Source organism: Camelus dromedarius, chromosome 24 (genome assembly GCF_036321535.1).
Source record: "Camelus dromedarius isolate mCamDro1 chromosome 24, mCamDro1.pat, whole genome shotgun sequence".
Classification (NCBI taxonomy): domain Eukaryota; kingdom Metazoa; phylum Chordata; class Mammalia; order Artiodactyla; family Camelidae; genus Camelus; species Camelus dromedarius.
In genome coordinates this window covers 9,465,839-9,575,354 of record NC_087459.1, presented here as the reverse complement: position 1 = coordinate 9,575,354, position 109,516 = coordinate 9,465,839, and the positions used below count along the sequence as shown (strand labels likewise).

At 43.6% G+C, this 109,516-nt stretch overlaps 6 protein-coding genes and 10 non-coding genes across 24 annotated transcripts; 5 read left to right on the top strand and 11 right to left on the bottom strand.

Annotated features, from left to right (window-relative positions):
- Positions 1-7,911: 7,911 nt before the first annotated feature.
- Positions 7,912-47,095, bottom strand: ZNF263 (zinc finger protein 263). Of its 4 annotated transcripts, none has more exons than XM_031447650.2 (7): positions 46,944-47,095; positions 13,949-14,865; positions 12,881-13,061; positions 12,381-12,454; positions 12,037-12,163; positions 10,413-10,529; positions 7,912-9,902 (listed from the first exon to the last, which is right to left on the bottom strand). In XM_031447650.2, exons 2-7 carry the CDS (start codon positions 14,333-14,335, stop codon positions 8,734-8,736), a joined length of 2,055 nt encoding a protein of 684 aa, XP_031303510.1. In that variant the 5' UTR covers positions 14,336-14,865; positions 46,944-47,095; the 3' UTR covers positions 7,912-8,733. The 4 variants fall into 4 exon arrangements, with proteins under 4 accessions (XP_031303510.1, XP_010990857.1, XP_064334462.1 ...); XM_010992555.3 differs by lacking the exon at positions 46,944-47,095 and adding an exon at positions 15,097-15,224; XM_064478392.1 differs by lacking the exon at positions 46,944-47,095 and having other exon boundaries at positions 13,949-15,212.
- Positions 31,321-44,098, top strand: MEFV (MEFV innate immunity regulator, pyrin). 3 transcript variants are annotated; one of them, XM_064478391.1, is made up of 10 exons: positions 31,321-31,691; positions 33,706-34,542; positions 36,045-36,424; positions 36,858-36,953; positions 39,406-39,636; positions 40,017-40,039; positions 41,561-41,676; positions 41,856-41,888; positions 42,238-42,270; positions 42,418-44,098. In XM_064478391.1, exons 1-9 carry the CDS (start codon positions 31,412-31,414, stop codon positions 42,267-42,269), a joined length of 2,028 nt encoding a protein of 675 aa, XP_064334461.1. In that variant the 5' UTR covers positions 31,321-31,411; the 3' UTR covers position 42,270; positions 42,418-44,098. The 3 variants fall into 3 exon arrangements, with proteins under 3 accessions (XP_064334461.1, XP_064334460.1, XP_031303509.2); XM_064478390.1 differs by lacking the exon at positions 42,238-42,270; XM_031447649.2 differs by having other exon boundaries at positions 42,238-44,098.
- Positions 47,096-47,167: 72 nt separating the features above from the next.
- ZNF200 (zinc finger protein 200) lies at positions 47,168-59,724 on the top strand. Of its 2 annotated transcripts, none has more exons than XM_031447659.2 (5): positions 47,168-47,382; positions 48,131-48,462; positions 49,093-49,184; positions 49,487-49,610; positions 57,197-59,724. In XM_031447659.2, exons 2-5 carry the CDS (start codon positions 48,216-48,218, stop codon positions 57,913-57,915), a joined length of 1,182 nt encoding a protein of 393 aa, XP_031303519.1. In that variant the 5' UTR covers positions 47,168-47,382; positions 48,131-48,215; the 3' UTR covers positions 57,916-59,724. The 2 variants fall into 2 exon arrangements, with proteins under 2 accessions (XP_031303519.1, XP_010990859.1); XM_010992557.3 differs by having other exon boundaries at positions 57,194-59,721.
- Positions 52,209-52,281, top strand: TRNAA-AGC (transfer RNA alanine (anticodon AGC)). The gene has a single exon. It is a non-coding gene; the product is annotated as a tRNA-Ala (tRNA).
- Positions 58,106-67,278, bottom strand: LOC105099761 (olfactory receptor 1F1). Of its 2 annotated transcripts, XM_031447660.2 has the most exons (2): positions 66,317-67,278; positions 58,106-58,138 (listed from the first exon to the last, which is right to left on the bottom strand). In XM_031447660.2, exons 1-2 carry the CDS (start codon positions 67,229-67,231, stop codon positions 58,106-58,108), a joined length of 948 nt encoding a protein of 315 aa, XP_031303520.1. In that variant the 5' UTR covers positions 67,232-67,278. The 2 variants fall into 2 exon arrangements, with proteins under 2 accessions (XP_031303520.1, XP_010990951.2); XM_010992649.3 differs by lacking the exon at positions 58,106-58,138 and having other exon boundaries at positions 66,287-67,278.
- Positions 67,279-74,216: 6,938 nt separating this feature from the next.
- LOC105099762 (olfactory receptor 1F1) lies at positions 74,217-76,208 on the bottom strand. The gene is made up of 2 exons (XM_010992650.2): positions 75,191-76,208; positions 74,217-74,247 (listed from the first exon to the last, which is right to left on the bottom strand). Exons 1-2 carry the CDS (start codon positions 76,102-76,104, stop codon positions 74,217-74,219), a joined length of 945 nt encoding a protein of 314 aa, XP_010990952.2. The 5' UTR covers positions 76,105-76,208.
- A 6,875-nt stretch (positions 76,209-83,083) lies between these two features.
- LOC116151936 (olfactory receptor 1F1-like) lies at positions 83,084-93,901 on the bottom strand. Of its 2 annotated transcripts, XM_064478151.1 has the most exons (2): positions 93,881-93,901; positions 83,084-84,007 (listed from the first exon to the last, which is right to left on the bottom strand). In XM_064478151.1, exons 1-2 carry the CDS (start codon positions 93,899-93,901, stop codon positions 83,084-83,086), a joined length of 945 nt encoding a protein of 314 aa, XP_064334221.1. The 2 variants fall into 2 exon arrangements, with proteins under 2 accessions (XP_064334221.1, XP_064334222.1); XM_064478152.1 differs by lacking the exon at positions 93,881-93,901 and having other exon boundaries at positions 83,084-84,025.
- On the bottom strand, positions 90,622-90,694 carry TRNAK-CUU (transfer RNA lysine (anticodon CUU)). The gene has a single exon. It is a non-coding gene; the product is annotated as a tRNA-Lys (tRNA).
- Positions 92,296-92,368, bottom strand: TRNAR-CCU (transfer RNA arginine (anticodon CCU)). The gene has a single exon. It is a non-coding gene; the product is annotated as a tRNA-Arg (tRNA).
- A 1,087-nt stretch (positions 93,902-94,988) lies between the features above and the next one.
- TRNAP-AGG (transfer RNA proline (anticodon AGG)) lies at positions 94,989-95,060 on the bottom strand. The gene has a single exon. It is a non-coding gene; the product is annotated as a tRNA-Pro (tRNA).
- Positions 95,061-97,264: 2,204 nt separating this feature from the next.
- TRNAK-CUU (transfer RNA lysine (anticodon CUU)) lies at positions 97,265-97,337 on the bottom strand. Its single transcript has one exon. It is a non-coding gene; the product is annotated as a tRNA-Lys (tRNA).
- Positions 97,338-100,121: 2,784 nt separating this feature from the next.
- TRNAK-CUU (transfer RNA lysine (anticodon CUU)) lies at positions 100,122-100,194 on the bottom strand. The gene has a single exon. It is a non-coding gene; the product is annotated as a tRNA-Lys (tRNA).
- Positions 100,195-101,234: 1,040 nt separating this feature from the next.
- On the top strand, positions 101,235-101,307 carry TRNAR-CCU (transfer RNA arginine (anticodon CCU)). Its single transcript has one exon. It is a non-coding gene; the product is annotated as a tRNA-Arg (tRNA).
- Positions 101,308-104,682: 3,375 nt separating this feature from the next.
- TRNAP-CGG (transfer RNA proline (anticodon CGG)) lies at positions 104,683-104,754 on the bottom strand. The gene has a single exon. It is a non-coding gene; the product is annotated as a tRNA-Pro (tRNA).
- A 3,093-nt stretch (positions 104,755-107,847) lies between these two features.
- On the bottom strand, positions 107,848-107,920 carry TRNAK-CUU (transfer RNA lysine (anticodon CUU)). Its single transcript has one exon. It is a non-coding gene; the product is annotated as a tRNA-Lys (tRNA).
- A 1,273-nt stretch (positions 107,921-109,193) lies between these two features.
- TRNAP-UGG (transfer RNA proline (anticodon UGG)) lies at positions 109,194-109,265 on the top strand. The gene has a single exon. It is a non-coding gene; the product is annotated as a tRNA-Pro (tRNA).
- Positions 109,266-109,516: the final 251 nt, after the last annotated feature.

Here is a 109,516-nt window from a genome sequence, read left to right as displayed (position 1 = left end):
ATCATTTTTCTCATTTCTCTGACATACTTTTCTTTCTGCATAGCACCTGGAATGGATAAAAGTGGCAGTTTTTGTTATTTCCCATGAGGTTGTGTATCTGGAATGGGAACCATGGAATTAATCTAGATTAGGACATTCCTAAAGACATGGAATGGCATTGGACAGCACCAGGACGACTTGAAAAGAATATTTGAGGGCACAGAGCTACAGAAGAGTTTGCCAACAGAAGGATTTATGGGAAACAAGGGATCAGAAATACCAGTAGAGAAACCTTGTAAATTTCTTCAAGCAGTGGAAAAACTGAGTCTTGTTTCAAATTAAGTAAAATCTCTACTGAAGAGAAATCAAAGTCTCAAATATAAAAAGTATGTTTCTTAACACTAGGTGTAAATTTAGGAAAATAATCACAAGGATAGATCTTTTTAATAATTTTTTAACTATCATAAAAATTTTATAAAACTTCTGGACTCATCGCTAAGAATTGCCATGATTCTGAGACTCGATAAAATCCCAAATTTGGAACAATTTCAGCAAAAAATAACAGTTGAAAATACACCAGATGTACTCAGGGAAGAAGACCTGAGAGTGGAAAAGTACCACTAATGAACCCATTATTTATATACTTACAGATTACCTTGGTAAACATAAGATACACTCAAGCTAAAGCTTAGTCTTTGGGAATGCTGTACTGAATGCAGTAAAAGTTGGATTTCATTCGTATGGACAACAGAACCTACTTTCTTCTTCACCTAAAGATACTATACAGTTATTCTCAAATTCTAACTCTCCAGACATTGCAGTGTCAGAGTAGCAGGTGGATGGACTGATGCCCAGTGAACACTCCATGCAGAGCAGTGTGTGCATCATTTTCTTTTCTGGAAATGAGGTAAAAATCAAGTTGTTTGGAGAAGGAGACATCACACTGGACGTCTGCTACACAGTACGACTGTCTTTGCCTTTGAAGCTTTCACACTGTCATCTGAAGCACCACTTTTTGTTGAGATTTATCTTACCTGAGTCTGTTCTTGTGAGCACATCTCACCTCCTCTCTTCTTGTTGTGTCCTTTCCTGTGTCGAATTGGGAGAGTGTGCAGACATTCCTGTTATTCCTGACTGATGCTGCTATACCTGTCAATGGAGAGAAGAAATGTTCAGAAGGGTGCTTCTGAAACCTGCTCATCCACGTCTTGCAGGAGCAATATGTAGACAGGGCTTTGACAGTGGCAACTTTCTGAGTTCCTAAGACCTTTAGCTCTAGACTAGCACTTTAATCATAAGCCCTCATTCCTTTTAACCCATTACCCTTCAGGATACATGCCTATGCCTTCTTGGGCTTTGGGCTAGCTTTGTGGGGGGCAGAGGGAGTTGTTTGGGGTTTTTTTTTCCCAGTTCAGCAAGGTTTTTCCCCCACTGATTGTTTGAAACCAAATTCAGTATGAATAAGAGAGGGAAATACACAACATTGAATTTGGAAGAGAAGATGAAGGTTCTAAGTAGGATTGAAGCCGGACGATCTCTTAAAAGTGTAATGGATGAATTTGGAATCAGTAAGTCAACATTTTACGACATTAAAAAGAATAAGAAATTGATTTTGGACTTTGTACTGAAGCAGGACATGCCATTAGTAGGGGCTGAGAAGAGGAAGAGGACAACAGGAGCCAAATACAGTGACGTCGATGATGCAGTCTACATGTGGTACCAACAGAAACGCTCAACCGGCGTCCCTGTTCGAGGTGCGGAGCTTCAGGCTGCAGCAGAGAGATTCGCACAGTGTTTTGGGCGGACAGACTTCAAAGCTAGCACTGGTTGGCTTTTTAGATTTCGAAATAGGCATGCAATTGGGAACTGGAAAGTATGTGGGGAACAAGTCCTAAGTTCAGCTTCAGAAAACACTGAGCCATTTCGACAAAAGCTGTCCATGCTTATCAAAGAGGAGAAACTATGTCTTGCACAGCTATACAGTGGGGATGAGACAGACCTCTTTTGGAAGTCAATGCCAGAAAACACTCAGGCAAGCAGAAAAGATATCTGCCTACCAGGGAATAAAATAAACAAAGAACGGTTGTCAGCTCTTTTATGCGCAAATGCAGATGGAACTCACAAGTTAAAGTCAGTCATTATTGGAAAAGCAAAGCTGCCCAAAAATGTGAAAGAGGACACATGTACATTACCTGTGATATACAAACCTAGTAAAGATGTTTGGTTCACCAGAGAATTGTTTTCAGAATGGTTTTTTCACAACTTTGTTCCTGAGGTCAAGCATTTTCAACTTAATGTTCTCCGATTCCATGAGGATGACGTCAGGGCCTTGTTACTTCTGGACAATTCCCCAGTTCACCCTTCTACTGAATCACTGACCGGTGAGGATGGCCGAATAAAATGCATGTTCTTTCCCCATAACACTTCAACCTTGATTCAACCAATGAATCAAGGTGTGATCTTGAGCTGCAAACGACTTTATAGATGGAAGCAACTTGAGGAGAGTCTTGTAATTTTTGAAGAAAGCGATGATGAGCAAGATAAAGGAGAAAAAGGAGTTTCCAAGATTAAAATCTACAATGTAAAAAGTGCAGTTTTTAACTGGGCAAAGAGTTGGGATGAAGTAAAACAAATAACCATAGCAAATGCTTGGGAAAATCTTCTTTACAAAAAGGAACCTGAATATGCTCTTCAAGGCTTAGAAGATGGGGATTATAGAGAAATTCTTGAGAAATGTGAGGAGTCGGAAACCAAGCTGGATGATGACAGGGTGTGGTTAAATGGGGATGAAGAAGAAAAGGATAGCCCCCCAGAAACAAAAGGAGGAGGAGCTGAAGAGCAGACTGCTGAATTTATCTATTGTCAGAAAGAGTTTGGACTACCTTCTTGACTTTGTTGATGCCACACCTGAGTTTCAGAGGTTCCATTTTACGCTGAAAGAAATGCAACAAGAAATAATCAAGAAACAGCTCCAGAGTAGAATCCATTCTAGAATTGGTAGCTTTTTGAAACCTTGGCCTCATAAGGATTCCTTCAATATGCCTTCAACTTCTGGTTCTAGTAATTAGATTTTGTGTTTAAAGATTTTTGCAATTATGTGATAATATATGAAGTAGGCTTATTGTGAATTGTCATTTTTTTATTGACCTCATTTTGCATATCAATGCCCATTTATATTGTTTATAAAACAAAATTTGGAAGTAATTTATGTTTTTAATGTATAAATATATTCATTCATCCATATTTTTCTATTTTAGACAAAGATTTGAATAATGAGGAACTACTGTCTCATTATCTAAGGTGGGATGGATGTGGGAAAAGCATTAAAATCTAAATGTGTTCAAGGCATATAACAAGCTATGTATATGCTGACTAGTTAAGAAGATAAAAAAGGATTTGGTTTTCAATTTAGTGCTATGACATGCTCTGCTCTCTTAAATCTGTTAACCATCTGTTTAGTATTTGTTTTCCTCTTACTGTGGAAGACATATGCTCGTTATAAAAGATACACACACAAAAAAGATAATCACCCAAATTCCGTCCACCTAGGCTCTCTTAATGCTTTGGTATATTTCATATATTTTTAAATAGGTAGGTTATATTATAAATACAATTTTATATCTTATTGTCTTAACATTTTTGTTACTTAAAAGTTAGCATTTGTTGAGACACCTTTCAAGCCTAGGATAGACCGGTATTGTGGAAGAAGTTGAGGGAGAATGTGAGATAAGCATACTGGACAGCTCTCTAGTTCATTGCATTAAACATCTGGTTTTCCCCAATGGTCATAAATTTCCATAATAAATGACCGGCAGTTACACCCTTTTCAAAAGTATTCATTGATTCTGCAAATTTCACGTTGCCTTTCCATGCCAAGCAGAGTAAGTTGTTGAGCATTTAGACCTGAATTAGAAAAGGAATAGAAACAAACCACTGTTGGGTGTGTACAGAGAGGGCTTTGAGAGCGCTTGCATAGTAGGGAAGTATCTGAGTCAAGTGTGACTTTTGAGCTGGGCTTTAAAGTTTGGGGGAAGGAGGGAGGACAGTCCGGCAAAGGGAGCCTGTGGGGTGCATCTCCTTGGGAAGCTGCGAGGTCCCTGGATGGTGGCTGTAGGTGCAGCTGGCAGAGAAAAGGAGGAAAGAAGTCAGGGCCAGATTTTCAATGCCTTTGGAGGTCATTCTAAGAATTCAGGCTTAGGGCTGGACACACGTAAAGTCCTGTCAGCTCTACCTCCCGAATGTCTCATCGCATCTCCACTTCTCCCTCCTCACTGCTTGTTTCCTGGTCCAAGCCGACATCACTCTACCTGGACGACTGCACGGGTCTCTAGTCTCCCTGCTCTTCTTTCTTGTCCTCTTCCCATCCGTTCCCCACCCTGCGGCCAGAGTGAGCTAACTAAAACAAAACTGAGGAGGCGTCCCCCCTGTCGAAGGTCTTTCGGGGGCTCCTAGGCCCATCCTTCCCCGACCCCCTAGACGCCCCTTTCTCCTGCCCTCCCCCACTCGGCTCTTCGCTCGCCCCCCGTTGGACCACCCAGCCCCGCCGGCGGCCCCCGGGTGGCGCACGCGCACCTGAGGGACTGGGAAGTTTCGGGGCTGCAAGCGCCGCCCGTGGCTCCGGAGGAAGGAAAGGGAAACCCTGCGCCGCGTGGGCCGGCCCAACCCCGGAGTCTGAGCCCGCAGGCCGGGCTAGGCCCGGCGGTTGGGGCGGGGAGGACCGTGGGCGGAGGGCGGGCCTGAGGAGAGCGCGCGCCCGCGGTCCCCCGGGCTCTGAAGGGCGGCCTCGGAGGGGTACGTGGCAGGTGCGGGCGGACGGGGCCAGAGGCGGCCCCGAGGCCCAGGACGGAGGGTGGAAAGGTTTGTTGGGACGCAGCCGCCAAATGCTACCCACCGCCCTAGCCGCCCTAGCGCCTCCCGGGGCGGGCGCGGGAGCCGTCCTCCACGGGGCCAGCCGGGTGCGGCACGCCGGCGGTTCTAGCGCCGCGCCCCGTCCGGTGCCCGATGCCGCCGGAAGGCGAAGTTGCGGGACCCGTAGACTCTTTTACTATTCCCAAGCCTGAGAAAGGACTAAAGTTTTGGGTTCTGGAAATCATTTCCGAAGCCTGGAGCTCCTCGGAGAAACGCAGGCACCCCTTCCAGTGGCTGGGGCGAGATTCCCAAACTTAAACTGGACCCTCTCCCAAGAGAACGGGAATCCCTCAAGGGCAGCTTCACCCTCTGCCTGGGGAACCACACCCAGGTCATAGAACGTTTTCCTGATGGAGAGGGAAACACAGTTCCTCATTATGTCCAGAAATACATCCCAGGATTTCAGTAACTTAGTATTTTCTTTTCCCATCCTTTCTGCCTGGGGAAATCTTACTCTCCCTTAAGCAGGTTTGAACCACCAGTTTTGATTTCTTAACAGAAGCTTCTGGGACATTCAAGGTGTCTCAGTGATGAAGTGAGGATATTAACTGGAAGGTCTGTTGAAGTTTGGGGTGGAGGGGCTGAGCCATTTTTCATCAACTATTTTGACATTGTTGAATTTACTAGACCATTCCCACTGCCTCCTAACTGTGTAGCAAGGTGGCTAGACAACCCCTCTTAGTAAGAATTATATGATCAGAAGGAATTATCAGTCTCCCTTTCAGAAATGGAAGCCAATTTTTAATCAGAAGTGATTGCAAGCTAGATTGAGGACTAAAAGAAAATGCTTCTAAGAAAAAAAAAGACCTACAAAGAAAATACTTCTAATAAATGACTTTTGCTTTAATTCATCTTTCTGTTCTTGAGTTCTGACACCCAAAGCAGTTAGCCTTCTAGTGCTAATAAATTGGATAGTTGGTTTCCTGTAACACAACATTAAAACCCTTTTACATAGTTGTTTCAGATGTTTGTGAAAGGTTTACAAAAATTACAAGTCTTAAAGCACTCTCTAAAATTTTATCAGTTGGTAATGTAAATGATTCAAACACTAAACTCTTCTTTAAAGGGTTTGGAATCTGAAACCAAATTTCATGTTACTAAGACCTGTAAGTTCATACATTACTACAGTAAAAATTCTTAAAGTGACTTCTGATGGCTTTTTCTTGGGAAAAACAAAAGAACAAAAAAACTTAGTGCTATCTTTACACTTCTTCTGGTCTCTGGTGTCACAGGGCTTTGTCGTTATCAACATTGGCCCTGCTGCTTTTTATCTGTGTCTACCAGGCCTTTTCACATTGCCTAAATGTGGTCCTGATTCTCCACCCAGGAGCCTTTCTGCTGATTTCCTGTGCTACCTTTGCTACAAGAGTGTTTGGCTGATGCTCAGGGTCAGTCCACATCTCCCAGATCTCCATTTGGACTAAGGGGATAGGGGTCTTTATTACCCACTGCTTTAGTCTCCCTCTGACATAAAAAGTCAGTTGGAATCTGTTCTGGTTATTCTCAAGATGACTAGCTGGGTAAAAGTATTAGTGTAAAAAGTATGTGTGTACTGTAAGAGTATATATACTTGGCCATCCCTTGCAGTGACTTCACAGGAGCCTGCAGTAAGGGCCTCTGGCCTGCTTTTTGAAATATGACTACAAGGAAGAAGTTGTCAATCCTGCCTGTTACCCTAAATTCCCGCCAGGTGCTTAGAATAAAGGCAATTTGCCCTATTATCTGCTCACAGATGGCACAAGTAGATGAAAATAATTTTCTACGTGCCAGGCTCTGTGCTAAGTGTTTTACACGCAATATTGTGTGACATCATCTCATTAAAACAAGACCAAGAACAGCTCTACACGTTAAGTTTGCTAGCAGGGGAGCCAGACTGGGGACTGGGTCAAGTCTCCTATTGGAAAGCCTTTTCAGTGCTGGGAGTGAATACCTGGGGGTCCCCAGTGCTCTGGCCCCAAGCTGCAGTTCTCCCAAGTAGGAGCAATGCCAGTTAGACCCCATCACAGATCTGTATGGGTGATGAGAGGCAGGGGAGATCTGAAGGGGAGGGTGCTTTCCATTCCCTTAAGATTTGTAATCCACTTAAGTTCCCATCTTAACCAGAGAGTGCTTAGTAACATCAGTTTTCCACTACCCACCCATTTCATGCCATCAGCAGCCACATTAGTTTTGTCCTGCTCCTACCAGTGCTGATCCTACACTAATGTTTGTCAAAGCCTTGCCTCCCTACCCTGACCCCCAACCCCTACACTACCACTGCCCTCTTGTGGGTAAGAGAAAGGGACAGAAATGCGAAACAGGAAGATTTTCTAAAATTGGCACAGAAAACCAAGGAAAAACTCTTACTACATTGAGGCAGAGCTAAGACTGATAAGCAAAGGTAAAGGGCATGCAGGGTTGTTTCCCTCACTTAAAATTGCAATATTTAATAGCCAGTTGCCAAAGGAACGTTTCATCTTTTTCTCCCGATGAACAGCTACTTAGATACCTTCCTCCAGGACCAAATCCTGAGATGTTGTCCTGGTATCAGAATTTTCTACTCCCAGAATCTCTCCTCATATTCGACCTCTTTCCCATAGATACATACTCCTAGAATTCCTGGTTCCCTATTCTAAAATGTAATGCTTTCCCCTAATAATTTTGCCCTCCCCAATATCTCCCTCCACTCATAACTCAGTTATATCAGGACCATCTTTTCCTGGGAAACATTTGCTAGACCAAACTAACTTGTCTTTGAAGAGCCAGGCCTTCCTTTAGCTACTTTACAAGAAAGTAAACATTCTAAACAAAGAAACACATTTTCATTGCTGTACACCAGAGTAGAAAAACAAATCCTTCTAGGACACCCTTATGACATCACCCCAGGCAGCCACTGGGCTTGACCTTTTGCTACCACATAGCAGTCCCTGCCTGGAGCTGCCCAGTAAGACCACAAAGAGAAAGCAGATCCTCTAACCAAAGCAGATGGAAGACAGATCAACACTGGAGGACAAGAAAAAGACCCTCAATGACGAGCCACACACATTCATGTTTCCTGAAGATATATATTTATTACCATCGAAACCTATTTTCAACAGGGCAAGGCATGATCCCGAATTTTACCAGGATCCACATTCTCAAAGTCTCCCAGGGAAACCATCTTTCATGGAACCCTCTGAAGACTCAATCTCTGTAAAGGGTACATTAACTCAGACTGTTTTCCTCCGCCAACTCCTGGGCTGACCTGGTCTCTGGTTCCTTTTTGTTTGAGGTGAAATTTACATGCATGACCTGCCAACGAGCCCTACTGTCAAGCCACTGAGGGGGCGGTGCTGGCTGCCCCAGGCGGCCTGTGGCCTCCCAGCCAGGCCTTCAGGAGAGCTGCAACTCACTACCAGTCTTTTGGTGCCTCCAGCTGGCTTCCCAGGAGACTTCTTTGGTCTCAAGGGCCCCAGGAGCCCAAATGCTCCTGCCAAGTGTCCCAAGTGAGGAAGCAGCAACAGAAAGTCCACAGACTCCCCTAGTTGTTGGGATACTGGACACAGTAAGGCACCCAAGTCGTAAGCTGGCTTAATATACTGAGGGGGGAGGTGTGCCCTGGGACAAGAAGAATGTCAGAGAAAAGTCCACCCTGAGCAGGTCCCCTCAAAGACTTGCCTGTCCTCACCAGTTCAATCAGAATTCCTTTTCAGTTTTGTGCTAATCATTTCCTGCCTCTGCACCTCCCTCACAGTGACCCTCCCCAGTTACCTTAAAACGCACATCATCTGGTCAGCTGGGTGAGAAATACCAGCTCTTAACAACAAAACCCTCTGAATATGCCACCTTATGGGGGGGGAGGGGGGCCAAGAAAAAACCCCACTGTTTCTACCCAGTGTGAGTTCTCTGATGACTCATAAGGCGTGAACTCCGAGAAAAGCTTTCTCCACATTCAGAACATTTATAGGGTCTCTCTCCCGTGTGGGTTCTCAGATGACGAATCCGATTGGAGCTGTGAGAGAAACTGTCTCCACATTCATGACAGGTATAGGGTTTCTCTCCCGTGTGAATTCTCTGGTGCCTGATTAAGTTGGATCTGTGAGAGAAGTTTTCCCCGCAGAGGCTACATTTATAGGGTTTCTCCCCCGTGTGCGTTCTCTGATGTCTGGTCAGGTGCATGCCCTGTCGGAAGTTTTTCCCACAAGTCAAACATTCAAAGAGTTTTTTCTCTGCCTTATGGGTCCCCTGATTTGTAAGAAAGAGAGTGCTGTCACTCGTGGCTTCCCCACACTCAGAGAAGGGGTAAAGCCTCTCTTTCTCATGAGTTCTCTCATGGATGACAAGGTGTGAACTTCGAGAGAAACTTTTCCCACACTCGGCACACTTGTAAGGTCTCTCTCCTGTGTGAATCCTTTGGTGCCTGAGGAGGTTGGAACTGTGGGCGAAGATCTCCCCGCATTCAGGGCACTTATAGGGCTTCTCGCCTGTGTGCGTTCTCTGGTGCCTGTGGAGGTTGGAGTTGCAAGAGAAGCTTTTTCCACACACGTTACACTGATAGGGCTTCTCGCCTGTGTGGGTGCGCCGGTGGCGAGTCAGGTGGGTGTTCTGACTGAAGCTTTTGCCACATTCCAGGCACTTATGGGCCTCCTCTCCCAAGTGGGCTCTGTGTAGTGACAGCAAGTGTGGGTTCCCACCGAAGATTTCTGCGCACTCCACCCCCATACACAGTCTTTCCGCTGCATGGATTCTCTGGTGCCTAATTAGATTTGAGTTGTTAGAGAAATTTTTGCCACACAAGGGACATAAGTGGAGCTTCTTAGGCTGCAGTTCCTTTGGTCGCCCTAGTTCTCTGCAACTGGTGGCCCCCACTAAGGACTGTTCCGTCCGATCCTCTGGGGGAGGCTCCCAGGGCTCTTCCGCCCTGTCCTGAGGCCTTCCCTGCTCCGGGCTCCAGGGTACCTCCCCTCTGGCCTGGCCAGGCTGCAGCGCCTGAGGGTGGACACTCTCAGGGGAACTGGACTGAGCACTGTCTTCCAGGTTCTCAAATTTCTCTTCCCCTGGAAGAGTTAGAGAAACCAAACCCGTATTATTTCTACACCAGAGAAAAGGAAACCCCACGTGACCTACTACCCACAGGTCAGAAGTCCAGAGGGGCTGGCTTTACCTGTCTCCCGTCTCCCCCACAGATGGAAAGCACTCTAGACAGGCATCCATATAAGGAGCATGGCCACTGCTCAGGAATCAGAGCTCAAACCCATCTTGAATTCCCTGGTAAGGGCCCCACTCCCTCTTCAACTGAGCCACTGGCTTCTGCCCTTGGGGAATGGGGAGATGGCGCAGGACTGGGACCAGGATGGGCAAGGGAGCCCAAGATTGAACACTTCCTTATGTTTTGCACCCTGGGAGCCTCGCCTGCCATCACTAGGATAGAAGTGGGCAGTGGGGACCCACGGGAAGCCAAGTACCTCCCTGGCAGTGGTGACGGGCTAGCCTTACACCAAAACCTCAAATGCCTCATTCTCAACAGCGGAGGCCAGCTGGTCAGGGCGCTCAACTTCACTCCTTACCTGCAGCTGGGCTTCTGGGGCTCAGGCCCTCCTTGCAAGCCTGGACATTGGGATCCCATGGCTTTCCTCCTTGTTCCACCTGGGCGCTCAGGGCCTCCTGACTGGGAACCTGAGACTCTGTTCACAATGAAAGAAAAGGATTTCTATGTCACACATTCCTCGACCAGGCAGGGGAAACAAAGGTAAGTCTTGTTCCCTGCCCTGAGCAGACAGGTACAGAAGGTGCAGTAAGTCTGACAGTAATTACTTGGAACATACACTAAACTCCACCCACTGGTCACCTCTAGAGAAAGAAATGAGGGGAGGGAGACTAAGGGGTTTTTTCCTCTTTACATATTTGTGCTACTTGGGATTTTTTGCAACGAGAATGTAAAACTTTTAATTAAAACAACAATCAAATGGGTAGTCAGGTCCTTGAGGAATCAGCTTACTAATGTAAAAGAGTCTTGACTCTTACAAATCAATATAAAATAGAACTAAGTATGACTGGTTAGCTCCAGAAAGAGAAAATATAATATACTGGACAATTGGAAAAGGACTTGGGACTCTGAGATTAAAACCCAAAAGTGCCATTCCTGTACTGTGCTCACTCCAATGGCAGCAAACATGGGACTCTAAAAGGTTTCACTCCAAGAACTTGCAATCTTCTCCTCCTACCTGGCACTCACTGAAAGAGCTGTGCTCAACTTTGGGCACCAAGCCATGGCAGTGAGAGAGAATGCGGAGAAGGCAATCAAACCCAGCAGGAACTCCCTTGCAAACTAGTTCAAGTGAGATGATAGCGGTGCTTCTCTTTGCAAAAACCTCACATGAGAACAAAGTGCAGGGTGACTCTTTTCTATTGTGTGCATCAGCGGAGCTATGATGATAATGTACACAGTCCTGTTCCATGTTGTTTTTTGACTTCCTCAAACTTGTTATTGTGAGGATTTTCACACATGCAGGAAAAAAAAAGGAATTATACAATATCTGTACACTCTCCACCTAAATCCAACTATTGATTTTTTTGTCTTATTTCACAGACCTCACTTTTAATCTCTGCATGATAGATAGTTCAACACACAGATGCATCTTAATTTATGCTTAACTTACTTAGACCCTGTTTTGGATATATCATTTCCAAATTTCCACAAAGCCTTTCCCTTTCCTGAATTTTTAAGGACTGGGACAGCCACTAAGCTGGAATGTTGATGCCACAGCCCCTGAAATTTGTGTCTTTGGGGACGGGCCCAGAAATACAAATGGAGCCTAGATAATATAAGTGAGGTCAGAAGAGTAAGCATTTTGAAATTGCCAGGGATCAAAAACTTAAAGCCTCAGAGCATCCTGTGACACTGCGTGTGATGGGGCGGTGTAGGGGAGGGGAGTGGGTGTGGTGCATCACTGGATTTGATTTGTTCTGCCCTGGAAGTCAGACTCCCTGCCTTCGGCTCTGGCAGCCTGGGTCTGTAAGTGTACCAACTGTGGCACTTGGCAAATATTTTACTAATCCTAGACCAGGGGACTTTAGACAAAGACAGGTCTTCCGGCAAAACTCAGAACTTATATCCGGAGGTGAGTGGCTAAGGGACAGGACCCTGGTTAGAAATGGCTCAGTCTTCATCCCTGGAAAAGAAGTCCTTACCCAGTGAGTCCACATTCTCATAACTCTCCTGCACCGTGTCCCCGGAGAGGGCCCTCTTACTAGGATCCTGATGCCCCCACTCCTCCTGGGAGATGTACATAGCCACGTCCTCTAAGCTCTCAGGCAACTGAAACAGCACAAGATCTCCTTTAGGCCCTGAGGCACCAAGAACAATTCAAGCAGAGTCATGGGTTAAAGGGGCAAAACCCAGGGGTGCCAAGGACACATTTCATGGGGAAGCAGGGTGCCGGGCCTACAAGTGAGGTGTGGAGGAGACAAAGAAGGTGGGGGAGATGCATGTGGTGAAGCAGACTAGGGGGAGACAATGAGAATTTCGACATCACCTGGGGCCCAGTCAGCTCCTTGTCTTCCATGTTTCCTTCAGGAGGAAAGAGAGAAAGCCAGGGAGCAGATAATGCTGAAGGTGACAGAAATTATGATGAGAATGGCATTCCTAGTCCTTGGCAACCCAAGGATTATTATGACACAGTATCCATTCCCCAACACCCAGGCTCTGCTTTGAGGATGCAACACTGAACAAAAGAAAGCAACTGAGGCATAAAGTGGTATCCAAAACGACAGAATACCAGCAGTCTCCTGCTGGCCCAGGTATTAAAAGTCCTCAATCATTCATTCAGCTCTAAATGTCTCTGTTCTGCATACAAAAGGGCTTAATAAGAGATCCCCCCACCTCCTCCTCCCACCCCCAGAGGAACCCAAACCACTTTTAGGTCTTTTACTCCACACCTGACAACCCTCAGGTCAGAAATGCCCTTTCCTGGGCAGTACTGCTCAATCCCAAAGCCCTTCCTCCCTCCCACCTGCCCAGATAACTGTTCCTCACCCCTCTCCTTTACAGTTTGGGGGTCCCTTTTAGGGCTGGGGCCTAGCAGCTCCTGCAGCTGGGGCCCAGGGCTTCGCTCAGTCTCCACTGGCTCCAGCTTGAAGCTCGGTGACTCTCGTGCTGTTTCCAGAGGCAAAGTCTCCTCCAAAAGCACTTCTGTTCCCCGCCCATGGTTTGTGACCTGGGAACCAACCCACATCACTCATCATCACAACAGGGCCGGAAAGGAAGGGAAACTAGTACAGAATTCTGAGGGCAAGCCTTCTATAGAGAACCACTAGCAATCCCTTTGGACCCAGCAAGAGAAAAAAATGGTTTCCACTAAAGGCTTTTCTGATCCTGTGTACACCCAAGAAAATGTGTGTTGGGGGACGGGGTGGGGGGAGTTCACTCCTAGTGCACACCTTCCCCACACAGCTCTTCTGACACACCTCACTCCCTCTTGCTTTCCTCCACCTTTTCTAGATGCACCTATTCCTCACTACTGGGTAAGTTAAACTTAGGTGGCCCTGGGGGAAGTGCCCTCAGAACCTCAATGCCAAACTGTTTTTCTAAGTCCACTATTAACTGCCACCCAGCTCTGTAGATATTAGACTGCTGACCTTTATATAACAACAGCTAACAGTTATTAAACACTAAAACTGCAAGCCAGCACTGTGATCAAAACTACATGCTGCTCTTTCTAATCCTCAAAGCAACCCTAGAGATATCTTACTGTTCTCATTTCACCAGTGACAAATCCGAGGCCTAAAGAAATTAAGTAACTTGCTCAAAGTCCAAAAGCTAGTACGGGGCAGTGAGGATCTGAAACTGGTGAGCTGACTCCTGGGCTCACACTAATGCAGAGACACTGACTCTATGTGGAAACAGGGCACTCTTCACTGCTCACTCTATCCACTTGGGGTAAATCTGGAGAACGAAAGTTCCTGACTAAACTACAAAAAGGCCTCTTGCCCACGTAAGGTCTACTGAGGGCAACCAAGTAAATTCCCACGGTGAACTGGGCCAACGCGATGTCCCAGTCCTCGGGGCCAAACAAACCGTAAATAAAACAGCTCTTTCTCTCACCTGTTGCCTCAATCTCCCAAGCTCTTTCTGCATATCCTCCACAAGGGTCACCGCTTCTTCGCCGCTCTCCGGATGCAGCTCCTGCACCCTGCTCTGGATCTCCTGGGGCAGGATGGTCAGGAACTGCTCCAGCACCAGCAGCTCTAGGATCTGCTCCTTGGTACGCATCTCAGGCCGCAGCCAGCCATGGCAAAGCTCCTGGAGCCGGCTGAGTGCTTCCCGGGGCCCAGCGGCCTCTTGGAAGCGGAACCGTCTGAAGCGCAGGTGGGAGGCCTCAGGGCTTGGACCTGGGTCTGGCGGGGGCAGCTCCTGGCTCCAGGCGCAGTCCTCTTCCAGTTTCACTATCAGAAGACCTTCCCGATCCTGGGAGCCCGGACCCGACGCCATCTGCAGGCCCCGGGAGCGCCTTGGCCCCGAAACCAGCTGCGCCCGTCTAGGAAACCGCTCCGGACCCCGTGCAAGGATGGCCGGAGTCCCCAAGAGCAAGGGGGCCCGCGGCGCCAAGTCTCGGCCAGGAAACCCAGATCCAGTTCGGGCGCAGCTGGCTCCGGCCCCTCGGCCTCAGTAGGTCCTGGGCGCCACCGCGCCGACCCCTGACCCGCCCCGCCAGGACCGCCCCAAAGCAGCACCGGAACGACGCGTTTTTCCCCTCTCGGCGGACTCACGCAGGACTCGGCGCTTGGCTCCCACGCCGGAAGTCCCAGCGCGCGTTAGGCGTCAACAGCTATCGGCGCCTGCTCGGAACCAACTTCCGGGTCACGTTCTGGGAACTCAAGTGCCCATTGGGTGAGGTCTCGCCACAGACTCACCGCCGACCAAACAGAAGAAAAGATTTCCGTACGTAGGCGGGAAGAGCGAGGGGCCAATTGGAGACGAGAGGCCGGGCCACTGGGCGATCGCCGAGGCTCCAGAAGTCCCTAGGGGAGGGCAGAGACGCGTTGGTTTGCTAAGTCCATTTGGAATTTAAACCCAAATCGGCTGTGACCGGCCGGCCAGGAGGGAGGTCAGAACCCCTCGGAAAGCTGAGTAAAAAGCAAAGCTCTAAGACACGCGAGATCCTGTGCTTCAGTATCAGGGTAGAGCCCGAAAATCTGAATTAACGAGCCCCTCCGAGAAATTCTTCCCCCACAGACAAGTTTAAGAATCACCGTCCCGGTCAAAACGAATTCCAAGGCAGTCCCTAACCGCCCCGGCAGCCTCAGAGGCACGTGAGCCACGGTTCACTCGCCCGCCTGCTCGGCTCCTGGGGGAGGCGGGGAAGAGCGGGTCCCGCCGGGGTCAGCGCCGCCGCGGGGCCTGCCGGGAGATGCAAGGTGGCGCGAATCGCGCCTGCGCCCTGAAGACAGAGGGGCGCTGCAGAGAGCTCCGTACTGAGGCTGTCAGAAGGGAGTGGGGCTTGTGGCCCGTAGCGATCTTCTGCCCGGCCGGGGTCCCGCTGCAGGCGGCTGGACGTCCCCCGGGGCCGCTCGGGATCCAGCCTGCACCGCCGGCTTCCGACTTTAAATTTGCCCGGGGCGTGCTTTTTTGTGTGTGTTGGGGGGGGGCGTGTCCAGCCCTGCGGGAGCGAGATCTCTATTCATCTCCCTCCAAGGTCGGCCGTGAACTTTAATCGTGAGAGCCGAATGGAAGGAAACCCAGAGGGTCGATTCCCTGGCCGGCGCAGTCGAGGGTCTGTGCTGGTGAGGAGAGGGCTGCCCAGCTTTGAGGCAGGTGACCACGGTCCAGGTCGGCCCAGCTCCTCTTTTCCTTCCAACGACGGTCAGGCCCATGGTCTCAGGAGATAGAAGCGTCATGAATTGAACCGTGACAAACAGTAGTCGTTTACTGAGCACCTGCTTACGTGCAGCTGGATCCTCACAACACACAAAATTGTGTTGACGATATTATAATAATAGACGGTATTATCATCCGCATGTTACAGAGTGTCAGTTAACTCATTTACCAGGATCACATTTTAGTCTATCGCTAAAGTTCAGGCTGCCATGATGGTAAAGGGTGATGTATGGAGGGAGAGGGTCGACTTTCAGTGACTGGGTGTAAAAAAGTCTGAGTATTTTTCTCTCTTGTTCCACTCCAGAGGAAAGGTAGGAAGCTGCTGTGGCAAATGCAGACCCAGAGGCCTCACAGAACACAAGCTAGTATAGGTCCATTTCAGAACACCTTGTTAAGACATGTGACCTCAGAGTCCTGTAAGACCCACTTTTTCCCATGTTTTGGACATTCATATTTCAGGAGACAACAGATTCTGACCTAGTATCCACTTCTCTGGCATTTACTATGTCACCTCAGACAAGTTATTAAATCTCACTAAGCCCCAAACCTCAGTTCCATCATCTGTTTTGAGAGGATACTACTATACCAACCTTGTAACGGTGAGGATTAAATGCACTTACATATGTAGGATGCTTAGAATCATACCTGGCACTTAATATGAATTCAATATTAGCTGTTGCTAAGGCACAGCAAATTCCTGAAAGCTTACCCTATCTCATAGAAAAGTGACTCGGATTATTGTTGCGGGACATGGGGCATGGGAATGTTTACAAACCTTTGCATACCTTGAGACGGTAAGAATGATGGATGAACCATTTGCTATCTCTTTAACTTTAGGTTATTAACAGGTACTTAAAGCTGGATAGATTTTTAAAGTTATTCAAAATTACTGTTAGTATTCCTCCATTTCTTTGAGATCTATCTATATTCAGACAGAGCAAACAGCTTTTATACACAGTATTTTACAGTCAAATACCAACTTGACTGGGAGTGGGGTTACAGGCCAGCAGAACTATAGCGGTTCATTTGGGGCAGAAGTTCTTAACCTAGAGTCCATGAAATTCTAGAGCAGCCCGGTACTGTAGAGCTTACTGTGATGGTGGCTACTGAGCACTTAAAATGAAGCTAGTGTAGCTAACTACCATCAACGCAGTTCTAGAGGATCACATCGATGGATTTGGAGATTGTGTAAACCTTTTATGTTGTTTACAAAACTACGTGTATTTTCTAGGAAGTGGTTTCATGGCTTTCATCAAGTTCTCAAAATCAGGAAAAAGATTAAAAACCACTACTTTAAAGCTTGGTGAAAAGTAAGTTAAGGGAAGTAACTATGCACTTCTGTAACCACTGATGATTCTGCTGTCTTATACAGTGGACCCTTGAACAATGCAGTGGGGATCTGGGGCACTGACCCTCTACACATTGGAAAATTCATGAATAACTTTATAGTCGGTCTTCCATATCTGTGGTTCTCCATCCACAGATTCAACCAACCGTGGGTTGTGTGATTCTGTAGTACATACTTATTGAAAATTGTCCATATGTAAGTAAACTCACACAGTTCAAACTCATCCAAGAGTCAACTGTATTTTCTTGTCCTCAGCTATATCGGTCCTCAGCTGGCTCTCTATTACGTAGAAGGAAAAACAAATTTGAATTTCAGATTTTAAAAAACCCTGCTCCTGGTCTTAGTTCTCCTGGGCACTAAAGTCTCTAGAGCTGCTTTCAGCCCTTACCCGGATCTCACAGATTCTCCTGCACTCAGGGTGGGGCAGCTGTCTGTGCCTGGGTTTAAACTGACATTTGATGAAATCTACAGTGTTGAGACTTTCAAGTCTGTACTCTGGCATAGGAGCAAATAAGCAGCGCTAGTCATTCAGAAATGCTTTTCCTGAATCTTACCTAGGGATATCCTGGCCTCCAGGCTTCTGCCACCCAGGCCTTTGCTATTTGCTACTCTCCCCAGTTATGCTTTCTTTCCACTTTCCCTGACAACAGCTTTCCTGTGATCTGTGGCTTAATAAAGTTTGCTTTTACTGTAACACATTACTCTTTGATCTCATGCTTAGCTTAGAAATCCAATCGCAAACAAAATAGTGACTTTAAATGGCATTTCATTTGAAATGCAGTTTACTTTTATTAATCTGAAATATACTTCCCTTTCTCCATGAAAATATAAAATAAGGCATTTTGATAAAGTATTCTGGAATTTAAATTTTCCTTTGGTTTAATATTAACCAAGCTAATTTGCTAATATTGTTTGGTAATGTTACTATTTAAACATTTTACTCTATTTGGATCTTAAATCACTATTTACCAATCCACATTTTACTGCAGACCGGTAGACTTTGTTAGATGTGAGGAGGGAAAGGAAGGGACACAGAAAGAGAGTACAAACTATAACTTGCTCTTAGTAAGGAAAGCAATGGTAGGACATGGCTGGAAATTGAGCCGGAGAAAATTTTACTAGTTGTCTTTACGACTGCCAGAAACAGTTAGTTACTTAGGTTAATTTCAAGATAATACACATCTAGACTACAGCTAAAAGAAACATATAAAGACAATTTTTGCTGGTCACCAGCCAACCCACTTCAGGTACCAATTTTTATTTTAAAAAACCTCTTAACTGAAGTTAATCCAGGACATAGTTCCAAAACTCCCACTTTTACCTCTCTGTCTCCTCTCTACAGACTCAATAAGAGAATGTTTCTCGGCTTTAATACAGTCAGAATTTTAGGATGATTTACTTTATATTTTAATCCACACTTAGATAATTCTATTATCAAAATATTCAAAAGGGAATATAAAACTAGTTTATTGACTTTAACACAGAATTCACTGCTCTTCCACAGGCTGGAGGACAATGACCTTGAATTGAGCACAAAAAGAGCTTTCCCCTTATTTTGGTTTTGTCCTAATGTTGAAGAACTGCCTGAAAGAGGCTCCAAGTGGAATAATCCTAACTGAAAGAGACAGAGAGAGGTCGTCTGCCCCAGAAATCAGTCTGAATTCAGAAGAACCAGTGGTGACCCAAACTGTCATGCTGCCTGTCTTTCTCATGGCCAGGATATCCAGTAACAAAGCTGGCCTGAGCTTCCCCATGGAGCACAGAGAAGAGTCATAGGTGAAGGAATTGCAGGTTTTCAAAGAGACGAAACAATGATTTGACTTCAAGATAAGTGAGTGTTCACTGGCTACAGGGAAGAAAGAAAAGAAAAATTCAGCCTTAGTTAAGAGTAAAAAGTTTTGGGATCTGCTTAGGAGTTTCTATCATCCCATTACTGGTTTAACACAACTATTTTCCCCCATCTCTTTCACCTTGAACAGGAGGATATGTTCAATTTCTATTTCTTCTCCCAGTTTTTGAGATCAGGAGAGAAAATGAAGAAGCTTCTTTGAATCAGGAAAAAAAAAAAAAACAAAACTGGGCACTCTGCATCCATTCATTATTACTTTAGAGGGAGATGATCTCTGTGGTTCTCTTTTGCAAAAAAAAAAAATAAATAATACTAAAAACATTTAGAAAGTCAATGTGGAAACCTCCAGACTTAGCAATGTTTACAGATCATCGTAACCACTCTATAGAGAGAGAACCCAAGAACTCCAACCTGGAAGAACTTCTTGACTTTAGACACACTGAGCACCAGAAGATTCATTCAGGAGAGGAACCTCAAAAGTGCCTTGGCTGTGAGAGGAGCTTCCTTCGTTCACACCTTTATCGACACCAACATCGTCACATAGGAAAGAGACCCCATGAATGCATTACACTTATAGAAAGCAATATGACAGTGTATTTTTAGAATGTTAATATATTTCTCCTCTCTTATCAAGTGGTTCCACATCTGAGAAACTACTCTAAGGGGGAAAATTTTTTTTAAAGCAAAAATAAAAATAAAGTCTTTACATATCCACTCACCCCGACACACAGAACCTCCAGTGGTTCTCCACTGCTCTGATAACAAAGCACAGATTCCTCAACAAGCCGTAAAGATCTTCACGATGCAGGCCCTGAATTATGGCAACAAACACTGTGGTTCACTCCTAACCCCCTCCTCAAGTCAGAATTACTTTCTTCTGGGCTCCCTCAGTTCTTTGTTTAGACCTCATTTTTCGCTTTTAACACAGTTCTCCTTAGCTGGGAGGGTTAACTGCAACCATACTACGACCTGTCCTCCCCTGCACTTCCAGTATACGTACATCAACATCACACACATGACTGAAGTTCTGCAAGATACAGAACAGCTATTATTCATCTCTTTATCCCTTAAAGTGCCCTGTATACACTAAACATTAATAAATGTAGCACTGAATCAAGAGAGATGTGAAATGGCTCTTGGAAACTAAGAACAGAGAACATGGCATAGATATACTTCAGAGTTACACTTCTGAGCATTTTGAAAAGATAAGGGAAAAAAACAGTGCCCACCTGATAAATACTACAAAGATTAATGAGATATATTTAAGTGCAGGCTCTATATAAAATAAACTTTCAATAAATATCAGTGTGTTTTATTTCTAGTCTTCGTTGTTTAATAATAAAAGCATTTAAGGATATGAGTTTTCCTCTAAGTGCAACTTTGTTTATAGCTCTTAATTTTTTATATAGACTATTCTCCTTATTGATGATTTCAAAACAGTTTATCACTGCAGTTTTCATATTATTTCCTCTTTAAGCCAAGAGTTGGTCAACTGGTCAAGCTAGTCAAGAAAATTTTCCTCTTCAAAAATTTTTTTTTGGTCACAGAAAACAAACTGTGGTTACTAGGGGGGAAGTGGGGAGAAAGTATAGATTAGGAGTCTGGAATTAATAGATACACATTACTATATATAAAATATATAAACAACAAGGACCTACTTATAGCACAGGGAACTATATTCAGTTTCTTGTAATAAGCTGTAATGGAAAAGAATCTGAGATATATATATATATAGATATCTATATATATTTATTTCAGAATTGCTCTGCTGTATACCTGAAACTAACATTGTAAATTGATGACACTTCAATAAATAATAGGAATTTTTTAAAAAGAAAAAAAATCACTGCACTGATTAGAAAAGGAGATTCTATTTCTGCTTTGAAAAGTTCATTTCAGTTTTCTTGTGGACTTAGATTTTTAAAAACTTGTTAAGTATCCCAAACACCCTAGAAAACAAGGGTTCTATTTGTAGGACACAAATCTAGAATAGTCTTGGATCTCTCAAGTATTATTATTTCTTTAAAAGCACATTTCGTGATGGAGAAGTGAGAGAGGAGTTTGGCTTGCTTCCCAATTCTGTTCCCTGGGTTTTTTTGTTTTTTGTTTTTAACTTCCTCTTCCCTTGCTAAGTGGTTTTAAAAACAAACAACAAGCAAAAAACTACTGGATTTTATATAGCAACTGTTAATAGCTGCCTAGCTATTAAAGCTGGCAGTTAAAAATAGGAGACTAAAGGACCTAGGAGAGGCTCATTCCTTTATCTAGCTGAGGCACTCCTTAAGATGCCGTATTGTTTGTCTTTTGAAAGCAGAGAGATCCTGCAGGAGCTACTTTAAGACTTTTCTCAATTATGACCTTCCAGAATCTGCAGTAATTCTTTCACAGTGTGTTGAGAATGTTGTCTAGGCTAAAATCAAGGAAATGAGCAGACTGAGGAAATCCACCTCCAAGGGGCTCACAATATGGTGGGGAGTGAGACACAATATACTTTGCCCGCTGCACCTACAGTCACCTTCACATTCCCTAAAAAAACATCCTAAGGGCCCTCCAGGAAACTTCATAATCTTTAATGCTAAAATGAGTACCCATCCTGAAATCCTCTTTCATTTCTAGCCTAGTGATCTGGGCAGAATAATGTCAGAAATGCCGAAAGCTCAGACATAAGCCTTTAGACCTGGCTCCCGGCTTCCTCTCAAATCTCCTGTAAAGATGTGGAATGGGGTGGGAAGGACAGCTCAGCTATTGGCCTCTTTTTAGCCCTTATAATCAGTTTATTTAGTCCCTAAATCTGGATATTTTTACGCCCAGAATAGGAGCAATTTTTTTCATTCTAGGAATAATATAGGTTAGCCTCCATCCTGTCTTGTTCAGTGTCTGTTGTCAGACAGGACCTCCCAGATGTTCTAGCCATCCCAGTCTAACCAGATAAAGGAGGGGAAATAGCCATTTTTGCTATTCCCAGTCCCAGCAGACACACTGCGGAGAACCCAAGAGTCACCTGCAGACAGCCAGTACTGAGGTCTCAGACACACAACTCCAGTCAGCTATAGCTGTTCCAGTGATCTCCAGACATCTGAGCCACCCCAACTGAAGTTCCAGTCACGGAGCAGACCTGAGTTGTCCCTGCTGTGCCCTGATTGAAATCCCAAACACAAAATCATGAGCCATTAGAACACAAGGACTGTTTTTACAATAAGCTTTGGGGTATTTGTTGTGCAGCGACAGATAAGCAGAACAACTGTAATACATGAGCAGTCACTGTGAAAGAATCAAAAGAATAGAGATGTAGAGAAAGAAAATGAGGAAACTTTCCCATCACCCCCTTGTTTCACTTTTTCTCCCCTTTTTATAGGTAATGGTTGGACATCCTACCAGTCTCTTTCTGATGTGTTTGCATATGTATATGCATTCATTGCATATATTTATCCCTCTACACGTATTTTCCCAGATTTTTTTTTTAACTTCGCAGTGTGTCTCTGAATCTATCTGGATCAAGATGAATAGGCCCTTCTTACTCTTAATAGCTACATGATATGCGACAGTATGAGTGTATCAAAATTACTATTTCCTCTGTTGTTGGACATTCAGGTTGGTTTCAATTCTTGCTTTAATGAACAACTCTGCAATGAACATCTTTTAATGCAACTTTGTGTTCATTCAATAATTTCTTTAGAATCCTAGAAATGGAATAACTCAAGCAGAGGGTATGTGCATTTTCAAGTATTTTGGTGGTAAAATATACATAACATAAAATTTACCATTTTAACTACTGTTAAGTGTACAATGCAGTGGCATGAAGTGCATTCACACTGTTGTGTAACCGTAACCACCATTCTTCTCCAGAATGTTTTCATCATCCCAAATTGCAACTCTACTCATTATCAACACTCCATTACCGTCTCCTCCCAGCACCTGATAATCACTATTCTATTTTCTGTCTCTATGATAAATTTGACTATTCTAGGTGCCTCATATCGGTGAAATCATAAAATATTTGTCCTTTTGTTATTGGCTTATTTCACTGAGCATATTTTGGGGTTTTTAAATTGACAGTCAATAAAAACAATGTTGTGTCAATTTCTGGTGTACAGCATAATGTTTCAACCATACATATACATACATATTCCTTTTCATATTCTTTCTCATTATAGGTTACTACAAGATATTGAATATAGTTTCCTGTGCTATACACTTAGCATAATGTTTTCAAGATTTACCCATGCTGTAACATGTAACACAACTTCCTTCCTTATCAAGGCTGAATAAGTAGTAGGTACATCACTCAGCCAGTGTCACACAACCGGTTAACTAGGGGGATAGTATTCTCACTCAGGTTACCTGACCCCAGAGCCTGTGCTGTGAAGGCACATAAAGCCCTCACATGATACTTGGTGCATATAATGTGCTCACTATATGTTATCATCCACCGTAGTTTCAAAGCCATGATTTTTGGTATTTTGACACCACCACCCACCTCCATCACAGCAGCCTTGGAAAATGTTTTCTGTGGACTCTGATGTCCAGTTTTAGGTTTGACACACATTGTCACTTTCCCCTACTTCCTGCAGCATTAATAATTGTTTCCAGCTGCCAGCTTCTGTGGAGGACTGTCCCTGGGGACAGGGATGGGAGTGGGGCGTCCACTGGGCTTCCAGCTGTAGGCCCAGAGACGACGCATGAGGACGCCCTCTACAGGACCGCAGGTGAAATGCCACGTGAGTTTTGGTACTTTTCTGTGGGTGAAGGTACCTGTCCAGATACCAAAACATTTTCCAAAGCTGCTGTAATGGAGGTGGGTGGTGTTGTCAAAATACCAAAAATCACAGCTTTGGAACTACAGTGGTTGATAACATATAGTGAGCACATTATATGCACCAAGTATCATGTGAGGGCTTTATGTGCCTTCATAGCACAGGCTCTGGGGAAATGGCCCTCCAGTCATTTCAGCTTATTTAAACTATATTTTAGAAATTTAATCTTCTGCCCTATATCTTCAGGGGAATCAAGGCATGAGACTTTATGCTTTTGCTAAAGAATCTGTGTCTGCATTAATTTGATGCCTGCAGTGTGTGTCTGTGTGTTTACTTTGGAGTTAGGTCTGTGCTGTGTTCCCTTCAGTACTGCCAAATACCACATATTACTTGAAATTTTCACATATTTGTTTCCCTATGGACACAGTTTGCCTTTTAAAAACCATTTTCCTAATCCTCTTCACTCCAGCGAAAAAATGTTCCAGTTAATGAGATTTTCTTTAAGTTTTTATTTTTTATTTTTTTGAGAGGGGAGGTAATTAGGTTTATTCATTTATTCATTTTTTAGAGAGGGAAGGTTATAGCTCAAGTGGTAGAGCACATGCTTAGCATGCATGATGTCCTGGGTTCAATCCCCAGTACCTCCTCTAAAAATAAATGTTTTTTCTTTTCATTTTCTTTTTTTGAGGGGGGGGGAGGTGTGATTAGGTTTATTTAGTTAACTTTTTTTAATGGAGGTACTGGGGATTGAATCCAGGACCTTATGCATGCTAAGCATGAGCTTTACCATTTGATCCATACCCTCCCCCCTCAAGTTTTTATTATAAAAATAATGAGAAAAACATGAAAGTCTTCCTCTAACACTGAGCTTGCTATATTTTCTGTTTTGCTTTATTATCTTATATCGAAAATATATTCATGGACTCTGTCTCATGTGTCATAAAATGTTTAAATACTCATTGGAAAACCACAAAAATGTATAGAAGGGAGTAAAAAGCACAATCTCCATGCCCAATTCTACTCTCTAGAGGTTGCCATGTTATTTCTTGAGTCTCCCTTCAGACATTCACATTTAAAAAATATTTTCCTATTATTTACAAACATGGGATTACACTATCACATTGTACAACAAACGTGCTTGTCTCATTTAACAATATATACTGACCATTTTGGCACATTAGCACATTGTTTTCAACGGATGTAGAGCAGCCCATGGAATGGAGTCACCACAATTTACTAGGGCAGTCCTCTGGTGACAGCTATTTAAACTGTTCACAGTTTCTAACTAATTGGCAAGTCTGGCAGGCAGGGAACTGTTCCATAAGAATGACAAGGATATGAGTAATAAGCAGGTGCTCCTCACACTACCATGCTGGTGAATTTAGTCTGGTTATGCTTACCTGAGACTAGAAAGTAGTCTTGATGGGAAGGACTTAGCACGAATAGAAAACTGGAACTAGAAATACAGCTACAGCTACACGATCTACCTGGCAGTCTCTTCTTTTTCAATTTCCTGCAGTACATTTAGATGAAGGGAAATCTTTCTTGAAGGTGAAATACGTAAAACAGTTAAAAAGTAGGGGCTGCCCTCGCTGACGTGGGGGTCTATGCCTTAGAGGCCCCTGCAAGGTTTCTCTACGTGGACTTCAGGAAGTCCATGAATCCCCTGAAATGACCTAAGAGATTGGAGATGTATCTGCTTTTTTCCCTGGGAAACAAAATAGAACAAAACACTATTCCTATGGCCAATAGCATTCCACTCGATTTTTCAAAGAATCACGATACAGAGTTTAAGAATCTGTATTCCAGGGTTCCTAGAGGCAGTGAGAACCGAGAGGACGGCAGTGCAGGGGTTGCGCCCAGTGATCCACTTCTTTTACAGGTCTTCTCATGAATGGCAGTTACCGTTTACCCATTTCTCTCCACCCCAGGAGACAAGCCCCTTGAGGCTGGGATCCCGCCTGACCTGACCATCCTCGCGCCTGACACAGTAAGTGGAATATAATAGGCACTCAGTAAATACTTGCCGTAAACATGAGTCAACGAGATTCACACGCTCATCAGGGGCAGAAGGCTTTAGGGATCTACGGCCCCACTGCGGCCCCGGAGAACCCAAGCTAGCTAGTCCTGATGGGAGCTGACTCCATTTGACCACGCTGGGCCCAGTATACTAGCGGCTACAACCTCTCCTCCTCGGAGCAGGGAGAGCGGCCGCTGTGGCAGAAAGCAGCTATAGGCCGAGGGAGCTGCCAATCCGCAAAACGGCGGCGCGGCTCAGGGCCCTCTTAAAGACGTAGGAGGCCGTGAGCCCGCCCACCCGCCCCCCGATTGGTGCCGCGTTCTCCCAGGGCCCGCTGGGAGGTGTAGTTCTCAGCGTCTTACGCAATAATGCCTGCTCAGTGGGGGTTTCCCTTCCTCCCGCAAGCCCGGCGGGGTCCTGGACGTCGGCGCCTGCCTGCCTGTCTGTGCCCTGCGCTGACATTTCCCCTTTATCCTCTGGCCGTTTTTCCAGCAAACAAACCTCTCCTGCCCCAAGCCGCTTCCCCTTGGAGCGATTGCCCCAGGGAGGTGCTGTCCAGTGTGAGACCTGTCGCCTTCCTGCCCCAAGCCCTTAAGCGGGGTACAGCGGTCGGGAACCGCGGTGTTTGGGCAGAAGAGGTCCTGGAGGTGATGCTCATGCTGGGGCAGGGATCTCCGTCCACCTCCACGGACAGTGCCCACCACGTGCCAGGCGCCGGAACACCAAATGATGAAGCGGGTACTTCTCTTACGGTGCCAGGCGCGTTTGCAAACATTACCTCATTGAATTCCCGAAACGACCCACTTGACAGACTAGAAAACAAGTCCAGATAAGTCGAGTAATTTGCCTAGGTCACACAGGTCCTAGATCTTGGAGTCTCCTATTCCCCCACCACTCCGTGCAGTTTCCAAACTCATGAACAGTTTCAATGCAAGATGGTGAGCAGGAATGACCGGAGCACCAGGCAGGAGAGGTCAGCTCTGCCAGGGGTGAGAGGACGAGGAGGTGGGAGTGGGGGCAGGATTATGTAAACCGAACCTCAAAGGGTGAGGGTAAGGGAGAGCAGTTGCCTTTGGTGGTAAAAGCCAGCCTCCTAGTAGGGTCCCTATATATATTGGCAGGAAAAAAATTTTAATTATAAAATGTTTAAATACATGGAAAAATATAGAGAGTAAAATGAACAATCACCGTCCATCTAGATTTAACAATCAGAATAAATAATGTGTATAGCACTTTATAATTTATAAAGCCTCTTGCTTAAGGTTACCATATTGCAAACGAAGCTCATTGGTGAGCTGATCTTCTTGCACCCCATTACTGTACCACCTCGGACAGGTCAAAGCCACCCACCACCCCCACGTGGGAAGCTGGTTTCCTCTCCCTCCTTTCCCATCCTGCTCAGGAGGTTGGAGGTTGTCCCAGAACTTGATTTGCACAGTTAAAATATGTTTCTTAGTGGGAAGTTCATTGCCTGGAAGTACACTTTGAACTTGAATGGTTAGCTTCTTAAAGTCTCAGATTTCTCCCTTAAAGTTCAATATACTGATGAGTGAGGGAGAGTCTGAGTCACAATGAGATCCATTATTTTCAATTCCAGATTAATACAGAAACTCTTCCACAATCTTCCCAACAGTTCTTTCCATTCGCTTAATAACAGGCATGTATTACATTCAAATATAATATACCTACTTTATGATGATGGCTGGGGACAGGACTGATATCTGCTTAGAGGCCAAGCTAATTATAAAATACTTCTAAAACTATCTTTTTTCTTATTATAAAAGTTATATATATATATATATATCCCAAAATGATGCAAAAATGAATGTGATAGAGAGTGATACCCCTTATCACCTAACACCAGTCAGAATGGCCATCATTTAAAAAAAAACCCACAAACAATAAATGCTGGAGAGAGTTTGGAGAAAAGGGAACCCTCCTACACTGTTGGTGGGAATGTAGTTTGGTGCAGCAACTATGGAAAACAGTATTAAGATTCCTTTAAAAACTAAAAACAGAGTTACTGTATGATCCAGAAATCCCACTCCTGGGCATATATCCAGAGAAAACTCTAATTTGAAAAGATACATGCACCCCAATATTCATAACAGCACTATTTACAATAGCCAAGACATGGAAGCAACCTAAATGTCCATTGACAGATGAATAGATAAAGAAGATATGGCGCATATATATATATATAAAATATATAGTGGAACACTACTCAGCTATGAAAAAAATTAAATTATGTCATTTGCAGCAACGTGGATGGATGTAGAGATGATCATACTAAGTGAAGTAAGTCAGACAAATACCATATGATATCATTTGTATGTGGAATCTAAAATAGGACACCAATGAACTTATTTACAAAACAAAAACAGACTCACAGACATAGAAAACAAACTTAGGGTCACCAAAGAGGAAAGGGGTAGGGGAGGGATAAATTAGGAGTTTGAGATGATCAGATACAGACTACTATATATAAAATAGATAAACAACAAGGCTGCACTATATGACACAGGGAACTCTATTCAATTTCTTGTAATGGGCAGTAATGAAAAAGCATATGTATAACTGAATCACTATGCAGTATACCAGAAACAACACAATGTTGTAAATCTTGAAGTATGTAACTATACTTCAAGAAAGAGAGAGAGAAAGAAAGAGATACTCCTGAAGACCAGGAGTGGAGTAAAGGTCAGGGTATCTGAACTGTGCATCACTTAGGAGGAGAGCAAAGGTTGAAGCCTTTGCAGCAGTTGCACTGGATTTAGATTTATCCTGTCCCCAAATAAGGGCACACATGGTCACAGAGGTACAAGAAAGAAGAGTCCATCAACACTCCACTTTATCTGTGAAATCAAACATTTAAAATGAATCCAAAGGGCTATAACCCTATTTTCACATTTCTTCATTAAAAAAAAAATCACTGGAATCTCAAAAGTGGAAACTCTATAATATAGTCTCTCTTGACCTAGAAAGGCCAAACAGTAGCATCAAAACACTGCCTTTCAAGAAGGCCCTGTGACAGAATTGCCCCTGTTGCAAAAAGAGCTGCTGAAATTGCAACATATCCTGCTGTGGACTGGAAAGGCCCAATTCCTCCCCAAGTCTGTCATAGGTGCCTGAGTTTTAGCTAAGAGGAGTTTCCTGGCCAGTCAAGATGGTGTCAGAGATCCCAGGAACGCAACTAACCCTGCGTGGTATTGCACAGTTTCATCATCTCTGTTTCAGCAGTGGGAAGTTGACTTCCAGAATCTTGTATAAGTCCTGGCCCCAGAGACACCCCAGTCAATACCTTCTGGCCCAAACTAAAAATTTCACACATCAGACATTTGCACCATCAAGGTGCACTTGGGTTCATTCATTTTTTTTTTCAGGGAATACATTAGGTTTGGGTGTTATTTTCTCAGCAGCATCCAGAGAACTGGACGTTGTCAGCTGTTAAACCCAGAACACTGACTACTCTGTAAAATATAAAGCACGTGGACCCATCAGACATTAAAATAAATTCTACCAGCCACAACTCATGGAAGCCTTGATCCCAGGTTGCTCATATACAGAGCTGTTTTGTTCAGCCAGGCATGAGCATGTTGTAACTGACCTATGGGAATGGTCAGCATGGCCCATTTTGAGCCTCACTGGTGACAAGGTGACATCTGTGGTTAGAGATGAACAGTGAAATAACAAAGTATTATCATGCAGGAGACAATATAGCAAAATGGTTAATAGAGTGAGTTTGAACCCTGGCTCTGGACAAGTCTTTAAGCCACTAATTCTGGGTGGAAGTGGCAATGATGAATTCTATACTGAAGGGGTGCTGCAGAGATTTTAGGAAATAATGGATATAAAGCAAACTCTGTCGGGCACAGATTAATCACCGTTGAAGGGTAACTGTATTACCAACAAAACATCTGTAAGCCAAACATGTCATGAGAAAGAAAGTTTAAACCAGGATACATAAATGATGCCAACTAAGTGATAGAAATACCACCATTTTGCAACCACCATTGTAGCAACTGATTTAGGAAAGGATCATCAATGAATGAAACCATGGGAGGAAAGACTGTGAGAGAACAGGGCATTTCCACACACCCAGGTTACTTATTATACAGAAAAAAATGACCTTTTACAATGGAGAGATCTCAAAGATACGTGGATGTACCCTCAGGCCAATAATGAGGAAACAATCACACAAGTCTAAGCTGAGGGACATTCTGCTTGGAACAGACTTTTCAAAAACATTAATGTCTTGAAAGAATTTTAAAAGGTAAGGGGGATGTGAAAGTGTTCTAGATAAAAAGAGACTACAGAGACATGACAACCGAAAGTAATGCATGATCTCTGATTGGATCCTGGATTGGGGGTTTAAAAAAAAGCTATCAAAGACATTATCAGGACAATTGCAGAATTTGATTATGGACTGACTGCAGTGTTGTAATATTAAATTTCCTGAATGTGATAACAGTATTGTGAGTATTTAAAATAATATTCTTGTATCCTTATTATGTAGGGTATCTAAGGTATTTGGAGTGATATCTGATATGTTTTCAATTTATTTCCAAATTCTTCAGAAAAAACAAAGAAGTGTGTCCACGTGTACGTGCATGTGAGAGAGAGAAAGAGAATCACTAAACATTATACAATATAAATGGTTGGCAAACCAAGGTAAAGGGTATTTAAGTGTTCATTGTACTCTGCTCTCATCTTGGCTGTGGGTTTGAAACTTTTCAAAACAAAAAGTTGAGGGTCAAAATCAACGTAGCAGAAAGACAGGGCAGTTAATGGATAAAGAAGTCAGCTCCCCCCATACAACATCCATTAGCTTTGGAGCCACCACTGGGGCCTCACACTAAGCTGTGAGCTCCGAAGAACGCCTATGCCTTTGGCACCCTTGTTTCTCCAGCATCCTGGCTGGAGTGTCCAGAATATGTGTTCAGTAAATGTGCATGGATGAGCGCTCTCCCTCCAGAGTCTGCTCCCAGTAAGCTGTGGCAGAGTTGGCGCTGGGACAAACAAATCAGGATGGTGGTCCTAGGCATGGCATTCTGAGGTCTTCGTGTTGCTGTGAGTACCAGACTGGAGCTACTTGTACAGGGGCGACACCAGGGATGTCTCCTGGCAGTGTCCTTCTGGCTTCACCTGCCTTTTTGGGCAGGGAAGGGCAAAGCTTGCAGGGCTGTATTTGCTGCTCCCCATTCCCCTGTCATTGACTCCAGAGGGTCAATAAAACCCCAAGAGTCTGGAGGAGAACAGTTGGCCAGAGGGGCTGACCCTCATCATGGTCCTCTCCATGGGACCAGGGGCTCCGTTCCTCCCGGTACATCCCTGTATCCTGGGAGGAGTGAGGGAATCATATGATTGCCTGCCCAAAGATCAAGAATCTGGATTCCAATCCCAGACAAAGAAGTCTGCAGTCCAGCCTGGGTCACTGAGAGCTGGGGTGCTGAACGACCACGTGTCTGGCAAGGAATTGAGCCCTCCCAGGTGGAAAACTCTGAATCTGTGAAAAAGAACATAAGCCAGCAATGAAACACTCACAACCTGAGTCTCAGTTCCTATGAAAACACAGAACATTTCCTGTGCCTTTTCCGTTATTTCACAAGCTGCCTCGTCTCACTCACCCTCTGGGCTCCAGGACAAAGAGCCTTTGTTCCCAAAGTGCTTTTGCTCCCCTCAGAAGCCAGACAGATGTCTCCAGCCTCTCTTGGTCAACATGATGGCCAAGACCCGTAGTGACCATCTGCTGTACTCCCTGGAAGAGCTGGTGCCCTATGACTTTGAGAAGTTCAAGTTCAAGCTGCAGAACACCAGCCTGGAGAGGGAACACTCCCGGATCCCCCGGGGCCAACTCCAGACAGCCAAGCCAGTGAAGCTGGCCACTCTGCTGGTCACCCACTATGGGGAAGAGTATGCCGTGCGACTGACCCTGCAGGTCCTGAGAGCCATCAACCAGCACCTCCTGGCAGAGGAGCTCCACAGGGCCGTTGTCCCAGGTAAGCGACCTCATGCCCCTCCTCTCCCAGTGTGACCACTCGCTGTTCATGGAGTGGGGTGGAAGGTACAAGGGGGAACGTGTGTTCAGACCAGTGCATCCTGACTTGGAGGTGAGGAGTCCCAGGTCCGCCACAATCCTAGTGACTTAAGCCAAGCAAGTCTTTTCCCCTTCTCTGGTCTTTGGAGCTGGGGTAAAACTAAGGCTCCCAAAGGCTTAAAAAAAAAAAAAAAAAAACCAAAAGGCTGAGGTTCTCACTATGGGGTAGGATCAAGAGAGGCAGGAGCTGGGTGCCTGTTGGCAGAGAATTCCTCACTTCGTTTGTGATTAACACTTACCTACAGACGAGTAACTTAGGGTGAGCAAGAAGCACTTGCCCATCACTCATATTAACAGGGCTGATGGGTAATCTCATTGTTATCCGCCTGACTTCAGTTTTGAGTCCTTCTTTAGCACCTGTTACAAGTGTTCTTTAAATTTTTTTGAGGGGAAGGAGGCAACTAGGTGTATTTATTTATTATTACTTTTTTTAATGGAGGTTCTGGGGATTGAACCCAGGACCTCATGCATGCTAAGCATGCGCTCTACCACTGAGCTATACCCTCCCCCACAAAGGTATTTTAAAATTCTCAAAAGGACTTTCTACTTTCTTTTCCTTCCTTCCTTTCCTCTTTTTCTTTCTTTCTCTCCATCCTGTCTCTCCCTCCTCCTTCTTTTCTTTCCTTTTTTCCTTCCTGATCTTCTTCTGCTGCCCTTTTGCTGTTACTTTCTGACTTTACTACATTGTGATCAAAGAATGTGGCCTATGTGATCTCTGCTTTTAAAGACTTTTGGGGGAGCTTTGTGGGGGGCTAATATGTGATCAGTTTAAAAAACTATTCTTTGATGTTTGAATTTCTCTTCTATTTCTAGACTTTAAGAATACATTGGGGGGGAAATGAATACATTAGGAATGCTTTCCATGTTTTTCTATAAGGCAGAAGAGTTTACACACCATAAAAAGTCTCTGCCTTTGGAAGAGTGATAAAGTTAAACCGTAATCTGAGTCTGGTGTAATCTGATGAGTAGAATTTTTAAATTAATTTTTGGTATTTTAAAATCTGGCTATTAACATCTTCAGGGTTTCTCATCAGTTCTTGAGCCAGTTTTGTAACTTCTGTCTTCCTAGAAAGCCAACAGCAAAGTGTTTAAAGCAACTTTAAAGTAATTTTAATAAGGGCTTTTTCACACCAAAAATTAAGGTGTTAATTATAGGTTATCTTCATTTCTTTATTAGAGTAGTGGTTTTCAAAGTTTATCCCAGGAAGATATCTCAGGGATTCTTTAGAATGTTAACAAATATTTGATTCAAATTTTATTAATTTTTAACTTAATTAAAGTAGCATTCATATTAAAATGTATCATATACCAAATTTTTAAATATTTGAGGCTATCAGTGTGATAGTTCATGTTATATACTAAAACTCCTTTTTATGTAGGCCTTGGAATTCAGTCTTTCCTGTCATTTCTGTTTAGTTAAACAGTATCCTGAAATTTCCAGGCAAGTTTTTTTTAATCACCATTACACTTATCTGCGTGAGTTAGGGTTTTCTTCATCTCATGAAACCAAAGAAAAAAACAGCCAAAAGAAATTATTTCCTGAAGTTTTAACTGTCCTTCATAACCCCTGATCTCCAATTTTTCTGCTGATCTTTATTGGTTGAGTTTCGTACACCTATAATCACACACAAATGTATACCAATAAACTAGAGTTTTCACTCATTTTACATATTAAGAATTCCGTGTAAGACCTTATATTGGTAACAAGTTCTCCTGCCAGAAAAGTTTGAAAAGTGCTATTTCAGAAATAAGATAGCAAATAATGAGTGTGTTCTTATTTAATGGTAATGACCACTGTTGTCTAGTCTGTCCTGAACTTCTCTAATTTCTGAGAGGATTCTCCCCTCTCTCTTGCCCTAAACCTTGATCCTGAGCACCGGACATTTTCATGCCTTCTCATCTCACTGTCTTTTCAGAGTATCAGATGCAAGAAGGTGGCACAGACAGCTCAGCCATGCCTTACTCCTCTGCGGAGATTAAGCCCAAGAGCCTGAAGATACCAGATGGCCTGGAAGGGGACAAGCAGCGACAAAGTGGTGATATGGCTGGCTGCCCACCATCCATCCAGCCCGAGGCTGGTAGGGGGCCCCAGAAGAAGCCTCAGGGAAAACGGAGAGACCTGAAAGGCACTGAGGTCCTGGATGTGCAGGGCAAGCCAGGGGCCAGGAACATGACTCTGTCTTCCAAGAGAGGCCCATTCCCCAGCAAGCCTCAGGGGGAGAAGGGGAGCGATTCCAGCGTCAGGCTACGCAGGAATGCCAGCTCTGCGGGAAGGCTCCAGGGACTCTCCAGTGGGTCATTGGCTGGGTCCCTGGGAAGGAGAGAATTGAGAACATCTGAGGCATATTCACCTTCCGGAAAGAAGCGACCCAAAAGTCTTGAATTTGCCATTTCTCCAGTAGAGACAGAATTTCTCAATCCAGAAATTCTTCTGCTTCAAGATAAAATGAGAAGTGAGAATCCAGGCTCAGCAGCCACTCCCCGTGAAGTGGCCATTCTGACTGTAGGGGCTACTGGGGCTCCAGAGAGAGGATCCAAGAATCCACAACATCCCATGACCCTGGAAGGAGGAGCACTCAGGAATACACTTTCCAATGTATCATTGGCTGGAAAGAAGACCTGGGAGCATCCAGAATCCACAGTATGTTCAGAGAAGAATGGAATTGAGGCTCCAGAGACCTCTAAGACCTTGGAGGAGGTGGTAGGCGGTGTGCTCCACGAGCCTTCAGATCCAGAAGACTATCCGTCTTCAGGTAAGAGGATCTCAGAATCTAGAAGACTTGGCTTCCTTAGGAATGATGACCTATGCAGGTTTCCCCCGCAAATCTGCTTTTATCCCCACTGTATTTATTTCACTGGATGTCTGGGTGCCCTTTGAGGTCCTCAACCCTTTGAGAATCTGATGTAGGCCTTGTATCCTGAAAAAAAAAATGCATATATGCACATCTTCACAGAATGTTGCATACATTTCAGTGAGTTATTTCTTAGATACTCTGAAGTCCTCCTTTGGAATTCCCAAGGGCTTCATGGAGCCCAGGTTGAGCATCTGGGAAAGGCTGGGTATCACCTTCTCACAGTACCCCATGGCAGTATGTCATGGAGCTGAGATTCTGCTGTTTGCCTCTCTCTGGGCAGGGGTGGGGCGGGTAGGGAGCTGTTGGCTAAAATCCTAGGTCTCTTTTACTAAAGAGGCAGAAATTAGGATGTGACAGGTTGACAGAAACGCCAAATAACATAAATGAAACAAGAAAGAAGTTTGTTTCTCTTTCCCACAAGTGACATACAGGTGGTCCAGGACAAATGTGGCACCCTGTGCATAGCCAGGAACCCAAGCTCCTGCGGTTTTTCTGCTCCAGAGAGTTTGCTCTCAAGGTCATGGTCTCTGATGGTAGCCTCCTTGTTCCAGGCAGCAGGATGGAGGGACAAAGGAGAAAAGCCACTTAGGAAAGGTTTTCAGAAGTTTTTAGATGCTGCTCATGATGCCTCCATTTATCTTCTTGGCCAGAATGTACAGGCCAACCTCAGAGATATTGCAGGACCACCACAACAAAGTGAATATTGCAATAAACCAAGTTATGAACTTTTTGGTTTACACTATACTGTAATCTATATTAAGTGTGCAATAGCATTATATCCTAAAAAGCATACATACCTTAATTTAAAAATACTTTATTGCTAAAAAATGTTAACCATCATCTGACAACACAGGGTTGCCTTCAACCTTGTAAAGTCACTTAATGCTTTCTGAACCTGGATGTGAACAGTGGCCCCTCTGTGCCTTCATTTAACACTTTACCCAAACACTTACCACATACCAGGGATTCTGCTACAGGCTGAGGTTCCAGCCATGAGCAAGTTATCATCCCCTGGGAGCTCTACTCAAGCTATGGGCGGTCTGGGTGGTTTTAAGTGACAAAGCAAACACCAGTCAGAATGTCCCGCTGTCTTTCTATCACCTGCTAGGTCAGCATTATGTGCAGGGGGAAGGCATAGGATTTATAGCCAAAGGCCTTTCTTTAGGCCCAAGAATTCCAAGTCTCAGGACTGTCATGAGATCTAGCCCCTAGTTCAGTCCCAGTGGCTCCTCTGCTGCCTCACTGGAGGGAAGTCAGGGGAGGACAAGTTAGGAAGAGGCCTCAATCTGAGAACTCACGTGTCCCAGGCATGGCTTCTCTCTCTCTAATGTGTTTTGTAGCGTTCCTTGGTAACAACTTGAGTTTGTCACTCAGATTTTTTTCCACTGCTATATCCCCAGGGAGGCTGCAGAACAAGGCTGTGTGTCCCCTTTGCCGCGCCCAGGAAGGAGACCCTGTTGGTGGCAGCTGTGTGCACAACTCCTGCAACTGCTCTATTGCTTCCGGGGATCCTGAGCCCTCATGCGGCTGCTCACCCAGCTGCCCTCGGTGCCAGGACTTGCACCCAGGGAAGAGTTATGGAAGTTGTGAGCAGCAGGAAGGCCTGCAGATGGCCGGCCTGAGTCCCAAGTCCCTGCCACAGTGTAAGCGTCACATGAAGCAAGTGCAGTTGCTCTTCTGCGAGGACCACGGGGAACCTATCTGCCTCATCTGCAGGCTGAGTCAGGAGCACCAAGGTCACCGGGTACGCCCCATTGAGGAGGCCGCCCTGGAATACAAGGTAGGACTTCCTGCATTGGGGCCCTTCTCTGCTGGGCACTTGAACACACCGGGGCCTGCTTCATTTTCCCAACAACCCTGGGAGGTTGGTGCATTAGCCAGTGTTCTTGGGTTGTAAATGGCAAACACAATACAAACGAAGCCAGCAAAGAGGGATTTACTGGTTCATGTAGCTTGGAGGTCTAGGGGAATCTGACTTCAGGTATGGCTGAATCCGGGTACTCATAGAGGTCGTTAGAAATCTCACTGCCTCTTGGCTCTGCTTCCCTTGGTGTGATAGATACATTCTTCCTCTTTCCAGGGACCCCTCCCTGTGCTTTTGGCTGCAGCGCCCTCAGCTTTATTCTCTGAAGCAAATTTTCCCCTTTAGAGTTGACACCAACTAAAGATAGCAGGAGCCAAGTTGAAACTTCAATGAGTGTTCTTTTTTCCAGGAGCAAATTCAGAAGCAGCTGGAGCATCTGAAGGAGTTGAGAAAATCTGGGGAGAAGCAGAGATCCCAGGGAGATAAGAAGACAGAGAACTTCCTGGTAAGGCTAGGGCTGTTCTGTAGCCAGACCTTGCCTGGGTTCACCCCTGCAGGAGGGAGAGAGCTGAAAGTGATCAGTACTGAGATTCTATACTGGTTCATAGGGAAGCAGAGCTGGTCATGTATTTAGAATCATCTGCTCTTGTGGGGCAGGGAGATAACAGGTGTCCTGGGACAAGCTTGTTCCTGGAGAGGGAGACCACCCACAGCAAGAAGGGGCATCTCCAAGGACCCTATCACACTTTCTTACACTCACCACAAAGTGGTTTAGAGAAACTAATGCCAACAGCTGTGTTTGAAGAATGGGACTGAGGAAAGAGGAGGAGAGACTCTTCAACTTTAAATACTTGTCTGTATTGTTTTTATAATTGTTTTGTCCATTGTCTTCTTTTTTTACAAAAACCATATTGATGTTTAAAATTCAGATGGCTAAAGTAGACATTTTCTTTAAACTCTGGTATTGCAAAACTACATTTGAATAAGTACACCTTAGCAGCCTTCCTGTTAAGCTGTTGTCCAGACTCTTGGATGCGTTAAGTTGCTTCTGTTTTCCCTGCATGGGAAGGAGCCTACCCCGCAGAGCCTGGATTTGTCTATTGCATTTGTGTTGATTGGATCTCTTCTCCCTCTCTGAGTTCCAAACTTTTATGGGGACCTACCACACTGCAATGGGAAGCAGGCGAAGATAACAAAGGGCAGATGGGAGGGGGTGGCATTGGTCCAAGTGTCCGACTTTGGGAAACTCCTGAATTGTAGTAAAATAAAAACCCTTTCCAATAATTCCAGGTGGCTTAGAGCAGAGGTCAGGGATGCTCCCCAAGGAGGTGGAAGGCAGGAGCCTGGGCTGCTTAGGGAAACCCAGGGAGACACGAGGGTCCAGCCTTCCCTTAAGATACTCACAGTGATGTTGGCCCCTGTGAAAAGGAGATGCTGTTTTCAGGAATTCTCTTTTTCCTCCTCCTTTTTTCAATAATCAAAAAAAAAATTTTAATCATAGGCAAGGGGTAGAGAAAGCTCTTCTTTATAGCATAATGCCAGCTAAAACAAGTATAGAAGAGTAATTGAATTAGAAAATTTCCACTACACAACTGACACTGTCAGGGTTCAACAGATGCTAAATTTTTAGAGAAAGACTTTAGAGAACAGGATATTTACAAGTTTCATTCCCCCAAATTACTTAGTAATTGCAAAGTAAATACTGTATCTTTACAGTGGCGATATCTGGTAGACCCCTCCTTAACCAAGTGATCTGTCCTAGTATCACAATAATGGTGACAGCAAACTGGACAGTCTTTGCCTCCCAATGGAATGTGCTAAAAAGTCCACAGCATTAGGTATATGGTATTCTTGCCCAAAATGTTTATCCTGAATTTAATCATGAGCAAAATTATCAGACACTTTTAGAATATAAGCTATTGAACAAGACAACTGACCAGCCCTCTTTAAAAAAAAAAAAGTCAATGTTACTGCCATCAAACACAATAAAAGGTGGGGAGACATTTCTGGTTCAAAAGAACTAAAAACTTAGTCCTGTCCATTTAAGCCAAAAATGAGATTTCTTATGCCCAGTCTTAATGGATTTGAAGGGCCCTCTCCCTCCTTGAAGGAAGGAAAGGTGCCCTAGAGCCACTTAAAATGTCCCCAGAGGCTTTTCAGTGACAACGAGAAAGAGGGTGACAGAAGAGGTAACGGCTGACGTGCAGGAGCAGTGAAAGTCAAGTTCACCTGCATTTAAAGAAGTGGACTGACTGCCCCTAGTCGGGGCCATATTGAGACTCCATGGTGGAGTGGAGAGAAATCTCCCTCCTGGAGACTGTGTGGTCATAACCTTGTCCATTTACAACCCCAGACATATGCCATCCTCACGCTGGCTTTCAAGGGGAGAAGGTGACACCAGGTATCTTAGTTTCTGTGGCTGCCCATATTAAGTACCATAAACTGGGTGGCTTAAACCACAGAAATCGAGGCAAGGGCTTGGCAGAGCTGGCTCCTTCTGAGGGCCGTGAGGGAAGGATGTTCCAGGCCTCTCTCTTCAGCTTGTAGGAATCTACCTTTTCCCTGTGTCTCTTCACATGGCATTCTCCCTGTGTGTGTATCTGTGTCCAGATTTCGCCACTCCACTATGACTTCATCTTAACTCATTACATCTGCAACAATCCGATTTCCAAACAAGATCATATTCTCGGGTACTGGGGTTAGGACTCTAACATATACATTTTGGAGGGGATACAGTTCAACCCATAATACCAGGTTTAGGGCATTTTCTAAGAGCCAACCTATTTTAGAAGGTTTTGGCCTATTTGGCCTCCTTCTCTGGAATTCAGGCCTCCAAGAAGCTGAGGAAGTCTGCCTCTCATCCACCTCCAGGAGGAAGACTTCTGGGGGGCTCTCCCTGGGCATACACATCCACTTCACCACATAGACCTTATACCTCCCTGACTTCTGTTCCCCAGAAACAAACTGAAACTCAGAAGCAGAGAGTCCAGAACCAGTTGGAACAGTTGTGCCAGTTTTTAGAGCAGCAGGAGCAGCTCTTTGTGGCCTGGCTGGAGGAGCTGGGACAGACCATTGGCCAGGTCAGGGAGACATATGGCACCCGAGTATCCAGGGACATCGCCCTTCTTGATGAGCTGATTGGGGAGCTGGAGGCCAAGCAGTGCCAGCCAGAATGGGAACTAATGAAGGTGAGTGTGGCTGCGCCTGGCATTCCCCTGTCCGCCATGCCCAGTGAGATGACATGGGCTCCCAGCACTGCCATCAGCTCTGCCCAAGCCAGTGGGTGAGTCCCTTAGGGCTGGTGGTGGACATGGTCTTGGTGACCCACAATGCCTCTTGTGCCCAGACCCCTTCAGTGAGCTCTCAGGAGCCCAGAGTGGTCCAGTATCTAGGGGATTCCCCTGGCATCTCCCAGGAGAGAGCAGCAGAGTTTGGGTACAGTTGTGTTGTAGGCCCCTGGCCGGGCTACCACCTCCGGAGATTAGGATTAGAACTGAAGAACCCCTTTTTGCTAACACTCTGGGGCTGGAGGAGACTGGTAATGGAGAAATTCTCTTTTCTCTCCTAGGACATCGGAGTCACCCTGCACAGGTACCAAGAGGCTCCCTGATGATTCCTTGAGTGTCCTGCAGGAAACACTGGGGGAGGCAGACCCAACCCCGGGTCTGTGACTCCTCCCTAGGCTCCCCCCATCTCCTGCAGCTTCCTAAGGCCTTTCTGGATTTGTGTAGGGAGAATGGGAACATGGGTTGAAGACTGGAAGGAGTGAACACTGCTTCCTAAGAGACTTCCCTAACAGACCGTGTCCTATGCAATTCGCCTCATGAAAACTGTTCCAGCAAAAGTGCTTGTGGCCACAGGGACGGAAGCACTTTCCAGAGTGGAGCTGCTAAGCCCAGCAGGCAGGGGAGGGGAGGGGAGAGGAGGGGAGGGAAGAGGCTGGATGTTACAATCACCCCGGAGACAAATTAAATCTGAATCTTCAGGAGTACGACCCAGGCATCAAATCTTTTTAAGTTTTTTTTCTGGTGGTAAAATATACCTAATGTAAAATTTACCATCTTAACCATTTAAAAATGTACACAGTTCAGTGGCTTTAAGCACATTCACACTATTGTGCAACCATCACCACCATCCATCTCCAGACTTTTTCATTTTCCCAAATGGAATCTCCATGCCATTAACCAACTAACTCCCCATTCCCCATTCCCACAACCCCTGGCAACCACCATTCTACTTTCTGTCTTTACGAATTTGACTACTCTAACTACTCCATATAAGTGGAATCATACAATATTTGTGCTTTTGTGTCTGACTTATTTCACTTAGCATAATAGCTTCAAGGTTCATCCATGTGGTAGAATGTGTCAGAATTCCACTCTCTTTTAAGGCTGAATAATATTCCATCACATGTATATAACACATTTTGTTTATCCATTCATCCATCAGTGGATACTTGGGTTGCTTCCACCCTTTGGCTACTGTGAATAATGCTGCTATAAATATTAGTGTACATATATTTGAGTCCTGCTTTCAATTTCTGCATGTATATAATGAGATGTGGAAATCACATGGTAATTCTGTTTAGTTTTTTGAGGAACTATAATACTGTTTCCCACAGCGCTGCACCATCTTACATTCCCACCAGCAGTGCACAGGGTTCTAATTTCTCCACATCCTTGCTAACACTTGTTATTTTTTATTTTTTTAATAGTAGCCATCCTAATGGCTGTGAAGTCGTATCTCATTGTGGGTTTTTTTTCTCGTTTATTAGAATTTTAATTTCAATAGAAAGAAAAAGATTTGGGAAGTGTAATTAATTCAATATAGGTAATTCTGGGCTGAGCATTTCAATATCAGCACCATTTTAGGGCCATTATCAAAACTTGCTGTGGTTTTGATATAGTGGTTTCTAAACCCCCCCAAATGATGCCAATTCATAGCCAAAGTTGAGGACCAGTGTTTAGAGCCAGAAGTCCAGGGAGAACTTTTTTTTGCAAAGCCGAGGCTGGGCTGGGTGTGCCCTGTGGAGGCTACACCTCACTTCTAACCCATGAGAGCTTGGGCTGCTCCCATGCTCCAGCCCTCCCAGGCCAACTGTCTTGTTTCTAGGGCCAAGATGGTAACTGCCCCTGAGCTGTGGACCACCCCTCCAGAGGTGAAAGAAAGGATCCACCTGCTTTACCAGAAATCAGAGTTTGTGGAGAAGAGCATGAAGCACTTCTTGGGTAGGTGGGCTTGGGGGAAGATGGGAGGCACCTGCTCATTTTCTCCCTGAGATCCATGTAGCCCAGAGGCCCCTGGTGTCCCTTCTGCATTTCCCACAGCCATTCTGACTCTGCCTTCAGGGTCTTCAAGATCTATCCCTATCCAAGGAACCTAACTCAAACTCCTTTTCTCCTTTTAGAAACCCTGCGCTCAGAAATGGAAACCTTCAGTGGTGAGTATGGTGCGGGTAGTACGTGCTGGCCAGGGATTAATGCAGTTTTCCCTTAGGCTATTGATTTTGGAGCATTAATTTGGAAAGAGAAAAATACCTGTAACAAAGGTGGGAGAAAAGCCATGACAGGCTCTATGCCAGAGTCATCGGCTGAGTCAACTCACCAGACCACAGAGTATCCAAGGCAAGCCTGGCTGCAGGGAGGAGTGGGGTTATATCCAAGCAGAAGCAGCAGGGTCCTGAGCAGGGAGGGAGGTCCTTGCCTTTTCTTGTTGTGGGGATCAAGGTAGATTTAGCCCCTTTGAATGGGAATGCTCTGGACTCTTTCCCATCTCCTTTTTCTCTGTAGTTCCAGAACTGATTGGTGTTCAGGCACCCTGAGGTGAGAGGCCTGGACCTGCCGGGTCCCTGTGCCATCCCCCAGCGTGTTACAGAAGAACAACCCTGTCCATGTTTCCCGGATATGGGGAGAATCCTGTGGGGATGTTGCCCATGGACCTCCAGCCAGGAATTCTAATTCTCTCTGCAGTTGATGTAATTCTGGAAGCGGAAACTGCCCACCCCAACCTCATCTTTCACCTTCTCTGATGACTTGAAGAGTGTGAGACTTGGAAAAAAGTGGGACCATCTGCCTGACAGTCCAGAAAGATTTGATAGCTGAATCATTGCCCTGGGCTCTCTAAGCTTCCTCTCTAGCCACCATTGCTGGGAAGTGAAGGTGGGAGACAAGACAAGGTGGGTCCTGGGTGTCTGCAAGGCAGCCACCAGCAGGAAGGAGACTATGACTCTGTCACTAGAGAATGGTTACTGGGTAGAGATGATGATGAAGCAAAATGAGTACCAGGCATCCACTTTTCCCCTGAACCAGATGCGGGAAACTGAAGAGGCATGTGGGTACCTTCCTGGACTACAAGGCTGGGGACACTTCCTTTTACAACGTGACACATTGTAAATCCCACATCTACACAGTCACTGGCTTCTTTTCCTCTGGGCCCTTTCAACCTATCTTTAGCTGCAGGACACATGATGGAGAGAAGAACTTGGATCCTCTGACCATCTGTCCAGTGGGCACCCAGGGGCCTCACTGAATGCCCAACACTCTGCATCTCTCTTCAGGCTCCTGGCCTTGTATCTCGAATCCATACACTCAAGAGTCACTATGGAACACCTACTGAGTTCTGGCTGCTGTGGGGAATATAATGAATAAGAGAATAGTCCCTGCCATGGATTTCAGAGAAGGAAGCACATGGATGTTGCTTTATAAATCCTTGTATGAATTAGCACCCACAGATGCTCCTGAGTCAGAGAGCCCACTGTTGTTCGCCCTCAGGCCCCCCAAACAAGGATTTGTTCCCTCATTCTATCCTCCCTTGTCTTGAGTACTTCGGAAGCCTAAGGAAAAAACAAGTAGAGTGGATTGTCATCAATCATTTTTGTACTTGGATTAACGAACTGTGGTTCTTAAGAGCACTGGCTGAGCCTCATAAATAAATCCATTAGAAAATGTCGTCATAATTGCAGTTGTCACTCAGTCGATCACTATGAGATCCCAAGTCCCTACAGAAGATCACAAGGGAAATGGGGCTGCTGTCAGAAAAACATCTGACACATGTTCCAAGTGTCAGATTATTCTCCCCTGATCTGTATCTGCAAAGCTGTGGGCCTGTGGAATATGAGATGTTCTAGTTCACAGATGTTCCTCTATCATCCTCCACTTAAAGAGATGTAAAGAGAGGGATGTCAGAGAAAAGGAGAGTCAATGAAGATTCAACTCCAAACTCTCCTACTCCAACCTCTCTTCCCATCTCCACACTAGCGCCTACACTGGACTTGGGTTCTCCATGGTTGTCACCAGAGCACAAAACACTTGCTTTGCTTTTTTCATGGAGCTTTGTTCTATGTGCATAATGCACATGCTGGCACAGTTCACATATGCTATTTGTTCAGTGTTCCCTATGGTTGGTCATTTGTTGTTCCCAAGTCTCCCTCCTTCTCTTTCCATGAACAGCATGGTGTGTATTTCCATCAACTCCCCATACACATATTTCCTCTACTGTTTTTCCTAAAATGGTTCTAGAATGTGAACTATTTTGATAACGCTTGCAGTAGTTGGCCATACAATCCTTTGGAAAAGATTTTTAAATGTTTCATGTTCGAAGCAATGTTTGTCATTTTAAATATTTTTGCTGATTTAATAGAGATTTAATGGAGTTTTATTTGTGTTTTTATTTATTTCATTACTTGCTAATGAGACTATGAAATTTTTCATGTGAATTTCTATTTTTTTCTTCATTCTGTCACACACATAATCAAAAAATCTGTAATAGTAATAGAAAAGAGTTTTATTTGAGCCAAACTGAGAACTATTGCCTAGGAGACACAGGTTTAAGAAGCACCTGAGATGTGTTCCACCGGACTACAAAATGGGGTGGCTTATACAGCAAAAGCCACAAAGCTAAGTTGTTTGTCAAGAATTATAATTGAAGCCGGCAAGAAGTAAAAGAGCTTTTAAGTAAGGATTGGTTGGGGTATGAAATGGTTGCGTAGTTATAAGGGGAGACCTTGAGACCATTAGGTTGCAGCTGGCAGCTGGCAGCTACTACCAGACCTTGCTTTGAGAATGGCCTGTGGTATTCCTGAGTTTGATACAGTTCAGAAAATTCAAGTTCTTAATGATACAGGCACATGTCTGAAACTACATCACAATCGCCACCTGGCTCTATTTTGGATGCCTGAACCACAGTCTTATATCTTGTCAGAACAAGGAACAAACATCAAACATGACAGGCATACATTCCTTCAAGGTTTCAAAAGAGATAGATTAGCATGTATATAGCTAGTTAGCATGAACTTGGTGTCTGGGAAGGGAAGCTTATTTTCAAAGGAGTACTAGTATTGGCGTCATGGCAGGTGGGGAAGGAATGGCATTTGTCTCTATCTTCAAAGTGGATGCTCTAAAAAATCTGGTAACTGTATTTTGTTTTCTTAATGGTTAAAGCACATGTACAGTGTATGTTTGACAGCCCATAACACAGGCTGTTCTATTCAGCATAAAGTTCAAGCCAAATCATGTATAAGACAGAATGACTTTCCCATACCTCAGTATGTGAAAATTGCTTCTATCAAGTCTACAATAATGGTACAGCTCCTTTACTTGTTATGTAGAATATAGATATTGAACTTAGTTGTTTGTAGTACTTCTTTTTTTTTGTAGTACTTCTTCATAAATATTTTAGACACTAAATATTTGTTTCTGTAAGGTGAAGTTTTCCCTGTCTGGTGGGGTTTTTTAAAGATAAAATCCACATACCATAAAATTCACACTTTTAAACAATAAAGTGTTTTTTAGTATATCTACAATGTGTACAAACATCACCACTAAGTCCAGAACATTTTCATCACCCCAAAATAAGCCCTGCACCCATTAGCAGTCAGTCACTTGCATTCTCCTTTGCCCCTGGCCCCTGACAACCACTAACCTACTTCCAATCTCTATGGGTTTGCCTGTTCTGGACATTTCACGAAAGAATAATCACACAATATGTGCTCTTGTGTGACTGGCTTCTTTGGTTTAGCACAACATTTCAAAGTTCATCCATGTTTCAGCATGTATCAGAGCTTCATTCCTTTTTTATTGCTAAATAATAATCTGTCATATGGATACACTACATTTTGTTTCTCTGTTTATCAGTTGATAGACATCTAGGGTGTTTTCTACTTTTCAGCCATTATAAATAATGCTGCTACTCAAGTACAAGTTTTCATCTGGCCATGTTTTCATTTCTCTTGAGTTTCTACACAGGAATGGAATTGCTGGATCCTACTGTAATCCTATGTTAACATTCTGAAAGACTGCCAAACTCTTTCCGAAGTGACTATGCATCTTTTCAAATGTTAATGACCATACAGTTTTCTTCCTCTGTGGAATGACTTCACAGCCTCTGCTTCATAGCCTTTCTGTCAGTTGACAAAAGCTCCTTGTATGCTGGGACTATCTAATTCTTTATCTGGCTTATCTACTACAATTATGTTCCAGTCTATTGCTTGTTTGACATTTGTTTTTTAAGTTTTTTTTTAAAAAAACAATCACATAAGTTTATATTTTACTTTAAGGCACCCCAGTTTCCTGTTTTGCCTCAACATCAAACTTTATTCTCTTTAGTGCTCTTTCACTGGTTATTAAATTCCATTTTGGGGGGTAAGTAGTTTAGGGATGGGAGCCTTACTTTTTTTTACCAGAAGAACAGACAAGTTTTGCTAGCAGAAAGTTGAACTGCTACCCTTTCATACAGGTCCACATACATTCAGATCAAATTTGGCACTTATTGTTCCACTTATTCACTCCTAGTTCATTGATTAAATGAGGATTTTTAGTAATTTTGATGTCTGGAAAGGCAAGTATAATTTTTTTAAAATTTTTGTTGCCACAGTTTTAACATGCTTTAGACCATGGCTAAGTGAGTCGTCTATAGTTAGCGTTAACAAACGGGATTCATTTATATTTCCACTTTAGTCATCCTGCCTGAGGCTGGTGCTGCCTAGAGGAATAAGGCAATCCCTACCCTTGTATTGTCCCAATCCTGATCAGTACTTCACTGGGGAATGAACCGAGTATGGGAACAATGCAGAAAGACGCTGTTAGACGTCCGTGAGAGGCTGAAATCGAGGACTGAAACGGAAATGGTCTGAGAAAGAAGGCTAGAATTCCTTAGAAAATAAGACAGCCAGTCCACACGGCAGTGTAAAAGCTGGCAAATAGGGGAAGGTGGGGTAGCCCTGCTATCCAGACGAAGGGACGGCTGTAGCAGGACCCCAGACCTGGCGGACGCCTTGACCCACTACTGACTCCCCGCCTCCGCAGTTTTTTGGTCGACCTCTGATGCTGCAGCGGAAATTGCGGTAGCCTCTTGCAGCCCTTCCGGTCCGTGAAATAGCCCGCTTCCGGTCGAGCCCCAGCCCTGCCCCCGCCCCAATCTCTTCGCCTGGCGATCTCCCATTGGCTGTTTGCTTCCGAACTACCTTTCCCAGCAACCACAGGATTTAGACAGTCCGTACCTGGAATTGTGCCAGCCGGTCACGGAGGGCTGAAGCCAGCCTTCTGCTTTCCATCTCCCAAGTACAGCCAAAGGGAGAGCGGCTGCCGCCAACCTGGCCTCCCTGAGGTCCTGAAAGCTCCACCTGCCGGCTCCGAGCCTCGCCTTCTCAAGCGCAGACAGTCCGCTCAAAACGAGGAGACCAAGCTTCCGCACCGGAAACGAGGCACCGGGCGTGACGTCACGGCTGCCGACGCACTCCTCCTCCCAGAAGGCACCGCGTCCCTGCCGTCTTCCCCAACTGACGGCGGCGCGCACCAATAGTCGCCGGCTGCCTGTGAGGACACTCCGAAGGGCGAGAGGTGGGCTTGGCCTCTCGAGCCTAGTTTCCTGGTCTCTCCCCGAGTCTGGGTCTCTGGTCTGTCCCCAACGAGCGCCCCGAGGCGACAGAACCTCAAGAGGTGAGGGACTCCGGGAGGGCGGGAACCAGGCTGAGCGGGCTCCGGGAAGCGGAGTGTAGTCCATTGCTGGAGGAGCCTGGCTGGATTGGTAGCTGGGGCACGCCCCAGGCGATGCCGCCAGCGGTGAAGATGCCCCTTGGCCAGTGGGAGAGGCTCCAGAGTGGGCCTGGCCCGGTGGGCCCTACTGTGCTGTCCCCTGCCTCTCTTAAGGGGCTTTGAGGGCAGAAAGGACTCAGCAAGCCACATGTAGACACCTGATGCAGCCTTGCGTTTGCTCCTTGAGCCATCAACTGCCCCCTCCCCACCCCGAATGGCATCCCAGGGACCGGCGGTTGAAGAGATGCAGTGAGGCCAGATTTAGTGGCCAAGCTGACTTCTTAAGCAGATGCTCTCTGTATTGGACCGCAGATTTCCTGCCTTCTAGACCATTGTTTTTTCTACCAGCATGGGTTAAGCCATTCTTCCCAGTGGAGTTCTCTCAGGAAGATGGCCCTTGATCTTCTGCCGGCTGCCTGTGCTCCCTTCTGTTTGGCCCTTGAGGTTTGGCCATCTTTTGGCTTTCAGTCTCAGGATATTCCTTTCGGGCCTTGCTAAGAGTATAAGATTGAGGCATCTTCCTTTCAGTTTTGAGTTCCCTACCCCAGCTTGTCTGTCCCTTCGGATTTGGATCTTCTGTGGCCTCACTACCTAAGACACACATTGGAGTGCAGGCATGCCCAGTCTGACCCATGGTTTCTCTCATCTGCAGTGTGGCTGGCTGACAGGTTTCCTCCAGTCAGAGGTGGCTCTTGAAGCTCTGCAGAAACAAGGGTGGCGTGTGATTTCAAGACACGATGGCTGCTAAAGTGGTTCCTATGCCCCCAAAGCCAAAGCGGTCCTTTATACTGAGGGTTCCTCCCAACTCCAAGCTGGGCCAGGACCTACTTCGAGATGCTACTAGTGGGCCCAAGACCATCCATCAGCTAGTTCTGGAGCACTTCCTCACCTTCTTGCCCAAGCCAAGCCTGGTCCAGCCCAGTCAGAAAGTCAAGGAGACCTTGGTTATTATGAAGGATGTGAGCTCAAACCTTCAGAATAGAGGTAAGAAGCACACACTGTTTCACTCGAAGAGAAGGGGATGCTACTGGGGACTGAGATAGGCTTCCATGTTAGTAATGAATTCAAGTTAGGATGGTGGGTATTGGAAAAAGGAGTTGATTTTAATAAGTCAGCATGCCAAGGAGAGGGAGTATTTTTGTTCTCAAGCTGGAGCTTGAGTGGTTTGCTGAGTAAGTGTAAAGCCATAGAATGATCAGCGCGCATCTTTTCTGTAGTGTTAGTTTTACCCGAATATTTTTAGGGGTGGGGAGTATCTTTCCAGGATAAAGAAATGTGGATAAATTATTGAATTGACTTCAGCTCATGTGGAATTTTTGGAAATTTTGTGCTTGCTATGGACATCTTCAGCCTTTACCTTTCCCCAGCCTTCCTTTTAGTAGCAGTGGGAATTTTAAAAGGTGCTTAGGGGGATCATCCTTTTCATAATGAGGAGACCCCATTTAGGTTCAAGACCCTGTAGTTTGTGGCTTGACCTCTGATGGCTCATAAGAGCATAAAAAGCCATGAGTTACCTGCCAAAGGAATGAGGACAGCCTGGCTTCAAGGTGTGGGTAGAGTTGCCATATTAGAGTTACTGACTTTTCTATTTACTACAGCTTCCTCTTTCCCCAGTGCAACCTCGTCCCTTAGTGAAGCTTGTACCCAGAGAAGGAATCCAGCAGAAACAGGAGACAGTGTCTCTGTGTTTGAAAGCTGAGCCTGAGGTGGGTTCAGTTTTCCTGTTCACTGTTTGACTGCATTGTCTCCTCTGCTTTTATAGCCCTCCCATATATAAAAACACACTCTTGGGAGTCAGCAGGGAGATTGGACTCATTATTCACTGCCTCCTTGGACATTTGTCTTCTGTTTTTCCTCTGGCTCCTCTCAGCCTGGCTATCCTGTCTGCATGGGACTTAGAAATCCCTTTTGCCATCTGTTCCCTGATCTTTGGGTCTCAGTCTTTCTTAACAGGAGGGCTGTCAAGGAACCTCTGTTACTAAGAGGAAGGGGGCCTTTGCTCTTTCAGGAGCTGGTAGTCTTTGAGGATTTGAATGTATTTCACTCCCAAGAAGAATGTGTTAGCCTGGATCCTGTTCAGCAGCCCACCTCAGAGATGGAAGAAGACAATATTGGGGAGATGATGTTACTAGGTAAGAAATCAAATCCCTTGTGTGTTAAGGTTGAAGACTGGGAAAAGCATGTTCTGTTTCATCTCAGACATTTTTGAGGCACTGTTCACACCAGCTAAGTACATAATCACACGCATGTTTAATTTTTGTTGTATTCCATGAAACAGAGCATTCTCCAGCTGTGAGAGGCCATTTTACCTGTATCTTGGGGGCAGCAAGGGTGGAGGGGACTTCTCTTGGTAAGCAAGACCTGAGACCTATGTACTAACATCAAACATTTAAACACACAGAAATTGCAGGCATACTGTTTCCAAATCCATTTTCTGCATCCAGTAGTATTCTCTCAACAGGTGCATTTTACATTTGTGTTTTCATTGGACGTATGACTAATTCTTTTATGTCTTTTTTTTTTTTTGATGTTCAATAGCTGTGAAGTATGTACTAGTATAAGAGAAAACATCATTTTCAATGGAAATAATATCTAGCACTTACTAAGCACTTGTATGCCAATATACACTAGTCTAAGTACTTTGCATGCATTTATTATCTCATGTAATTCTCACGATAGTACTGTGGGGCATAGGAATTATTACTATTTTATAGATGATGGAACTGAAGCAGAGATCAGCAAAGAAATTTGCTAAAGGTCACACAGTAGGTTGTGGAGTGGGTATTTGAACTCAGGGGATCTAACATCAGAGCTTGCAGTCTTGGCCCAGAGCTATACTGCCTCCTTGCTGCATTTCTCATAATTTTGTCTGTGAATTTCCTGTATGGTTGGTGAATTGGGGCCTTCTTCATTTGTCCTCATTTCCCAGTAACGGTTAATAAGTGTCCTCAGTGCTACATATGAACTCATCTGGAAGCAGCTTAGAGATACTTCAGCTTTTCTCTAGAAATATACTCATACTCTAGAGCCAGGAGCCCTCAAAAATCATTTTGCTGAGTGCTTGGTATTTTTTACTTTGCCTTCAAGACTGGTTCTGAGGCTGACATAGAGCAGAGAGGGAGTTCTTTGAGTTGCCTGGGGTGACAGAAATCCATGGTTATTGAACTCTAGTTGTCTTACAGTGCATAGTCAGGGTAGCCATACCTACTGGGCCTGGTTAATTTCCCACAGATTATTCTATGTAATACTTTCTTTTTTTAAAAAAATATTTTCTTTATTTTAAGGAAAAGTGTAAACAGATCAAATTTATTACACTAAGTTTTTCCTGAGCCTTAGGCAAACCTAGAATTTATTTTGGGTGACTGGTGGATATGTTGACAGCTCCAGTAACACTGCACATTGAGGTCCTGAGAACCAATCCTCACCCTCACCTTTCCCCTCCCTTGCCCAAACTCTGCAGCTGGTGATTTAAGCTTAGAGTCATTCACCAACATTTAATAAATGCTATTTGGTTTTGTGTCAGGCAGAGTTGGCTTTTGGAGTTGATATTCAGCAGGTTAAAAAAAATACATAATGCTAATATGTAATGCTCCATTCCTACCCTCTAAGAACTTCTAAGTTATAGCTATAGAGAGCTATGGTAAGGCCATGGCAGGGTTTGGACCCAGGAGCAGAGTTTGGAAGAAGACAGTTTTGATTTTAGATGAGATTCAGCCCATGGAGGAAATAAAACAAGGTTATTTTCTGGGCACTTGGACAGTGGGGATTAGAGGTCAGACATAAGGATGTAGAGATTTGGGAGTAATCAGCATATAGTTGGTAGCTGGAATAGTAATATTTGGTCACTTTGCAAAGGGAAAAGTGTAAGGGAATGAACCTCAGGACAGGAATCAAAAGGAGAGCCAGACAGAGGAAGACAGAATTTGTGTCTCAGTCCAAATAAACCACAAGAAAACAATAAAAATGTAGAACACTTAAATTGTCAGTGAGATGGTTCTTATAGTTCTATTTGTCTTCTACTGTGGTAAAAGAATATATCTTTCCAGGATTGATACAAATTGACTATATACTGTTGCAATAAAGGAAGAATCAGTAGAGTCCAAAAAGTAGAAATAATACATTAGGATCTATCACAGTGCGGTACAAACTAGAAGTTAATAATGAAAAATTTGTAAGTTCTTTCTACCTGTAAATTTAGAAACTATTAAGTAACCTTGGGTCAAAGGAGAAATACAAATTAAAATAGCATAATTTTTCTAGAAAACACTACATGTCAGAGTCTATGATACAATCTAAAGTGGTACTCAGAAGACTGTTCAAGGCTATAAAAAAATGTATATTGATATACAAAAATTAAAGTAATTAAGCCTTTAACTCAAAATTAGGAAAACAACAAGATATATGAAAGGAAAACAGGAGCAAAATATTAATAAATAGAAACTTAGAAATCCATAAATTAAAAATAAAGGACCTAATAAGTAGAAAGATTTACATACAAATAGAGAAAGCAATTTCCATACAGGAAATTGAAACTCAAAAAGCCTAGTCCCACACACAAGAAAAAGGACCAGCCTCAGTTTCACAGAAGATTCTTGTAAATCTTTAAAAATTAGACAATTCAAATGCTGTGAGGACTTCCACAGTATACAAAAAGAAGGAAAACTTCCAGATTCTTTTTATGAAATTAATGTAACAAAGATATCACAACCTGGTAAAAATTGCCTTGATCAGGAGGGTATGGCTCAGTGGTAGAGCATGTGCTTAGCATGCACAAGGTCCTGGGTTCAATCCCCAGTACCTCCATTTAAGTAAATAAGCCTAATTACCCCCAAAGGGGAAAAAAATTGCCATGACCAAATAAGATTTATTCCAGGAATGCAAAAATGATTTAGTCATAGAAAATCTTTTTATTCTAAGTCTGTCCATCTTATAATAAAAAGAAGAATCCAATGATCATTTTCATAATTACTGAAAAGATAATTGACAAAATACAAACTCCTTCTTCATAAGAAAGATAACAAAATAGTAACTAATGGATTCTTCCTTAATGGACTACTTATCCTTTCAGCCAGCATCATCTTTAATGGGAAACACTGAGAGGTGTACCCACTAGAATTAGGAGTACGACAATGAAGCCCACTAGCACTGCCACTATTTAATATTGTGGTTCAGGTATTAGCCAGTGCAGTTAAATGAGAAATTAGTTGTATAAGAATTTGAGAGAAATTCAGACTACAGCTTATTTACATATGATAATGGTGTAGCTGAGAAATCCTAGAGAATTTCTGAAAACTTATTACAAATAATATGTGCATTCAGTAAGACAATGGGATGTAAAATTATTATATGGAAATCATTAGCTTTCATATATGCAAACACAATTGTTTAGAAGATACACAATAGGAACAAAAAAGATTAAACACCTAGGAATAAGCTTAGGAACTGTGCAGAAATTATAAGGAGAACTTTAAAATACTTTTAAAGGACATAGAAGTAGATTTGAGTGAATGGAAAGAAATACATGTTCTTGGTTGGGAAGATTTAACATAAAGGTTAGTTCTCTCTAAATTGATTTATGAGTTCAGTGTAATCCCTTTAACAAAACCAGTAGGATTTTTTCCCCTGGAACTAGGCAATCTGATCTCCAATTCAAATGGAAAAATAAATACAAGTAATGAGGAAAATTAAAAAGAAGAGCAGTGGAGGAGGAGGGTTCTAGCCCCTCAGGTTTAAAGCAGTGTCTAAAGCCTGCCTTGAAAACAGTGTTATAGTATTGGCATGTGAGTAGATAGACCAATAGGATGGAATAAAAAGCCCAGAAATAGCTTCAGATACACATTTGGTTTATGGTAAAGTTGGGATCTCCAATCACCAAGGTAAAGAGGGATTTTTAATAAAAGGTACTGGGACAACTTAGTAGCCATTTTTAATGGCCATTTGGTGAATCATACCTTACTTTGCACACCAAGAAAATCTCCAGGTGGATCAAAGATTTTAAATGCTTTTTAAAAAACACACAGTTAAAGAATGTGGGTGAATTCCTATATAACCATGGGCTAGGAAGACTTTTCTAAGACTGAAAAATCCAGAAGTGTTGAAAGACAAGATCAATAAAGTAAACACATTAAAAAAAAAAAACTTACGTATGACAATATAAACAAATATATGAGCAAATAAAATGCAGTATATTAAGGGAAAATATTTGCAACTTATCAGACAAAAGCCTAATCTCCCTAATTTATTAGAGATCCTAGAAATTGGGAAGAGAAAGACCAACAGATTCTCTTAGAAATACAAATTACTCTTAAATACATGAAAAGATGCCCAGCCCTACTCATAATTAGAAATGCAAATAAAACCTTTACTGAGTTACCTTTTTAAAAAATCTGTCTGATTTATAGAAATCAGAAATTTAACAACACATTGGTGGTGAGGTTGTTGGGAGACAGGTGTATTGCTGGTTGGCAGGCAGAGTGGTACAGTCCCTATGTATGGGAATCTGTAATTACCCATGTTACAGGCGCATTTACCTTTTGATCTAGCAGACCCACTTCTGGGAATCTGAGCTACAGATAATAGCAACAGCATATGTTCAAAATAAGGTACAAGGTTATTTATTGTGGTATTGTTTGTAAGAACACAAGGTTGAAAACAATCCAAGTGTTTCTGCAGGGGACTGTTTGAATATAGTATGTTTCCACACATCATAGCACAATAATCTCTCTGCACTGGACTATAGTGACTGAAATAAGGCAAGTAGCAGAAATATACATAGTGTATTACCTTTTATATAAGAAAGGGGGAGAAAAAGAAAAATGTATTCCTTAAAGGAATAATGGGAGAACAAAAAAATTAATGAACCTGTCTGGGGGATGAATAGAATGGATGGGGACAGAGATTAGAGTAAGGCTTCTCAGTGTATAACCTTTCATGTTCTGATTTTTGAGCCATATAAATATATTTACTAAAATACTTTTTTAAATATAAATTTTATTTTTTTATTGAGTTATAGTCAGTTTCTAAAATACTTTTAAAATTAGTACACTTAAGGAATGTAAACTACAGTTGACCTTGAACAATGTAGGGGTGAGGGGTGCCCACCCTCCCAGCAGTCAAAAATCTAAGTATAGTTGATACCAGCAATCAGCAGGGATAGCCATACCCGCTGTTCCTCTACATCCATGGTTCTACATCCGCAGATTGAACCAACCTTGGATTATGTGGTACTGCAGTATTTACTGTTGAAAGAATCTGCATATAAGTAGACCCAGGCATTTCAAACCTATGTTGTTCAAGTGTCAACTGTATTTTCATTGACTCTTTCAGGAAAATAAGAAAAATCATATGAGTTTCTTTTCTTTTCTTTTTTTTTTTTTGTAGTTTTCTTCTTTCTTACATTTATTTTTATTTGGGGAGGGTAATTAGGTTTACTTATTTATTTTTAGAGGAGGTACTGGGGATTGAACCCAGGACCTTGTGCATGCTAAGCATGTGCTCTACCACTTGAGCTATACCCTCCCCCTCTGAGTTTCAGTTAATAGTTCTCAAAATAGAGATTTAGCTCTTAAATATAACCTAATGCTTATAATCATTTATAAAACACTGATGGTAATTCCTTTAAACTGAGAATAATGTAATCTGCTGTCACCATCAATATCATTAATTAGATTTTCTAAAGCAAGAAGATAAGAAAAAGGGGTTAAGAAGAATGAATATTAAAAAGAAAAGTCACCAAAATATGATTTGTACTTAGAAAATCTAAAAGGATCAACAAAAACATTATTATATTTAATAGTTTTAAAGTAGGTCGATAGGGATAAATATTTAACAATCAGTAGCATGCTTAAGTACACACACAATAATGAAAGCTCTCATTCAGAATGGCTATAAAGTAGGAGTAAACTAGAGATGTTTTATTGGTTAATAGAAGATTCTTAAATATTAGAAACAGGTCTAAATGGGAATCATGTAAAGGCATCAGTGCCTTCCAAATTTATTTATACTGTAAACACAGTCAAGTTTGTGAAAAGGTAGAAGTGGATATTATGGCTGGTTTTACCAATATTAGACATGTTGCAAACAACACGGTGATACTGAACTCCGTATGTGTCAGAGTTAACTGTAAAAATAACTCATAAAAGAAGGGCCAGGACAGAATAGAAATTTATCAGATTCTGAAAGATTGATCATATACGTATGTATGTGTGTGTGTGTGTGTATCTTAAGTTGTGGAGTTATTATAGAGGAAGACTTTGATTAAAAAAATATATCAAAAATATATAACAATTTGGGTCCTGGGTTCAATCCCCAGTACTGCCATAAAAAATAAATGAATGAATGAATGAACCTAATTATCCTGCCCAAGAAAAAAAATGTATCAGTAGTGACTGACAAAAAGACTAAAATTTGTAATATATAAAATTTACTTAAATTTATAAAGGGTCTCAGTCCAATAGATGAATTACTGGTTTGCAGTAATCAAAGAGTAAAATAAGGCTACATTGAAAAACCATTTTATATCTGTTAAATATTTGAAAATTATATCTAATGCTGGCAAGATTAGGTAAAATTGATAGCCACATGTTGACAGTTGTACTGAAATTTGTACAGCTTCTTTGGAAAGCAGTATAGCAGTTCATATCAAGAGCTGTGATAAAAATTGGCACATGTTTTGACACAGCATTTTCATTAACCTAAGGAAATAATTATAAGAAGTAATTAAAAAGAAAATCTATTGGTGTGAATCTACTAAATCCAGCAGAGATTCATATTCCAGCTTTAAGATCAACCACATATCTTAAGTGGTTGCTTTAATCCTTTACTTTATTCTCAGTAAGTTGCCCAGACAAGTCCCTTGTCACACTGTGTGTTCACAGCATACTTTTTTTTCCCACTCTGTCACCTAGTCTTTATAATCTCTTATTTTATAGACTTTTTTGGGAAATACAAATACAGAAAAGTCTACAAATCATAAATGTAAAGCTCACATTTTCACAAAATGTACACATTTGTCTAACCACACCCAAAGTTGACTATTCTTAACACCCCAGAAATCCCTCTTGGGCCGCTGCCCAGTCACTACTCTCCTTCCTCCCCCCAAAAGACAACTGTTGACGTCTTCCATAGTCTCATTTTTTGTCAGTTTTAATAATCCTTTAATGTACAAATAATAATCCATTGTGTGAATGTACTATGCCTCTTTTATTTTTGGTTATTTTAATTGTTTCCAGTTTTTCACTATATAGGATATTATAATGTTACCTAATACTATAATATTGTAACATTAAATGTGGTGAAAACCTGGAAGTAACTCTTACCATTCACTTATTAGCCTCCTAAAGATTGTAAGTGGCACACTTTAGTATTCATGTCCTCATCCCCATGCTCCACACAGAATATAAGGTCAGTATGAACTTGGTGAGTGAGTAATTAGTGCCATTCAGAAAAAAAACATATGAAATCTTGCAGTATAGTTCCACTCATTTCAATTTTTTAAAGAAAAGTAGAAAGAGGACTGTGTGCTTGCATATGGGGTGTGGAAGGGTTTATCAGTCACGTATCCCACCCTCAACAAGAGTGGGAAAGCACTGATAGCAATTATCTGCCAGGGCTCAGATTTCTGACTTTCAGGGTAATAGTTTCATGAGAAATTGGACTTGTTTTTCCCCACCTGGTGTCATACCCCTCAAAAGTTATTAAATTCTCTCTGTTTCAGCAGTCAATGACAGTAATCCTGAGGGTGAAGATCTTCAGAAGGAACCTGTAGAGAATGAAGATTGTAGAGAAAAGTCTTTAGATTACGATGAATTGGATTGTTCCGTGGTCTCTGAGCAACCCCCAGATTGCCAAAAAGAGGAAAGACTAAATACGTCCATTCCAAAGGAAAGGAAAATGAGAAATCTTTTAGTTACTATTGAAAATGATACTCCACTAGAGGAACTCTCAAAATACGTGGATATCAGTGTGATTGCACTTACTCGAAATCGGAGAACAAGAAGATGGTATACTTGTCCACTGTGTGGAAAACAATTTAACGAAAGTTCTTACCTTATTTCCCACCAGAGGACTCACACTGGAGAAAAACCCTATGACTGTAGTCATTGTGGGAAAAGCTTCAATCATAAAACAAACCTTAATAAACATGAGAGAATCCATACAGGAGAGAAACCTTACTCTTGTTCTCAGTGTGGGAAGAACTTCCGTCAGAATTCTCATCGGAGTCGCCATGAAGGAATTCATGTAAGGGAGAAGATATTTAAGTGTCCAGAATGTGGGAAAACCTTCCCAGAAAACAAAGAATTTGTGATTCATCTGCAGAGTCATAAGGCTGAGAGGCCATATGGTTGTAAAAAATGTGGGAGAAGATTTGGTCGTCTGTCAAACTGTACCCGGCATGAAAAAACGCACTCAGCATGTAAGACCCGAAAACAGAAGTGAGATCAGGAAAGGTCGGATAGTCCTGCCTCAGCTTGAAATGTTCCATAAGGAATTCTGAATTCCCAGGCTATCTGAAACAATACAGATATCAAAACCTCACTAGAACCAAAGATAGGTAAATACCCATCTTGGCTGAAACCTCAAGTCTTTAGAAAATTCACAGGGAAAAAAAATCCTCAAGGGCTATACCTCAGTTAGCAACCAGGCTTTTTGGACTAAAGATCTTTCTTTTGTGAACTTATACAACTATGTACAGGCCACGGATCCCTTTTCCAAGAAAGGCTTTGAAATAGGAGTCTGGAAGCTGCTTACCTTCAAGGTGAACAGAGTGTTCTGAAAATACGTCTATTTTTTCTCCCACATAAGAGTTCACACTTGAGAAATGATGCACATGTCCTTTTCTGGAACTGTGTTCCCCTGAAAGAACCAAACTACTGATTTGTTAAGCCAACAGCTTCTATACAGCAGTTCATGTAACCCTTTAAGGACACCAGTAAGCTTGAGAGTTAAAAGGGAGTGTTTACTTTGGAATATAGGAAAATACAGCAATTGAATGTCAAAGACTTACTCTGTCATTTGTAGGTGATCTAGAGATCAGTTTCAATAACACTTGCAATTAGTGGGGGAAAGTAAAACTTAACAGAAATCCATTTCACAACATGATTGAAGTATCTAATGTTCATACTGTATTTTGTTCAGCCATTAATTGCTCAAACAGCTCTGTCATGCCTTTCCCTTGCCGAAAGAAATTCGGGGTGCTCAGGCCTGGCCACCCAGCCCCACTCCTGGAAAAGCTCTTTCGAATCTTGTTCCTCTGTTGAGCCAAGAAGAAAACCTGCTAGGAGGGGAGCCCCAAGAGCCTGAAGAGGAGGAGGAAGACAGGACGTTGGCTTGGATCCATGGCTGGTCAATAACCTTATTTACCGTGTGCTTCATTCCCATCTAAGTGGTCATCAGACCTTTGGCAGTGGGTGGGCACTACCTCATAAGCAAAGTGTTCTAGTTTTAGAAATTATGTCTCCAGTCGCTAGCTCACATTACCCCTCAAGAGACAGGATTCCAGTATTGTCGTTGTAGGGGATATTTGTTCTCTTTGACCTCCTGATCCCCAGACTTCTGACATCTGCCAGAGGCAAGGCCAGCAGTGCCTTCATGGGACTGATCCAGTGATGGGAGATTTTAAGGATTCTTGATCAGTTTTGCTCTTAGTTTTCCTAAGGTTTTACATTGGTATTTTGATTGGAATAGATTAATCCTATAAACTATTGAGGAAAAATTACCTTTACAAATTTGGTTTCCCATCCAGAAACATACTTTCCATTGATGGGAGTATTGTATCCTGAGTAAGTTTTTCTAATTTTCTTCATGTAAGTTCTACACAATTTTGTTATTGTAAGTAGTTTTTTTTCCATTATATTTTTCTAGTCGGTATTGTTTTTAAATAGGAAAGTTATTTTTACTTATATATTTGCAAAACTGGTGGCCACTTCTCTGAATGTTCTTAATTTTCAGTAATTTCTCAGTTCTGTTAAAATTTGTGGTTAAAAATTATACCATCTACAAATAATAGTTTTGGTTCTTCCTTTCTGCCTGTTGCTCTTTTTCTGTTGTTGCTTTTTGCATATGTGGGTCTAAGCTTTGTTTTGGGACAAAATACACCAAAAGAAGGACATTTTATGATATAATTCTGTCCTGAGTCTTAGAGGGAAAAAGAAAAAACCATCACTTAAAGCCCACATTAAAACAGACCTTTATCAACTTTGTATTTCAAGCCTACTCTACCCCTTAAAATAAGGGACAAAACTGGCTGCCGACGTTATTCTCTTGTTTCTTTGGAAGTCTGGCCAGGCCTGCCTAGTTATCATGCAGGGGACCCCCCTGCACACCTGGAAAACTTAAACAGCTGCTGGGCAGTGACTAGAGAGGGTGGGGTTCCTGGAGCAAGATGGTCCTGGTCCCTGCCCAGGGGTCTTGCCACAAGGTCCCCAAGGTGTTTGGATGGATGATGCTCCCATGACCCAACTTACCCACCTCCCCCCCAACACCCAGCAAGTGCCTCTGCCCTGCCTGTGGCTGTGGGAGAACTCAAGGTCAAGATCCCCCAGAGGGCGGGGCCTGCCTTCCCCAATCGTCTGGTTCACAGAGAAGCTGTCAGACAACGACTAAGTGCTTAATGAGGAGCCCAGCACCAGTTAATGAAAAAAAAGTAAACATAACAATGAATGGTTTTCACGTAGAGCAGCAAAAGCCAGTTACAAAATGAAGGCCCAAAGATCCCATTCCAATAACTACAAACCTAAAGAATGCACCCCCTAAAGAGCCAGTGCCAGGCCCTGGGTTGTAAAGGGGAGCAGCACACCGATGGAGCTTCCTGGGGCATGGGGTGCAGGTTGGGGCAGAAATTCAGTTAATCTTAAAAATGCATGCAGCTACACACTGTGACAAGTGCTAGGAAGGAAAGAATTCTAGGAATGATGCTAGTGAGTCTTGTAGGTAGAACTCTGGGGAAGTGGCATGTAAACTGAGACCAGAGGGAGGAGATGGGGGAGTGGGGTATGGGAGCAGTGAGGGAATGCTCAAATAACAGGACATAAACATAATTTTTAGATTAAAAAAACAAGAATGGCCAAAAGAAATATATGAAAGGATGGATGTTCAGCCTTACTAGTAATCTAATGATTATATATTGAAAGAACAAGATGCCATTTTAGGGGTACTAAATGAGCAGGTTGTGCGTGTGTGTGTATGTGGTTGGCTTTGCAAAAGAGGAATGAAAGCAGCATGCATCTACTGTGACAAGAATGTTAAAATTATTACTCCCTGACCCAGCAATTTATCTTCTGTGTACAAGGGAATTTATTATAAATGCTGAAAAATTAGAAACATCCTAAATGGTTGAATAAATATGGTGGGATATTATAAAGCTAATAAAAACAATGCTTCTCATTAAGCTTAGTTGTCAGGATGGGTCTCATCCTCTGTTCTCTCCTGAGGCCACTCCAGTTTCACCTTCAAGTCCCAACACTTCACTAAGCATTCATAGAATATTTCACCCAACAACAGAAGACACATCCTTTTCAAGCTCCAACGTCAAACATCACCAAGACAGACCACATCTGGGCCATGAAACACACCTTAGCAAATTTAAAAGCATAGGAATCATACAAAGGATACTGTTAGATCACAATGAGATTAAACTAGAAATTAATAACAAAACATCAGTTGAAAAATCCCAAAATATTTGGAAATTTAACAACACACATGTAAGTAACATATGGGTCAAAGATGACTCAAGGGAAATTTTAAAATATTTTAAACTAAATGAAAATGGACATACAACTTATCAGAATTTGTGGGATGCAGTGAAAGCAATGGATGCATATATTATAAAAGAGGAAAGATCTAAAATCAAAAATCCAAGTTTCCACCATAAGATCTACAAAAGAAGAAGAAATTAAATCCAAACAGAAGAAAAGACATAATAAAAACTAGAATAGAAATCAATGAAATTGGTGGGAGGGTAAAGTTCAGTGGTAGAGTGTGTGCTTAATGTGCACAAGGTCCTGAGTTCAATCCCCAGTACCTCCATTAAATAAACAAATAAACCTAATTGCTTCCCCCCAAAAAACAAATCAATGAAATTAAAACAGGAAATCAATACAGAAAAACAAAACCAAAAGCTATTTCTTTGAAAAGATGTATACAATTGATAACCCCCTACCCAGACTAACCAATAAAAGAAAAAAGAAGGTACAAATTACTATTATCAGAAATGAAAAAGGGGGCCATCAGTATGAATCCTGTGGAAAATACGATAGTAAAGGAATATTATGAATAACTCTACACCCATAAATTTGATAACCTAGATGAAATGGACCAATTCCTTGAAAGACACAACCTACCAAAACTCGCTCAAAGAAAAATCATCTGAATAAGCCTGTACTGAAGAAACTAAATAATTAATAACCTTCCAAAACAAAAGGCCCTGGGCACAGATGATTTCATTATGAATTCTACAAAATGTTTAAGGAAGAAAATATGCCAGTTCTCTACCATCTCTTACAGAAAATACAAGCAAAGCAGAAGGAACACTTCCTAACCTCATTCTACCAGGCCAGCATTACTCAAATACCAAAACCAGACAAAGCCATTACAAGAAAGGAAAACTACAGACTAATATCCCTCATGGGCATTGATGCCAAAATTCTCAACAAAATATTATCAACTAGAATCCAACAGTGTATAAAAAGAATTATACACCATGATCAAATGAAATTTACTCCAGGGATGCAAGGCTGGTTCAAAATTTGAAAATCAATGAATGCAATCCATCACATCAATAGCTTAAGAAGAAAAATCACATAATCAGATGTAGAAAAGGCATTTGACAAAATCCAACACCTATTCATGACAAAAACCCTCAGCAAACTAAAAATAGAGGGAAACTCCCTCAACTTGATAAAGAACATGTACAAAAACTTACAGCCAACATCGTAATTAATGGTCAGAACTAGATGCCGTCCCCCTAAGATCAGGAATAAGGGAGAAAGATTAGGAACAAATATATCCCCTCTCACCACTCCTAGCCAACACATACTGGAAGTTCTAGCTAATGCCACAGGACAAAGAAATGAAAGGTATATGGGTTGGGGAGGAAGAAAAACTTTATTTGCAGATGACGTGATTGTCTGTGGAAAGTCCCAAAGGGGGGGGGGGTACTTCTGGAACTCACTAGCAATTATACCAAAGTGACCTTAGTTTTAGATACATAGAGAAATATTTACAGATGAAATTATGCCTGGAATTTAAAATAAAACAGGAAAAATAGGTAAGGCATATAAATGAAACAATATTGACCATGAATTGATAATGATTGCATCTAGGTAATGGATACAGGGCAGTGTCATGGGTTTTAAGTGGCCACAACTTTGACCTGGTGAAAAACAGTTACACTTTCTGACTCCACAACTTCTGGACTATTTTCCCTCTAAGTTCTTCTTAAAAACTAGACAGTTGTTTCCTGAGTTCATTATTTTTTTCCTTATATAACCCAAATTAACTATCAATGTCTAACCAAATATCTTTCCAATTGATACTCATATCTTTCCAATAACCAACAAGAATCAGCTATCCACGGTCAACCAATAGTGCCAGTATTTTGCCTCACAACATCCTTGCCAAATGCCACAAGGTTTTTAAGGCTGCCAAGTTACTGAAGACAACAGTTTTACCAAATGTTTCACCAGTACACAACACAGTAACCATTTTCCATCCTCCTATAAAAATTTCTTTGCCTGATCCTAAGACCAATACCACATATTTTAGGCTTTTGTTACAACGCCCTCCACATCTCCCACTGAATTAGTTAGTTATTGCTCCAGTGCTGCTTGGGAAAGATATCCCAAAACTCAGTGGATTATAGTAAGCATTTATTTTTCTCACTCATGGGTCTGTAGGTAGGTTGTGGTGGCTCTGCTTCACCCTAGACGTCAGGTTGGATTCAGGTCTGGTTCCTGTGTCACATTCTGGAACTTGGACTAGAGGGATAGCAGCTCCCTGATGAATGTCCTTTTTGTGGCTATCATAGGAGTGCAAGCGACAAACCAAGCTGCAGAAGCAGATTTCAGGTGTCATGTTTTGACTGCTCACATTTTGCTGACTAAAGCAAGTCACAGAGCCAAGGTCAAAGTCAACAGAATAGGAAAGTATATGTTACCCCAAGGGGAAGTGAGTGGGGACTGAACATTTGCCAAATAATAATCTATTACAAACAGTGGTCAAAACAAATAAAAATCCTCGTCCTTATGGAGATTACATTCTAGCAAAGAGGATAAATACAAAGAAGTCGGAAATGGGGATAATGTGGTCTGAAAAGATATTCTTGCACATGTAAGCAAGGTTATATGCACATCTGTAATGATAAAACACCAGAAAAACCTAAAAATTCACCAATCACAGCTATTTAAATAAAATTATATGACTACTAGACTGGTGGGGGGGGGTTCTTTATTTACCTATTTTGATAAACTTGATACACAGTATACATTTCTTTGAAAGATGAGGTAAGTCCATATGTATTAACACAAAAAGGTGGAACTGATTAAGAGTTTTGGGGTATCTCTCCTAAAAAGTTTATGCCCATATAATCCTTTATTTTTATCTACATAAAAGGGATTATTCTGTAAAACACTCCTTCAATTATATCCTGGGAATTCTTTCCACATCAGAACTTACAAATCTCCCACATTCTTTAAGTGGCTATACTGGACTTCTTTATAAGGATGGATCATAGTTTACTGAATTGCTCCCCTTAGATGGACACTTGGTTATTTCCAAGTGTTAAGTCTATGCATGTTTACAATAATAAACATTTCTATGCCTGCAACATGGTATAATTTTGCAAGAATAATCTACCAGATATTACAAAGTATTACAAAGCTTCAAAAAAGCCTCAAACTAAAGTAGCATGGTATTATCACAATAATAAAAGCTCATATCAATGTATCAGAACAGAGAATCTAAAAAATATATCTATATCTAAACCTATATTTATATATTTATAGCTATAGGTCTTTATATGAATTTGTAGTCATTCAGAGGATGTACTTGGTCATGGATCTGGATATGTAAGAAACCTGGTCCCACCATGTCTGAACTGTGGGACCTTGAGGCAGTCACTTAATCTCTCTAAATCCAGGGATGGCCTTGAGTGGGGATGATAATGATACTTACCTCATGGCTGAAATATTAAGATAAATGTGAAGACAAAAGGCCAATAGGCTAGCACATTTTAAGTTCCCAACACATATTAGATATAATGATCAGCATTTTACAAATGATAAAAGTAGTGTTACAAATAGTGAAGTAAGGGAGGGTTGCTTAAAAGTAACTGGAGCAATTTTATAAATACATGAAGAAATGAAATTAGAACCTTAAACACAAATTATCAATTTAAATTGTTAAAACTAAAAACAGCTAGAAGAAAATATAGCTGAAGAATTAAGTAATGAAAGAGTGGGGAAGAAAACAAAAAGCATAAGAGAAGTGGAATAAAATGAAAAATAAATTCTTTTGCTAGTTATAATTATAGAAAACTAAAATATATAATATGGCCAAAACTTTAACAAAACCAAAAGATAAAGCACAAACCGCAGAAAAATAGTTGTAGCACTTGTGAAAAGTTGTCTAGTGAACAAAAAATATTGTTCAACAATTTACTATGGGGTCAACATTTAAAGAACTCTCACAAATAATAAAAACAATTTAAGAGAAAAATGCCTAGGAAAGAAAATGAAAATCAAGAACCCTATATCCAATAAGGCTTTCAGAAATGATGCAGACCTGCTTTACAAAAAGTACTAAAAGAATTCCTTCATGCTGAAAGCAAGTGACCACAGATGGTAATTGAAATCCACACAGAAAAACAAAGAGCACTGATAAAGGCAAGTAATTATGAAAGATAAGTGCATTTTTTCTCCTTTCCTCTCTTAAATGATTTAAATCACAAGTGGATAAAATAATATGAATGTAATGTATTGTTGGGCCTATAGCATATAGAAATATAATATACTTGCCAATAATAGTACACTGGAGGTGGGAGGGAGTAAAACTGTAATAGGTTAAGGAAATGACCACAAATGGAAAGATAATGATTATAAGAATGTACTGTTGAGCTTGTAACATTGATATAATATGTAAACCAATAATACACAAAGAATACTCAAAATGAGGAAAGGGAATAGAGCTATAAAGGAGAAGCATTTCTTTATGTCACAGGAATTAAGCTAGTATAAATCTGAAGCTGTTTTGATAAATGAAAGTGTATATAGTAAAACCTAGAGCAACCACTTAAAAAAATAGTGAAAAAAATTATTACTGGGGTTAAAATGCTACATACAAAATATACACATAATGCAAAAGAGAGCAGTAAAGACACAGAAAAGACACAAGATGCATGAAAAACAGAAAGTAAAATGGCAGGCATTAATATTAAAAGTTAATTGGTTAAACAATCCAACCAAAAGTCAGAAATCATCACACCAGATTAAAACAACATGATCAAAGTATGCATTGCTTACAGAGTATGCACTTTAGATTCAAAGACACATTAGATGGAAGTAGAAGATTGGGGGAAAATGTGTCATGCAAACAGAAGCCACAGGAGAGCTGGACTGGCTATACTCATATCAGACAAAATAGACTTTAAAACACAAAAAGTTACTATAAACAGGGATATTGTAAATCAGCCATATTTCAATTGATAGTAGATGATTCTCTCACAAAAGACGAAAGCTAGGTTTTACATAATCGAAAAAACAAAGATGATTTTCTTAGCAATTAGTTCCCTTCATGATTTTCTTAGCCCATTTCATTATTGAGTTGAAAAAAAAGTCATTGCAACTTTTCTAAGAGCCCCTTTTATATCCTGGTTTCTCAGGCTGTAGATGAAGGGGTTCAGCATGGGAGTCACCACTGAGAACATCACAGCAGCTGCTATATCTGTCTCAGCAGAGTGGGAGGATGAAGGGTTGAAATACAGAAATATGATGGTGCCATAGAAGAGGAAAACCACAGCCAGGTGGGAGCCACAGGTAGAGAAGGCTTTCCATCTTCCCTTTGTGGATGGGACTCTCAGGACAGTACAGGTGATAAGGATGTACGATACCAGAATGCAAATAAATGGAGCGATTGTTATCAGCCCTGCTTCAAATAGAATCATCATCTCATTGAGATGTGTGTCAGAGCAGGAGAGTTTCAGGAGGGAGGTCACATCACAGAAGAAGTGGGGGATGGTGTTGTCTGCACAGAACAAGAGCTGAGCCATCAGCAAGGTGTGCAACAGGACACTCAGGTTGGCAATGACCCATGACCCAGTGACCAGCAGAGCACAGAGCTGGTGGGTCATCTTTGCTGAGTAGTGTAAGGGGTGGCATACAGCGACAAAGCGGTCATAGGCCATCACAGCCAGGAGGAAATTGTCCATGTCCACAAACATGAAAACAAAATACATCTGCGTGAGACACGCAGAGAAGGAGATGGTCCGGCTCCCGAGCATGTGGTTGGCCAGCATCTTGGGGACAATGGTGGAGGAGAAGCAGATGTCCACAAAGGACAGATTGCTGAGGAAGAAGTACATGGGGATGTGCAGGCGGGAGTCCATGCTGATGGCCAGGAGGATGAGCAGGTTTCCCAGGACCGTGGCCAAGTACATGCTCAGGAAGAGCATGAAGAGGAGCTGCTGCTGCTGCTGCTGGGGCCCCCTGGAGAGCCCCAGGAGGAGGAACTCAGAGACACTCGACTGGTTTGCCCCTCTCATGGGGCTGCACTCAGATGCAGAGAAGAGAAGTAGAGGTTGGAAACATAAAAGCTAAGGGTTTGGATACAATAATCCAAGCTCCAGTCATGATCATGTTGGTAAAACCTGTGTTAGACTTGTAGACTCTGCCCCTACTCCCTACACCCTCATAATCCAACTCCCAATCCCAGGTGATTCTGGCCTCACTAGGCTGATTTTAAAATTTTTATCAAATATAACATAACAACACACAGGTACACACACAGCCCTTCTCTACCATTATGTAAATCTCTTTTAACATTCTCAGGCTTTCTCCCACTTCTTAGTAGCTTGTAGCCAAAAGAGAAACAGCTGATTATTACTGGGTTTATCTCAAGCTCCAGCTGATGGATTCAGGACTCTTACTACTACTCCCTGTATCTGGAAGATTTAACAAAGGAGGTTCGTCAAAAAACTTCACCCATTAGTAAAGAAATATTGGTATCTCCACTGTTACAAACTTACCTGGGAGAAGTTAGTGCTATTGCTACCAACTGATCTTCACCTTTGAGGAGCTGGCCTGTGCTCCTCTTTATTATAAGGTTTGGAAAGTCTTGGAAATATAGGTACGTCCTGAGCAAGTGAGGAGCAGAAGATCATGGTCTTAGCCTTCTGTGCAGGAAGATGTTTTTGGGTATTAGAGATAGGTGTTTACAGTAGCCTTCATGGCCACTGGGACCAGATTCCCTGAGAGCCTTATTAGAGACAAGCAGAAAGTAATTGTTCCACCTAATTCCTTGTCCCTGTGGACCCAACAATGATGACAAAGTAAATTATCTAACTCCTAGGTCAGAACTTGGAGATAAAGCAATCTGTGTGGAGGTAAGTCCCAGAGAAAATTCTGAGACCTCAAATTTCACCACCACCACCACCAGACCACCTTGCTCATCTGGGCTTATGTTTATGTATTTGATTTTTCTTATCTTCTTAGTTCAGAAACTGAAGTTACTGCAGTGTTATCTGAGTTAACCCCTTTTTTTTTCTCAAAATCTGGTCATTTATTGTGTAGAGTTGGGGATGCTTTTGCAGATGGGGATGCTGGGGTGGGGAGAGGGTGGCATTACAGAGTTGTACTTAATCCTTTAAAGCATTTGATGTAAAGGATAACCTGGCCAGAGAGATGTATCAGAGAGAGCATAGCATACCATGATTGAGAAACCACAGGCTTCTAAAATAGACTTCTTTTGGGATGTCTTCCCAGATCACAATGGATCACCCTTTTCTGAGGATGGTCCCCAATCCATAGAGTCACAGGGGTGTGGGCTCCAGCAGCCCAATTTATAGTCCACCACATCCTGCCCAGTGAGGATTCATGACTGGATTTGGGAACCTGGAATTGAGGCTGAGGACCTGTGGCTCATTCTCATATGCCTTGGTCTGGACATGTACATCCAGAAGCTTGCAGCTTTCTCCCGACTGCCTAATAGACAGAGAAGCAAAAGCCTACACAGAAAGGCAAAACTGGCACACCCAAAGAGAGGAGGGGAGGTAAGCTGGAAAGAGTGCTGGTAGCTGTCCAGGTTAGGGTTCAAGTCCATTTCTGATGCTTGGTTACATTGTGGCCTCACTCAGAGTTCTTAGTTGAAAACAATAAAAATGAAGTCTTGACAAATTAAGCAGAAAAGGATTTCTTGAAAATGATAATACATACTTTTCAAAAACACTGAACAATAGGAGAAGTAGGCTCAGGAGGTCACATGGCAGCTACAATGGCCCAAATCATGCCACAAAACAGGTCTGATTAGCATCCTAATGTTCCTGCTGCCTCCAAGCATAAATCTTCCAGTTCATGGCTCTGACGCAGCTATCATGGGACACGGGGTGCCACCAATAGCACTGTTAACCTGGAAATCCATCTTCCTGCAATGGCTCCCACTGCTAGAAAAATTTCCTCTTGGTCCCCCTTCTTTGTGTCAAAGGTTGAGTCAGGATAGCTGATGGGTAGTTGTGTGCCCACAACTTAACTGCAAGAGGCGCTGGGAGATAGGTTAGTCAGAGTTTTGTGTTATATAGGAAGAAGTAGGCTTCTTTCCCTGCCAGAATTATGAGGTAGGGTATTACCTAAGCTCTGGAAGTGGTTACAGAAGTTGGGAAGTCGAAAAGCATGATAAATGCCTACTAGAGTCCACCCCTCCAGCTACACATTATCACATATCCCTCTTACCAATTTATTCTTTAGTGGAAGAGAAATTCTCTGGCCTAGCATGATACAACCATTCTTCTCACAACAGGAGGAATAAGTCAAAATCCCATCAGTTACTGTATCCAGGTCCAAAACCAATGTCCTCCTTATTCCAATCATGACATTCTATAACTTCTGAATCAAATTTGAAAGTTAACCAATAACTACATACCCTAGTGATATGTAAACAGAGGGAGAAAGGGAGAGGAAAGAAGAAAGCTAGTTAGCTAAAATGCATAAATATATACATAAAAAAAGGAAGGAGGAAAATATGACCAGATGATGCAAACTTCATTTCCACAGGTAGCCACAGATGATTAATTCATATTAATAATTCTCCTTATCCACCATCTAATACATGCCCCCTTTATCTTTAGCCAGCATCTCAGCTGTTCAAAGTTTTAAAAATCGGAGTAGTAACCTAAATTTTCATGTCTGAGAGATTTGACCTCCTTATGATCTTGCCCAAGTAAGACTGTCCTAGTCTTTCATTCACTGCCATCATTGGACACGGCAATTCCAGAATCCTCTCTAGGAGATCTTTCTATCCATAATCCTTTCTGTTACCACTGTGTAGCAGAAAAACTATTTTCTACTGATAGTCAATGTCATAACATTAGAATCTCCTTTTGGTCAGTTTATCCAGTATCAAAAGGAGCCCATGTGAGCCAGCAGGAAGTCTCTTTGGAGCCCTGTGTTGCTAGGATAAAAAGCAAAATTTTGCAAGTAGGTCATTATGTACTACAAATAGAGATGCCCACTTCTACCTCTTGTTTCCTTGCCCCATAAGTTCCTGGTTGGGAAAAAGTTCAGCATATATTGTCCACTGGTATGGAACTTATAATGTAGCCTGTAAAACAGCAGGATAACCTTACAGAGTAACTTCAACTGGTGCCAAAATTAAGTCTTTAATAGACCATTTCTCTATTCCATAAGGTCAACTGCCCCTGATGATGGTGTAAAAGTAAATACAAAAGAATGCCATGGACCAGCTTATTCCTTGTATAAGTTATCTATTGTGAAGTAATTAATTATACCAAAACATAGCAACTTAAAACAGTAAACATTTATCTCACACAGTTCCTATGGCTCAGGAATCTGGTAATGGTTTAGCTGACTGGTTCTGGATCCTGGCTTCTCATGATATTGCAGTTAAATCATCTGCAAGGGCTCAGTCACCTGAAAGCTTGACTGTGGCTAGAGGATGAGCTTCTAAGATGGCTCACATTGCTACTGGCAGGAAGCCTCACATGGACTTTCCCATAGATCTAAATTGATACATTCTTGCAGCAGAGTAGCTGGTTTTCCCAAGAGCAAGTGACTCAAGAGAGCAAGCTGGAAGCCACAATATATTTTATGACGGAGTTCCAGAGGTCACACACCATCATTTCCACAACATCCTGTAGCTTATACAGTGCTATGGACTGAACGTTTGTGTACCCACAAAATTCATGTTGAAATCCTAACCCCCAGGGTGATGGCATTAAGAGCTGAAGCTTTTGGGAGATGATTAGGTCATGAGGGTAGAGCCCTCACCAACAGGATTAGTACCCTTATAAAAGCGACCTCAGAAAGCTCCCTTTTTCACCGTGTGAAATTACACTGAAAAAAAATCACCATCTGTGAACCAGGAAGTTGGTTCTCACGAATATCAAAGTTGCCGGCATCTTGATCTTGGACTTCCCAAGATCAAAATCTTACCAGCCTCCAAAATGTGAAAAATAAATTTCTGTTGTTTATAAGCTGCCCAGTCCATTGTATTTTGTTATAGCAGCCCAAGTGAATTAAAACACATAGTCAGCCAAATTCAGTGTGGGAAGGGATTACACAAGACTAAGATGACTGGGGACCATCTTGACAACTGGCTACCATATTCCTTTTATTATAAAGTGAGTTCCTTGGTTAGAAACGATGTTAGTGGGATGTCAAGTTGATGAATAGATGCATTTGTCCCTAACACACATCATTCAACCTCAGGTTGATTAAGCACCTCCTTGTGTACACCAGTTTCCCTCTCCTGAATGCTTCTGCTCATTCCCAAATACCCATGCTCACTATAGGTTTTCTACCTATAACATCCCACTTCATCAGTTTCATTACATCATCTTGATTAAGTAGTGAGTGATGCCTCGGAAGTCATAAAGATCCTAAGTTTGACTTACCAGATTCAAATCTTAGGTCTCCAGTATAAGCCACTGTCTGCAGGATCAATTACATACATCAAAATTCCCTGCTAGACCAGAAATTTTGGGAAGCTTAAAGCAGTAATTCTCAACCATTAACGTACACAGACCTAGGAATGTTGTTAAAGTGACGATCCTGGCTCAGTAAGTCTGGGATGGAGCCTGAGATTATGTATTTCTAACAATCACCCAGGCAGTGAAGCCTGCCGGTGGGAACACAGAGTAGCAGGGGCTCAGCACCGGAGTAAAAGGAGCCCTTAATCCGAGAAATGTCCGAGTCACCTACACCGGTTTTTGCGCTGCTGGCTTTCCAGCCAACCTGCCTTTTGTAAGGATTCCACATTGGAAGTCAGACCATGACTTCCGACAGTGCCGGTATGTGGGAGAAGAGATAGGAATCCTGAACACCTCGTGACCCATCCTAACAGGGAAGGACAGACGGATGGGGCAGAAACCTAAAGGACTGAGACCAGGTGAAGTGTGGAAGACTCATGGGATCCGCCAGTTTTCCAGGTTTGGCGGGCATCAACCCCAGGGTGTCTCTTTATACCATTTCGGATAAACTGTTAGAGCCACTTACTGCAACACAGAACAATCGCTCCATTCTGGAGCTCCCAGACCGCTGCACTTCCAGAGGCTGCGTAGAGCTGAGGCCCCGCCCCTTCTTTCTAATTGGGCAGGATCACATGGAGCGCCGGGAGGGAGGGAGGGCTGGTCCGCTATTATTGGATAGTTAAAGAAAGATCTGCAAAGGGCGAGGCAAGGAGCGCCAGGCTACGCAGCCTCTGATTGGCCCCGGAGGAGGACGTGTGCAGCGCTTCCGGGAAGAGAGAAAGCTGAGTCTGCGCCTCTCGCGCTGCGCCTGCGCGTGGCGGGCCGGCGAAGCGAGGTCCTCTTACCCGCGGCGATGAGACTCCTGACACAGGGGAGGTAGGGGGTGGATGTGTAAAACTCCAGGTAGCCCCAAAAGCTTAATTTTCAAGATAAATCATATTTCAATGCAATGTTTTTAAAAAGCAAAATTAATGCGAAAAAATCTTCGAAGAAAATATCCAAATTTTAAAGACAAAATCAGTAAGATGGAAATTAATTTAACAGTATTTAAGCCCTTTAGTTGATCAAGAAAAATTGTGAAAAATGACAAGTTCTCTATGGTGAAACCGAGATAGGCAAAGAAATAGATTTTGAAAATGTTACTGATGTTTGATTCCACTGAAAGTGGTGTCAAATATACATACCAACCAGACATTTGTTAAAGCGGTTGAAACTGATTTTATTCAGTAACTGCAGTTTCCCTTTTATCCTGGGTATATGGTCCAAAACCATGTGAATGCCTGAAACTACAGATCTACTGAATCCAAATATAGTGGGGTTTTTTTCCTATACATATATACCTGTGATAAAGTTTTATTTGTAAATTAGACAGTATAAGAGATTAACAACAGTAATTACTAATAAAATAGAACAATGATAACAATATCCTGTAATAAAATTTATGTGAATATGGTCTCTCTCAAAATACCTTACTGTACAAATTTAATGCTTTTCTGTCTTAACTAAGCACACATTATGCACTGTGGCTGTAACTTTTGCACTTTGGGATGCAACAACAAAACTAGTACAAATTTCTTTTTTCCTCTCAATTTCACAAAAGATTCATTGTTGCTGTAGATCTTAGCAACCTCAGCATATGATGTTTTTATTCTTTCCTTATCAAGTTGAAAAGTTTCACCTTTTCACTTAAGAGAAGCACTTTATGGCTTCTCTTTGGTGAACTCAAACTGCCAGCATCACTCCTCTTGCACTTTGGGGCCATTAACAAGTGAAATAAGGGTTACTTGAACATAAGCACTGCGAAATAAAGACAGTCGATCTGAAAATCCAGAGAGCTGCTAAGTGACTAATGGTAGAGATACACTGGACAAAGACATGATTCACATTCCGGGCCAGGCAGAGCAGGGGTGGCATGAGATTTCATCAAGCTATGCAGTGTGGTGTACAATTTAAAACTCATGAATTATTTATTTCTGGAATTTTCCATGTAATGTTTTTGGACCACACTTGACCACAAGTAACCTAAAATTGCAGAAAGGGTAACTGTAGATAAGAGGGGACTGTTGTACTAACTGTAAGGGAAGGGAGCTGAGCAATTTCTGCAGAGATGATCGGGCATTTTAAAGGGAGAATGAGGGAGTAGGGAGGGGGAATGATGGGGGCTTGAGCAGAGTTGAGGAAGTGAAAAATTACAAAAAGCAGGACAAGAAGGTTAGTCCTTGTGAAAATGTTCTGGAAAAAAATTAGCCATGAAAAAATTACATTAAAACATGCACATAGGCTTCAATATGGCTTGGAAGGTGGCAGAGAGCTGAACCAAACCCATTAACTCCTTCAGGGAACTTTCTCATTTTCCTCTTCGGTGACTTGCCACATTGATTCAGTCATATAATCATTTATTCAGATAAATAATAATTGTTCAGTAACTACTACATCCTGGGTACTGCTGAAAAAACTAGATCTCTGTACTCATGGAGATACAACCTAGTTGGGGTAGGGAGCATGGGGAGAAAAAGACAAAATAATTCCCTCAGGGTATCAATTTCTGCTATTCTTCATGAAACACTGTACACTTCACATGAACCAGACCAAGTGCCCAACACTGTGTACAAACGTGAATAATGACCCATTCCCTGTTGCAAGGGCCTTGTATAATCATGGTGGAAGACCCAAGAAGAATGCAAACAACCGCAGAAAGTTGTACAGGACCTATGGGAAAGACAAGGCAAGGAATTCTATTGTGATGGAGAATTAGATTCCTAGGGCTGCCATAACAAAGTACCACAAACTAGATGGCTTTAAACAACAAAAATGTACTGTCTCACAGTTTTGGAGACTAGAAGACCAAAATCAAGGTGTTGGCAGGGTTGATTCCTTCTGAAGTTTGTGAAGGAGAATCTGTTCTAGTGTCTGTGGCTGCCAACAACCCTTGGTGTCATTTAGGGTTGCTTAGTGCAAGCAATCCGTAGTGATGCTTGTAGACGCATCACTTCAATCTCTGCAGCTGTTTGCCAACCCAGAAAGTACATTAAAACGGCCAGGGAAATTTTAAAAGGAAAAAAAACCAATGTCCAAGTCCCACCAGAAAGATTATGATTTAATTGGTCAAGGTTTAGTCCAGCATCAGTATATACACTTTCAAAGCCCCTCAGGTGATAATATCATGCATCTAAGATTGAAAACCACTGCTGTAGATTCTGAGGTCATTTCCAAAAGGGAAATGCCAAAATATTTGTTACATGTAACTTTTCAAAGCGATCACTTGAAAGGAAAAACTTGACCTTTATGCAAAGTAGTTTAAAATACAATAATTAGAAACATACAATTACCTGTTTAAAGGAGTAGGTTTGTACTTAAGTCAGAGTTCATTGATAAGTATCTATTCAGAATATTTCTTTACTCTCAGTTCTTTGCAGATACTGACAGACAGATTGCCACATTTCAGTGAGCTGGAAAAGATTTATATGCCTGCGAATGATAGGTCTATGGTACTTTCATCAGTAAGAGCATATTTTCTTGCCAATCATTTTTTGAAGAGACCCTTTCAAGTCCCTGTTCCTCAGGCTGTAGATGAAAGGGTTCAGCATGGGAGTCACCACTGTGTACATCACGGTAGCTGTGGTGTCCTTCTCAGACAAGTGTGAGGATGAAGGGTTGAAATAAACACCAATGATGGTGACATAGAAGAGGGAAACCACAGCCAGGTGGGAGCCACAGGTGGAGAAGGCTTTCCATCTTCCCTTTGTGGATGGGACTCTCAGGACAGTACAGGTGATAAGGATATATGATACCAGAATGCAGATAAATGGGGTGATCATGATCAGAGCACCCTCAGTCAGAATCATCATCTGATTGATGTGTGTGTCTGAGCAGGAGAGTTTCAGGAGGGGGGTCACATCACAGAAGAAGTGGGGGATGGTGTTGTCTGCACAGAACGAGAGCCGAGCCATCAGCAGGGTGTGCAACAGAGCATTCAGGTTGGCAATGACCCACGACCCAGTGACCAGCAGAGCACAGAGCTGGTGGGTCATCTTTGCTGAGTAGTGTAAGGGGTGGCATACAGCGACAAAGCGGTCATAGGCCATCACAGCCAGGAGGAAATTGTCCATGTCAGTAAACTCAAAGAGAAAATACATCTGTGTGAGACACGCAGAGAAGGGGATGGTCTGGCTCCCGAGCATGTGGTTGGCCAGCATCTTGGGGACAGTGGTGGAGGAGAAGCAGATGTCCACGAAGGACAGATTGCTGAGGAAGAAGTACATGGGGATGTGCAGGCGGGAGTCCATGCTGATGGCCAGGAGGATGAGCAGGTTTCCCAGGACCGTGGCCAAGTACATGCTCAGGAAGAGCATGAAGAGGAGCTGCTGCTGCTGGGGCTGCCTGGAGAGCCCCAGGAGGAGGAACTCAGAGACACTCGACTGGTTTGCCCCTCTCATGAGCTGGACCCAGGAGAATAGACAACAGTGAAATCAGAAACCTAGACAAATCAGACTCCAGGCAGGATCACACCTGCAAATCAGTTCACAGAGTTGTTAAGAGTGTCATTCCCACCCCACCTACACTCCCAATCTCCAACACTCGGTTCTGATGTTTTTCCAACTGGACTCACTGATTCTTATTTTGTATTGAAAAACACACATTAACACTGAGAAACAGACAGGCAACTACACAGATGGACTCTATATGTGTCTCTGCTTAAATTTCCCAGTTCTTCCCCCACCCACCTAACTCCTAGGTGGGTCTTAAAGAGTCGTGGGGAACAGTTGATCAATTATGGGTTCATCTTGAGTGACATCTGATGGACTCGGGACTCCTGCTATTAACTTCCTGTATCTGGAAGACACAGGAGGGAAGGTTTCTAGAAGAATTTCATGTCAATAGATACCAATGTAATCTTACCCGAGGAGGTTGGTGATATTGCTGCCAGGTTTTCTTCACATCTGCATAACTAGTCAATGCTTCTGTTCATTGTAGGGACTGGGATGTCTTGGAAACACAGGAAGGTACTGAGTAAGTGAGGAGTAGGGGTTCATGGTCTTAGTCTTCAGTACAGGAAAGATGTTTGGGGCAATTACAGAGCAGCTGTTTACAAGAACTTCACAACCATTGGGACCAGATTCCCTGAGAGCTTCATTAGAGGAAAGAAAAGAATAATTGCCTTGCCTACTTTTTGGCCCCTTTATACAAAAATAATGATGATAAGGAATATTGTCTAAGGTTTAGATATAACTCTCGGGTGAAAACTTGAAGACGTTAGGAATGAAGCCAGCGCTATGGAGATAGATTCCAGACTAAGTTCCCTGGGACCTCAAACCTGGGACCTGGCTGACCTGGGCCTGTGCCCACAGATGTGGAAATTCAGTGATAAAGTCCTTGTTCTCCTCACTTCCTTTGTTCAGACCTGGGGCTATTTCTGTGTTTTCCGTGCAATTCTTGCTTTCTTATATTTGGTTATATTTAGAGAAGATTAGTGATGTCTCATCTTCTCCATTTTGTAAATTGGAACGTTGAGAGCCCGTTACAGAATTGAGCTTAATCCATAATCACACCTTGGTTAAAGGAAAGACTGATTGTAAGAGAAACTCTCCAGGAGAACCCAGTGTACTGTAATTTACAAACTCCAGGCCCCAAGGCAGATACCTTTGGGGATGTCTGTCCAGCTCACAGTGTTTAACCTTTTTTCTGAATGGAACTGCTAATTCACACAGCAGTGATCGTGAGGTCCCAGCACCATGTTTATACCACATTCCCTCCACTTCACCATAGCTGGTTGGACCAGGGTATTTGGAGCTGGCATTGACGGACAGGCAGTCCATACCACTATGTGGCTTGGCTGGAACACGTAAATCCAGCCCTCTTCTGCCTGCCCATAACTAGCCCATGGACTGAGGAGCAGAGAAAGGCTGAAGGAACAAACACAGGGAGAAGAGAAGAGATTTGTTGGAGAAAATCCTCGTGGTTTTCTAATTCTGGGTTCGAGTCCTCACCTGATGATTCGTTACATTCCAGAAAGTTTCACACAAGGTTCTTGTTACAAATAATAAAAACAAATGTAGAGGGCTGGTATAGCTCAGTGGTAGAGACTATGCCTAACGTCTGTGAGGTCGTGGGTTCAATCTCCAGTACCGGCATTAAAACAAATAAATGAATAAACCTAAAGTGAGATTGAGAGTACCTGGTAAAAGGTACTTGATAAAGTTACTTTTTTAAAAATAATTAATTAATTTAAAAAACCAGTATGGCTAATATTAGCAGAAAGGGATTTCATTAAAAGAACACTGGGTAGTGGGAGGGTATAGCTCAGTGGTAGAGCGGGTGCTTAGCATACATGAGGTCCTGGGTTCAATCAACAGTACCTCCGCTTAAAAAATAAATGAAAAATATTGAGTCCATCAAAGGATGAGTGGATAAGTAAATTGAGGCCTGTTTACACAATGAAATATTAAGCCATAAAAAGCCTTCATGAAGTCATGATACATATTACAACATGAATGAACCTCAGCATCATTATGCTAAGTGACAGAAGACAGACACAAAAGGTCACATATTGTATGATAGGACACCTGAATGGAGAAATCCAAGGGTCAGATAATTTGGGCCAATAGTTCAGGCGAAGCGCTGGTTTCACATCGTTCAAAGTTATCAGCACATAAGTTTATCTGAGGCTGTAAGAGTGGATGTGATTGTCCAGGGAAAGGGTATAAAATGAGAAAGAAGAAAAATCCAAGAATAAAACCCATGAGGATAGTAACATATAGCGAGTTGATGGAAAGAGAGGCCAGCAAACGTGCTCTGTAGAGGTAGGAACCAGGAAACAATCAGGGAATGAGAAGAAAGCAGTGTCTTAGAAGCCAAAAGCTAAGTTTCAAAAAATATATATCAATCATGTATTGTCACAGTGATAGTACATGACAAAACTCCTCAACCTCAACAGATTAGAAATGCAATAAGCTTCTATTCTTGGTCTCAAGGTCAACTTGAGCTTCAGCTTGGAGTTATCTGTGCTTGGCACCAGGGTGTGGGTTGGGCTTGGCACCAGGCTGTGGGTTGGGCTCATGTCCTTTCTTCCTGTGTCCTCCTGGGTCTCAGGCTAGAGAAGCAGCAGTGACCCAGAGGACGTTCTTCTGGTGTAACAACGGAGTGCAGGAGGGGAAACCCAACTGTGCAAGCTTGTTTGAAGCCTCTCCTTAGGTCACGTGCACTGACATCTCATTGGCCAAAGCAATCCATGTAGCCAAAACCCAAGTCAAGGATCAGGAAAAAAGCACTCCATCTGCCATGAGGCCATGGAATGGACACAGACATGTAATTGTATTACTAGAGAGTGAAAGACTGAGATGCATAATTTATTCCATCATAAGAACCTATTGGTAAACAATGCCAATGAGATGGAGAAATTAAGTAAAGAACTGTATAGTATCAATTATATGTTGTAAAATTATTTTTTAAAGAAAGCACCAAGTGCAGTTTACAATGTGTGTTTTATAACATGGTGAATCCAATCCAGCCTAGTGGTTAAGCATGTGTGTTTTGGTCAGCCAGCATAGCTTAGCTGTTCTTATTCTTGTCACAGTATCTTTAAATTTAAATGAAAAAGTGAGAAGGAAAAATATTCATAATGCAGGGATTTTAGATATTTTTCGTTCTCCTTGATAACCTTCTGCATTTTCCATAAAGTTTCTTCAATAAGCAGTGTTGAAATGTGCAGAGTCTGAGATTTTACCCTACATGCAAGTTAACAATCTAGTCTGCTAGTTTCATGGGTTGTGGCAGAAGACACAAGAATCTTGCATCAGAGACAAAGGAGTTTAAGGCATAACTCATAGATATTGTGGGTTCAGTTCCAGACCACTGAAATAAAGCAAATATTGAAATAAAGAGCGTCACATGAATTTTTTGGTTTCCCAGTGCATATAAAGGTTATGTTTACACTGTACAGTAATAGTAGCCTATTAACTGTGCAGTAGTATCATGTCTAAATAGCAACGTACATACCTTATTTTAAAAACACTTCATTGCTAAAAAGTGCTAGCCATCATCTGAGCCTTCAGAGTCATAGCAACATTTTGCAACAGTAACATTAAAGATTACTGATCACAGATCATTGTAAAAATATAATAATTAATAATAATTTTAAAGTTTGAGATTTTGCAAGAATTACCAAAATGAGACACAGAGATACAGAGTGAGCAAATGCTGGTGGGAAAACTGCACCAAGAGACTTGCTTGACACAGGGTTGCCACAAACCTTCAATTTGTAAAAAACACGATAGCGATAGTGGTGAATCACAGTAAAGTTAAGCACGATAAAAGGAGGTATGCTTGTATCACTCATAGCAATAGTAGGAGCCAGTGCATCAGCACTTACTTTACTGATGTGCAGAATGATGTGAATAAGGCCACACATCACCTGTATACACAATAGGAATGAAAGAGGAGAGAATCCCCAAGCTTAGGAAATCAAATCTTTTGTCATTGAAAATAAGCCTGCCTGACCTTTGCCCCAGAAGAATACATTATATTTACCATACTAGATAGGGAAAAATCTGGCCTTTGCTCTGGAAAGACACACCATTTTTACCTTCCAATGCTCATTATACCAACATCGTTGAAAAAGTAGTCTAGAATGAAAGCAGTGAATGTCTCTGCTCACAAAATGTGCAGAAAAGCAAGAGACACGTGGAGAATTGTCTTTTTCACAATACATGTATGAATTCTGTACTCATAATGTTTTGTTTTTAACAGTGAATGGGAGTTGGAGCCATTCATTGTTGACTATTCTTTCTAGTATAGAATTATACTTATTTTTTTCCTCAGGTACTAGAAGCTTAAAAAAAAAAGATACTTACACACAGGAAAAGAATCCTTCATCCAAGTCAACTCTTTTAGAAAGTCTGAGAGAATGAGCCAACATAAGTCAAAAGGAAGCAGAGGTAGTGATATTAATATGACTATCACTTCACTGAAGTAGGGGGAAGGGCATAGCTCGGTGGTAGAGCATGTGCTTAGCATGCGTGAGGTCCTCGGTTCCATCCTTGGTACCTCTGTTAAGTAAATAAATAAAAATAAGCCTAATTGCCTCCCGACCCCCAAGTATGCTTAAAGAGGAAAAAGATCTTTCTGTTACTAACAGATACAATCCATAATGAATATATAACATCCACGAACCTCTATTCCTTCCATAACGCCACATCAAGTCAAAAGTTAAAAGCTATTAGCATATAAAGAAAATAGTTGAAACGTTAATTACTTTACAGATCAATCAATAAATAAAAACATTAAGTATCCAAATACTATAATCGTCATATATATTTATTTGAATTTTATTTCACAGATACAACTATGACATAGAAGAAACCAGACTGAAGTCCTTTCCACATAAAAAAAGACCCCAAGAATCCAGCAGGACCCTCAAATGAGGAAGGATAAATCTGAGCTGGGTGTTCATGGGCAGAGTTGGTTAGACACAGTGGAGCTGGGAGTCCTTGTGAATGTCGCCACCATGATGCAGAGTCAGATTTTAATGGAGGATAAAGTAAATTTGAGCTCAGAGAGCTGAGACCTGATGCCACAGGTGGATCCCAGTGTGGACCCCAAAGGATGTGAGCATCAGTGTTGCAGCAGACAGACCAGGGTTCCCAAGCTACACTGGGTGCTAGCAACTCACACAATTGTGCCACTGGGAGGGTCCGGTTCTCTCTCTCCACCTGGCAGGACAGGCTGACTCCTTTCAATGAGTTTTTGGGATGCTTTGACACCAAGAGAGAGGTACTAGACCCCTTGCTAGTATTAACAGGTGGGGTGAGGCAGAAATAATGAAGAAATACAGGACTGATGGAAAATAGGTCATGTGTTCTACCTGTGACATTAAGGAACACAAAGACCTATATACCAGGAAGCATGAAGCAGTGCTATTTACAGCGCAGAAACCCTTGAAATTGTTCAGAGTCAGGGAATGGATAAATTATACTGTATCCATGAATAGATTAAATATTATGCAACCATTAAAATCACATTTCTAAGACCTTTACTGACATGGGAAGAAGGAGGTGGAAAATTGGAACACCAAATTATACGGAAATATTGCAGCCAACTTTTCAAAAACTATATTCGTTAAGTACAGTAATGTGGTTATCTTGGAGCAGCAAATGTACAGGCTATTTTAATTTTCTTCTTTATGATTTTTGATGCTCCATAGTGGTTTTTTGCCATTCACAAAAATATATTTCAAATGGGTTTATCAAATATACTCTCTTTAAGTCTCTAAAAATATGTTATGAAAATGTAGGTATTACCTATCAAAAACAAAAAAATATTGTTTTTAATGGGGAAATTTAAAAAATTCCTTCTCAAGTAAGACTGTCCAAATTAAAAACTAAGGCAATATTCATTCATCCATTTATTTTCCCCTTCAGCTGGATTTGAGTATTGCCTTTGGTCTAGGAGCAGTGCCAGACACTGGGGTACAAGGTGAATAGTATGTGAACTTGGGTATGGAGGGTCTCATAATCTGTGGAAATCCCTTGTGCAGAGGAAGACTAAACCAAAGAAAACATAGAGCTGGAGAAGCAGAAGAGAGAATCAGGAGGCCGCGTGGAGGAGAAGGCATTTGACTTGGCATTTGAAGGTGTCGGAGGGGGTTGCTAACCAGAGTAGGACTCAGGGGAAGTTGGTCCTGGAAGAAGGATTTGTTTCCCTGGTATTGAAGATGGTCCAGCTGACCCTGTCCTCTAAGATCCAACAGCCAATCAGGATGCTCACAGAGAGTGCCCCCACCCCGACACCATTCTTCACTGCTTCCCCTCTTATGCTCCGGGCCACTTGTCCACCTGGGCCTCTAAGTCTCACCTGAAATATTGCTATCCACTTTAGTCCTCATATTTTACTGTTCTTTTATCTGAGTCTCAAAACTAATTTCGTGAGCATTTTTGTGACCCAGACTTTATGACTGACCATGACAGAGAACATATAAGATGAGATCTACCAGTGATTCTCCACACACACATTAGAAGTGAGACTTTTAAAACCTCAGTGTCGGGCCCCCCCCCTCCAGAGATTCTGATCTATTTGATCAGTGTTGGGAACTGGACATCGTGGATCATAGCTTCCAGGTGATTTTTAATGTTAAAAAATATGTGGAGCATGTATTCTTCCAAACATACCACTTAAAAAGGAAAAGCTGGACTTGGGTGTAAAATAATTCAGAATTTACTCATTAAAAAGAAGTCTATGGGACTGTGAGACTTCTACTTGGTAGATGCAACAGGATTACAGGTGAATTAGGTCCACACACAAAAAAAATGATTGCCTTCTAGGTGGCCCTAGCACAGACATAAATATGTTTTGTTTTTGACAAAACAGCTCAATTGATAAAAAAAAAAATTTGTGTGGGGATGAGATTCAGTTTTGATTCTCTCATTGGACAGAAAATATCTTTCTGCCAACCACTTTTCCAAGAGCCCTTATCATATCTCTGTTCCTCAGGCTGTAGATGAAAGGGTTCAGCATGGGAGTCACCACTGTGTACATCACGGTAGCTGTGGTGTCCTTCTCAGACGAGTGTGAGGATGAAGGGTTGAAATAAACACCAATGATGGTGCCATAGAAGAGGGAAACCACAGCCAGGTGGGAGCCACAGGTGGAGAAGGCTTTCCATCTTCCCTTTGTGGATGGGACTCTCAGGACAGTACAGGTGATAAGGATATATGATACCAGAATGCAAATAAATGGGGTGATCATGATCAGAGCACCCTCAGTCAGAATCATCATCTGATTGATGCGTGTGTCTGAGCAGGAGAGTTTCAGGAGGGGGGTCACATCACAGAAGAAGTGGGGGATGGTGTTGTCTGCACAGAACGAGAGCCGAGCCATCAGCAGGGTGTGCAACAGAGCATTCAGGTTGGCAATGACCCACGACCCAGTGACCAGCAGAGCACAGAGCTGGTGGGTCATCTTTGCTGAGTAGTGTAAGGGGTGGCATACAGCGACAAAGCGGTCATAGGCCATCACAGCCAGGAGGAAATTGTCTATGTCCACAAACATGAAAACAAAATACATCTGCGTGAGACACGCAGAGAAGGAGATGGTCTGGCTCCCGAGCATGTGGTTGGCCAGCATCTTGGGGACAATGGTGGAGGAGAAGCAGATGTCCACGAAGGACAGATTGCTGAGGAAGAAGTACATGGGGATGTGCAGGCGGGAGTCCATGCTGATGGCCAGGAGGATGAGCAGGTTTCCCAGGACTGTGGCCAAGTACATGCTCAGGAAGAGCATGAAGAGGAGCTGCTGCTGCTGGGGCCGCCTGGAGAGCCCCAGGAGGAGGAACTCAGAGACACTCGACTGGTTTGCCCCTCTCATGGGGCTGGGAGCTTGGGCCCAGAGGCAGATAAAGCAGGAAAAATTCAAAAGCCTGGAAAATAATGGTTAAAATGGGGCAATAAGAAAATAACAGGGAAACAACCCAATCCAAAAACTGCAGAAGATCTAACAGACATTTCCCCAGGGAAGACATACAGATGGCCAGGAGACACAAGAAGAGATACTCTATACCACTAATTATCAGAGAAATGCAGATCAAAGCCACAATGAGTATAGCACAGGGAGCTATATTCAATACCTTGTAGTAGCCTATAATGAAAAAAATATGAAAAGCAATATATATATATAACTGAATCAGTATGCTGTACACCAGAAATTAACATTGTAAACTGACTATACTTCAATTTAAAAAAACAGAAAGGAAAAAAAACTACAATGAAGTATCACTTCACACCAGTCAGAACAGCCATTATTAAAAAGTCCACAAAGAATAAATACTGGAGAGGGTGGAGGAGAAAATGGAACCTCCTGCCCTTTCTTGTGGGAATGTAATTTGGTGTAGCCACTATGGAAAACAGTATGGAGATTCCTTAAAAAACTTAAAATTCACTTACCCTATGATCTAGCGATCTTATTCCTGGGCATATATCTGAAGAAAACTCTAATTTGAAAAGATACATGCACCCCAATGTTTATGGCAGCACTATTTACAATAACCAAGACATGAATGTAACCTAAATGTCCATCAACAGATGATTAGATAAAGAAGATGTGGTATATATATATACAATGGAATACTACTCAACCATAAAAAAGAGTAAAATAATGCTATTTGCAGCAACATGAATGGACCTAGAGATTTCATATAAAGTTAAGTCAGACAGAGAAAAACAAATATCATATGGTATCACTTATCTATGGATTCTTAAAAAATGGCACAAATGAACTTATTTACAAAACAGAAACAGACTCACAGATGTAGAAAACAAACTTATGGTAACTGGCAGGAAGTGGGAGAGATAAATTAGGAGTCTGGGATTTGCAGATATATACTATTATATATAAAATAGAAAAACACCAAGGGACCACTGTTTAGCACAGGGAACTATAGTCAATCTCTTGTAATAACCTATAATGATAAAGAATATGAAAAAAATATATATGTATAACTGAATCACTTTGCTGTACTCCAGAAACTAACACAACATTGTAAATCAACTATACTTCAATTAAAAAAGAAAAAAGAGGACTATGGCAAGGAGAAAGGCTGTGTAACATAGGCGGGGCATCAGAACTTTGCTCCCTGTGTGTTTTGGTCAACAGTGGCCCTCTTTGGCCTCCATTCCTTTATCAGCATAATGAGAGGCATTTGATTACGCATATGCAGTCCCTCCACAAGTACACTGAGAGACTGTGACGGTGGTTTTGTCTGTAAATCCTTTATATGATTAAACTTTCTACCATAACCATGTATTTTTTAGTTAGTATCAAAAACAACACACATGGGTGGGAGGGTCTAGCTCAAAGTGGTAGAGCACATGCTTAGCATGCTCCCAGATTCAGTCCCCAGTACCTCCTCTTAAAAAAGTAAGTAAATAAACCTAATTACCTTCCTCACCCCCCTCCAAAAAAAAAAAAAAACCCACTACGCATACAGAAATATTAACAGAGACTTATTATTTATAATACATACTGGAGAACACATGTATAAATGTTCACCACAGAGACTGAGTTGTAGTAAGCATACAGCCTAACATAGGGTACTGATGTCATTATATCATTAGTGCTGTTAACTTAGAGAACATTTTTTCAGTTCCATCATCTCTAATATGGGCGTGTTACGCATTCCTAACACGACTGCTCTGAGGATGATATCAATCAAAAACTGCTCCCAGGGTGGTAATGATAGTATCATTGCTGCTGTTTCCTGGGCTCACATTTTGGAACACTTTACAGAGCTTTGAGCCAGCCCTTCTTGGTTATGTCTGCTGAGCTCCCTAAGACTAACTTGTAAAATTAAAAAGGAAATGACCCAGAGTTATGGGCAGAAACTCAGCCAATTTGTTTCTCCTACAGTTCAAGGTCTCATAAACAGATCACATATACTGGTCCTGATGGGGGTGAATGCAAGGAACTGCTGTTGGTCTCAACTCTTTCTGTGACTCCACTCCGAAGGGCGATGTGGTGAGGCGCACCCCCTTAAAGATTTATACCTTAGCAAGCATATATTGATGAAGTCCCACTGATCTCTCACCCAGGAAGAATGATAGTCTTCACAGTCACCAGAATTCCCAGGCTTGCTTCCTTTTACTTGACCTGGCCAGAGATTATTATTCTAAGGGAGAGAAGTAATTGGGCTTTCAAGATAAGTCTGAATGAACGAGAAAGAGTGCGCGGACTCAGCCCTGCCAAGGGTGTCAGGAAGGGTGTTTGGGGGTATCACAGGGCCAGCTCTTCACAGGAGCCTCGATGGCCACGGGGGCCATATTCCCCGAGAGCCTCATTAGAGGCAAGCAAAGAGTAATTGTTCCTTCTCCTCCATGGGCTTTTTTGGATCCAACACTGACAACAAAGGCCTGTCAACAGGGTCATGTATTCTAAGTGAAGTAAGCCAGAAAGAGAAAGAAAAATACCATATGAGATCGCTCGTATGTGGAATCTAAAAAAAAAAAAAAAAAAAGGAACATAAATACAAAACAGAAACAGACTCAGAGACATAGAATACAAACTTGTGGTTGCCAAGGGGGCGGGGGGTGGGAAGGGACAGATTGGGATTTCAAAACATGGAATAGATAAACAAGATTTTACTGTATAGCACGGGGAAATATATACAAGATCTGTGGTAGCTCACAGCAAAAAAATGTGACAATGAATATATGTATGTTCATGTATAACTGAAAAATTGTGCTCTACACTGGAATTTGACACAATATTTTAAGATGACTATAACTCAATTTAAAAAATGTTAAAAAAAAATGGGGTCATGTAATTGCTGCTTCAGGACTTGGCAACACTGGAAATGATGCAGTCTTGGGGGTAATTATTAGCAACAACACTTCTGCTAGAGAAAACTCACAATTCTATATTTTATCCCCCACCCAAGTTGGGATAGTGTCCTTGTTGGTAAATATACATGACGCTGGATAGGGATTAAGAGAATAAACTTTGGGTTCACACAGATCTGTACTGAATTCCCAGACCCACATTATCCGTTGTATGACCCTAAGAAAGCTACCAATCTTCACAGAATTACAAAATTTCACCATCTGTAGAAAGGAGAAATAACCTTGTAGAGTTGTGCTGATTAAATGAGGTAGTTTATGTTAAACACCTAATGACCCCTCACCTCATCAATGCACTAGGCTGGGGCCATGTGCACTAGGTTGAGATTAAAAGTATTAAGTGATATTTATATCCTTTGCTCTCTGCTCAATCATCTGTGTTCTGCATAAATATCATTTGGAAGTAATGTCACATGTTTATCTTCATATGTAATAATCATTTTTATAAGGAGTCAGTTGACAGTCTTTCATCCTATATTTTAATTTGGGGGTAAATAAGGTAAAAATAGGAGCCATTGCTGAGTTCATCTATAAATTGGTAGGACGTAGATGTCAATGAGGAACAGAAAATTCTTTTTTTTTTTTAAGGTGTAATTTTTTTTAACATTTTTATTGATTTAAAATCATTTTACAATGTGTCAAATTCCAGTGTTCAGCACAATTTTTCAGTCATTCATGGACATATACACACTCATTGTCACATTTTTTTCTCTGTGAGTTATCATAACATTTTGTGTATATTTCCCTGTGCTATACAGTGTAATCTTGTTTATCTATTCTACAATTTTGAAATCCCAGGCTATCCCTTCCCACCCTCCACCCCCCGGTAACCACAAGTCTATATTCTCTGTCTGTGAGTCTATTTCGGAACAGAAAATTCTTGAGTCCAGTATGTATCACTTTAGCTGTTCTGAAGGAAAGACCTGGCATTAAGGTGCCCATAAAGCTTTTGATCTTATGTATTACAAGGTTTACTTTCCTGAGTTGATAATATTAAAGAGCTACTCACAAAAACCGTAAACCTGGGTCAGAAGAGGCAGCTGGATTCTTTTACAAAACCGTCCTCTGGAAATCAGAGTGTTCCTCTAATCAATCTTCTACTTTGGGTTATTTATAAACAATATATTCCTCATGCTGACTATAGCGTCTTAATAAATATCATTAATCTGCTCCCAGTAACTCAAAATAAGAATCTCAGGGCTATAATAAGCCCTCATGTCTCCATCAGACACATGTTATGACATCAAATTCTATCCATTCCATCTCCAAAAATAGGCCAAACTCCCCATACACAAAATTAATTATCAAAGGTCTGGGAAGGAGGGGGAGAATAGTGGCTGGATTAGTAAAACCATTGTTTTCAAGTGACAGGAAATCAACTCATGTCAGCTTAAGGAGAAATGGAATCTATTGGTTGATGTAATTGCACTGTCCAAAGTTCTTCTTGCAAAGCTTGTGTGTTTCAGGCAGGGCTAAATTTAGGGACCTAAATAATGACATCAAGATCAGTATTTCTCTATCTCTCTACTCTGTTTGCTTCTGTTCAACTTCATTCTACAGACTGTCTCTGTCTCTCTTTTATGTGGCAGGCAAATTGGCCACCAGTAGTTCCGAAATCACACCCTCCCAGGCTAGCAATCACAGGGCGCATGGAACTTCTCTCTACCAGTGTTTATTGCCTCTGTTGTAAAGCAAGGCTGTGATTATTCCTTCTTGGATCATATACCCAAATCAGAATCAACCATTCCTGATGGAAAAGTGGAATATTAGGGTCATTCTGGGTCATAAACCCAGTCAATTACATGTGGGAATCCAATGATGCTCTTTATCACCAAGACTAAATGGAGAAAGGGAGGAGTTTCCCAAACAGATCCAAAAAAATCGAAATGGGAAGGAATGCCCCGGAACAAAAAGATCTAGTTACTATAACCCCCTAGAGTCACTCCATCAGCTTACCTGAGTTGAGCAAAAGATTGTAGAAGAAACACTTAAGATACAAGAATAAATCAGTAAGCTATTTTAAAAGTTAAGCTTAACTAAAAACAAAATACAAAAACTGTAATCAATGACAACCCAGTATCATTGAGGACCCCTATCACCCAGGACTTGGTTTCTAAATACCGATCTCTACTAAAAGGAAATAGGGTTCCTTAGAGAAAGGGCTGAATCCATGTCTAGGCAGAAAAAAGACAAGGTGAGTCTAGGACATTATGTGTGTGCCAGAAAAATAAGGAAATTCTCAAAGTCCAATGTGGGCATATATAAACTATAAATGACTTTCTAATGGATCATCATATCCATATATCGTGTTTGATGTACTATTCTTTCAACTGTTATTCAGGCTTGAAATTTTTCAAAATAAAGATTTGTAAATAAACAGATTGTTTAAAAAGAACAAAGATGTCAGCTTGAAAGGGCTCTCCCACCAGTCAAATTTGGAATAATCTGAGCATCAAAAATAATAACTCTAAGTGATTATAAAAATACTAAATATATTAAAATCTGTGAATCAATAGTAATACTGTTTTTAAAAGAGAGAAAAATTTAAGGTAACTTGCCATAACTGAAGGTGACAGTTAATAATTAAGAGAATGAATTTAGCATTTACCTTGTCTTTTTAAAATGACCTTTGGTTCATTCCTTGGTTTGGGCATCAAAAAACTAAATAAATAAAATAAAATAAAATGATCTTAAGTTCATCACATACTCATGGGGAAAAGGTCTTCTTTACAGAATAATGGCAGTCAAGAAATATAGAAAAATGATAGAACTGGGAACTGCTAATTGCAGGTAGGCAAATATACCATTATAAGAACTGCTTTTATAAAGTCACTACCACCAACCATCTTTACCAGTAACAGACAATTTGTCAAGTAATCAGATTACATCACTAATACCTCCAATTCTAATGCAACATCATAGGATTTTCTAAAGCTTTCTCTGTTTCCAGCTCTACCAGTGAGAAATCTGGCTCCCGTTAGCCTCAATATATTAACTTATTTGTTCAGCCCTCTGTACATAGCCTATTTCCTGACCCCACCAGGCTGCCTTCTGGGTGGGCCATCACAGGATAAGTTCCTGTTGGCCCCGTTGTCTGGCCCTGTGCCAAGCGAGCCCTCCAGTCAGATCCCACGTAAGAACTGTTTGCATCAATATTTAGGCCCTTGATTCTGTAGACAAGAGGCTCACAACCAGAAACAATTTTGCTCTCCAGGGGACTTTGGCAAATGTATGGAGACATTTTTGGTTGTCACATCCAAGGGGGTGCTACTGGCATCTAGTGGATAGAGGCCAAGGACGCCGCTAAACATTCTGCAGTGCACAGGACAGTCCCCCACAGCAGAGAATGGTCTGGTTCAAACGTCAATAGTACTAAGGCTGAGAATATAATACATCTCATTGATCACTTGTATATTATTATTTGGGAAATTACAATAAACTGATTAAAATAAAATATAGTATTAAAATTAATTTCACTTAAAAATTTTAATGGAGCTACTATAAAACTCCTAATTACAAACAGACAGTTGCTGACTCTGGGATCCCTCTAGGAGGTACAGTATATCCCATTGTCGCCCAGCGTGGGGCTCGAACCCACGACCCTGAGATTAAGAGTCTCATGCTCTACCGACTGAGCTAGCCGGGCACACGACTAACCCCTTTTGCTTCAGAAAAGAGTGGGTACACATCACTTACATGACTGCCAGGATGAATTGGGAGCAGCACCGACTGTTGACAGGAGGAGAAGCCCACCTTAGCCGAGCAGATTTTGACCCGGGTCTCCCAGTAAGTATGTGGAGCAGGGGGTCCGCCACCTGAAGGCATCGAAACCCACCGGGCACGTTCCGGATGGGAGTGTGCGTCTTCCTCCGAACTCTAGGCCCCAACAAATAGGAGGCCACTGGCCTAATGGAGTCATTCATTCATTCAAGTGTTAATTGAGTGCCTAATGTATGCCAGGCATTGGGGATACAGCAGTTAACAAAGGGGATTTTTAAGACAGAGGAATAAAGGGGGTCGGATTCCGGATCGGAAGAAGTTGACGCTTTTCATTTTTGTTTCCTTCCTCACCAGGCCCGACGTCTGCGGTTTAACCGAGCAGAGGAACATTTAACCCGCACACAAACAGTTTTAAGAGTCATTTTAGGGGCGATTCTCTCTCCTGTTCAGATATTTGTCCGCTTTAGTTATTAAAAGTAGAGAGGAAGCCCTGGAGGCGGCTGGTCTGACATTTTGTTGCGAACCCCCGCACCCGGAGCCAAAAGCACTGCCGGACCCACCCCGCCACCACTGCCCCAATCCTCTTCCCAAAGCCGGACTGGTGGGGTGTTTCCGAGGACACGGGGCCTTCTGGTCATCAAAGTGATCACTGAGTCAGACGCCAGTGAAGGATAGAGTTTGCTAGGCCCCAAATTTTGACTGACACCAAGACTCCACCAACAAGGAACCATAAAAAATCATAAAAGTAACTATACTGAAATAATAAAAGTCCAGGCAGAAAGTCACTCACAATCCTAACCCAGATCAGGTCCACATTATCATTGGTCCACGTCACTTCTAAGTCTCCAGCAAGTGCCCATTCAATTCTTACACTTTCACATATCAAAGATACAGCGTCTGCTCCCCATGTTTTCTGTTTACCTTTTGAGCTGCATATTTTTACATCTGGCTAGAATCTTTTTCTCCCCTCCCTCCTTAGGCCCAAATGTTCACAGCCTTTCACACCTGGCTCTTTCTTGGACCATCATGCACAGCTGGGGTTGCGAAGTTACTGTTGTTTTAGAAGAGTTGAATCATACACGTTTTTCATAGAGTGATCTTCCAAGTCAATCGGGATAGATTGAACGTTCTTTTCTGAGGGTGAACACTGCTAGTGAAAAAAAATGTATTCTATTTCTCTCCTACAAATGGTTATTCCCCTCCGCCTTTTATTTATCATTTACCAAACTCTATAAAACATTCTCAAACGTACACCAGTAGTTTTATCTTTGAGACAGATTCACAGAAGTGGAACTGGAGGATCAAGGAGGTGTATATTCCAGATTGCTTTCCAAAAATTTGAGTGAAACCACACCTTGCCCCACTAAGATGTATGGGTACACTGCTTTTCTCCTTCCCTTCATTAGAGATAGTGAAGAATCTTTCAATTTTATATCACATTCCTAATCTTTCAATTTCATATAATGTTCCTTTTAATATTATAATCCAAAAGCATCACTATTTATCCAAGGATGATATCCCCCACACTACCCCAGGTGGGACTCGAACCCACAATCCCTGGCTTAGGAGGCCAGTGCCTTATCCATTAGGCCACTGGGGCAGCTACCAAAAAGCTTCCTCAGGATATAAGAAGGAATAACTCGTCACCAGTGGCTGGACAGTAATCCAGAAATTGGTTTGGGTTCTTGCCCCAAACTTGGCTGAGTCTCTACAGTATTCCAGCCTCTATTCAAGTCTCCAGGAATACAGTCGTGATCAGAACAGACAACTGCCCCTCCCGACGGAACTCCTGAGCAGACCGCGCCCTCGCGGCCGAAGGCAGCCGCTTCTCCCTGGGTTCTGATGGCTCCTCCAGCGCTGGCTCCGCCGACTCTGGCTCATCAGCTTCCTCCAGAAGCCCCACGCTCCAGAACACACTGGATTCTCCTTCGGGAGACGAATTCAGGGAGGGACTCTGGCTGGATCAGTCGATGCAGAGTTGGACCGGACCACCCTGCACTGTGTGTGATAAACTTTCGGTCCTCCAGGGATTCGCTTGACCGAAAACCCGGTAGAACGCAGGACTGGAGGAGGACAGTGCGGCACCAGCACGACAGGCAATGGGGAGACCACCCCTCTGCACCCGCCGAGGCTCGCCGCAGCCAGAGCCCCCTAGGGCTGGGCGCCGTAACCTGGGGCTTGGGCAAAGCCCAGGAGACAGAGGGCGCCCAGAATGTTCTACCTCAGGCTTCGCTTTTCCAGAGCGAAAGCCAGACCAACCCCCGACCCCCACCCTTGGAGTTGCCCAAAGCCGAAGTCCCTGGTATCTGGACACACCCACTGCACTTTTCCCTTGAGGCTTGTAATTTATTCAAAGGTAAAACTTCAGCAGAATCCGGAGCCGCTCCAGATTCTTTCCCCCATCCCCACGGAGAGCTCCTGGGACCTCAGAGACTCCTTTCACCACCTCCCCACCCCAAATTTATCCCCCAAATTTATCCTTTATGATTTGAGCAACAAGATTATCTAACACACAATCCATATTCGAGTTTCCTCCAGTAATGTCCTTTATGGCAAAACAAAAACAAAACAAAACAAACAAACAAACAAACAAATACAAAGCTCCAGGACAGAATCAGAGAACACACTTTTAGTTGCATCGTCTTCTAATCTCCTTTGTCGCACCAGTCCTGGCAATTTGGTCACAGGTCCAGATAGATGGCGAAGGGGCTGGAGCCGCCACCTTTGAGACTGCAGGGGAACCAGTTTGGGAGGAACACGGCTGTCACTGAGAAGAACTAGGAGGCTGTAGACGTGGACCCCTTGCTCTTGGGGTGTGCTTCGCCCTTAGGGTGCACAAGTTCTCACACACGCTCTCTTCTTACTTAAATCAATTTTAGCAGAAGGCAAGAGATGGAGAGGCCCCATGCAACATGCTTTCTAGAAGCAGCTGACCGCCCGTTTGGGATGGACGAGTGTGTTTCTGCACATAGTCATCTTTGGCGTCACAGATTTTCGGAGGAATAAGGAGCAGGTCTTAGGCTCTGCCTTGATGTCCCAGAGCCCGAGGCGGTCACGTTTACAGGGACTAGCACGTGCCCTTACTGCGACCGCAGCTTTGGGGGTCCAGAACCCCTCTGTTTTTCACATCCATTTAAATTGGGTCTAGGATTTCTTTAGTCTCCCCAAAGCAAGCTTTTCACTGCTTTGAAGTTTGTTTGTGTGTTTTTAATATCCAACACTGGCAGCTGCTTTTCGCAAGAGGGTTGGTCCCCCAAATCCCGCGCATTCGTGTTGCTGGAAACCACAAGTCTCTGCCGGAGTGTTTTTCTTTGTTAACTCCTTTAAAGCTATTTTAACCAATAAGTTAAAGTTTAAAAAAAAGACTTTAGGAGAGAGACAGTTCTCCCCAGGAAATCTAATTTGACAGTTTGCTTTGAGGTTCTGCGATGGACTCTAAAGAGAGAGATTTGTCTTGAGGGGTGGCCCTGGCTCATGGTTGCCCAGAAAGCTGGGAAACTTCGTCCTTTATGGAAAGCAGCTCTTTGGGATTGGAACTCCTGAATGTTCAAAGTCAAATCCCATGTGGGCTCTCAGACGCCAAAAAAGGGGCCTGTCAGTCTGACGTTCAGAGCGGGGCACAGGACCCCTATCCTGACAGCAGGGACCCCAGGACTCGGTCCCAGGCCAGGGCTCTGGGAATCTTTCCTGATCTGGTGTAGAGGGACCAGGGTAGACGGGGGAATGCCCAGGTGAGGGGTGAAGAGGAAATGGAGGGAGGAGTAGGAGGAAGAAAAGGGAAGAAAGAAAGGGGAGGAGGGCCTCAGGTGCTGTCTCTAAGTGCCTTACCCCATCCCCCACGTTTGGTAGTCAGGGAGGATACATTACCGGACGCTTAGCTGGGGGTAGTTGAGTCTCACTGGAGTAATTGCTGGACTTGAACCCTGAAAGATGTGTGACTTTGGGACACTGTTGCTTCTCATGTATTTTTCTCCCCTACCGGCCTTGAACTGAACCTGTTGGAAGCCACAGGCCAGCGCCCTGCAAAGGGATGTCCGCAGCCCTGGACTCTCGAGATTCCTACTAAAAATTAAAAAGCACCAGGGACCAGTTTGGGTCTTTTAAATATTTCCTCTTATTTTCCTCTTGCACAGTCGGGTTTCCATGCCCAAGGTCTGGGGACTCAGGGCTGTTCCCAAATCTCTGAGGAGAAAGGAAATGTTTTCATATAAAACTAGAACGGGCTCGTCCGGGATTTGAACCCGGGACCTCTCGCACCCTAAGCGAGAATCATACCCCTAGACCAACGAGCCACGCAAATTATGGTGTTTGGCTCTCCTCTATGACTACTTGGCGTCCCGGGATGGGACAGGCGGGGCCAGTGATGTGGCGCGGGGAGGAGACTCCAATTTCAGATACGTCAGGAAGGATTGAGTTCAGGGACTGATGGACGCGGAGAAAACCTAGAGGTCCCCGCGCCAAGTAGGCAGCAGTCACTGTGCACCCTACAACTCATTGGTCCCCGCCGTCCCCGCCCTCCGCCCCTCCTCTGAGTTCTGACACAAAGAGCCTCCAGCTAGGAAAGGCCACAGGTCTTAAGTCCCTCCGCCGCTCTTCCATCACTTCGCAGGTCTCGCAGCCGCGAGCGGGCTGGGGACCTTCTGGGCAAAAGCTGGCCAGGAGCTCCCGGTCGCGCGGGGCAGGAGGACAGCTCAAGAGCGGGCGGGGATTCGCGGAGGGTCCTTGAGCCGCGATCTCTGGGATGCCCGCTTTGGAGGAAGTCGAACCCCCAAGTTGAAGCACCCATTGGTTGCTCAACAAACAACTGAAGAGTGCACGGAGGAAACAGCCACTAGCTCCTCTGCCCCTCCCCGGTGCTCCCGCTTCTCCCGGCTCCGCTGCCTTCTGCCCCGGCGAGATCGAAACCAAGAAAGCAAGCTTCGGATGTGGGCCTCCAACCCACGAGGCTGACTTTGAGATTCGCTTTGTTCTATCTACTGAACCAGCCGGCCAGCAACGGTCCTGGCTCTCAGATGCCCTAGGAATTGCCTGGCGTCAAGGGGTGGCCCCTTGGAAGGAGGTGGGTCAGCCCACCAACCAGACCCCGCACCAGGGCTGGTCAGCGATGCCCTCCCCAGCTCATGAGGAGGAGAAGGCAGGTTCTCCAGTCCCCTCAGAACTGAGAGAGCCGCGTCCAGGGGTCGGGGATCGGGTTCCGGGGCGGTCTCTGCTGCCGGTCCGTCCTTTCCCTTGTCCAAGCGTGCCCCTACGTCCACCCACTCCCTCACACATCCGGATCCATGGCGCGATTTCTTCGCTCTCTCGTCTGGAAAGGCCCCAAAGCCGAGACCGGGATCCAACACTGAAATTCTGCCCCGGAAATCTCGGGTCTTTCTCTCTTTTCCTCCCTCACCACTAAAACGCACCCTAAAACGCACCTTTAAGTAAGAGTAGGGCTCACCTGAAACTTAAAGCAGTGATCATCTTAAACCGTACAGTAAAGAGATCTGTAACACCAGAGAAACCAACGATACATTTCCCTTTATTCTGTTTCCCGGAGTTGTCTCCTTTGAGGTTACCTCAGGATCCCAGTCGGGGATTGCTGTCTGCGTCCCCCCTGACGCTCCAGGTCCCTTCCCGACATAGTGTCAATCCTCCGCTGAAAACGCTGAAGAGAAAAGGGAGGACTCATCCGGGACTTGAACCCGGGACTTGAGCCCGGGACCTCTCGCACCCAAAGCGAGAATCATACCCCTAGACCAACGAGCCACCGCATGATTCCTCTCTATACGCTGGTCCTTCTGCAGGTGAGGTATGGGGAAGCTCGCCCCGATGGCTCAGTTGTTAGCGTGTGCACCTGTGAATCCAGCCCTGTAGGTTCGCGGGTTCGCAGCCGCCGTCAGATTTCAGGGCCAAGGGTTAGATCACCCACTCCACGCACAGCCGGAACCGGATGAAGACTTGGCGCAGCCGCAGCTCCCAGCTCTCAGGAGGTCCCTGAAACTTTCCAACATCAGGACCTCCACACATCTGGCCTCAATGGAGGCAGGAGACTAGCAGCGGTGTCCTGGGTCTGCCAGGGATCACGGCTCTCCTGCAAGCTGTCCCACACCGGGCCTCTGGAAGGAGACAGAACAGGCATTGTAACTACTGAACATCTAATCCTATAATCAATCCTCTACTTGACCAGATCACTGGAGTCAATGTCTCTAAGCGAGAGGAATAGGTTCTCTGGGTGGCTCATTGGTCCAGTAGTATGATTCTCAACTAGGTGCAAGAAGGTGGAATTCCCAGAGGTATCGAGGTTTTCTCACTTTCTTTCTCCCAGGGTGGAAAACCCTTGTCTGCCTAAAGGGGGCCGATTCTCCCCTTGTCCTGATGCTTGCTCCGCTGGGCTTCAGAAGCCCCCAAGAAAGGCCCATCCACTGCAAGTACATTTACTTGTATCAAGCCCCTGTGCCCTGAACGGAGCATGTTTTTAGAGTGAACTGGAACCCCACATAAGCAGTAAAAGGCACGCCCAATGTGGGGCTCGAACCCACGACTCTGAGAGTAAGAGTCTCATGCTCTACCAACTGAGCTAGCCGGGCAACCACGAAAGTAAAGTTGATAAATTTTTAGGTTAAAACCGAGTCTCAGCGTGATGCCAGGGTCTGTTCCAGATCATGGACGTTTTCAGCCGTGTATACTGTCTTCAACCACAACTCCCACAGTCAGTCGTAGTCTTAGATCCCAGATAGTGCCGGGTGCCGAGTTGAATTCGGTCTCTCTCTGTGCCTTGACAGAGCCTGAGGCCCATCTGTTGATGTCCTAGGTCCCAGCACCAACCTGAGGCCTGGAGAGGTGGGTGCCTCATCTTGAGGTGGCACCAGGGATGTGGAAACCCGGACCCTTCCACAGGGCGATGGAAAGCAGGCCTGACTGGTGGATTCCTCCTTCCCTTGAAATATTTTGCCAAACCTTTATTCTGAATCCAGCTGGGTTGCCTGGCAGAAGCAAAACCTCAGGATTCAGAACTAGGGTCTGCTGATGTCGGAGAAGGGGCTGTTTAGGTTCCTGCCCAAAGGGGTGGGGAGGAGTGCGAGGTGGGGAGGCAGGAGGGGCTTCAGGGAGAAAACCTGGGCTTCCACCAGCACAGAGTTGCCTGGCTCAGGGAGGGGCCTAGGGTGGCCTGGGATAGGCAGACAGGCTGGAAACTCAGGCAGGAGTGAACGCTGCAGTTTCTTTTTTTTTTTAATTGAAGTATAGTTGATTTACAATGTTGTGTTAGTTTCTGGTGTACAGCAAAATGATTCAGTTATAAGACTATAGAAAAGAATATAATATATACATTATTTTTCATATTCTTTTCCATTATGGTTTATTATAGGATATTGAATATAGATCCCTGTGCTATACAGTAGGACCTTGTTGTTTATTTTATATATAGTAGTTTGTATCTGCTAATTCCAAACTCCTAATTTATCCCTCCCTCCACCCCAATGCTGTAGTCTTTTTTTATTTTTGAAGTTTTATTTATTTTTTATTTTTAACTTTTTTTATTGATTTATAATTATTTTACAATGTTGTGTGAAATTCCAGTGTAGAGCACAATTTTTCAGTTATACATGAACATATATATATTCATTTTCACATTTTTTTCTCTGTGAGCTACCATAAGATCTTGTATATATTTCCCTGTGCTATACAGTATAATCTTGTTTGTCTATTCTACAATTTTGAAATCCCAGTCTATCTCTTCCCACTCCCTGCCCCCTTGGCAACCACAAGTTTCTATTCTATGTCTGTGAGTCTATTTCTGTTTTGTATTTATGCTTTGGGTTTGTTTTTTTTTTTTTGTAGATTCCACATATGAGCGATCTCATATGGTATTTTTCTTTCTCTTTCTGGCTTACTTCACTTAGAATGCCATTCTCCAGGAGCATCCATGTTGCTGCAAATGGCGTTATGTTGTCGGTTTTTATGGCTGAGTAGTATTCCATTGTATAAATGTATCACTTCTTCTTTATCCAGTCATCTGTTGATGGACATTTAGGCTGTTTCCATGTCTTGGCTATTGTACATAGTGCTGCTATGAACATTGGGGTGCAGGTGTCATCCTGAAGTAGGGTTCCTTCTGGATATATGCCCAGGAGCGGGATTCCTGGGTCATATGGTAAGTCTATTCCTAGTTTTTTGAGGCATCTCCATACTGTTTTCCACAGTGGCTGCACCAAACTGCATTCCCACCAGCAGTGAAGGAGGGTTCCCTTTTCTCCACAGCCTCTCCACCAATGCTGCAGTCTTGAGGCACTTTTCTAAATACTTTACCCCCCAAAATCAGCTACTTAATATCGCAAATCTTTGAGGTGTGAGCTGCTATTATCCCCACTTTACAAATGGATAAACTGAGGTCCCTAAGAGCCCGGGCTTTGTGGGTCCAGATCTGTGGAGTCCAGATGGGAAACAGAGGACCCTGGTCCTGTAACCCTTCCCCAGTCCTAAAAAAATCTTCTCAGGATTTATGTCCTGGACTCTTCACCTAGGGAGTGGCTCAAGACCCCAGACCACAGGCCACTTGGCTACAGAGACTTCCTGATGCCAGATCGCTCCAGGAAGCACAGTGTTCTCCTGAAGCTGAGGTTCAGGGATGGAGTCCGTGCAAGGAAGTAAGAATGTGTGGTTCAGGGACATGGATCAGTCCACAGTGTCCCAAAGTGAGACCTGGACAGTAAGGGGGGAGGGCAAGGGTCAGGCTCCAGGACCCCCTCACTTCGCTCTCTCCTGTCTCTACTCCTTTGCTTTTCATTATGAAGTAAAGGCACCTAGAATCAGCGCGCATCATTCCATCCACACCACAAAAATGTCCTGTGTGTGAGGGAAGGGCTTGTACAGGATTTGAATCTAGGGCTTCTCACTCCTAAAGCTAGACATATACCCCTAGAAATGCATCAAGGTCTGTTATTTCCCTACCTCTCTTCCTTCCATTGAAGTGGTGTTGCTCCCTGTTAGGTGGGGACTATTACTGTCCATTCTTCTGACTAGCACTGGCTGAGCCAGGCCTTGAACTGAAGCTGGGGACACAACCGCCCACAGGACCTCAGTTAGGGAATAACTATGAATGGGGTACAGGGTCTCCTGGATGCTGGGAGGGGCCCCTGGCAGTACCGCAGGGCTGGGGCAGGGAAGGTGGATGCAGAGGATGTGGGGCTGCCTTGGCCCCTAAAAATAAATGTGGGTGGATATAGCTCAGTTGTAGAGTGCATGTTCAGCATTCAGGAGGCGCTGGATTCAATCCCCCTTCCCTCCCTCCCCCGCCTCTCCCCTCCCCCCTCCTACGACCCTCCCCCCGCCCAACAGGGTTTGCAGTTGTTTAAAAGTCAAAAAGTGAGAGACGCCCAACGTGGGGCTCGAACCCACGACCCTGAGATTAAGAGTCTCATGCTCTACCGACTGAGCTAGCCGGGCGGGCGAGACGAGAGTGGGCGGAGCCCAGGTTACCCGCCACTCCTACCCGGCCTTCCCATCTTCTAAGTCGCGTGGAGCTTCCACAGCAGACAAACCAGATCGCCTTTATTGCGTACATCCGCGAGGCGGTTTGGAGTCTTGAGTTGCTGAGTCCTCAGCCCGGACGCCCGGATCCGAGGAGCTGAGACCTCCTCTCCCTTCCTTAGCATGGTCCCAGGGCCCGGGTCCTGGGTCCGAGTCCCAAGGGTGTTGTGGAACAAGGTGCCGTGCTGGTCCGAGGATGAGTGCGGAGATTCCGAAATCTCTTCTGCCTTGTTCCATGTCCGCAGGTCCTGGTGTACTTCCCGCCAGGGTCCCGCTGTCCCCCCGACCCCACCCTGCGCTTCCAGGCGGGATGAGTGGAGCGTGAGGGACACTTCCTCTAGCAGGAAAAATCCTCAGAGATGGCCTCCCCTGCGCTGGGCACTAAAAAGGGGAGACGCGATGGAACTCTCCCTGGAGGGGGCTTTGGAGACTTCCCGGCCTTTCCCACCTTAAACCGACAGAATCTGAAAACTTGGAGATGCCCAGGATTTGGGCGAAGGGCCCATGTCCCCCCCACCCCACCCCCACACAAAGCTAGCACCATACCCTTAAACCAAAGAGCCAGAATGAAGATGACGGATCTCGGTCCTTGGTGACTGACTCCCCGACCTGGGACAGAGGCGAGATTCTCCCACCGGAGGAAGAGGACCTGGGGGAAGTTTCGGTTCCAATATCCCGTAAGGGAGTGTGAGGTTAGGATCGGTGCTCTGGAGTCCAGGGTCCAGTCCCAAAGATGCACACACAGGGAGGCTTCTACCAGGTGCGGCGGGGACTAGGGCGGCCGCGGAGCTGGGGTGGCCCTGGGACCTGACGGGACCGGGCACAGGGGTGCCTGTACTCCACGCCTGCACTTGGTGGGCCCTAAGCAAAGGAACCAGGACAGCAAAATGCTGGAACCTCGCTCTAAGTGCGGAAGGGGGCGGGCCCTGGACGGGAAGCCAGAGGCTGGGTAGCACGCCCCGGTGGCCTAATGGAGAAGGCACTGGCCTCCTAAGCCAGGGATTGTGGGTTCGAGTCCCACCCGGGGTAGTTAGTTGGTTATACCATCAGCGCTTCTATGCTGAAGTGTCTTCTGCCAAAGATTGTTATCATCCACCTCTGAGAGCCGCAACTTCTAGGACCCCGAGGAGGTTGGGAACCGGGTGTTTCTTTACACCAGTGAAGGTGAGGAAAGAAGCGAGGCAGGGCTAGCTGGGGGGTGAAGGACATCTGGCAGAGGAGAAACACCTTTAAAGTTCCGATATATTTTTAAAGTATCAATCTAAAATGCTTACATTAAAAATCAATGTACATTTTTGTCAATAAAAAAGATTATGGTTTCCAGGGGTTTGGGGAGAGGGAGGGAGGGAGGAATGAATAGATGGAGCACAAGGGGGTCTTAGAGCAATGAAATTATTCTATATAATACTATAGTGGTGGCTACATGTCATTATGCATTTTTCAAAGCCTATAAAATGTACATCAAGAATGAACCCTAATGTAAACTGTGGAGTTTGGTTCATAATAATGTGCCCATGTTGGTTCATCCATTATACCAAATATGCCACGCTGATGAGGGATATTAAGGGTAGGGGAGTATATATGTGTGGGTGGGGAGGGCTATATGTGAACTCTGTATTTTCTGCTCAATTCTATTGTGAACCTGAAATTGCTCTAAAAGAATAAAGCCTATTAAAAATTTTTAAAAATCAATGTACATTTGATAGGCTAAAAAAGAAAGACCATGTGATCATCTCAATATATGCAGTAAAAGCATTTGATAAAAACAACCTCCATTCCTGACTGAAAAAAAAACCAAAAAACCCTCAGCAAGCTGGTGCTGAGGGGTAGAAGGGAGAGATAACAAAGAGCCATGAGAAAACTTTTGAGGATGATAAATATGGTTCATTCTCCTGACTGTGGTGGTGGTTGGGTGTACACAAATACCAAAATGTATGAAAATCTGCACTTTAAATGTGTATAATCTATTATATATTAAAGCCTTCTGAAAGCTTTTTAAAATTGCAGTATAATTGACGTGCAATATTAAATAAGTTACAGGTGTACAATATAGTGATTCACAATTTTTAAAGGTTATACTCCATTCATAGTTATTATAAAATATTGGCTATATTTCCCATGTTGTCCAATACATCCTTGTAGTTTATTTTGTACGTAATAGTTTCTACCTTTTAATCTCCTGTCTCTATGTTGCCCCTTCCCTTCCCTCTTCCCACTGGTAACCACTAGTTTGTTCTCTATAACTGTGAGTCTGAATAAAGCTTTATAAAAAAAAAATGACCACAAATTATTTGACACTCCATTGAGAAGTGGGGTCTGTATCTCTTCCCCTTGAGCCTCAGTGGGGTGTGATTGCTTCATCCAATAATATACAACAGAAGTGACACTGAAGACTCCAAGGTTGGATCATAAAGGGGATGCAGCTTCCATCTTGTTCACTAGAACACATACATAGGAGTTCCCAGCTGCCAGGTAAGAAATTCAATTAGCCTGAATCTTCCATGCTGTGAGGAAGCCCAAGCCTCACAGAGAGGTCATGTGAAGATATTCCATTGCACAGTGCTAGCTGAGCCCAGCCTTTGGTTCATCTCAGTTTATATGGCAAGTATGTTAGTAAAGGAGCCTCCAGATGCTTCTAGACTGCAAGTCTTTCCAGCCACGCCCCAGATTTAACAGATACAAGTTGTACTTGCTTTTCCCTGCTGAATTCTTGACCCACAGACTCAATGAGCATAATAAGATATTGCTTTATGCCACGACTTTTTTGAGTGTCACATAGCAGTCATAACTGACAAGCAGTAACTATTAAGATAAAAGATGGAAAACATATTTAGTGGAAGAATTTTGAAAGCTTCTCTCCATGAATTCTGGAACAAAAGAAGAATACCTTCTATCACATTTCTATTTAATATCTTATTAGAGGTCCCAGTGCAATAAGGCAAGAAAAGTAGTTAAAAAGTATAGATAACGATTAGAAATAATTAAATAATACTGTAATTATCCACAAAGGACAGACCTGAATCTGTAGAAAATTCTATAGATTAGAAACAATAAGTGAGTTTCACAATGTCACTCTAAGATTAATATGCAAAAATTGATGGTATTTTTATGTATCTGCAAAAAACAGAAAATTATATTCGAAGTAATATAGTTTATAATACCATCCACAAAATCAAATACCTAGCAAAAACTCTAATGAAAGATGTGAAAAATCTACTTCAGAAAAATATAAAACACTATTATAACAAATTAAAGAAGACCTTGATAAATGAAAGATTCATCACATCCATGAGTTGAAAGACCTTATTGTAATGATATCAAATCACCCCCAAACGATCTACAGAATCAATGCTACACCAATCAAAATCCCTATCACTATTTTTGTGTAAATTGACATGCTGATTCTAGCATTTATGTGAAAGTGAAAAGGACCAACAATAACAAAAACAAATTTTGGAAAACAAATTTAGGAGATTTACACTCCTGAATATCAAGACTTTTCATAAAGCTAAGTTGTTTTGGTCACCAGGTAAACAGACCACGGAGCAAAGCAGTGCAGTATTAGAACCGCATGTGCTCAGATTCTTGATTTGTGAAAAAGTTTACACGATGAAATAGTGGGTGAAAGGAAAGTCTTTTAAATAAATAGTTTTGAATCAGAACTGTCCCCCTTTAACAGATGGTAAAATTAAGGCCTTCAGGGCTAAACGTCTTGGGCAGAGCCCAGAGCCTGGGTTGGGAGAAATGTGATGCCCGCTGCCGCAGGCCCTAAGCCAGAAGGGAAAGTTCTTACAATTATGGGCTCGGTCAGCATTTGGACCCAGGACCTCTGTCCCTTACAGGAGAGTCGTGCCTCTGGCCCAGCGCAGTCCATTATCGTGGGCCACAAAAATGAGCCACATCTGCCACTTAAATTTATTTAGTAGCACATTTTAAAAATATAAATAAAAAGAAACAGGTAAAATTAATTGTAATACATTTTAATTAACCCAATATACCATGTCCAAAATACCATGTCAACATATGAGATACCTTACTTAAGTCTTCCAAATTCAATGTGTCTTTTACGTGTATACCAGCATATCTCAATCGGACCAGCCGGAGGAAACCGGTGTCCAACCGGGAAAGCGATGCTTGGACCGCAGTAAGGAGCTGCGTGCTCCCGGGGCACGCAGGCTGAGCCCTGTGTTACTGCTACCCCTAGAAACCGCTCCGCGTCGTTCAAGGTCTGCGTGGACACGTGCGGTCAGGTTTCCCGCGGTAGGGGGCGGGGAACCAGCCCTGGACAAGAGTCAGCCAAGATGGGCATGGAATGGAGCGCTACACGCATGGATGGATGAGGCTTATAGGTTCGGTCTCGTATTCCTGAGGCATAAAACAACGGAAGATCAGGGCAGGTAAACTGGGCTCGTCCGGGATTTGAACCCGGGACCTCTCGCACCCGAAGCGAGAATCATACCCCTAGACCAACGAGCCTCCCTATGGTGGAGTTTCCAAACAATTCCCCTCCACAACTGTTCCCATCCCCTCGCAGCTCAGGTTTATTCCGAAGTGGGCTGGGAGAAGTGCTGGAGTGACGGCGGGGAGACCTGGGGAACCCAGGCAGGCGGGGGCAGAAAAGAGGAATTCACTGAAGCCCAGACCAGAGGGATTGATTCCTGCCCCCAGGGAGTGAGGAGCAGATGTGTATCGGGGTGGGGGCCGCAAACAAGGGGCTTGGATGAACCGAAAGGCACCTTGCAGGAAGAGCACCAGCTCTCCAGGGGAACCCGAAACTGTGACAGTGAGGCTGTGGATTGTGGCTGGGGATCAAGCAGGAGTCAGGGACTGGCATCCAGTAGGCCCTGGTCCCCAAAGGCGGGGCCTGTGCCCTAGAATCTCTAGAGGAGGAGGAGAAGGCAGAGGAGGTGGCAGCTCCACCTTATACACCCGTCTCCAGGGTTGCGTGCCTGGGAGCAGGAGAAGAGAGTTTCCATAGAGGATTAGGGTTCTCCCTGTTCATCCCCAAAACACCACAGGTTGGGCGATGACCACCCCCCTACCCCCCGCCAACCTTTGGAGGCCCCCTTTAGTTCTGGGCAATTCGTTTCCATGGGAAAAGTAAAGCAGGGTAAGATAAACAGTGTAGGACTGGCCCGTTTGAGTAATTCAGTGGGTTTTAGGGCATTGGGGCTGTCCCTAGGGGTCCAGTATCTGGCCCTGGGTGATTTGAGACAGGGGAAATACTGGCCTGGTGTGTGAAAGTTAGATAAGAAGATGGATGGGGATGTGGACGGGGAATTGGTTGGTTTCCAAATTGTTTTCATTCTCTAGGAATTTGCCGGCCCTTTGATCTGCAATCTCTCCCCAGCCAGCAGGGCCCTCCAAGAGGTAAAATTATCATAAAATACAGAAATTAAAAACCATGATTAACACAGATGTGAACTGCTTCAAGTGTTTTCCCAAACATTTATGAAGGTCATGTGACTTTTAAAAATTCCATTAATAGGGAAGTTGTGGGTAGAGTTCAGTGGTAGAGCCCGTGTTTGGTGAGCACGAGGCCCTGGATTCAATCCTCAGTGCCTCCATTAAGGGAACGTGTATGTACAATGAAAATAGAAAATAAAACTTCCAGTAATAGAATGAATCGCTTTAATAGATTATTCTTTTTCACTTTATTTTAAAAATTATTTATTTATTTTATTTTCTTGGGGGGTAATTAGGCTTATTTCTTTATTATTTATTTACTTTATTATTTATTTACTATGGAGGTTCTGTGGATTGAACATAGGCCCTCGTGCATGCTAAGCTCACACTCCACCACCAAGCTACACCCTCCGTGCTCAGTCTCCTGAAACACAAAACAAACCTTGCATTCCTGGAATAAATCCATCTCAACCCTTATTTTGCAGCTCCAATCCTTTAAAAAAGAAGCAAAGACACTCACTCAATGGAAGTGATGGCACTTTCTCCCTAACCCCATTCTTTGGGAAACGCCCAGACTGGCTAATTTGAGGCAGAAGGCACCAGCCTCCAACTCACCCCTGGCTCTGAAACCCTCAGAGGCTAAGAACACAAGTGACCTCCAATTCCATATCCCAAGTACTCCTGTGACACAAGGTCACTGTTGAAAGGCCCCATGAGCCAACATCCTCCAGGTGGTGTACAAACTCTGACCAGAGGCTTTACATCAGACCTGGAGCTGGAGCAGTGCCTGTAGTCAATTGTCTCAGCCTCTGATCGGCTTCCCCTTGTCTATCTCAGCCCCTCCACTCTTGCCACCCCTGGGAAATGTACCCCAAACCACACTAAAGCCCCTGAGATCTAGTTTGAATCCTGCTGCAAGGACATATCTCACCTGATTATAGTTCCATCAGGCATTCTGGAGGGACGAGGGGTTCCACCTGGGTGTCTGCACGCAAGGGCATAGAAACATCTGCGCTCTTCACAGCCCAGGTGCTGTGGCAAGGGCCAGACCCCAACAGTGTGGAAATAATCAGTGTGCCCCACTTTGGTTTCTAGAGCCCTGATCTTTCTTTCAAGCACACAAGGTCAAGGGTTTAGTGCTCTGACCCTGAGTGTTCCTGGGGACTGAGGACATGATGGGAGGTGTTCTCTCAGCTGAACAGGTCCCTTCTCCCTTCTCTGAGTTTCCTAGTTGCGCAGCCACCCTGGACACCCCTCACCGAGGATTGGGTCTCTTGGGGTTGGGGAAGAAGCTCTGCACCTTGTACAAGAGGAAGGGGTCAGGATTTCTTCTCTTGGTCTAAGGATGAGCAGACAGACCTACCTGGGTTCACAAACTCCTGTTCCCTTTCCCAGTGGACTCTGAGTATGAAGCCTGGTGTGTCTGCTATGCCCTCATAGCCACTGTCCCTCCCTCTCCCTCTACCCCATTCCTGCCACCTGGTGTCTTGGAAAAACCTGGGTGCCAGCTGGAAAAGACTCTGCTGGGAGGAAGGTCCTGCCAGCAGGCTCTCCTCAGTCTAAGATTGTCGTTCAAGTTAATCTTCGCAGAATTGAATTCCCTGCTTTTGTGAGGGAATTGGGGGGAGGGGTTATCTCAGCCCTTGCGTCTCTAATGAACTCAGAAGCCCAGGATCAGGAGGACTTTACCCCTTTTTATTTAATTCACCTTTTCTCTCTCTCTGGGAGAGCCCAAGGAGATTAACCCGAGGACTGCCTTTACCCCAGGGGAACAAAAACTAGGCAGCCCTCGTCCCCTCAAAAACTTAAGACACATGCTCATCCTATGGAGCGGAAGGGGCATCTGAGTGTGCTGTGTGAGACTACTGGACTGCAAGAGTAATTCCTCAGAGCTACTAGTATGCCCACCCGGGCCTCCTTGGGACAACAGGAAACACCCTAAAATCCCAAAATGCAAGTGCACCTGTGGTCTAGGTGGACTGGATTCCTCCTTGAGCCCTCACCCACTTCAACCGGGTCTCCTTCCTTTACCTACGCTCCAAGCCTTTCCCGCAGTTCCACGGTTTGTCTGCAAATCTAGCTCAGGATGCAACAGGGTTGGAGTCCTAGAATTTCGTCTGGTTTTTCTGAATTCTTTCTCACACAGTAGAGTTGCAAAAGCTTCGCCCAGCGTGGGGCTCGAACCCACGACCCTGAGATTAAGGGTCTCATGCTCTACCGACTGAGCTAGCCGGGCGACGCCTCCGGATTTTTTCGCCTTTGAAGAAACTCCTTAGACAGGAAGATTTCCTCTTCCCTTTCCCCACCTCCCCCCTACCCCTCGCAGGGGCAGCACCGTCCACTGCTGGTTTCCTGGGTTTTCTCCGCGAAACTGCCTAGAAGCCTCGGGTCTGAAAGCTGCGAGAGGGCGGGACGCCATGCCCGAAACTCGGAGGCGTGGGCAGGGAGGCGGGGGGATGGCGCAGGGCGGCGCCCTGACCCAGGCGGACAGGCAGACAGAGGCCCAGGGGCCCGGCGGCGCTGGCAGGTCAGTGACTGGTGGCACCGAGCCCCTGCGGCTCCACGCATGGGTCCCGGGATCCGGCATGCAGAAGGCGACAGCACCAAACCGCCTTCTTCTGGGATCGGATCCGAAGCTTCCCCCAACCGTCCCTCACTCCCTCGGGACAAGAAGCTTGGGACCCTCCTGCAGACGGGAGGGCAGGGTCACAGGATTCAAGGTCACTAGAGGTAGGTGGCACAAAGCATCCTTTTCTACAGTGGCCCCAGGGAGATGAATCCCCAGGGCCTCCGATAGCTCCTGAGTCCAAAACCTGGCGCCCCTGCCCCCCACCCCCATACTTTCTACCCAACCCTACACCACCCTGTTTTAGGGCGGGCAGCGTGGCGTGAACGGGGAAGGCCCAGGGGATGCACTGCAAGCCTGGAGGGGGAGCCCGGTACACTGGGAGTGCGATTCAGTGTCGCACCAGGGCCACCTTCTTCTTTCCCAGTTGGTTTCTGGAACCTTCACTTGTCTACGAGGGAGGATGAGCGCAGGGGAAGGGCTGCCGACAGTGCTGGGACAAGGAAAGGAACTCCGAGGGACCCAGAGCCACATGGTGGCCCAGGAGCCCCTGGGTCTGCCTAGGACCCTTGTCCCCCTTCCTGTAGGGCGAGACTTGGCTTTGACCCGAGGTCAGTGGCGGGGGCTGGCCAGTTGGAAGGGCAACAAAGCCGTAGTCTCGAGTTTGGGTCCCACAGGGAAACCCCACTTTCTGGAGCCTCGCCCAGCTCCGTAGCAGCTCAAGTCCCCACGACAGGCCTGGAGCAGAGGGAGGTCCCAATGGAAGAGACACCGCGGGGAAGCAAACCCCGGATCCTGGGACCCATTCTTCTCTGGAGGGTGAGCCAAGTCCTCTGGCCACAAGCCCCTCTTCCATCTGGGTGGGCATCTAGGACAATGCCTCAGCTGAGCAATGGTGGAGGAGGATGTGGACAGAACTAAGGACAGACCACAGCCTGTGGCCGGCTCGTTGGTCTAGAGGTATGATTCTCGCTTTGGGTGTGAGAGGTCCCGGGTTCAAATCCCGGACGAGCCCTCTTATTTTTCTTCTCAAGATGGGCAGGTTGTTGCAACCCAAGGGGGCCAAAAGCCAGGAGGGAGCCCATTGTTCTAGGAAGGACTCACTGCTCTAGGCCCAGCCCAACAAAGGTTATTGTCTGCAAGACCTTCTCGTCAGCGGGGCTGGCCTGAGCCTACACTCACCTGCTTCTCCAGATGTGGCGCAAAGGTAGATGGGTGTTTGCCTGGGCCGCTTTTGTCAGTGCTTTGGGGAAGAGGAAGTGGCGG

Coding starts and splice junctions, on each gene's coding strand:
- LOC116151936 (XM_064478151.1), bottom strand. CDS start 93,901: ATGGATGTGAAAAACAGAGGG. Junction 84,008..93,880: donor TGGATGTGAAAAACAGAGGG/GTTCTGGACCCC, acceptor GGGGCAAACCAG/TCGAGTGTCTCTGAGTTCCT.
- MEFV (XM_064478390.1), top strand. CDS start 31,412: ATGATGGCCAAGACCCGTAGTGACCATCTGCTGTACTCCCTGGAAGAG. Junction 31,692..33,705: donor CCACAGGGCCGTTGTCCCAG/GTAAGCGACCTC, acceptor CTGTCTTTTCAG/AGTATCAGATGCAAGAAGGT. Junction 41,677..41,855: donor GAGCATGAAGCACTTCTTGG/GTAGGTGGGCTT, acceptor TTCTCCTTTTAG/AAACCCTGCGCTCAGAAATG.
- LOC105099761 (XM_031447660.2), bottom strand. CDS start 67,231: ATGAGAGGGGCAAACCAGTCGAGTGTCTCTGAGTTCCTCCTCCTGGGG. Junction 58,139..66,316: donor TAAAAGGGGCTCTTAGAAAA/GTTGCAATGACT, acceptor CACAAAAGAAAG/ATCTTTAGTCCAAAAAGCCT.
- ZNF263 (XM_031447650.2), bottom strand. CDS start 14,335: ATGGCGTCGGGTCCGGGCTCCCAGGATCGGGAAGGTCTTCTGATAGTG. Junction 13,062..13,948: donor TTGGGAGATTGAGGCAACAG/GTGAGAGAAAGA, acceptor GTTGGTTCCCAG/GTCACAAACCATGGGCGGGG. Junction 10,530..12,036: donor TGAGAATGTGGACTCACTGG/GTAAGGACTTCT, acceptor CATTGTGAACAG/AGTCTCAGGTTCCCAGTCAG.
- LOC105099762 (XM_010992650.2), bottom strand. CDS start 76,104: ATGAGAGGGGCAAACCAGTCGAGTGTCTCTGAGTTCCTCCTCCTGGGG. Junction 74,248..75,190: donor GGGTCTCTTCAAAAAATGAT/TGGCAAGAAAAT, acceptor TGGTCTGGTTCA/TGTGAAGTGTACAGTGTTTC.
- ZNF200 (XM_010992557.3), top strand. CDS start 48,216: ATGGCTGCTAAAGTGGTTCCTATGCCCCCAAAGCCAAAGCGGTCCTTT. Junction 48,463..49,092: donor CTCAAACCTTCAGAATAGAG/GTAAGAAGCACA, acceptor CTCTTTCCCCAG/TGCAACCTCGTCCCTTAGTG. Junction 49,185..49,486: donor GTTTGAAAGCTGAGCCTGAG/GTGGGTTCAGTT, acceptor TTGCTCTTTCAG/GAGCTGGTAGTCTTTGAGGA.